This window comes from Amblyomma americanum, chromosome 11 (genome assembly GCF_052857255.1).
Source record: "Amblyomma americanum isolate KBUSLIRL-KWMA chromosome 11, ASM5285725v1, whole genome shotgun sequence".
Classification (NCBI taxonomy): domain Eukaryota; kingdom Metazoa; phylum Arthropoda; class Arachnida; order Ixodida; family Ixodidae; genus Amblyomma; species Amblyomma americanum.
This window is the reverse complement of record NC_135507.1, coordinates 111,988,759-112,132,937: the sequence shown is the minus strand read 5'-3', so window position 1 is coordinate 112,132,937 and position 144,179 is coordinate 111,988,759. Positions and strand designations below refer to the sequence as shown.

Here is a 144,179-nt window from a genome sequence, read left to right as displayed (position 1 = left end):
AAACCCTTGCATTTTTATGAAGCACCCAAGCCATATCACAGAAGCGTACCACAAAAAAAAAATATGATACAGACTATTGACGCTGCTGCTGACGTCCTGGCAAACGATTCAGCACAATGAACCACGCCACTCGAAACAGACGAAAGCAAGCTTGATGGACGGAGTCCTGAGATTATCTGAGCGCACAAAAAATCACTAACAACTAGCAGCGCGAATTCATCCGCGCAACGTAGAAGCGCCTTGCACAAGTGCGCTTCTAAGCTGCGCGGATGAATTGTCGTTCCTGGTTGTTATTGATGTAATTGGCGTAGTGAGGCGACTAATAAGGATGAACACGATTTCTGAAACTCGCGTCTCTGGTGGATGTGTTCAGAGTGGGCTTTGCGGATACCCCGCGAAGCATAGCGCTGGAAAAACACAGCGAATTTATTGCAGATTAGAAGCATATATACCCGACTGACACAGCTGACGGAAAGGAGATGAAAAACCATAACATAACAGAAGTGCCACGTGCCGTCATGCCATGAAATCTAGCTCTTTCCTTGATAATGTCACAGACGGCCTGCTGACGCCCGTGCTATCTCACACGCTTCCTTGATTTCTCTAGTCAGGTCGTTGCGGTGACGACACAAAATGACGGTCTTAACGAGCAAGGAATGGCAAGGCGGTTCTGCGTCACATTTTTTGCAATGAGCTGCCAGATGGCCATCTCTGGTGCCCACTTTATTGTTGTGCTCTTGGAGGCGCACATTCAAACGCCTGCCCGTTTGCCCCTTCCTGCAGGACACTTAGGCGTCTCTGTGTTCGAGTAGGGCAGCTTTTTACACGCACTCAAAAGGCGCCGGAATACTACTTTTCGGCCCTACCTTCCTGAGATTGCCGGAAACCTTATGCGTGGTAGGCGACCTTTTCTTCCTTCACTCCTCCGCTCTCACTCATGTGTAGCGCAGCTTTTCCTGTGCGATGCAGGCATTCGGCGACAGAGACAATGACATGTCTGGGATAACCCGTCGCCTCCAAGCGCTTTCTTCCACGGCGTGTTCGCATGAGACAAGAACGAAAGAACAATGCTTCTCCTTGCCAGCTTTGAGTGCGCGAGGCAAAGGAGGCTTGTTAGCTCTCGGCTCATACATCCAGCTTATAACAGAAAGCACAGGTTGCTGTTATAAGTTGCCGTTATCCTGTGGTGCACTGTGCCAAACCGGGTGATGCGTTAATGAAAGATTAGGAGAACTCGGGGGAGACTCCCTCGATAATCTCCCTAAAAATTGTCATACGTGTGGTACGAACGATAAGAAAAAGTACATCCAATGCAAACCGCTCTTCGACAAGACAAAAATTTGATTCAGGCACAAGGATCAAGTCGTGCATGAGAATAGAAGCCTTTCATATGCTTATCAGTGGAGATAAATGTGTCAGTGAGACTTCCGTCCGCTTCTCTAATAGGGAGTTTGGTTTAAGGCGCCCGTGTGCTGTGCGATGTCAGTGCACGTTAAAGATCCCCAGGTGGTCGAAATTATTCCGGTGCCCTCCACTAGAATTATTGAACACATATCGCAACCGACACGAGACGGCACACGCCTAGCCGCGTGAGCTCGCGAACCGCGCCGGGGACCGTCGTCCATGGGACAGCACCAAAGACTGTTTGACAAGCTACAACGAAATTACCAAGGCCCTCTGCCTGGCCCGCCGAACCTTCCCTCCGCCCAACGACAAGCTGGACAGGGCGCACGCGGTGGCCCTCAGACAACTGCAGACGCTCACGTACCCCAACCCGGCACAATACCACTGGCTCTACCCCGGAACATACCCGACAAATATATGCAAGGTCTGCCACACTGCTATAGCAACTTTACCCCACATGCTCCGGGACTGTAGCAAAAACCCTTACGGTGCTAACTCCGGAACCCTCCCGCCGCGGTGGGCCGTTGCCTTGCAGAGCCCCAGCCTCGGTGACCAACTCTGGGCCGTCCAGCAGGCCCGCGAGGCGACGGCGGGGCAACACCTCGACGTCCCCACGTGGGAGAACTAAGGCCCCGTCACGAAATTATTTCGGCATTAATGGCGAAACCAAGGCGACTTAAGACTACAGCATGACAAAAAGATATTGAAATCCAAACCAAAAGTGGAATTGGCTGAAAAAAGAAACAAACACCGTCATATATAGCGCTTTTTTTAGATTTATATTGAAGCGGGAAGACGACGGCGAGACTGAGCGGGTGGACGAAGACGACAACGAAGTTCTGACTGTGTTCTGAGTGCCGCTCGTAGCTGTTCCTTCGCTAGTGTACATAGCTGTAAATATATTCTTTCCCACAACATATTTGGAGGAGGTGCGCCTTTCCCCTACGTCTACAAACGACGGAGCTGCGCAGCGGCCGACAGCTGCCTTCGCTCATCATGACCCAGGGCGTCTGCCAGCAAACATCACCATCGGCCATGTCATCACTCGGTCTTTCTGCTCCTCGTGACCCTGGGACATTTTCTGGCACCGACAACGTTGACGTGGACGACTGGATCCAGATGTCTGAACGCGTAAGTACATACAACCGCTGGGATCCAACCATTATGCTCGCCAATGTCATTTTCTACCTAAAAGACACCGCCCGAGTCTGTACGGGACTCACGAAGATGACTTGACCAGCAGGGACGTCTGCAAGCAGAAACTGCGCCACCTGTTTGGACGGCCGCTCGGCTGAACACTCGCCGCTAAGAGGGACCTTGCATCCCGAGCTCAAACTTCTACGGAATCCTATGTTTCGTACATTCAGGACGTGTTGGCCCTCTGCAACAAAGTTGACAACATGCCCGAATCTGACAAAGTGGGTCACGTGTTGAAGGGGATCGCCTTCGATGCCTTCAACCTGCTCGTCTACAAGAATTGCACTACAGTCGACGACATTATTAAGGAATGTCGCCGCTTCGAGGAGGCTAAAAGCAGGCGTATTAGCCAGCTTTACACACGCCTCCCCAACACGGCTGCCACTTCCTCATGTGAAGACCTGCTGCACCGGCAAACTCCTGCGCCTCCAGAAAATGTGACCTGCATCATTCGACGCGAACTCGAAGCCATGTCCTCTGCCTCCCTGCACCTACGTGATGGCGACAACCACTTGCCCACCATCTCTATGGTACAAGCCGTCGTCCGTCAAGAGCTTGCAAATCTTGGCCTCCAACCCGTCAGCCCCGTACGTCCTTCATCCCCACCCGACAACACTGAGATTGCTCCTGACCGAGCTTCCTACCTCACTGCACGTCGACGTAACCCTAACGATTGGCGGACACCCGACGACAGGCCCATTTGTTTCCTCTGCCACCGTATTGGCCACATCTCCCGTCACTGCCCCAATTATTGGTACCGTCGTAGCGCATACAATCCTCTCAGCTCTCACCGCAACGACGAACAGCCCAGCCACTTCACGCCCCCTCCAGCCCGGCAGAGTGCTACAGTCAACGGCCAGTTTTCCCGCCCAGCCGCTCCCCGTCCCCCCTCGTCGTCAGTCTCATTCGCCCCTACGCCGTCGCTCCTCTCCTGGCCCCTAGGTACGCTCGCAAGCGGAAAACTAGACACTGCAGTGTCTGGAGGTGATGCTGCAGTACAGCCCCACTCCCAAAATCCTCGCTTAGCCCTTCGCGCACACCAAAATTTGCTCGCTATTCATGTCGATGGAGTCCCTGTGAGAGCCCTGATCGATACGGGCGCGCGCGTGTCCGTCATGAGTTCAACCCTCCGACGCCGCCTCAGAAAAGTACTGACGCCTGCGCCCACAGCCGTTCTTCGCGTTGCCGACGGCGGAACGCCTCCTGTGGTTGGCCTATGCACAGCCCGTGTGACCATTTCCGGCCGCCATACATCCGTTCGATTCTCTGTTCTGGACCAGTGCCCTCATGACGTCATTCTTGGCCTCGACTTCCTGTCTGAGCATTCGGCCCTCATCAACTGCGCCACCAGTGTTGTCCAACTTGACCTTCCCCTTTCTGCTGACTCACCGTCCCCAGTTGTACCTCGCCTTTGTGCTGTCGACTTTGTCCGTGTAACGCATAAAGCCGCCACTTACATTTCTTTCTCATCTGTTCCTCCTGTCCCTGATGGTCTCTACGTAGTCACTCCGGACCTTGACGTCACCCTCTCGCGAAGTATTGCGCTTGCGCACAATGTCTGTATAATGTCGGTCAACCGAGCTTACCTTCCGGTTCTGAACTTTGGCTCGTCTATCCAACCGCCCCCGCAAGGCATCTCACTCGCCACGCTCTGCCCGGCTGCCGAATGTGTCATATCAGTCGTGGACACCTGCTTACCTTCTACTCACCAAAGCCTGTTGCCTGCGGCCACATCAACCGAGAAACCAACGGACGACTACGTCGACATGATCTCTTCTGACCTACCGCCGATTCAAGCTCACGATCTTAGGTGCCTTTTATCAGCTTTTCGCGACATCTTCGACGTTGATGCCCGTGTTTTGGCTCGTACCTCTGTAGTGACGCATCGCATAAACACTGGTGATGCCGCTCCTATCCACAGACGTCCGTACCGCGTGTCCAGCGCTGAACGCACCGTCATCAATCAAGAGGTGGACAAGATGCTCGCAAAAGACATCATTGAGCCCTCGTCAAGCCCTTGGGCTTCACCATTTGTCCTGATAAAAAAAAAAGGACGGCAGCTGGCGCTTCTGCGTTGATTACCAGCACCTAAACCGCATCACAAAAAAAAGGACGTATATCCTCTCCCGAGGATCGATGATGCATTAGACTGCCTCCACGGCGCGAAATATTTCTCAATTTATCTTCGGTCGGGGTACTGGCAAATTGCCGTTGATGAAAAGGACCGCGAAAACACCGCCTTCGTGACACCTGATGGCTTATACCAATTTAAAGTCATGCCATTCGGACTCTGTAACGCGCCGGCTACCTTTGAACGAATGATGGACTCCCTTCTTCTCTGCTTGAAGTGGTCGACCTGCCTCTGCTACCTTGACGATGTTGTAGTTTTCTCGCCTACTTTTGCCACGCACCTCGAACGCCTCTCCAGTATTCTGACAGTGTTCCGTAACACCGGACTCCAGCTGAACTCATCGAAATGCAAATTCGGTCGCCGCCAACTCACTATTCTCGGACGGCTGGTTGATGCTTCTGGTTTTGAAGAAACCATGTTGCGCATAAAAGACAACCACAGGAAAGGCCAAAGGTACAGAAAGAGCGCAAACTATCAACTGGGTTTATTTGTGCGAAAGTGCCTTATATATGCAAAATCACATCAAAAGAACAAGGAGGTTGAGAGAGGGGGTATATCCAAGCAACTCCTGATCAACAACAGGTGCGCAGAAAATACTTTTCCTTATTGTAAAGTTTGACGGAAGTGTCGCTAATACATTTATCACCTTTATCTTTTATGTAATAGGCCTCCAAAAGCTCACGCGCTGTTTTGTTATTACTTTTGCCTAGTATTTTAATCTGCTTAAGCAAAGGCTCGCATCCACGGCAATCAAAGCAATGAGCAGGCAAGTTAGCTCCTTCCTTATTCCGAATGGATCCGGCATGTTCCCCTGCGCGTTCATTCACGCAACGGCCTGTTTGGCCCACGTAGGCACTTCCACACTTGAGTGGGATTTCATACACCACACCAGTGGCACATTTAACGAACGTCTCAGCATGTTTGATGCCGCATCCACTGCCTCTAGTTCCTTGGGTGCCGGTTCTCGGGCACAAGGCTGCGAGTTTCCGTGGGGCAGAAAAACGACAGAGACGCCATGCCTCTTGGCCACTTTTTTTACATTGTGCGCCACTTTGTGTATGTATGGCATCACCACGATCTTCTTTTTTGGCGGCGGCTCATCCACACTACCTCGATTTCTTCTTTTTATCTTCCTAAGAAGATTCTCGGCCACGGCTGATATGACATCGCAGGGGAAGCCGGCTGAAAGCAACCTTTCAATTTGATTATTGAAACTAATATGCATTGCATGCGGGCATGACTTAGTGAGGGCAGATTCCAGGCACGAGCTTGCAATTGCTCTTTTGACTACCTTAGAATGCGCAGAATCAAACGGCAGTAGCTCTTTCTTTGCTCGTGGGGCATAGTGCCAGCAGGCGTGTTGTGAGCCGAAGTTCAGGTTGATATCTAAAAACTGCAACGACCCACTAGAAGGAAGTTCATGCGTGAAGGTCAGACCTCGCCCATACTGTCTAAAGACAGTTAAAATTCTACTCACTGAATCAGTGTAGGTCAAGGTTATTTGTTTGGATAAAACAATCAAAAAATCGTCCACGTATCTAAAACACTTAAATACCCCCAGAGTAGTAATCTCGTCCATTAGGGAGCGGTCAATGGCGGCTAAAAATATGTTACAAAGAACAGGGGCGACGCAAGAACCGATACAAATTCCTTGTTTTTGAATGTAAAAGTTGTCTTTAAAAGAAATGAAGGTGGCTTGCAGATAAAATTCTGCCCCACGAGCAAAGAAAGAGCTACTGCCGTTTGATTCTGCGCATTCTAAGGTAGTCAAAAGAGCAATTGCAAGCTCGTGTCTGGAATCTGCCCTCACTAAGTCATGCCCGCATGCAATGCATATTAGTTTCAATAATCAAATTGAAAGGTTGCTTTCAGCCGGCTTCCCCTGCGATGTCATATCAGCCGTGGCCGAGAATCTTCTTAGGAAGATAAAAAGAAGAAATCGAGGTAGTGTGGATGAGCCGCCGCCAAAAAAGAAGATCGTGGTGATGCCATACATACACAAAGTGGCGCACAATGTAAAAAAAGTGGCCAAGAGGCATGGCGTCTCTGTCGTTTTTTCTGCCCCACGGAAACTCGCAGCCTTGTGCCTGAGAACCGGCACCCAAGGAACTAGAGGCAGTGGATGCGGCATCAAATATGCTGAGACGTTCGTTAAATGTGCCACTTGTGTTGTATGAAATCCCACTCAAGTGTGGAAGTGCCTACGTGGGCCAAACAGGCCGTTGCGTGAATGAACGCGCAGGGGAACATGCCCGATCCATTCGGAATAAGGAAGGAGCTAACTTGCCTGCTCATTGCTTTGATTGCAGTGGATGCGAGCCTTTGCTTAAGCAGATTAAAATACTAGGCAAAAGTAATAACAAAACAGCGCGTGAGCTTTTGGAGGCCTATCACATAAAAGATAAAGGTGATAAATGTATTAGCGACACTTCCGTCAAACTTTACAATAAGGAAAAGTATTTTCTGCGCACCTGTAGTTGATCAGGAGTTGCTTGGATATACCCCCTCTCTCAACCTCCTTGTTTTTTTGATGTGATTTTGCATATATAAGGCACTTTCGCACAAATAAACCCAGTTGATAGTTTGCGCTCTTTCTGTACCTTTGGCCTTTCTTGTGGTTGTCTTTTATGCGCAACATGGTTTCTTCAAAAGCAATGTACCAACTTGCCCAACAAGAAGTTCTTCTAAATTACAAGATGCTTCTGGTGTCCGCCCAGATCCAGTCAAAATTCAAGCCGTCAAGGACTTTCCTCTTCCTATGTCGTCGAAAGTGTGCGCAGCTTTGTCGGCTTGTGCTCGTATTTTCGTCGTTTTATCAAAGATTTCGCCGGCATCGCTCGCCCCCTCACCGACCTTCTTAAGAACGACACCCCCGTTAACTGGGGTCCTGCTCAAGAGCACTCATTTTCCTCCCTCGTTCAATTGCTAACCTCTCCGCCCATCTTAGCCCATTTTGACCCGTCGTCTGCCACAGAGGTTCGCACCGACGCCTCCGGATATGGGATCGTGCCGTGCTAGCCTAACGTCAACAGGGACAAGATCGCGTCATCGCTTATGCCAGCCGCCTACTTTCCGCCGCAGAGCCAAATTACTCCATTACTGAGCGCGAGTGTCTCGCCCTTGTCTGGGCTGTAGCTAAATTCCGCCTGTACCGGTTCGGCCGCTCATTCGCTGTTGTCACTGATCACCACGCTCTCTGTTGGCTGTCTTCACTAAAAGATCCCACCGGTCGCCTTGGTCGCTGGGCTTTGCGCCTCCAAGAATATTCATACTTTGTAGTGTACAAGTCCGGTCGTCGCCGCCAGGACGCTGACTATACCCTGTGAAGCCACCTGACCTAGAAGACGCTGAGACCCTGCCCTGCCTCTTAGCTATCACTGCTCTCACCGATATCGCCAACGAACAGCGCCACGACTCATCTTCGCGCCCTATCTTTGATGGCCTCCACTCTGCAAACCGATCTCCGTCTCTGCAACTTTATGTGCTCCAGAATGGCATTTTATATCGCCGCAATCTACGCTCCGATGGTCCTCCATTGCTGCTCGTCATACCCCAACATCTACGCTCTTCTGTCCTTGAAGAATTGCACGATCTGCCGACAGCCGGCCACCTTGGCGTGTCCCGCACGTACGCTCGAGTGCGGCACCGCTTCTTTTGGCCTGGCCTGTATCGTTCCGTCAAGCGTTACGTTGCCGCTTGCCACCTGTGTCAACGTCGGAAAAGCCCTCCACTTTTCCTGCTGGTCGCCTACAACCCATCGACGTACCCCCGGAACCTTTTCACCGTGTTGGCCTCGACCTTGGCCCTTTTGCCACGTCCCTCTCCGGCAACAAGTGGATCGCTGTTGCAACTGATTATACGACTCAGTACGCCATCACGCGTGCTTTGCCTACCAGCTGCGCTACCAATGTCGCCGATTTTCTTCTCCGAAACGTCATTCTTCACCATGGCGCCCCTCGTCAACTGCTCACCGACCGTGGTCGTTATTTTCTGTCCCGAGTGATTAATGACATTCGTCGTTCGTTAGTGACTGCGACATTGCAACTAGCGTGGAAAGCACAAGGACAGAGGCAAAAGGAACAGACGAGACAGCACGCTAGACTGTTCCTCTGTTCTGTTCCTTTTGCCTCTGTCCTTGTGTTTTCCACGCTAGTTGCAATGTCGCAGTCACTAACGAATACACACCAACTAGCCCAACTGTCTTCCATGATCGTCGTTCGTGTGCCACGCAGCACCAGCTCGCGACAGCTTACCATCCACAAACCAACGGGCTTACGGAACGGTTCAACCACACGCTCACCGGCATGTTAGCAATGCACGTCTCGCCAGACCACCGAGATTCGGACGCTGCATTGCCTTATGGGACTTTTGCGTATAACTCTTCACGGCATGACACAATCGGCTATTCCCCTTTCTACCTTTTGTTTGGTCGGCACCCCATCTTGCCTTTGGACACACTCATGCCGTCTTCTTCAGTCGCCACCACTGCTTACGCTCAGGACGCCATCGCCCAGGCCTCGCTGGCGCGCCAAATAGACCGTAGTCGGCTCCGTGCCTCACAAGCTTCCCAGAAGTCCGCCTACGACCGCCATCACCGGGCGGTCGAATATGAACCCGGATCACTGGTCCTCCTCTGGACGCTGTCACGCAGCGTCGGTCTCTCCGAGAAGCTGCTTTCTTACTACCGGGGCCCTTACCGTGTGGTGCGCCGTGTCACCGACGTGAACTATGAAATTGCACCCCTTGCGTGCTCGCCATCGTCCTCCGGCCCCTCCACCGACGTCGTCCATGACTGTCGCCTAAAACCTTATCACGACGTTCATACGTCGCCACTCTAACGCCGAGACGGCGTCTCATCAGCCGGGGGTCCTGAAGCGGGAAGACGACGACGAGACTGAGCGAGTGAACGGGTGGACGAAGACGAAGACGACAACGAAGTTCTGACTGTGTTCTGAGTGTCGCTCGTAGCTGTTACTTCGCTGGTGTACATCGCTGTAAATATATTATGCCACTCACATATGTGGTAGTGCTGATGCTAATGCTTATTTGTAGCAGTGCATATATCGCTAAAGTGTCTCTTCCGTGTGGCAAATATTTGCTGTTATGTGTGCAATGCTGCGTATTGTTTTCGTCGTTTAAATTGTAAGCTGTGTGTTTGGTTTTCACGGTGCTCCGTACCAGCTGCTTCTGTGTAACTAACAATGGTAGTAAAGATGGTTTATGGTTTATTGGGTTTCACGTCCCAAAGCGACTCAGGCTGTGACGGACGCCCTAGTGAAGGGCTCAGGAAATTTCGACCACCTCGGGTTCTTTAACATGCACTGACATCGTACAGTTCACGGGCCTCTAGAATTTCGCCTCCATCGAAATTCGACCACCGCGGCCGGGAATGAACCCGCGTCTTTCGGGTCAGCAGCCGAGCACCATGACCACTGGGCCACCGCGGCGGCGTTTGCTCTTTTGATTTCCTATATATATGCGCATGTTTTTGGAATAAACTCCAGTTGTGGTTTAGCGCTTGTCCTTGCTTTTTTTTTCGCTTACCCATTTCATTTTATTTTTCATTGAGGTAATAGATAGTTCTTGCTCTTGTCCGCGTGTTCGTGTTTCGGTGCAAATTTTTTAATATGCATATATATGATGGCGCCGCATGCAGAACTTCGAGCAAATTCTCATCTGCTGAACTCCCTAGAGCGAGCTCATTTAATCTTCATCGAACGCCAAGATCAACTCAATGTCTCATCTGAATCATGAACCACCTTTGCAGGCTGAGTGTTCCAAACTGGTTTTGCCCCCCGTGGGGTGCAGCGGGGTTTGCGGAGCCTCTTCCAAGCACACACCCCTGAGGAAGCCGGGCGCCGAGCCGGGGGACGCTTGTACCCATTTTTGCCGGTGGGTGACCGGCGGTGGGTTTCGAACCAACCACCTTGCGCAGCCGAGGCGCACGCCCAAGCCCCTAGACCATGACCATAGACCACGACCGCGACCTAGACCATATATATACAATAGGCATGTTCAATTTTTTCATTATGCCACAGTAGTAGCGATGGCGTTAGGTAGAGCGTCCGCCTCGCGTGCAGGAGGACCGGGCTTCAAATCCTGATGCCGCGCAATTCTCCACCGGCTTTGAAAAAAAAAAATCCACGTGTCGATGGGATTGCATAACGAGGCCTGGGGTGCGGCCTGATCTCGATGACCAGAGCCAACAACGCACTCCCTCACCAGAACAGGATTTGGCCACCCTGGGGTAGTACTTGGCCACAACCTTCTGTGAACAATCCAATTAACCCTTAGTCCCCAGCCGCTGCGGAGCAACTGACCAAGGCGGCGGTCAGACCTGTGACGCAGCGGAGGGTACTAAGAATTTCTGGCTCCGGACAGGCCGCCATAGAATCTGAACCTGCCAACGTTCAACGCTAGAACTTTATCTAGTGAGGCCAGCCTAGCAGGGCTGTTCGAGGAACAAGCGGAAATTAAATGGGATGTGACAGCGCTTAGCGAAGTTAGGAGGACAGGTGATGAACGCGTATACAGTACTAAAGGACGGACACTGTTGCAAATGGGTTGCAAGCCCCAAGGGTAGCGTTGGCCTGGCGGCCTGGGGCACAGCTGGAAACATCCGAAGGTCCTGGCAAAGGATGAGTCGACTGGCAACAGAACAACTTGTTTATTCTGGCATCGCAAAAGAGCAGCCGGTCAGTGCGACCACGTTACTCGACGGAAGAAATCGAAGTCTCTCTTTGGCGTCCGGGGCAGCTGCTTTTATACCCTCGGAGTCGAGGGCAAGAAGGAACGGCTCGGGATGAGTCGCACGAGACGGCGACGCACGGACATGTTGAGACGTGAAGTGACGCGTCCGCCGGGCCGGCGCCGGTCAGACCTCCTCGCCTCCCAGTTGGGGAGCTCCTCTCCCCGGCTGCCGCGCTTTGACAAGCGTGGGCACCAACATGCACACACACACACGCACACACAACGACACGTGGCATTGAAACCTGCCTGGACGCGCTTGGCGGGAGGCGTTACGGCAGCACTGAACGGGCCCAAAATGACCGCCACTTTGAACGAAGCCGCGGCGTCCGTTGCATCCGCGCCGGCTATACCGCGCGTCGTAGGCGAAACGTAACAGACCGCCCCGCCGGGAGAAGGAGATCCCGATGGTCAGGGGACTGCATCCGCTGTCCGGAGGGATGTCGCTCGATGATGCTCGTAATCGAAACCGGTCGTCCCTCGACGTTGCTTGAGCGCAGCGCACAGAGAAGGCCTCGTTCTCAGGTTCAGGTTCACACAGGACACTGCAAAGTGACTTCGGGAGAGTTGCCATTTTTGTCCTCGTTCCCAGCAAGCGTTAGAACTACGCCGAAACGCAACTGCTCAGTCAGCAAGCACGAGACAACCCTCACTAAGCTCTGCCAGGCTCTTTCCCCTTTTATACTACTGCCTAGTTCCTTACAGTAGTCAAGCAGCACTCAGAACGCGTCCACAAATTGGAAAATTGCACTAGAAAGCACATCATCACTTTGAAACACTAAACAAAAGGAATATGTTAAAAATCCTGCCTCAGGAAGAAAACATCAGTAACAAACAACTTTGAGGCGGATTCCCACGTTAGGGGCCTCGACTTAAGCCATCGGCGTTACCGTTGAGACTCCCCTTTTTGTAACGCACCTCAAAGGAATATTGTTGCAAAGCGAGGCTCCAGCGCAGGAGGCGGCCATTTTTGGGAGAGATGGTCTGCAGCCATTGGAGAGGGCAGTGATCCGTCTCAATGATAAACCTCGAGCCGGCTAGGTAGCATGACAATTTCTGAACGGCCCACACGAGACACGCACACTCTTTCTCGGTGGCGCTGTACGCCTGCTCACGACAGGTCAGCTTACAACTAGCATACAGGACGGGGTGTTCCACTTCTCCATTTTCCCGTTGGCACAGTACAACGCCCATGCCTCGCTCACTAGCATCGCACTGAACAACGAACCCTTTTGTGTAGTCTGGCGATCGTAGCACAGGCTGGCTTGTTAGGGCGCTCTTTAGGGCGCTAAAAGCTCTTTCCTTTGTCTCGCTCCAGACGACTGTTTGGGGCTCTGTTTTTCTTAGAGCATCCGTCAGGGGAGCAGCGATATCGGAGTACCTGGGGATGTACCTCTGATAGTAGCCGGCGACACCTAAGAATGACCGAATATCGGTCTTCGTGCGCGGTTGCGGGAAGTCTCGCACAGCGGCCACCTTTATTTCAGAGGGGCGGCGACGACCCTGTCCGATCACGTGACCGAGGTAGACAACCTCGGCCTGTGCTAATTGGCACTTGGGAGCCTTGACTGTCAAGCCCGCTTCGCGCAGCCGGGTTAGCACTGCCCGCAAGTGTGCCATATGCTCAGACCAGGATGCGGAGAATATCGCTACGTCGTCTAAATACGGTAAAGCGAATTCTTCCTGTCCCCGCAACACTTTGTCCATGAGGCTTGAAAAGCAGTATGGCGCGTTCTTCAAACCAAAACTCAAAACTTTAGGACGGAATGTTCCCATTGGTGAAATGAACGCCGCATACCTACTAGCCTCTTATGTAAGTGGAACCTGCCAATAACCCCTGACAAGATCTAGGGTGGAAATAAACTGAGCACTACTAACTTTCTCAAGGCGCTCCTCGATGTTAGGGATCGGATAAATTTGATCCTTAGTGATGGAATTAAGCCTGCGGTAGTCGACGCAAGGACGAGGTTCCTTGCCCGGTACCTCAACTAAAATCAAAGGGGAGGTATAATCACTCTCACCCGCCTCAATAACACCGAGCTGTAGCATTTTCTTTACCTCAGTCTCCATAATATCGAGCTGGCGGGGTGACACCCGGTACGCCTTGGATCGTACTGGCTCTGGGGAGGTAAGTTCTATATCATGAGCAAGGACAGAAGTCCTACCAGGCCTCTCAGAGAACTGACCTTGAAACTCTTGTAAGAGTTGGTGTAGTTAGGTTTTCTGCTCAGCCGACAGCGGTGCTTTAATGATTAAGTCACTAATGACCTGATCAGTGTCTTCCCTGTTCGTCACTGAGCCTATTTCCGGAAGCTCGACCGGAAGCTCTTCGGGAACGTTTACCATCATACACACCACTGCTTCCCGTTATCTATAGGGTTTGAGCAGATTACAGTGGTAAACCTGCTGTGCTTTCCGTTTTCCTGGCAGACTCACCACGTAGTTAACGTCCGACAGTTTTTGAACAATCCGTGCTGGGCCCTCCCACTGCACGTCGAGTTTGTTTTTTAGCGATGTGCGGAACATCATTACCTCATCGCCCACCTCAAAACGACGGGCCCTGGCTGTTCGATCATAATAAACCTTGGCCCTCTGCTGGGCCTTTGCCATTGCTTCACCTGACAACTCCTGTGCCCTTCTTAAGCGTTCGAGGAGACTAAGCACGTACTCGACCACGACTGGGTCGTCACCCCTGCCTTCCCACGAGTCTCGAAGCATGCGAAGCGGAGACCGCAGCGAGCGACCGTACACCAGCTCAGCTGGCGAAAAGCCCGTAGCCGCATGCCGCGCGGTCCTTAATGCAAACATCACCCCAGGCAGACACAGCTCCCAATCACTTTGTTGCTCAAAACACAATGCTCTCAACACGCGCTTCATGACGGAGTGGAGCTTCTCAACGGAATTCGACTGTGGGTGGTACACTGAACTGTGTAACAGCTTTACCCCACACCTTTCGAGAAAGGCAGTCGTCAAAGCGCTAGTAAACACTGTGCCCTGATCTACTGGATTTCCGCAGGAAAACCAACTCGCGCAAATATGAACAGTAGTGCATTGACTATCTCAACTGAGCTGAGTTCTTTAAGCGGCACTGCTTCAGGGAACTTTGTCGCTGGGCAGATCACAGTCAAAATGTGTCTGTACCCCGTGGCTGTTACCGGCAGAGGTCCCACTGTATCCATAACGAGCCGTCTAAAAGGCTCCGTAATGATAGGTACCAACTTCAACGGCGCCCTCGATTTGTCCCCTGGTTTTGCCAACCCGCTGACATGTGTCACATGTCCTCACAAAGTGTTCTACGTCACGAAAAACACCCTGGCCAATAGTACTCTTGCAAGAGACGGTCCTTAGTCTTCTTAACTCCTAGGTGTCCGACCACGAACCGCCATGCGACAAGCGCAACAGATCCTGACGGTAGCACTGAGGCACGATCAGGCTGATCGAACTCGACTCCCCTGCGGTCTAGATACTTCCGTACAGACCCCACCTCTTTCCCACAAAACGAGCATTTTTCTTGGCGATACCTTCCTTGACATTGCAGCGCATGTTTTCTAGGCTGCCATCCTTTTTTTGCTCGGCTATCAAAGCCGACCGGCTGACTTTTAGCAACCTGTTAAGTCCATCGGACGTAGGCGCGATGAGCAAATCTGCAGATAGCTCTTCTAGCTTTCCCGTGTCGGGCGTTTCCTCTCCAGTACCTGGTGCCTTCAGCGCTACAGGCTCAATTTTATTCAGTTCGGACGTGCTCTGAATATCAGCTTGCTGGCTCCTCCGACCCTTTCTCATTGTTCGACAACGTCGGCCCCGCAACTACCGCCTTTGCAGCGAGCTCCCGAACTCTCGATCTGGTTAAGGCCTGAACGCTAGCCACACCAAACAAAAGCCCCTTCTCGCGCAGGAGGTGATCGGATCTGTTCGAAAATAGGTACGGGTACTGGGGGGGGGGGGGGGGGGGCAGCATAGATGACACTGCGGCCTCCGTCTCAATTGCTCCGAAAGATCCCTCAATAAGCACTTTTGCTACGGGCAGACACACGCTGTGAGCTTCCACGGCTTGCTTGATCCATGCGCACTCGCCCGTGAACATATCGGGTTCTACGTAAGAGGGGTGAACTACATCCATTGTAGCTGCGGAATCACGAAGCACTCGGAACTCTTTCCCGTTCACGAGGAAGTCTCGCATGTAAGGCTCGAGAAGCTTCATGTTCTCGTCAGTGCTGCATAATGACAAAAACACGACTTTTGTTTTTGTTTCTGGACACTGCGCCGAAAAGTGACCCGGCTTCTGGCACGTATAACACACGCGCGCTTGCCTCGTCTCGAACCGCTTTCTGCGTTCGGCTTCGGCTGCCGCCGTCTCCTTACTCTCGGTCGGACTGCTTTCACTCGCATCCGCACTACGTGTGTCCCCCCTTGCTCTCATGGGTGTGAACTTCGGCCTCTCAGACTTGGAGCCAAATTCACCCTTTTGACCGTCCTTAGCTCCGCGAGCCCGACGCGTCACAAACTCCTCGGCTAGCTCGGCGGCTTTAGCCACTGTACTAACGTCTGGCCTATCCAAGACCCAGTACCGCACGTTCTCAGGTAACCGACTATAAAACTGTTCCAGCCCGAAACACTGCAGAATTTTCTCGTGGTCACCAAACGCTTTCTCTTCTTTGAGCCACTCCTGCATGTTTGTCATAAGCCTGTAGGCAAACTCTGTATATGACTCACTTCTGCCTTTTTCATTTTCCCGAAACTTCCGACGGAACGCCTCCGCTGACAGCCTGTACTTTTTTAGCAGACTCGATTTCACTTGGTCGAAATCCTCTGCCTCCTCTCTCTTCAAGCGAGCGACTACGTCGGCCGCCTCGCCGGGTAACAAAGTGAGCAAGCGCTGTGGCCACGTTTCCCGAAAGAACCCCTGCTTCTCGCACGTTCGCTCAAAGTTAACCAGGAACAAACCAATGTCCTCTCCAAGCTTAAACGGCCGCATGAGGTCAGTCATTTTGAACGATACTCGTTCTCCTGCACCGTGTGCCTGACTTCCATTACGAGCGCGTTCCATCTCTACCTCGAGACGCTTCATTTCCAAAGCGTGTTGACGGTCGCGCTCTTCTTTCTCTTTATCTTTTTCTTCTTTACGTTCGCGCTCGTCTTTCTCTTTTTGCTCTTTACGTTCGCGCTCGTCTTTCTCTTTTTGTTCTTTACGTTCGCGCTCCTCTTTTTGCTCTTTACGTTCGCGCTCGTCTTTCTCTTTTTTCTCCCTCTCCTCAATGGTCTCAAGGCATTCCGACAGCTCGTCATCCTCAGCCTCCAACTCAAGAATAGCCCTTAGCAGTTCTGGTTTTCTGAGTTTGTCTGACACATCCAGACCCAACTCTCTTGCAAGCTCAAGCAATTTCGGTTTGCGCAACGACGTCAAATCCATGGCTGCTCCGAATGCTGCTTTCTCTACTGCCTACTATTGTCTTGCCGCAAACTAACCCGGCAGCAACGACAACACAATTACCAGCTCTGTTTCTGACATTAACAAAAGCCTGGCAAAACTCAGAAGAAGAAAGTCCCGCACTCACCAAACCTCGCAGCCAAGAATTCAGCGCAGTCGTTCCGCTGCAGGCAACCAGTCATCACACAGGGCTCGTTGCACTGCTCCCGGATGGTCGTTGTGCTGCTCAGCATACAGTTGACCGCATATCTTCGCTGCTGGCCTCCGTTGTCGCGATCTCACCGCTGGCAACCAGTTGTTGCAAGAAGGAACGGCTCGGGATGAGTCGCACGAGACGGCGACGCACGGACATGTTGAGACGTGAAGTGACGCGTCCGCCGGGCCGGCGCCGGTCAGACCTCCTCGCCTCCCAGTTGGGGAGCTCCTCTCCCCGGCTGCCGCGCTTTGACAAGCGTGGGCACCAACATGCACACACACACACACACACGCACACACGACGACACGTGGCATTGAAACCTGCCTGGACGCGCTTGGCGGGAGGCGTTACGGCAGCACTGAACGGGCCCAAAATGACCGCCACTTTGAACGAAGCCCCGGCGTCCGTTGCATCCGCGCCGGCTATACCGCGCGTCGTAGGCGAAACGTAACAACACATACTGTGCTATCGCGGATTAGCGGATAGACGAGAACTAGGTGTGCGATTCCTCATTCACCAGGATATAGCTGGCAACATAGAGGAGTCCTATAGTATTAACGAGAGGGTTGCAGCTATTGTAATTAGGCTGAATAGGAGGTACAAGCCGAAAGTGGTGCAGGCCTACGCGCCTACATCCAGCCATTCAATTCAATTCAATTCCTTTATTTTACCATATACATGGAAGGAGCTCTTGGGCAAAAAGCTGCTCGAGGCAGCTTGACTGGGCAAGACCGCTGAAAGTTTCAATGAGGGCGTGGAATCGGCAAAAAATAAAGCAAAATCACAGTACACTGTACAGATTTGCGACTTCAATGCGAAGGTGGGCAAGAAATGAAATTCAACACGATAGCAAGGCGGGCGAGTTGGTGACTGCGCTTGTGCTGTGTTTTCTACCCTTGAAGTCCCCGTTTTCCGCGCTATTATTTATTAAATAAAGTGGGCAAGAAGCATGCTGACGACAGCGCGGTAGGTGACTATGGGATAGGTTCTAGAAATAGCAGGGGAGAGTTATTATTTAAATTCTAAGATAGATATAATTTACAGATCATGAATACCTTCTTCCGCAAACCAGAAAACAGGAAGTTGGCCTAGAAGAACCCCAATGGTGAGACTAAAAATTAAGCCACCTTCATGCTATGCGCTCAACCTGGAATATTTCAGGGTGTGGACTTCCTCGGAAAGGTGCGCTGTAGCGACCACAGAGTGGCAAGGTCTCGAATTAGCCTAGACTGGAAGAGGGAATGGAATAAGTTAGTGAAGAGAAAGTCAATTAACGAGTTAGCGGTAAGAGGAAAATACAGGAATTCAGGATTTCTCTGCAGAACAGATATTGGGCTTTTACTGAGGAAGATGATCTTGAGGTCCATACAATGAACGATAACCTGACAGCTATCATTACGGAGTGCGCAGTAGAAGTAGGCGGTAGGTCGGTTCGGCAGGATACCCACAGGCTATCTGCGGAGACGTAAGATGTGATTAAGAAAAGTCAAAGATTCAGGGCGTGTAACCCTGCCGACAGAATAGAACTACCAGAGCTATCGAAGTTAATAGTAAGCCCAAGGAAGAGGGGGGGGGGGGGGATAGCCGACATATGGAAGTTTAATATGGAGAGAATCGAGCATGCTCTAAAGAACGGAGGTAGCATATAAGCGCTGAAGAGGAAACTAGGCATAGGTAAACACCAGATGTATGCGTTAAGAGACAAGGCGGGTAATGTCGTTACAATATGTATAAGATAGTTAAAGTAGAAGAAGAGTTCCACAAAAATCTGTACAGTAGCCAATGTAATCAGAACGTTAATGAGAGAGACAGTAGCGCACAACAATGCGTCATCTCGCCAGTAACGAAAGAAGAAGTAAAGAAACCCTTAGAAGCAATGGAAAGGGGAAAAGCAGCTGGGGAGGATCAGGTAACAGCAGATCTGTTGAAGGATGGAGGGGACATCGTACTAGAAAAACTAGCCACCCTGTATACGCAATGCCTTATGACCTCGACTGTACCAGAAGCTTGGAAGAATGCAAATATTATCTTAATTCATAAGAAGGGAGACGCCAAGGACTTGAAAAATTACAGACTGATCAGCTTACTATCCGTTGCCTACAAGGTTACTATCCGTTGCCTAAGGTAATCGCTAATAGAGTCAGGGCAACCTTCGGCTTTAATCAACCAAATGATCAGGCAGGCTTTCGTAAAGGGTATTCAACAATAGATAATATTCACACTATCAATCAGGTGATAGAGAAATGCGCAGAATATAACCAACCTCTATATATAGCTTTCATTGATTACGAGAAAGCATTCGACTCAGTGGAAACCTCAGCAGTCATACAGGCATTGCGTATCAGGGGGTAGAAGAGCCTTATGCCAAAATACTGGAAGATGTATATAGCAACTGCACAGCTACTATAGTCCTCCATAAAGTCAGCAATAAAATTCCAATAAGGAAGGGCGTCAGGCAAGGAGACACGATGTCGCCAGTGCTGTTCACCGCATGTTTACAGGAGGTATTTCGAGGCCTGAATTGGGAACAGTTGGGAATAAGAATAAATGGAGAATACCTAAATAATTTGCGATTTGCTGATGACATTGCCTTGCTGAGTCACTCAGGAGGTGAACTGCAAATCATGATCAATGAGTTAGACAGGCAGAGCAGATCGATGGGTCTAAAAATTAACATGCAGAAAACCAAGGTAATGTTCAACAGCCTAGCAAGGGAACAACAGTTCACAATTGGCAGCGAGAGCCTAGAAATTGTGACGGAATACGTCTACTTAGGGCAGGTAGTGACAGCTGATCCGGGTCATGAGAGGGAGATAACTAGAAGGATAAGAATGGGGTGGACCGCATACGGCAAACTATCGCAGATCATGAGTGGCAGTTTACCAATTTCCCTCAAGAGGAAAGTGTACAACAGCATAATCTTACCGGTACTCACCTACGGGGCAGAAACTTGGAGGCTAACGAAAAGAGTTCAGCTTAAGTTAAATACAACGCAGCGAGCCATGGAAAGAAAAATGATAGGTGTAACGTTAAGAGATCGGAAGCGGGCAGAGTGGGTGAGGGAACAAACACGGGTTAATGACATCCTAGTAGAAATCAAGAGAAAGAAATGGGCTTGGGCAGGGCATGTAATGCGAAGGCAAGATAACCGCTGGTCCTTAAGGGTAACGGAGTGGATTCCAAGAGAAAGTAAGCGGAGCAGGGGGTGGCAGAAGGTTAGGTGGGCGGATGAGATTAAGAAGTTTGCAGGCAAAGGGTGGATGCAGCTGGCAAAGGATAGGGTTAATTGGAGAGACATGGGAGAGGCCTTTGCCCTCCAGTGGGTGTAGTAAGGCTGATGATGATGATGATGATGATGATGATGATGATGATAATGACAAACTTATGAAGGGAGCCAACAGTCACCGAAACCAAGATGCATAGGGGAACGTTATTTTTTTTTAATGTGTTGTGCTTTTCAGTGGGATAATATTACTTAGATTAATAAATTGCTTAAAGAAAATTACTTATAAAGCAGCAGAAAAAACAACCATGCCGCTGGTGGGATCCGAACCCACGACCTCCGAATATCGCGTCCGTTGCTCTTACCAACTGAACTACGGCGACGGCGGTCCAATCTGCTCCTCTTATGGGTATTTATGTTTATTTGGTGTACGCCAAACCTTGAGAGCGTTTACCAGCGCCACCCTCGTCCATAGCGCGGACGTAGCACGTCCTGTAATACCGCGAGCGTGACGTGGAACGTCATCTAACGGCGAGGGCGGAAACTGTGGAAAGCCCTCTTAAGCAACCTATGGCATCAGGACTGCCAGAAGCGAGACCCTCGTTAAGCTATTAGCAGACAAGGTAAAGTAAATGAGGGACCCGTATGACAAACTTATGAAGGGAGCCAACAGTCACCGAAACCAAGGTGCATAGGGGAAAGTTATTTTTTTTAATGTGTTGTGCTTATCAGTGGGATAATATTACTTAGATTAATAAATTGCTTAAAGAAAATTACTTATAAAGCAGCAGAAAAACAACCATGCGGCCGGCGGGATCCGAACCCACGACCTCCGCAAAACATAAATACCCACGAGAGCAGCAGATTGGACAGCCGTCGCCGTAGCTCAGTTGGTAAGAGCACCGGACGCGATATTCAGAGGTCGTGGGTTCGGATCCCACCAGCGGCATGGTTGTTTTTTATGCTGGTTTATAAGTAATTTTCTTTAAAATAAATAAAAAAACAATTGATTGGCACTAGAAATAAAAAAATAGAAAACATTCCCCTATGCACCTTGGTTTCGGTGACTGTTGGCTTCCTTAATATATATATATATATATATATATATATATATATAATATATATATATATATATATATATATATATATATATATATATATATATATATACAGTAGGCGCACGGTGGAAAAAGTAACAATCTTCATTCTAACGTTTCGACCAGGGTCTGGCCTTCGCTATATATATATATATATATATATATATATATATATATATATATATATTAGCGGACAAGTTAAAGGAAATGAGGGGCCCGTTTGACAAATTTATGAAGGGAGCCAACAGTCACCGAAACCAAGGTGCATAGGGGAACGTTAATTTTTTTTTTAATGTGTTATGCTTATCAGTGGGATAATAATACTTAAATTAATAAATGCTTAAAGAAAATTACTTATAAAGCAGCAGAAAAAACAACCATGCCACCGGTGGGATCCGAACCCACGACCTCCGAATATCGCACCGGACGCGATATTCGGAGGTCGTGGGTTCGGATCCCACCGGTGGCATGGTTGTTTTTTCTGCTGCTTTATAAGTAATTTTCTTTAAGCATTTATTAATTTAAGTATTATTATCCCACTGATAAGCATAACACATTAAAAAAAAAAATTAACGTTCCCCTATGCACCTTGGTTTCGGTGACTGTTGGCTCCCTTCATAAATATATATATATATATATATATATATATATATATATATATATATATATATATATATATATATATATATATATATATATATATATATATGGGATTGGGCAGGGCATGTAATGCGAAGGCAAGACAACTGCTGGTCCTTAAGGGTAACGGAGTGGATTCCAAGAGAAAGTAAGCGTAGCAGGGGGCACAGAAGGTTAGGTGGGCGGATGAGGCTAAGAAGTTTGCAGGCAAAGGTTGGATGCAGCTGGCAAATGACAGAGTTAATTGGAAAGACATGGGAGAGGCCTTTGCCTAGCAGGGGGTGTAGTAAGGCTGATAATGATGAATGATGATTTAGCCACCATGTGTTTCTTAGTGCTTTTCCTACATGCACATTTGGCCGTCACGCATCCAACACCCTGGTGCATTATTCTAATGGAAAACAGGGTGGTTACTGTACCGGTGCGGTGCTCAGAGAGCGGCCATGTTGATGGCAGACCAGCACACACGGTGGATGATTTCATGTTGGGGCTGCGGCCATGCTGGTGTATGCTGTGAATGCGGCTGTTTATCTGTGTATCTACTGCAATAAGATATCAAAAATTTTTGACAAAGTTGAAGCTCGTGTAGCCAGCTTTATTTTGTATTCGTGCTCCTCTTGTTGTTTACCCACCTGCCAACACAGCTAGGCCCTACGAAGCCGTCTTGCTGATGTACTGCCGGCGCATGGGGGCTTGGAAAAACGCGGCGATGCACTCTGCAGAAAAGATTCATATAGAAACATTACCACACTTAAGTTTTTTTCCTTGCATGTATTAGAATGCTGCAAAAGTAAGTATCGTTTCGTGTGCACAGGAATAAAATGAACCTAAATCAAGAACCCCTGAAACCATTCGCACTGTAAAAGGAAAATAATCTTAGGTTCTTACTTTCTTCTCCTTAGTAAAATCCAAGCTTAGATGTAGTGCGGGGGATGTAGCTGAGCAAGATTGTTAATAAGGACCGTGTGTACAACACTGTCACAGGCTTTAGCAACATCAAGTGTCACCAAGGCCGCAACTTCTCTCTTGCGCATTGAGAGTCGTATTCGGCTCTCGAGATCCACATGCGCGGACCATATGGAACAACCGCGACGAAAGCCAATCTGTGCGGAGCCTAGGCCGTTAACGTGATGAACATGCTCTGTGAGGCAACTGTGTACTACTTTTTGTATTAGCTTTACTAAATTTGAGGTTAAAGCAACCGGCCGAGTATTGTCTGAATGAAATCCATTCTCTGCATTTTTCAAAAGTAAAATTATTTTCGCAATTTTCCAACTGTAAAGAATCCAAGAGTTTTCCAATGACGCATTTACAATATCCAGTAGGTGAGTTGGACAGTCTTGCGCTAAAATCTTTAACATGCCCACAGTAACCCCATCAGATTCCGGGGCAGCAGAATGCATCGAGGAAACAATTGGGAGGAGGAGTTCCGACACGTCAACCTCGGGATAGTCCGAGCTGGGGGTGAGAGTGTGCAAAGGTTCCGTTTTCTGCACTTGGAAACTTAAAGCCAGCCCCTGAGCGATACGTTCAGGGGGTTGCTTGGCTTCCTGCTGAGACAATACTATTGACTTTATGCGGTTGGAGGCCGGAGAGTTGTTATTCTGCGCCATGATTCTATATAGATCCTTCTTATTCTGAGGTTTAGAGAGATACGTGTTGAAATTTTGACTATAATCCTCCTTTGCTTTTTTAACAGTTCTTTTGAAAGATGCAGAGTAGAACTTATAATTTATCCAATTAGCTGGGCTCTGATTATAGGAAAGGCTTTTCCATGCTGCTTTTCTAAGGCGATAAGCTTTCTCACACTCCTCCGTTCACCAAGGAGACGGCTGTCTGGCAGGGGCAGTAGTGCACACAGTGAATACAGAGCTCTCAGCAGCATCTTGCCGAAAGGAAATTGCCTGCTGAGCTCTTTCTGCTCGACCTGAGCTAACTATGGAGGGAAGCGAGGCAGATATCATTTTTGTTTTATACGTAATGTGATTTGCACCACCTTTTCTGATAGGAGAGGACGCAATAGTAAAGGTTATTGGAAAGTGGCCACTAGATGTACCTGAGTCTACTGTTGACCATGCAGATACTCCAACCCCACGAGATGCTAATGTTAAATCTATGACTGAACGAGAAACTCCACGCGTAAAGGTTACTTCTCCGGAATTGCAGCAGCGAACTGCATTCATAGACATCCATGACCGGAGATGCTGGCCGCAGGAGCCAGAGCGACTACCCCAGACACTGTGGTGCGAATTAAAATTCCCTGCGATGACTGTGTGTTTGCTCCGATCAGTAAGGTATCCAAACAGTCTGTCCTGTGAACACCTACAGGAAAGTATACGTTAGCAATAGTTATTTTTGCGCACTGTGGAAGGGAGATTTCAAGCACCAACTCACAGTCAGGGAGAATAACTTTCTGCAAGATTGATGCCCGGTGACATACTTTTGTAGAGGTCATAGTTATTAACCCACCACCCCAAGTTTTTTTCATTGAAAATGATTTAAGTGGAGAGAGCCACGTTTCTTGCAAAATCACAATATCTGGATTATGTTTATGGAGAAGTATTTCAAGATCCGTGAGAGAAGAAAGTACGGAACGATAATTCCATTGCAAAACTTTTAGACCCGCCATAATTATTGACTGATGAAAGAGGCAGAAACCGCCTCCTTCAGCACATCAGTCGGAGAGATTACTTTGGGGGTCCTTTCTTTGCTTTGATTTGCGGAACAGCTGATTTAGAGGGTGAGGAAGAAGCTCGACGCTTCTGGGAAGGACAGAGCATTTCAACATCCGTGTTACAGATTTCTACGTGAGAGACACTGTCAGGAGCGCTGTTGGCATGCGGGACTTGGGATGTGTCAGGAGGCGACATGGAGTCACTCTTACTAGCAGCACAATTTAGGAGCGATGCAGGCGTCGCCGCCGAAACAGATGATTGAGAAGGTAGAGCCAGGCCTGCAACAAGTTGAGATAAAGCCTGGGTGAAGTTGCACAGCATTCGCTCGACCACCACAGAGAACACCTGTCCTACTGAGGACACTATCGAAGTAGTAGTAAAACTTGACTCTATATCTGCAACAGAGCTTCGCGCACGGCTGGCATGTGTATTATTCTTCCGATCCAGAAGTGCATACGCATCTGCTCTAGAGTATCGCTTCGCTTTAATTATATCTAGCAGGCTTTGTTCGTCAGCTCGCTTCGAGCAGTTGGCATCATCAGCTGAGTGGTTACACTTACAGAGGCAACACGGGCTGATCAGAGGAGCTGCTGTAATCCGAATGCCCTTCTCCACAAACACGGCAGCGGGTCGCCGATTTACAGGCTTTACCACTGTGACCGAACCACCAACAGTTGGTGCATTGAAGTAGACGGGGTTGCAGAGGATCCACAAGATACACTATTGGCCAGACCTTGAGCTCAGAAGGACAGGAGCCAGCAAAAGTAGTTATAACTGATTCTGTCGCTACACGCACACCATTTAATTCTCTAGTGCACCGGTAGACAGAAAGAACCCCCACACCTGCATCCTGAAATTCCTCTAGAATTTCCTGTGGGGAAGGTCCTGTGTCCACTCCACGAACAATACCTTTGGAGCATGCGAGCTGTTCAGGGATGAATGCTTTCACCAGTAATGACTGAAAATTTTTGCACTGGAGCAGGTCTGCGACGCAAGCAATGTCAAAGGACTTGAAAACAATGCCTCTACGGCCGAACGGTCGCACCTCAGAGATCTGGAGGTGGTGGGTAGGTAGAGACCTTAGCTCCTGCTGAAGAACCTTAGAGGTTTTCATCTTGATCATTCCTTCACCGATCGGTACGAGCGCCACAGGGATGACGTCAATTCTATTTTTCCTAAAAAGGTACAACGGCAAGCTTTGGGTGGGCAAGCTGACAAACCAAGCTGCCGACCCTCCGCCCGGGGAGGTCAGCGACATACCTGAGCCAAACGCTCCCTCAAGTGCACATTAACCGCGCCTACAGACTTAACCATCATCATCATCAGCCTTCTTACACCCACTGCAGGGCAAAGGCCTCTCCCATGTGTCTCCAATTAACCCTGTCCTTTGCCAGCTGCATCCACCCTTTGCCTCCAAACTTCTTAATCTCATCCGCCCACCTAACCTTCTGCCGCCCCCTGCTACGCTTACTTTCTCTTGGAATCCAATCCGTTACCCTTAAGGACCAGCGGTTATCTTGCCTTCGCATTAAATGCCCTGCCCAAGCCCATTTCTTTCTCTTGAATTCGACTCGGATGTGATTAACCTATGTTTGTTCCCTAAACCACTCTTCCTGCTTCCGGTCTCTTAACGTTACACCTATCATTTTTCTTTCCATGGCTCGCTGCGTTGTCCTTAACTTAAGCTGAACTCTTTTCGTTAGCCTCCACGTTTCTGCCCCGTAGGTGAGTACCGGTAAGATAAAGCTGTTGTACACTTTTCTCTTGAGGTAAATTGGTAAACTGCCACTCATGATCTGCGAGAACATGCCATATGCTCTCCACCCCATTCTTATCCTTCTAGTTATCTCCCTCTCATGATCCGGATCAGCTGTCACTACCTGCCTTAAGTATATGTACTCCGTCACAACTTCCAGGTTCTCGCTGCCAATTGTGAACTGTTGTTCAAAAACACCAACACCAACAACAACACCAACACCAACACCAACACCAACAACGATTTAACCTTAAACCTGGCCAAATCCCCCACGCAGAATGGCCTCACCGGAGATGAGCACACAGGCACCACCAGGAAATCACAGTCACCACAGGAAATAGCCGTTCAGAACCGTTCAGAACACACCACATCCACGCTTCTTCGTGGTGGTTCTTCGTGGTGGGCATACACGCCCTTAAAATACCAGAGGCAAAAAAGTAGAAGCAATAGAAGCAAACGAAATGAAAAACTACCCACTGTGAATGCTCTAGGTGAGATATTAATTCCGTGTTTACCCAATTTCAACATGCACCTTTTTCCGGAGAAAGGAGGTCTTAAAATCACATGCGCATTAGATTCAGGTACAAACCGAATTGCAGTTTTATATGTTTTCAGTCCCGTAAATCGGGTGTGCGTTATAAACTCGGGGGGGGGGGGGGGGGTTATAGACCCAGGTGGTCGAAATTATTCCGGGGCCCTCCACTACGGCACCTCTTTCTTTGTTCTTTCACTCCCTCCTTTATCCCATCCCTTACGGTGCGGTCCAGGTGTCTAGCGATATATGAGATTGATACTGCGCCATTTTCTTTCTCCCAAAACAAATTCTTCCTCTTCTCCTTCTTTTTCTTGTTATCATTATTATTATTATTATTATTATTATTATTATTATTATGTATAGATATGAAAAGGCAATAAGAATCGAGTTCATAATTGTTTAGCATGAGTACCGACTGAAGTAGTGAGAAATACACTTCATTTTCATGCAGGTGTAGATTTTCAGTTACAAAGTTCGAAAACGAGTTGACCCTTAATTTATGTGAATATTTGTGTCTAAAGCAGCGACATCAACTGTAACCGATATAATAATAATAATAATAATAACAATAACAATAATAATAATAATAATAATAATAATAATAATAATAATAATAATAATAATAATAATAATAATAATAATAATAATAATAATAATAATAAATTTTTTATTGCACATAACATGTACAGAGCAATGAAACGGGCCTGTCAAAGCCTCTAGTTGCTTGAGGGACTTGGCCAGGCAAAGTCGGCAGACGGACGTGCAATATAAACATAAAATATGAACATAATATCAACACAATACTAACACGAAATCAATATTGACCAAGGTGCAAAAGGTTAGGAAAAGTAACATCAACAATAAATGAAAATAAACAACAGTAATTTAACACTTCGTGCCTGATCATGAATATTTCAGACATATAGAAACCGTGCTACAATGAGTGGACCATATTTTAAGCTCTTTTTATGATGTTGCGGAAAACATGATGTTTATGATGTTGTGGCAAATCATTAAAAATTTGGGGAACATAAACACAGCGCCGGGCTTCCCCATACCTTGTTGAGGAGCGCGGCACCACAAAACGAATGGTACTAGGCAGGCTTCGGGAAGCTGTGTGACATATTTTGAAATTGCTCTCCCAGAAATGTTGTGCCACTACAGTCTGTACAAATAGTGCTCAAAAGCATGGAAGACCAAGGGCTATGAAAATATTATCGGGCACAGAAAAGGAAGGCGTGATATGCTACATTTTTTAGTATGTTTCTTAGTAAAGTGTCAACTCTGTTTTGCCATCTGGCCGAGCAAAAGGCAAAAACAGTAATCCCATATCGAAGAATGCTGTACACCAGAGCATGCGCAATAGTTTTTTTTTTATGTGCAAAGGAACGATGGATTTTATATGGAAAAACAACCAGGCCGCGCTCCGAAGCTTATCATATCACTGTCGAAGAAGACTCTTAAGTATTTTGCCGAATTGACATAGGTGACAGGCACGCACCGACAGGGAAAACAGTCCTGAACATGTAGAAAAACCGGCGCATCTATAGCTGTTAGCTTTAATGGGCATCTGAAGCAAACGAGTTTTGTTTTAATCGGGTTAACCTCCAAGCAGTTATTAGTGAACAAAGTCATTGTTTTGTGTACATTATTCTGGAGATTAGTAATGGCCATGTTGTACGAAAAGTGCTTGGAAAGCAAAACAGTGTCGTCGGCGTATTGAAATATTAGACATTTGTAAATTATTTGAGATAAGTAATTAACAAACAAATTGAACAGAAGAGGTGATAATATGGAACCCTGCGGAACTCCGGCCTTCGATGGAAGTTGACTACTTACATTTGTCATCCCGTCTAAACAACAACTTGTGATCGACCGGAAAAATAATTCTTGAGCACATCGTAAAACGGACCTCTGAAACCTATCGATTGTAGTTTTTCTAATAAAATATCGTGATGAACTGTTTCAAAAGCTTTGGAAATGTCTAAAAATAAAGCAACACTGAACAAATTCTGTTGGAAAGCTGAAAAAACTTCATAGGAGAACTATTCCAGAAGAGTTACAGTGCTACGACCGGGAACGAAACCAAACTGACGGGTTGACCAAATGGAAAATTTTTCAACAAAGGATGACATGGATCTCAAAAGAAATTTTTCGATTATGTGGGAAAGTATAGGCAAGATCGAGATGGGTTGATAGTTTTTATGACGTATTTTTGTCCTCCTTTAAATAGTGGTTTAACTATAGCAGTTTAAGTTAATCCGGTGAAAACGCAGTGTGCAGAAAACCATTCAGCATGAAAATCAGAACATCAGACAATGCCTCAAAGTTTCTTTGGAGCAAATTTGCTGACAAGCCGTCAATACCAGGAGGTTTATTTCGCTTGAAGCTAAATATTATATCACGCATTTTTTGCAGAAGTGACAACTGAGCGAGTTGGTGCATCATGGGCGTGGCAAAAAACAGCGCAGCGACGACGGACACGTACGTAGACACGTACGTCCGTCTTCTTCGTACGTGTCCGTCGTCGCTGTACAGTTTATTACCGCGTCTACGCAGTTTTTGTTTTGTAATGTTGGCTCAAAAAGCGGACGCAGAGTTTGATTCTTTCAATGTACATTGGTATGTCTGACCGGAAGATTCTTTCTCTGAGGCCAGTGCAAAAAAACAAAACAATTAAAACGATTTGCGACTTCGATGCAAACTCCCGGAAAGAAAGAAAGCGGGAGGTACTTGCCGAATTTTTGCCACGAAGATGGTTATCAGCAACCACGTTTTAGCGACATTCCTTGACGACTGGCGAAATTCTTGAAAAAATGTACTGGCGCTTCGTGGACCTTAGCAGAGCGACCACCCTATTTCTTGCGGCTTTATACACCAGACGTAAGGCTCGATTTTTTGGTACACGTTTGCACCGTCTCCAAAGTATGTCTCTGTTTGAAATGGCACGTATTACGTCAGCGGTCAGCCAGTTATATTCGCTTCGGTGGTTTTTTACTTCGACGCGTTTGGAATTGCTCTCAAACGTTCTTATTTAGTCGCAGAAGATACAATAGACTTTATCCGGTGAATTAGACTCGGTTATGGCTAACCAGTTAAAACTTCTAATTAGCTATCTAAGACTTTATGGTCAGCTATTGTGATATAGATGAGGTAATTTGGAACAGCGTTTCGTGAAGAATTTGATAAAGGAAAAGATGGAGACGAACGACAAGCAACCAGACAGTGATCAGCGAAGCGCTGTAAAATAACACAGGAGGTAAAGGTGTAGTTAGGAACACGTAAGACAATGTGGTCTAAAAAGAACTAGTTAGATGATCGTTAACCATTTCTTCACGAGTGGGAACTGTTGTCGTATTTATTAAACACATGAGGACCGGAGAGAAGTAATCGGAAACGGTGCCCATTGTAGGGCACAATGTATTTATGTTTGAGTCGCCCACTAAACATATTTATTCCACGGAATTCCAGAGGTGCAATATTTCCTCGACTTCTAACAGCAAGCGGGTGATACTAGAGCACGGCGGCCGATATACAGCAAAGAAACCTAGACACCGGGCGCCGCAAGTTGTCTTCAACGCTAAACATTACGCATGCACGAAGTTCACGTCCATTGATGGAACATCAAATTTATCACTTCCAAATATGGCGATTCTATCACCTCGATAATAGAGGCCTTGTCACAAAACGACTCTGATAGCCTGGCACTGAAAATGTACGCAAGCAAGCATCTGAAGCATTGATTTCTGTCAGCACGAATACATCGAGGAATCCTATTCCTGACGTAGCGACTAGCTTGAATTCTTCCCATTATTTGCGAAAGCTCCTGATATTGGTATTTACAATAGTGAAATCACTATCAGCGCTCACACCAAAAGTGTCCTTGAACGACTTAAGTTTGGAAGCTGGTAGCACGTGTTAGCCATGATAACTACACAATATTATTCAAGTCTGCTTGTCTGATTATTCGAAGATGAGACGATCCTTCACCCTTTTTCACAAAAATCTTGCCACGCTTCACCCAGGCAAACTCGCACTCCATTTGCTTTGCTCTGGTCCTAGCACGCCAGAATAGTTCATGATTTAGTCTTGTCAGGTTTTTGTTCAAAAATATATTTTCAAGCGAACCAGGTTCGCAGAGTTGCAGAAGCTTCCTCGTGCATCGAACAGATTGTTTCTGGCCGCAATATAAGTGAAGCGCCCAAAGACCCTCGGAATAGAGTCATGTTTGCCCGGCAGACGATGAATCGCCTCATCCTCCGACAGGGAAAATATCTGGAGGTGTAGGTTTTTCAGCGATATCACATAGCACTTCCTTCAGATTTTCGTTCTATTTTTCTCGGGGACCATGGATTTCCAAGTTCATGTTGTGGCTGTATTGCTCGCTCTCATTCATGTCAACCTGCAGCCGCTCTAGCTGTTCGGCTTTTGCCTGAGCGGTTGCTCGGAGGGCGGTGATCTCCACATCTCTAGACGTGGCTTGTTCCTTGGCGGTCTTCATTTCATCAATGATGGAATCACATTGTTTCGCTAGAAAAGTCACCGAGTCCTCGAGTTCACGAACTGACTGGGTTAAGCTGACAACTTCGGCTTTCAAGAGGAGCGATGAATCAACATTTTTGTTAAGCTCAGGTAGACATTTTAGGCTCTCTTTTTTATCTCGAGCAGTTCCAAAAGCAAAGTTGAATCCACGCCTGCACCTTCATCAGCATCAGAAGCATATACCTGGGAGGCGCAATCACCAGCGCGTTTTTTTGCTGCTCTACATGCTTTACACATCCACATGTCCCTTTTGTCTGGGCCCATTGTATTGAAGGTACTTGGTGCAGTTCCGGAACATGTCTGACCTAAGTGGTACGATAGCGTACAATTCGCACAGGTCATGAACTTGCCATCATAGGGCACTTCTTTGTGGCAAGCAATGCACTCAGGAGTATAATGAGGCATAGCAACATGTAGAGAGCGTACACAGAGTGCAGTCGGCAGCAAATTCAAAGTAAGAATGCAGGCAACGAAAAGGACACGCTACCTGTTGAAATACGATGTGTCAGCGTTGGGCAACGTAATCGCCGCCGACTGCAGAGGATCCCGCGATGTCCGTTGGTTTAAGTAATTTTCCGATGAATTCAGGTTTTCAGACCAAGTTGGTGTTTGCCGCCAGAAGCGGCAGGACGGTTCGCTTCGGCGAAGGTGATAGTGGCATCCCGGGTGTCAGGGGAACCGCATCCAGGGCACCGCCGAAAGAATGCAGGCAATAAAAAATATAAATTAAAATATTTAGGCATCACGATTAGTCGTGACTTAAGGCGGAAGCTAAAAGATGCACCATCGGATGTCAAACTACAAGCCTATAAATCAATAGTAAGACCAACTCTGGAATACGCAAGTATAATTTGGGATCCGCATCAGCAATATCTTGTAGACAAAATCGAACGTGTTCAAAGATTGGCTGTTTGGTTTATATTTTCGTCTTACCAAAGAACGCAGTACGTATCTGAACTTCTTTTACGAGCGCAGTTACCAACATTGGCTATTCGCAGAAAAATTGCTAGGCTAAAGTTTTTATCAGCTTTATCACAAAATGTTCAATCTGGATTCCAGCTTGTACTTGCGGTCACCCGGAAGATTGTCATCGCGTACTAACCATCCTTTTGCAGTTATGCCGTACATGCCGAGAGTTGATGTGTATAAGTTTTCGTTTCTACCTAAAACATGTATAGAATGAAATAACCTTGACCGACGCGTATTTGACAAAACATATTCACTTGAAACATTTGTAAAACAGCTGGAACTGTGTCGTATTGACTGATTTTCCCATTCCCACGTTGTAACAGCCCGCAAGGGCTAACAATATTTGGAAATAAATAAATAGCAGGAGAGTCGGACATCCGCCGCAACCGTCGATGAAGCCTCCAGCGTGTGGTGACGCCTCGCAGAAAGCAGCCAGCAAAGACTACTATGTCGAGTAAGGGGGCGAGGCAGGCGCTTTTTCGTTGAGCAGCAGCCAGCAGGCACGGGACGCACGCGCACCAACGATAACCGGTGATCCGGTGATAGCGGCGAGCTGGGGAACTCTCGAAGAAATGAAACGGTGGGCGCGCTCACCGCTTGCAAAGTTTTAGCAGTTACCAAATTCCCTCAGCAGCCGCCGCCACAACTGCCAGCGTGTGCATGTGTCCCGCAGAAAGCAGCCAGCAGAAGAGAATACTATGTCGAGTAGGGGGGCGAAGCAGGCGCTTTTTAATAATAATAATAATAATAATAATAATAATAATAATAATAATAATAATAATAATAATAATAATAATAATAATAATAAATTTATTGCATAAGAAACGGGCCCGTCAAAGCCACCAATAGCTTGAAGGACTTGGCCCGGCAAAATCAGCGGACGAGTGCGCAATATTCATATCAGTATCGACGCATAACGAGGTAAATGCAGGAGTACTAACAATTAAGAAGCTTAACACAAACAAGGAGCAAATCACGAGACAAGGATCAATACCAATAACATAAGATATACATATTTCAGAGATGATGACCAATACATATTAGAAGTATTGAAGCAACCGCGTTACATTGAGCAAATAATGTTTTCAAATGCCTTTTTTGACGTAATCGAGAATGCCTCATTTGGCAAATCGTTCAGAATTTTCGGCACTACAAAGCGAACACTATTACGAAGGCTTCGGGGGCTGTGGAGCATGTTTTAAAATCACTAAACCAAAAAAAAACCGTAGCGCCACAGTTTGCACAAACAAATACCAGAAGCATGGCAAGCCAAGCGCCGAGAAGATGTAATGATCTTTGAGTGACGGATTATTGTAGGCTATATTTCTTAGTATGTTCTTTAACAAAGAGCCCACGCTATTTTGCCATCGAATGGGGCAAAAATCAAGGACGGTAATCCCATATCGAAGAGTGCTGTAGACAAACGCATGTGCTATCGTTTTTTTTTTTACTTGAAACGGTACGATAGATTTGATGTTGAAAAATAACCATGCAGCGCTCCTGAGCTTATCGCAAACTTGTGATAGCTGAGTGTGCCACGACATATTATTATTATTATTATTATTATTATTATTATTATTATTATTATTATAATAATAATAATAATAATAATAATAATAATAATAATAATAATAATAATAATAATAATAATAATAATAATAATAATAATAATAATTTTATTCACAAGTCTGCAAATACAATCACAGATACCAGGCTCGCCTAAGCCGTCACATGTGACTTGTCACGCGAAGCCTGTCAGTCGACAGCAAGACTCGGCCGCAAAAATTTACTATTTTTTTTTTGGGGGGGGGGGAGAGAAAAGAAAGAAGACACGAAAGAAACCAAACAGCTTGAAGGTAATACAATACAAAGCACAAAAAAAGGTAGAAACCGAAAAGTTTCACAATGGCACAGAAATTAATGTGTACAGCCCAATCATTCTAAGTACAAGTTCTTGAGTTTTATGCGAATATCACGTACAGACTCACAGGAATTAATTTCAGGGGGAAGACCATTAAATATATCTGGAACACAATAAGTTCGACAATATTTATCAAATCTGGTCCGTGTGCGAGGAACTGAAAATGCAGGCACATGACGTAAAGACCGGGGAAGCACAGTGGGGACTTTAAATGTATCGCTCCAGAAATGTTTTAGTAGAACGGTATGGACAAAAAGGGATCGAAAATTGGGCATCCTTAGCATCTGAAAAAGGTTCAAATTTTTCGGAGTATACACATAGTAAGTAACAGTTTTTAACATGCATTTTAAAAATCTATTTACGCGTTGATGCCAGATACCAGAACAATGAACAAAAGTTGTGATTCCATACCTGAGTACACTGTACGCTAAGGAATGAACCAATAATTTCCTAACCGAAATTGGTAGAAACATCTTAATACGATACAACAAACAGACGACTTTACGAAGTTTTGCACATATGTAGGATAAGTGAGTAGAAAAAAGAAGACCGGAATCAAACCAAATCCCTAAATACTTTACAGAATCCGAAAACTGTACTGGAGTGCAAGAGCAGTTCAAACATCGGGATGAGTGGAGATAAAGGGGGTAAGAGAGTGACACACTCTTGAGTGGGCTGCGGAAGCAAACTAACTTCGATTTAGAATGAATAATATCTATTAAATTCATATCAAACCAATTCATTAATTTTCTGACCTCGGTTTGAAACATTGAAAATGCGTTAGAAAAGTTCACGTGAGCAGCTACAAGTGCAGTATCATCTGCATATTGAAATAGTTTGCAAGTAGGTTGCACAGTACACATTTCCTTAACACAGACATTAAAAAGTAAGGGAGACAGTATGGAACCTAGCGGTACACCAGCCTTGAGAAAAACATGGGGACTGCAGATATTTGAAATAGAAACAAGCTGGGAACGATCTGTAAGGAACTTTTGCAACAACATAAAAAAAGGACCACGAAAACCTAAATTGTAGAGCTTATCCAATAATATAGCATGACATACCGTGTCAAACGCTTTTGCAACATCCAGAAAAAGTGCACATGATACGAGATTTCTTTCTAGTGAAGAAAACAAGTGGTCACTCATTTCTTCTAACAAGGCCTGAGTGCCTCTTCTTTCGATAAAACCGTACTGACAATCGGAACCCCCCCCCCCCCCACACACACACACACGATTTGGAAATAAAGTTCATTACTAAGAATATGTGTTTTTCTAAAACTTTCGCTAATCTAGGAAGGATGGAAATGGGGCGGTAATTATGCACACACTTTGCATCGCCACCTTTAAAAAGAGGCCGCACAACGGCTGTTTTTAAACGTGCAGGAATGCTTCCGTTTACAATTATCCGGTTCAGGATTTCTAACAGGACTTTCTTCAAAATGCCGAAATTCCTGTAAAGATGAAACATGCGGATTTTATCGACTCCTGGTGATTGATGCCTGCCGAAGCTGCCTAATAAAGAGTAAATTTCTTCCGTGATAGAGGGAAGGAAAGCGGATTCAATTACCGGATTAGTTGTGCTAACAGTGGAACACGAACGCTTGGACGCCCCAGAAAACTTAGCGAAGAATTAGTTAAAGTTGTTAACGACTGTTGATAAATCTGAATAAAAATTGTTCTGCACATCATTAGTCGAGTTTGAAGGTATACCTCTCACCTCATTTATAAGAGACCATATTTTCTTGTGATTATAACGAGATTGATGATAGCGGTTTCTATTGTACGAACGCTTGGCCGCAGGAATGAGGGCATTTACTTTATTTCGAGAAGTTCTAAATTGAGCACGCAGAGCACTATCACTGGGCGTACGTCTGCAGCGTTGCCGTAGTAGGTCTTTTTCTTTGATAGCGGACAAAATCACACTTTTTATCCAGGGTTGATTCGAGCGGCGTTGACGGACATAAGCTTTCTTTTCACTAGATTTGTAAATAGATTCTATCGAGCATGAAAATTTCTCGTATAGTTCAGACCTGTCGGTCGTTTCCAGCATACCTGGCCAGTCAAACAAAGCTGAAAAATTATCAAAAGTAACAGTATCAGTAACAGACCGGCAGACGTTAGATTTAGAACATGACAAAAGAGACGGGAAGCGCAACTGACAGGCAATAAAGTAATGGTAAGCAACATTTTGCTGTATTACTGCACCGTGAACTGAAGCAATCTCCGTGCGGATGTTGAAATGATCTATACAAGACTTTACTAAATAATTAAGAAGTAATTCTTCCCTAGTTGGAATGTCAATGATGCTTCAAGGCTCTGTTTTGCAATGATATCTAAGTAATCACAAGCCGAGGATACTGTGTGATTAAGAATATCGATATTAAAATCACCTACTAGACATATGTTAGGGTCTAACGAGGACCTCAGTAAATGTGCTTCCAACTCATTAAGGAAGGAGTGCAGGTTACTTGAAGGTGGTCTGTATATTGCCAAAAGGGATAATTGGCTAAACTGGTTTGAAATGTTTAGTGCCAAAGATTTTGCACTAGGAAAATTTGCCGCTATCTGTTCCACGCTCCAAGTATCCCGCACAAAAACTGCTATTCCCCCGCCCCTTTGCGAGACTCGAGTGAACCAAAAGCAAACGAATCTTGGGAGAGTGAATAACTCGTTCTCAGCTGCGGATACATTTATTTCGGTAAGAACATAAACGTCTACTTTGTGTAAAATACTGTTAACGTGAGTATAGAAGGAATCCCAGTGTTTTCGCAAGCTGCGGATATTAACATGGATAGTAGTAACTGCTGAAGGAAAGAAAAAATGACAATCAAATGCTTGAAAATCAACCAAACTTTCGCACAGGTCCATGATGTGGCACTAAAAACATCTTATCAGTGATAGATGCGGCGGTAGCAACTGTTACGTAAAGAGCGCTAGATCGTTCACGTGGTTCACACGAATCAAATAATCACCATCCACTTTCTTTGGGAAAACATTTCCCTCTTTGGTCCAAACATACATATAATTCTTTTCCTTTCCCTTTTTCCTGGAAATCCAAAACAGTTCCCTGTTTACTGCTGTGAGGTTTTCATTGAAATAAAGTCTGGGGTCTTCCTCAGATTTGCATACGTTCTTCAGTTCATGTCGACAAGTCCACCACGTTTCCTTCATGGATACAGAAGCAAACTTAACCAGAACGACTGGAATTTTGTCTTTTTTGCACGGTAAGGGGTGGATAGCAAGAATAACAGAGCTGTCGAAGTCGTTGATGTTCAATTTTCCGGCAAGATTCGCCGCTACATCGCGCAAGTCCTCCTTAGGAGTAACTGGAAGGCCGTGAATTTCCAGGTTGGGACGGCGACTGTACTGTTCCTGTTTATTCATCTCACTCTTCAAAGCTTGGATCTCGATCTCCTGCTCCTGCACTTTAAGCGTGAGTGACGAAACCTCCGAGTTGGCATGTTTGATTTCCTTTTCACTAGCCTCTAACCTAACGAGAAAGTCATCGTACTTCGATGACATAAATGTGATAAAATTCTGTATCTCGCTTACTGATGACTGGAGCTTGTCAACAGTTGACGTCAGTCTCAGATGTTGATCGATCTTACTAGGGAGTGGTAACAGTAAATTAATATCCAGACGGAGAGATGAGAGATCGTTCAAATTTTGATTTATAGCCCCTATTTGGCTTTGAAGAGCTTTTAGTTGATCTGTGCTATACGGTTCTGGAACCGCGGATCGATTTTTTCCTTGTCGGAAGTTACGACACTTCCATGCTTCACGTTTGGATGAACCCATTGAAAGAAACGTTGTTTCGGCAATTCCAGAACAAGATGAGCTCAAATGGAAGGCATTTTTTACACTCTTTGCAACACATGAAACGACCATCATCAGAAACAGGATCAGAGCAATCTGCACAGGACGTTGGTGGCATAGCGCAGCCACAAAAGGCATGAAAAAACCTTCAAGAGATACACAAAATGTAAAACCTTCTAGAGCAGTCTACGGCAGATAGAAAAGAGGTAAAGCAGTTATGAGCCTTAGCTCACCTGGGCAGAGACAAATGTCGATCTGTGGCAAAGAATTGCCGCCGACTGCAGAAGGCTGGGAGTCAGTCCAGGCTTTTAAAGGCGATGTTGGGACGACTAGCTGCCCTCTGGCGCCCAGTCTTGTCGAGGAGGCGGAGATCTTGCTTCGGCAGTCTTGATACCGCCGAGTGAAGAACATGCGGTTATCGTTCTTGGAAGCTAAGCGATTATCGCTGGATGAACCGGCCTGGACGACGCATGCTCCTTGACAGCTTGCACTTGTTTTTCCTGGGCAAAGACAAATGTCAATCTAAAGAATTGCCGCCGACTGCAGAAGGCTGGGAGTCAGTCCAGGCTTTTAAAGGCGATGTTGGGACGACCAGCTGCCCTCTGGCGCCCAGTCTCGTCGAGGGGGCGGAGATCTTGCTTCGGCAGTCTTGATACCGCCGAGTGAAGAACATGCGGTTATCGTTCTTGGAAGCTAACCGATGATCGCTGGACGAACCGGCCTAGACGACGCATGCTCCTTGACAGCTTGCACCTGTTTTTCCTGGGCAGAGACAGATGTCAATCTAAAGAATTGCCGCCGACTGCAGAAGGCTGGGAGACCCCGCTCTTGGAAATCCCGCTGCCTCCAAACGTAGGAGCTGTTTTTAAAAGGGGCTCTTCATAGCGTGGTGGCAGCTTTTTCCCAGAGCATTGAGGAAGCTGTTCATAGCAATTCCTCTTATCACAATCGTGGAATGTGTGGATGTGAAAGGCACAATGCCTTCTAGCTCCTAGGTGAAAGCATCCAGCATAAATGGCCATCGTCAGAGAAGGTTAGTTGCAGATCTAAGAAGCTTATGGAATCTTGGGTGAAGTTGAGAGAGCGGGAAGAAGCTTTAAAAGCATTTAAAATATCTTCTGCAAGTGCAGGCAAGGAGTCATTCGATGAAAGCTCTAAATGTGTCAAGAAATGGTCAACGTACCTAAAGACTCTGCACACAAGCTTCTCTAGAATAACGCCTTTAGGTGAATGGTGAAATTTGGCAAAAAAAAAATACACAACACCGGAGTTACGCTAGCGCCAATACATATTCCTTTTTTCTGTAGGTACAAGGAGCCCTTAAAATGAACAATGGTGGAAGGCAGGTAAAAGAATAGAATTTCCAGAAAGGCGTCCACTGACATACCACAGGCGTTCTGAAACCTCACGGGATCGCAGTTTTCAATAGCTTACCGGCGTTAACGTTATATTTTCTGCTCCCTGCAAGCTGTCTGGGCTGTGCTCGCGTATATCAGGAGGCGATTCGAGAATCCTTAGTTGTACGACGAAGCATGAAATTTTTTTCACAAAATGCTGCGCAGGCGTAGTGTATAAGTTCCCCGTCATATGAGAAAAAGTTTACATCGAAAAAAACAACTTTTTTTTACAGCATGTCAACATGGCTTCAGAAAAGGTTTTTCAACAACCACTAGTTGAAACGGTGCATGACTATGCCACTTCAATAATTAAACAAAGATAGACATGTAATATTCATGGATTTCTTTAATGCCTTCGATTAGGTTTCGCACAATAAGTTGATTTAAAAATTAGTCAATATACTTAAAAATTATAAGTTAGTGAAATGGATCTCAGCTCTCACCGATAAGAAAAATACGTAACCTTTAACGAACACTGTTCCGACATTGTAAATTTATTTATTTATTTATTACAGATACCTGCAGCACCCGGAGACATTACTGCAGGTTGGGGGGGGGGGGGGGACACAATGACTTCTGCTCGTTTGGCCGAAAGTACAGAGGATAACAAAAATACAAAAAATACAACTACAAAAGTGCAAACACAAAAAATAAAAAAATACAAGTAAAAATAATGTGGATTCTGTGTTGTCCAGGATTCGGTACTTGGGCCTCTCCATTTCCTGTTGTTTATAAATGATATTGTCCAGGACGTTCCTGAGAAAATCAAACTTTATGCTGATGGTCATAATTTATACTGAGATTCACAGTACAACTGATCAATTATTGTTAAATGAGGCTCTTCATGATGTTACCGCTTGGGGTGAATATTAGCAAATATCAATTAACTTTGAAGAAACTGTTTCTGTGACCATGGCGCGCAAAAGAAATCCTTTGAAGTTTGTTTACTCAGTTAACGGTGCAAACCTTTTTGAAGTAGACGCATACAAATACCTCGGACTGTGGATAACCAGTGGCCTCAGCTGGAATAAACATATAGACTCTGCAACTAATGCTGCAAACTTCAAGCTGTTTTTTTTTTCTGAGGCGCGCTCTATAGCTGTCTACCCCTTCAGCTCGTCTTCCTGCCTATAAATCAATTGTTCTTCCCATTCTCGATTAGGCATCTACTATCTAGAACCCCTGCACTAAAACAAACATCAGTAAGTAAGAAAAACTGCAGAGAAATGGGGAAAGATTTCTCTATAACAACTTAAAGGGAACATTAGTTAGCTGTTTATTGACAAGAGCTAACTTGCCACCATTAAGTGAAAAGAATCGTCTCAGCCTCCTTAAGTTATTTTAATTAATTAAAGGGCGCTATAAAACCAACCTTTCTGATATAATCTCCTTCTCAATCGGATTAGCTACTAGGCAAAAGCATTTTTTAACAATGACCCCATCTCAACCGCGCAATAGCTGTTGTAAGTATTCTTTTTTTTTTCCCCAGGAACAGCAACTGACTGAATAATCTTAGTGACATTGAATTTACGCACTCATCACTAACATCATTTGCTTCCCACCTTCGGTAATGTTCTTTAATACTGCTGTTTTCTTTTACATCGCTTGCTCCAACATGCCGTTCTTTATTTGTGCTTTGTCATTGTGTTGTGTTCCATAGTTTGATCTTCCACCCTGCTAGAATCCCCAAAATGTGGGATTGGGTATGTATAAATAAAAATAAAAAAATCGGCTAAACAGGCCGGTGTATCAATGAACGGCTGCGCGAACTCTACAACTAATTGTGTTCTACGGATAGACAAAACCTCGAAGGACGAGAAGCAGAATGGCGCTGGCGATAGTTGTGTTGCTTACCTATTTGATTTCACTTGTCCGGTGATGGTTTCGGTACTGACGCGCATGTCCTGTGAGCCGTACTGGGAAAGTCTCTGGTTCAATAAAGCACAGTTTATAGTCCAGTCGTTGTGTTGTGAACTCCTCCTCTTGTGTCTAGTCTGTGTTTGACTAGTTTTTTTCGCCTAACTATGTACCAACTGGTCCGGATTTCAATTCTTTTGCAATACAGTTACTTTGCCTTGCAAACGCATTGGAATGCCAGTCATTAAAAAATATTCCAAAAGGTTCCTGTACAAGTTGGTTTCTGGGGCAATATTAAAACAAAGGGTACTTAGCAGACGCGGTAGTATGTTTTCAAGCATTTGGCAGCCATATGTTCTTCTGTACGTCTTAACATGACATTGTTCGACGTTCCTTCTGTTGTTGACTTTACCGCTTGGCTCAGTATTAGGCAGTTCATGAAGATAAGACGTAATATTAGTAATCTCGCGTTTTAAAGCACGGCATAATCGAAAGATGAAACAGTTTGGTGGTCTGAAGAAATTTATATGAAAAATTGCGTGCGTGTGGAATGTTCTAGGAACATCTTGAGTTATTCAGAAAAAGCTTTTCTGCACTCCGCCCGGCGGCAGCTCATGCTGAAGAGCGGCGGTGCGAGTCTGCGTCTCCTCCCCTCTGTCCACAAAATGGGTTCGCACCGCGTTCGCTGGCAGACGGGACTCGTCGAGTAGGCGCTGGAAGGCTGTCGCGCGTATAAATGAAATGTTAGTCAACTTCGATCCTGGTTGAGGAACACGGAAGCTGGTGTCACGCCATCTTGTCGTCAGAGGCTGGTGGACCCAAGCCTCGCGCACTGCTGGCGTTCGGAGCCGGTGGGGAACACTAGTTTGCGGTAGAACGCGACGGTCGCCGCCCCCTCCCCCGCTTTTTTTCCCCTCATAGCAGCAAATATGTTTTTCGTCCTCCTAGCTTTTAGCGATGCAGTCCAGTGGAATGGGGACGACAGGTCGATAAGCAAAAAGCACGAGACGGCTCGTAATGGCTTGATTTATTTCGTTGAACGGGGAAAGCGTAACAGCTGCTACAACAGGGTGACGCGTGGATGAGGTGCGATGCGTTTTCGTTCCCGGTTCGGGCTAATGACGTGAGCGTTGGGAATGCATCTTGCCGCTGGCGGAAATCGATCCGGAGCCCACCGGTTGAGGAGCAAGGTGTGGCGAAACTACTCGCTTAGGGAAAGTCCAATGTGTGATGTGTACCGCATCGACTTGTCAAGGCCATGCGTGTGCAGTGTCACGGGCGGCCGCTGCTGGTTTCCTCAGGTACTATAACGAGTGGTGCTCGTGCAGTTCGAATGCATTTTTTCAGCGCAAAATTAGGCAGGACGTAGCGAAGAGACACACGCAAGACAAACTCTCAACTTCAACTAGTGGTTTAATGGCATGACCACAAATATATATGATCACAGACAAGAAGCCTGAAACAGAGGCGTGTTGAAGGCGAGTTGTACCTATAGGCCGTTGTCAAAAAAAGAAGTTCCGAGCTGCAATTCGGCCCATTGGAAGCTGGTAAAAAGGGTAATCGCCGTAAACTGCCTGCTCTCGCAAAGTGCTGTGCATAACTTGCGGCCTCCAGAGTGCAACGCGGTCCTCCAGAACGAACTTGTGCGGACGGTAGCAGACAAACAGTTGCGGGAAGTGGAGAACGGCGAACGAGGGCGTCAAGACCAGAACAGAGGACAAAAAGCAAGGCCTGTTGCTGTTCCCTAAATCCGTCGGTTCTCCCACCGCTTAAAAAAAAGCGGCAGGAAAATGGGGGGTTCCAGTCGTGTTCCCTGGTCCTGAAAATGTGGCACTGCCGTGCAAGAGCATGGCAATGAGGCCTGCACGAAGAACTGCTTGTAGAACAGGGTCCGTCTGCAAGATGCCTCTCTGTTGTGGAAAAAGCTGCGTCGGACAGACGGGATGTTGCAACGACACTTTGCGAGAGCACTGAACGGCAGCCTGGCGGAACACTGAAGCCGCTGCCCGAGGAGACCATCGTGCACTGAGCAGCTCCAAGCAGCAGGGCAGTAGAGAAATTTTCGACGCTCTCCAAATGAAGGCGAAAAGTCCAAAGAGCTGCTTTCTAAAGAACCGCATGGCAGGTGCGCCCAGGTGATTCACCTGGCTTCCTAAAGGTTTTTTTTTGCTGTGCCTTCTTTGTTTTATCGTAAGGGAAGTCACGGACCAAGCGCTAGTGATATGTCGGTTTCAGGCTTATTGTTTGAGCTTATGTATTTGTGGTCATGTCATTAAACCATGAATTGAAGTTGAGCGTTTGTCCTGTGTGTATATGGTGGTGGCGGTTTGTTTTAAAGAAAAAAAGTGAAAGAAAAAAATGTTGCCGGCCGGGGCAACACCCGAGCTGCAGCCGCCTGAGGTGAAAAGGAAAGGGAGAGTATAGCGAGGAGAAGTATAGAGGGGAGCGATAGCAAGAAAGAACTTTGAAGCATGCTCTGCTGAGCGAGTTTTTTGGTGTTTATTCTGACGACCAGCGCGAAATTCGCCAAGGGACAGAAAGCGCACGTGTTGTTCAGCGCACGTGTTGTCTTTTTTTTCTGTCCCTTGTCGAATTTCGGGCTGGTCGCCAGAATTAAAAGCTTTGCTACGGCCTGTCTATATTTGCGCTGGAAAAATGCACTAGAGTTACAGGACCAACAAGTCCGTCTTTCTACTCTAATAAGTGCGCTCGTGTAGACCCAAGAACGGGTGGTGTAGAAAAATTCCCCGTCGTCAACCCTCGTGGTACTACGAATTCCAGCGAAAGCTGAGGGGTGCCGAGCAGGGGTGCAGGCTGCGCATGCCTCCCTCACGGTCGCTCACTCACTCATGTAAGGGGGCAGGTATGTAGAGCAGTGGTGGACTGCCCCTCTCCGCCCATTACGCGACTGGTGGCGAGAGTTCTCCCACTAATCAGCGTGCGGCACCTGTTCGCTCATTTTCCTCCTCGCACAACTTCGTCTCAGTCCACGTCGCGCAGTCGGAAAATGTGGCCCTAACTGCAGTCGTCATAAACACACTTGACCTGCCGCTCAAGGCGACGCACTGTAGCCAAGCTTAGTAGCCTCGATGGAGCGGTATAGCGAGCAAACCGAACCGCCGTGGTCGCTGTAGCAGCAGCTGGTCGCATTGAGCGGCAATGGAGGGGACTGGTCCAAGATTAGTTGACCCTCACGTTTACACGCTAGGGGGTCTCGTAAACGCCGACCACCTTCAGCTGTGCACTCGGTGGTCTTCACAGACAACGGCGCGAGGCGTCGATTCTTACCCGCAGGAAATAGCGCCCTGTCGATCCCGCGTGGAATGATGACTCCCGCGTATGGCTTAAACTACACTGAAGAAGCCTACATACGGTCCATACGACAACGCATATGCAGAAGTCGATACTCACACTGACGTCATCACATAGAAATCCGTGTGCAAAGCATGCAGACTTTCACGTATAGTTCCGTATTCCCGTAATTTTATATTTTTAAATGTTGTCCTTATATGTTTTTTACTCTTTACGTAACCAGTAAAAGCGCTGATTGATTTTCTGAGTGACTCCTAATGACGGTGCCAGTAGGCGGAGATGTTCGTCAAGCCAATCAGCTGCTGAATAAAGTCACAAGCACGCGATTCACGCCACAGCTGTCGCACGGCGTTTGAGCCGAAAACGGAGATCGCTGCTGAGGCCTTCTCTCGCCGTCGCAGATCCTTCGTGTGGCCAGCTGGCGAGGAGCGCCGCTCTGGGCCAGCTGGGGTCTTCCTGCCTGTGGGTGCCTCACCAGCCAGCGGGCCGCCGACCCTTGCGGCTGCCGTGGCTTGAAGCCAGCGGCGCCTGCCGGCGGGGTCGCCTCGCCGTCCTGGCTCCTTCCGCCCTGCAGCGGGCCTGCAGGGCGGCGTGGGCCGGGGACCAGCGCCTGCTGTGGGTGGGCGGCGGCTCGGCAGACGCAGCTCACCAAGGTAGTCTGTCGGGGCCTTAGAAAAGAGCAACAACGAAGGCTGCGCTTACTGTCATCACGTCTTTGCCCTTTTTGTTTTGTAACCATGAGCAACGTGCGCACTGTAGGCTGAAGTCAGCCGCAACTCAAGAATCGAAATGGCAGATGCTCCTCAAGGAAGGCCCTCCTACCAATGGCTTCGGCTTATGTCATGACTCGTGACTTAGATTTTAACTGCCCTGCAGTTTCAAGCCACCTGCTAACGCAAGTGGAAGGTGCAGGGCGGTCGACTAAAGTGCCACCTTAGAGTGTATCTGCCGCTGCGCTCTTGAGTTGCACCCGAATCGCTGCTGTACAGAAGAGCGCAACTGCTCTTGCTTGCATACGTCAGCAAGCCTTGGCGCTAAGCGATACAAGCTAGTGCAAAAGCTGCACCACCAGTGTCGATTCCGCGTTTTCTTTTGTTCTTTTTATCCAGTGCACAACGGTTGTAGTTTATTTGTTTACTAATTTATGAATTTTTTTATACCGGTCGCTTTTGAACCACCTCACATAATTACTGTCCACGAGACGAGGCAAAAGGAGACTCAGCCAACTCCAGCCTAAGGCCTCCGTCGCACATGTTACACAGCATAGCCATCATCAGGATAACAACGTCCACTGCAGTACAGAAGCCGCGTTCTCCCTCCTGTAAATCTGGTACTGTGCAAACTGCGGCCATTTTATCCCGTATATTACATAACAGCATGGAAATTTAAAAATTTTAGCGCGCTTCCGAATATTTATTTTTTTATTTATTCAACATACCTCTAAAGGCCCTCCTTCGAGGGTATTACACTGTGGGGAGGGGCAGTGTAAAAAACATGCAAAAGGAACATCATGAACTAGCAAAGAAACAATAAACATGCTAGGTATAACATGGCAAAATAATTAAGAACCAAGGAGTAAATAAATGAGCAGGCGATAGAAAACAATATATTACAAATTAAAGGTTTAATGAAAACGATTAGGCATAGCTGAAATTAAAAATACAACAGTGTACGTATTAGGCACGAAAAGAACAGAGGTAATCGCAAAAGTACAGCAACTGGAGAAAAAAAAGACATTAAAATTTCGAACATTTCAAATGCCAACGTCGCTACGGATGAGAGCAAGGAATGTGGAGGCACTAGATCCAATGGCGATGGGCGCTGGTAAATTGTTCCACTCTATGATAGTGCGTGATATGAAGGACTTCGCAAATGCAGATACGACACGCGATGCGTTTAATTTCGTGCGGATGGTCGAGTCGCGGAAAGAAGGCTGATGGTGACTTGAAAAAAACCGTGGTGCAGCGATGAATGGTAATACAGTTTATGGAAAAGCGCTAGTCGCGATACTTTACGGCGGTAAGACACGGCGGTACGTCTTCGGCGGTAAGTCTTCTAATTCGGCGCGATTTTTTAAGGCAGTGACGCTGGTAGTGTGTGAGTAATCTAAAAAAAATAAAATGCGCAGCGCGGTTCTGCATGGATTCAATGTTAGCTACGAGATAGGCTTGATCAGGATCCCAGATGGCTGGCGCATATTCAGTCTTCGGACGAATGAGTGTAATGAACGCGAGTATTTTCAGGTTCGGTGGAGCCTGTCTGAGGTTATGCTTTAGTAGGTCGAGTGAGCGGTTGGCGTATACTAAAGTTAGAATAATGTGATTAAGCCATTTAAGTCTGATTTCAGGTGAACTCCGAGGTACTTGTAAGAAGTTGAAAGTTTGACAGAATCGTTATTTAGGAAATAAGTTGTGGGAATGCGAGAATTGCGAGTGAAAGACATAATCTCAGTTTTAGAAGTATCAAGTGCCATAAGCCAAGATGTGCACCGTGCGGTTACTGCATCCAGGTCAGTCTGCAAACATTGCTGGTCAGTCATAGGAACTATATTATGGTATATTACGCGGTCATCGGCAAAGAGCCCAACTCGAGAAGACACAGAGTTTGGTAAATCATATTTAAAAGAGGAGTGGACCAAGAGCGCTCCCCTGTTGTACCCCGCAGGTCACTTTAGGGCAAGTGGAGTTGTAGTTGTTAATGGAGGTAAACTGAGGTCTAGCGTTGAGGAAGTCGGCAATCCAAGTAAAAACAGCGGGGTGAATATTCAACTGCGTTACTTTAAGCATAAGCCTGTGATGAGGAACGCGATCAAATGGTTTCGAAAAATCGAGAAAAACGGCATCAATTTGACAGCCAGCATCGAAGATCTCATACTTCTGACTGCCGCCTTGGTCAGTTGCTTCGCAGCCGCTGGGGACTGAGGGCCGAGGGTTAATTGGTTTGTTCATGGAAGGTTGTAACAGGATCTGAAGGTTGGAACAGGATCTGGCCAGATCCTGTTCTGATGAGGGAGTGCGTTGTCGGTTCTGGTCACCTAGAATTCAGGATGCACCCCAGGCATGTTTATTCTATCGATACGCAAAGTTTTGGTGAATTGCGCGGGATCGTAATTCGAACCCCGGTCCTCTTGCACGCGAGGCGGATGCGCTACCTCTACACCATCGCTGCCATCCTGCCACCGTTGGCAAGTGGCAAAGTAGAAAGGACGACATCCCCCTCTCCACTTTCAGAGGAGGGTGAAGTGCCAGTATTGAAGGGCAGACGAAGAGAAGGTGACAGGCGACGGGCTGCTGGGGAAAGTCGAGAGGAAGAAATCCCCTTTCCTTTGGCAGGTGCCTGCACTAGGTGGGCGAGTAGCGAAAAAGCCGTTTTGTGACCCAGTGAAGCCTCCACCTGCCAGGTGCCAGCTTCCACGTTTGGCAGGTGGCAAAGTGAAGCTTTCAGACGAGAGAGGGTCACTACTTGGGTAGCTAGCGAAAAGGCCGTTATGTCTTATTGTACGACAAGACACTACTTCACGCTCTTTTAGATTAACGCTGATACTGACCACAGTTCTCGATTGCATGCACCGATGTCGGAATTTCCAGCCGCCTCAAAGTGGCGGGTTGAATTTCCAGAGCCCACTGTCTGTGTTACAACTGATTAATTTATTTGTCTACTAGTTACCCACATCAACAGGAACGAATTATTATAGGGGTGCTTATGGTTACAAGGAGCCATACAAAGTTCAGAAGAATCGACTGGTGGGCGAGTTGGCTTAGGACTTCTCAAAACAAAGCGCACGAGTCGGAACACAGTACGAAAGAAACAGAGACAGCGTTTCCGTCTCGTGAGCTTTGTTTCAAGAAGTCGTACTCGGGTAAGGTATCCACAAGAAGCACACCGACACCTTCCCATTCACCTATGAGGCAAAAGAGTGGAAGCTAACGTAAAGGGCTCCACTTAAATAGAGGACAACGCAGCGATCTATGGGCGGCAAAACCGTAGGTGCAACGCTAGGCGACAGGGAGAGGGCAGAGTGGGTCAGGGAACAAACGCGGCTTAAAGACTTTCTCGTTGGAATCAAGAAGTAATGGGCTTGATCAGGGCATGATATCCGATGGCAAGATATCCGTTTGTCCTTAGCGTACAGGACTGAATTCCAAGAGAAGGCAAACATAGTGGGACGCGGTAGGATGTAGGCGGATGAAATTAAGTTTGCGGAGGTAAGGTGGACGCAACTGCTAAAGGACAGGGTTAATTGGAGAGATGTGAGAGAGGCCTTTATCCTGCCGTGGGCGTAGTCAGGCTGATGATGGTGATGATCAACAACAGAAAAAAACTAGAAAAATATAAGATACGTGGATGTTTTGATGCACTGAAAAATACCAGCGATTGATCACCATCATCACAATCATCATCTCCGTGACTGAAACACAAAGACCCGCCCCATATATCTCACCAATAAACCCTGCATAGAGGTAAGCCGCGACCACCTTATCCCCCAAACTTCTTAATATCATACGCCCACCTAACCTGCCGCCTCCTGCTATGTTTGGATTCTATTGCAATCCAGCACGCTACCCGTAACAACAATCGGTTATCTTAATTGCTTTCGCATTACATGCCCTGCCCAAGCCCACTTCTTCCTCTTGATTTCGACTAGGATGTCCTTTACTCGCGTTTGTTCCCTCACCCACTCTGCCCGCTTCTGGTCTCTTAACGTTACACCTATCACTTTTCTTTCCATGGCTCGCTGCGTTGTCCTTAACTTAAGCTGAACTCTTTTCCTTAGCCTCCACGTTTCTGCCCCACAGGTGAGTAGAGCTAAAATTGGATTGTACCAGCGAGTAACTGGGAACATTACTGGGATAAGGCGAGCAACTCAAACCTTCCGTTTCGCTCTTCGTTCTGCAGCGCCGAAGAGCGGAGGCCCCAGAACGTGCCTTAGCTGGTATCGTGGTTCCGCGAAGGCAATGCCGCAGGACTGTCGGCGACACCTGGCACCGCTGTGCCAGACCCCGGTCCCAGGTACGCCCCTCCATTTCTCCTTGCAATTTGCCGCCCGATAGGCTCGTTTCTTCCCACACCCATTCTGCTCCTTCCTGTCTATTAACGTCAAACCTGTAACATTTCTTTAAATAGCTCACTGTTCTGTCCTGAATATAAGTTGAAAAGTTTCACAATCTTCTTGATTTTGACTTAATGAGATATTCTTAGCTCCCTTTTTTTCCACACCAATTCTGCTCCTTCCTCCTTTCTGTCTCCTAACGTTAAACCTATAACACCTCTTTCTATAGTTCACTGCTATATCCTGAACATAAGTTGAATACGTTCACAATCTTGCTGATTTATATTTGAAAAGATATTCTAAACGCTCGTTTCTTCCCACACCCATTCTGCTTTTTCCTGTCTATTAACGTCAAACCTATAACATTTCTTTAAAAAGCTCACAGTTCTGTCCTGAATATAAGTTCAAAACTTCCACAATCTTCTTGATTTTGACTTAATGAGATATTCTTAGGTCTCTTTTTTCCACACCCATTCTGGTCCTTCTTGTCTCTTAACGTTAAACCTATAACACTTCTTTCTATAGTTCCCTGCTCTGTCCTGAATATAAGTTGGAAATGTTCACATTCTGGCTGATTTATATTTATTGAGATATTCTAAACGCTCGTTTCTTCCCACACCCATTCTGCTTTTTCCTGTCTATTAACGTCAAACCTATAACATTTCTTTAAAAAGCTCACAGTTCTGTCCTGAATATAAGTTCAAAACTTCCACAATCTTCTTGATTTTGACTTAATGAGATATTCTTAGGTCTCTTTTTTCCACACCCATTCTGGTCCTTCTTGTCTCTTAACGTTAAACCTATAACACTTCTTTCTATAGTTCCCTGCTCTGTCCTGAATATAAGTTGAAAATGTTCACATTCTGGCTGATTTATATTTATTGAGATATTCTAAACGCTCGTTTCTTCCCACACCCATTCTGCTTTTTCCTGTCTATTAACGTCAAACCTATAACATTTCTTTAAAAAGCTCACAGTTCTGTCCTGAATATAAGTTCAAAACTTCCACAATCTTCTTGATTTTGACTTAATGAGATATTCTTAGGTCTCTTTTTTCCACACCCATTCTGGTCCTTCTTGTCTCTTAACGTTAAACCTATAACACATCTTTCTATAGTTCCCTGCTCTGTCCTGAATATAAGTTGAAAATGTTCACATTCTGGCTGATTTATATTTATTGAGATATTCTAAACGCTCGTTTCTTCCCACACCCATTCTGCTTTTTCCTGTCTATTAACGTCAAACCTATAACATTTCTTTAAAAAGCTCACAGTTCTGTCCTGAATATAAGTTCAAAACTTCCACAATCTTCTTGATTTTGACTTAATGAGATATTCTTAGGTCTCTTTTTTCCACACCCATTCTGGTCCTTCTTGTCTCTTAACGTTAAACCTATAACACTTCTTTCTATAGTTCCCTGCTCTGTCCTGAATATAAGTTGAAAATGTTCACATTCTGGCTGATTTATATTTATTGAGATATTCTAAACGCTCGTTTCTTCCCACACCCATTCTGCTTTTTCCTGTCTATTAACGTCAAACCTATAACATTTCTTTAAAAAGCTCACAGTTCTGTCCTGAATATAAGTTCAAAACTTCCACAATCTTCTTGATTTTGACTTAATGAGATATTCTTAGGTCTCTTTTTTCCACACCCATTCTGGTCCTTCTTGTCTCTTAACGTTAAACCTATAACACTTCTTTCTATAGTTCCCTGCTCTGTCCTGAATATAAGTTGAAAATGTTCACATTCTGGCTGATTTATATTTATTGAGATATTCTAAACGCTCGTTTCTTCCCACACCCATTCTGCTTTTTCCTGTCTATTAACGTCAAACCTATAACATTTCTTTAAAAAGCTCACAGTTCTGTCCTGAATATAAGTTCAAAACTTCCACAATCTTCTTGATTTTGACTTAATGAGATATTCCTAGGTCTCTTTTTTCCACACCCATTCTGGTCCTTCTTGTCTCTTAACGTTAAACCTATAACACTTCTTTCTATAGTTCCCTGCTCTGTCCTGAATATAAGTTGAAAATGTTCACATTCTGGCTGATTTATATTTATTGAGATATTCTAAACGCTCGTTTCTTCCCACACCCATTCTGCTCCTTCCTGTCTCTTAGCGTTAAACCTATACAATTCCTTTCCATAGCTCACTGCTCTGTCCTGAATATAAGTTGAAAAATTTCATAATCTTCTTGATTTCAATTTAATGAGATGTTTTAAACCCTTGTTTCTTCCCACACCCACTCTTCTCCTTCCTGTCTCTTAACGTTAAACCTATAACTTAGATTTGGTTTATTAGGGTTTAACGTCCCAAAACGACTCAAGCTTCTCATGTTTATCATGAGAAGCCTGAGTCAAAGCGACTCTTCATGTTTATTAGGCTTCTTTAGGTTTACTTTAATTTCTTCACACCCACCTTGTTGCTTTGCCTTCCTGGGCCCTCAGCCATTGTATGCTCGTCTCCTGAGCTACTTAGCAGGTCAATGGCATCAATAATAGGCGATTGATAAGGTATCCTCCATTTTCAATCCCCAATTCTTCCCAATATAGTTTTCTAAAGACCCCATGTAAACACTCGACGGGTAGTACTGGAGAGATCGTGCCTCCGTGACGCGCGTTTCCTGAGTGGAATTATGTCTTTTCCTGTTGGGACAATGGCCGTTGTGCGACCCCTATACGTATTCTCTAGTATCTTCAAAATGCATCTTCCCCGCCTTTGGTACGCTATGCCAGCATGAATGGTGTGGTTTCGATTGAATCCAATTCTTTCCCGCAAACTAATAAAGCTAATTATAGGTGTTGAATCCACTCTGCACATTTCTGTGTCACCTGATTGATCGTGTAAATCATCATCATGAGCCTGACTACGCCTACTGCAGGTCAAAGGCCTCTCCCATGTCTTTTCAATTAACCTTGTCCTTCACCAGCTGCGCCCGCCACATCCCGGCAAAATTCCTAATCTCACGGCCCACCTAACCTTCTGCCGCCCCCTGCTACGCTTGCCTTTTCTTTCCACACTGTTACCCTTAAGGACCAGCCGTTACCCGCCTTGGCATTTCATGCCTTGCCCAAGCCCATTTCTTCCTCTTGATTTCGACTAGGATATCATTAACCCGCATTTGTTCCCCTCTTCCACTCTGCCTGCTTCCGGTAACTTTACGTGACACCTGTAATTTTTCTTTCTATATGTCGTTGCGTTGTCCTTAACTCAAGCCGAACCATTTTCGTTAACCTTCACGTTTCTGCTCCATAGGTGAGTGGCGAGAATAAACAGCTCTTTTATACTTTCCGTTCAAGGGATATTGGTAAACTTCCATTCGTGATCCGAGAAAACCTGCCATATGCGCTCCACCTCATTCCTTCATTCTTATTGTTCTAGTTATTTCCCTCTCATGATCCAGATCAGCTGTCACTACCTGCCCTAAGTATACGTATTCCTTTACCACTTCCAGCACCTCGTTGCCAATATTGAATTGCTGTTTGCTTGCGAGACTGTTGTACGTTAGTTTGCTTTCCTGCGTGAAATTTTTAGACCCACCGTTCTGCTCTGCCTGTCTAACTCATTGATCATGCTTTGCAGTTCATGTCCTCAGTAACCTAGCAAGGCAATGTCAAGAGCGAATCGCAGATTTCTTAGGTATTCTTCATTAACTCTTATCCCCAACATTGCCCAATCCAGGCCTCGGAATACCTCCATTAAACAGTAGGTGAATGGCATTGATTAATTATAATTATTTATCCACTTAAATAATTATTCAATCGTATTATAAATATGTGGAATGAGTTAGAATCCTTGTCTGCCGTTTTACTTGTTTACATTAGTTGTAAAGCTTCATTTATATCCTTTTTCGTTGCCTGTGGGATGTCGAATGCCTCCGCACCGCTGGCTTCGTCATTACCATCCTGATTATTTTGGCTACAGTACGAACCTGTGTATAATTATCCGGTTTATTTGATTATATTATCTAAGTTACTAATTAAATTTCTTTGATATGCTCTCAGGGTGTACTTATAATCTCTGCTCGTGCCTGATTACCTTTTGACCATGTTTAGTCTGCCTCCGTTCTGCACAGCCTGCTCGATCCTGTGCACAGTGTATCTCCCTGTGTCAAAGGGTGAAACGGTGAAGCACTGAGCCCTGCCCTTTCTGTTCCTGTTTCGTTCATATTGTGAGCCATCATAACGGATTCCTTATAACTGTTCTTTTACTTCAAACAGTTTTGCTGAAACAGCTTTGCTTCAACAGTTGTGCCAGTTCTTTTCTATGCTTTAATCCTTTGACATTTCTTAATCAGGTCGTTCGCGTCCTGAGAGAGTTTGCCAATATCCTTTCTCACTTCACTGCTGCCAGTGCGATGGGAGACAACTGAGCACGTATAGTGAACGCAGGCCTCGCGCCCCAGCGGTTTTCAGCTGGCGAGCAGTAAGCGGGCCTTTGTCTCTCGCTCTCGAAGTGGGCGAGAGCGAAATAACGAAGGGTATCGCTGAAGGAAGCGAACAGCGACGCCCAGAGAAAAGAGAGAAGGAAACGCAAGGCCTTCATAAACACAAATCAAAACACACTCCGCCTGGACTTAAACAACTTGCCTTCAACACCCAAATTCGTCCGAAATTTGAGTATGCATCGGATGCGTAGGATCCGTTCCTAAAGAAAAGATATAAAGAAACTTGAAATGGTCGAGAGAAAAGACTCTCATTTCACCTTTAAAGCTTATTATAGCTCTATATCGCCATCCTTTCTGCTGCCTACGAACAATATATTCACTCTATAAAGAAGTACAGCACTTGCAAGACTTAAATTTCTGTCCTCGCTATGCTTCAGTCGATTTAACCTGCCCCTTTCAGGTTTCAAGGGGTGCAAGTTACCCCTTTGTAACTTGCACCGATAACGTTATATACAGGTTGCCGCTTTCATGTGGCAAGTTGTATATAGGGCAGACAGGCCGGTGCCTGAATAAGCGACTCAGCAAGCACCAGAGAAATGTTAGAGATCAGGGGTCAGGTAATTTGGCTTGTCACTGCCGTAATCACAAGTGCACGCCTAACTTCGAGGAGTGTTCAGTATTAGGAAAAAATAGGGATAAGAAAACAAGGGAAATAATTGAAGCTGTAGCAATGGAAAAAGAGGGATTGGAAAATTGTATCAGTGATCCTTCGGTGGTATTATCAAGGAAAGACACAGCTTTCTTAGATTCAAGGAGTGGGCGATATATCTTGTTTTCCTTTTGTTACTATTAATTTATTCAGAAAAATAAGAAAGCCATGGATTAATGGCGATCTAATGGCAAGAATAAAAATAAAGAACGACATGTTCCACAGGTTCATTCAGACCAAAGATATCATCCTCCTGAGAGAATTCAAGAAGTATCGGAATAAGCTAAATAAAGATATTAAGAAAGCTAAAGCACATTACCTAGAAAAGTCTTTTAGTGCAGTTAAAAATAATAGTAAATCAACATGGAGGAAACTAAATGAAGTTCTGTGCCGCTCACAAAGAACTAGCCCAGTGGAAGAACTTTTGATAAATGGAATAATAGTTAATGGGGCTTCCCTAGCCGACGCATTTAATGATCACTTCGCTAGCCTCCCAACCCCTCAGCTATCTAGACATACAAAGCTCTCTAATAACCCTCCTTGCCCACACAGCTTATTTCTTACACCTACTTCAGACGAAGAAATTTCTTCTATATTCTTGAATCTCAAGAATTCACGCAGCTGTGACACTCAAGGTATGCAAATCGAGCCATTAAAATACGTTATTGATTGTATAGCACCTGTACTAACGCACATTTTCAATCTGAGTTTTACTACAGGTACCTTCCCGAAACAGCTTCAAGTAGCGAAAGTGAAACCAATTTATAAAAAAGGAGATCACAATGACCTCGGCAATTACCGTCCCATATCAATTCTGCCAGCGTTCTCTAAAGGATTAGAAAAACTTCTTCTGGTTCGCCTTGTTTCCTTTTTAGATACATTAGACGCATTGTCGAGCGCACAGTACGGGTTTCGGAAACATCGGTCTGCCCAATTAGCTCTACTTGATCAAAAGGAGTATATTTTACATAATATCGAAGCAAAAAAACTTGTGTTGGGTGTGTTCATTGATTTCACTAAAGCTTTTGATTACCTGAACAGAACCTTACTCCTCGAAAAGTTGGAATCTTATGGCATTCGCGGAAATGCATGGGAATTAATTAAATCATACCTCTCTCATCGTTGTCAATTTGTCGAGGTCAATGGTCACCCTTCACATTTAATACAAACTCACACTGGAGTTCCTCAAGGGAGTATTCTTGACCCCCTTTTGTTTAATCTATACTTAAATGATATTGACAGTCTTGATGATCGAGCTAAGTTTGTAATTTACGCCGATGATACTAGCATATTCTTTTCTTCCGATGACAGCACTGAATTGTTTATGATAGCCAACTCTGTACTCGCTAAGGTAGCTGCTTGGGCACAGGAAAATGGCTTGGTAATCAGCATTCCTAAAACAAAAGCGATTGTTTTCCGTCCTAAGACACGACAGATTCCACCTAATTTAACGCTTAGTTTAAATAATACGGAGATAGAAATAGTGAGTGAATTTAAAACGTTGGGAGTGATCTTCACGGAACATATGTCCTGGGACAGACACGTCGATTACATCTCAAGTAAGCTCGCCTCGATTAACGGCATTTTGTACAGACATAGAGATTTCCTCCCTAAAAATATTTTGTTACTCCTATATAATTCCTTGTTTGTCTCTCATTTACAATATTGTAGTCTGGTCTGGGGTACTACTACCCTAACTAACATAAACAAGTTGAGTATATTAGAGCGAAGGGTTCTTAGAATTATTACACGCTCTCAATACGATTGTGATATATACTCTGTAATGCAAAACCTTGGCATAATACGTTTTGACAACATGTACAATTATTCGTGAAAGACATAAGAGCACAAACTGGCTACACGGACAAGGAAGGGAACAGGACGAGCGCCAAACGTGTCTGCAAGATACTCCGGTCCGAACTGTGGTACCAAGTGAGGCTGCTTCAAGATCTTCTACGGGCAGCGTACTACGCCCAAGACCAAGAGTGGCTGGCGGCCATCAGACATCGAGAAAGCAAGAAGCTCGCAGCCCAGACAACAGAGCTTTGGTGGAAGTGCACCATGAACCATGTATCGAGACACTTGGAACAACTGAAGAAGGGGCAGACCAAGGATCCCGGACGCCATGATGTGTTAGTCCTGGGAGGAGCTGAACTCCCGGAAGGAATAGCGGCAAAAAAAAAAAAAGTAGCGCTCGTCCTGTTTCCTTCCTTGTCCGTGTTGCCAGTTTGCGCTCTTATGTCTTTCACGAATGTGCACCAACAAGCCCAGTTGCAAGTACTTCTTATGTACAATTATCACCTGTGCCTTGGGCTTATCAGGGAAAAGAAAGCTAAATGCAATAGTTTAATAAGGTTTGCCGAATTAGCCATAAAAGGTCCATCACGCTACCCCACACGCAATCTCGAGTTTTGGAAAGTGCATTCCTTCCGGACTAATTATGGATTTCAGACACTAAAATATCGAATTCCTAATATACTAAACACATACCTAAAGGATCACATTGATATTCTTGATCTTAAGCCACATGAACTGAAATCTTTATTCCTGTAATGTTACCTTTGTGTGTCCTATATATTTTTTACTTATACTTAAGCTTTGCCTAATTCAGTTGTCATGAATGCATACATTTGTGAATGCTTTTTTGTTATGAACTATCAACCAATGTCGCCTTTATGTTGCTGTATTACATTTGTGCGCTGCTTTTTACCATTACATTTTTCTTAGATATTAGTATATAATCTTCCTCCCACTTGGAAACTTGTATTCACTTTTCGTACGAGCAGTACATCCCATACTTTATTATGTGTTATTATGTTTTTCATGTACGAGTAGTACATTCTATACTTTATTATGTATTATTATGTTTTTCTTCGATGAAAGATGTGTCGGGTTGTCGGCGTGTACTGCTGCTGCTTTGTAGGGGACGAGGACTTGTCAAGCTCCTATCGCAGCTTTTTGCCTCGCCTCCCCCATCTTTGATGGAAATAAATGGAATATATATAAACTTGCTCACTGATTGGTGGTTTTATTGTTTTTATCTCTTCCTTTGACACATCATGACTTTGACAAGATAATCATTGTTGTAGGTTATCTTTATAATGCTGTCAGCGCCAATTAAGTTCATTCAGTGGAAGTTTAGCGCTCGTGTTGTGTTCCCTCAATTTTGTGCGCTATGGATCCTCATGTTGACTACCCACTAGCCCGAACCCTCACCTTCTAAGCAAAATATAGTTTTACAAGGATGATATATCTGGCCTGTTAGTAGTAACTGAGAGCAAAAAATTCTGCAAAGTAATCAGTCCGAAGTATTCCTCTAACGCCATACAAGTTAGTAAAAACGACAGAGTGCTCTCACCATGAGAGACAGCAGCTGAATTCAATTCATATTTTGTATTTACGAACGAAAATGCACTGCCACCTGATGTAACATGCGACTCCTATGATTATGACCTGCGAGGGAATTGCATCTGCCATCGATCGTCTCGCTCCTAACTCGGCACCAGGGCCTACCTATGGTGTTCTTGCAAAATTATTGAATCGAAAGCTTCACCACGGTACCTCGTGCTTCGACCGCCGTGTGCCCAGTTTTCACCTTCAGCTGAGTTAGAGGTCAAATCATGAAAAAGAAATTGATAGGTTTGGTTTGGTTTATAGGGGTTTAACGTCCCAAAGCAACTCAGGCTATGAGAGACGCCGTAGTGAAGGGCTCCGGAAATTTCGACCACCTGGGGTGCTTTAACGTGCACTGACATCGCACAGTACACGAGCCTCTAGAATTTCGCCTCCATCGAAATTCGACCTCCGCGGCCGGGATCGAACCCGTGTCTTTCGGGCCGGCAGCTGAGCGCCATAACCACTGAGCCACCACGACGGCTGAAAAAGAAACTGAATCACTATCCATGACCCGCCGCTGCGCGAACAGGTCTCCTTTAAGGGCCGCCACGCGAGACCTCTAGGCTATTGCCGCAGCCAACGCGCCTCGTGTTAAACGGCATCACTCTCTCGCGCTGTGCATTGCAGAGCGTCGTCTTCATCAGCTTCCATCTCCTCCGGCACTGCCTGCTCACCGCCGTCTTCTGCGTTGCACAAATCCGTGCTTTCGCTCCGATTCCATTGCAGTAAACATTCTCTGTCGCTTTTTTTTTTTGAAAATGACGATGAGTGGGAATGGTTCCAATTTTAAAATCCGGTAATTCTTCTAAGCTTTCTAACTACACGCCCATTCCACTCAAAAGCATACCTTGCAAGCTCCTAGAACATATTATATCATCAGCAGTTATGAAGTACTTAACGCAACAAAATTATTCTGGTTAAACAGCATGGTTTCCACAGTGGTAGATCTTGTGAAACACAATTATTTGAACTGATAACTGACCTTGATCTAGCAGCCCACGCTTTTCCAATTGATGCCATATTCATTGATTTTTTGAAAGCTTTCGATAAAGTTCAGCATAAACGTTTACTATTGAAACTTACCGGCCTTAATATCAACAGCGACGTTGTTCAGTGGCCTGAACATTTCCTGACCGGTTGTTATCAGTCAGTTTCCATAGATGGCGTGAGTTCCTCTCTAGCTCATGTTAAATCTGGTGTGCTGCAGGATATTGTGCTTGGGGTTCTTTTTCTCATATATATCAAAGACATTAGTGATAACTTTACCTCCACTGCAAGATTATTTGCAGAGGATTGTGCCATTTACCGGGAGAAACATAGACCTTCGGGCATTGTTACGTTACAGTCAGACTTTAATGAACTTCCTAATTGGTGCGCACGCTGGCAAATGGAAATAAACGACGCTAAGGCAAAGTCTATAGGGTTTACCGCTACATCTGATCCAGTAGTGAAGGATTACTCTACGAACAGTCTAACTATGAAGCGCTCAGCATTCATAAATACTTAGGTGTCCACATATCAAGCAACCTCACACGGCAACAAAACATTGACACAGTCACCAGCAAGGCATTTCGGTCACTTGGTTTGATTAAACGCAGTCTACACCACTCTAACGTATCTACAAGACTTCTCGCATACAAAACACTTGTTCGTCCTAAAATAGAATATGCTTCACCAATATGGAATCCACATCAGGCGTATTTAGTCAATAAATCATATATAGCTGAACTGCCCGGTTCGTCACAGCAAATTATACACGCACATCTATTGTTACGGGAATCGAAAAATCGCTCCATTTATTCTCTTTGAAAAAAAAAAAAAGAACGTTCTCTCTACTGTCATGATTCCATCGGTATTATCACGCACCGTCGTCGTTCTCCGCCGCTCATATCACGCCTGCTCACCGCAGTTTTCCACGACTCGACCACAGCTTCAAAGTCCAGCCCATATTTGCTCGCACTAACTTATTTCATCATTCACCGCTCTTAATAGCTATTCGTCACTGGAGCAAACTTCCAGAGAGCGTTGTGTCAGTTAAAAGCCGCGATGAATTTCTTCGCAAACTGAAGTCTTTCTTTTCATATGTGAAGCATCTGCCGCACTGTTTGTTTTTATTGTTTGTGTTTATTATTGCTTTTATTGAGGTCATGTATTCCCCCCCCCCTTATGTTATGCCTCCCTGAGGCCTTTAGTGCATGTGAATAAATATTATTGTTAATATTTCTAAAACACAACTTATATGACCCGCCGCGGTGGCTCAGTAGTTACGGCGCTCGAATCCAGACCTGAAAGACGCGGGTTCGATCCCTGCCGCGGTGGCGGAATTTCTATGAAGGCGAAATTCTAGAGGCCCGTGTACTGTGCGATGACAGTGCACGTTAAAGAACCCCAGGTGGTCGAAATTTCTGGAGCACTTCACTACGGCACCCCTCATAGCCTGAGTCGCTTTGGGACGTTAAACCCCAATAAACCAAACCAAACCAAACCAAACAACTTATATGTTTTCATAACCCATTAAAACAATTTGAGTTGAGTCATCCCGTCTGTTTGCATACTTCCTCCTGTTTTGATTGTAACTATGTACCAGTAAAATATGCGCAGTCGGTCACATATCTGGGCCTTATCTTCGTCAGTGATCTCTCTTGGAACTCACATCTTTCTTTTGTTTGCCAAATACTTCGTACTGTATCGTGTGTCCTGTATAATATTAGATATTTTATGCCTTCTGTTCGTAAATGTGTTATAGAGACTTTATTCTATAGTGTGCTTAGATATGGAATTCCTGTTTATGGTCACAGCACAGGGTGTATTTACTTCTGCGTTCACTTCTAAAGAATATTGCCTACGACCTGCCCATTGGTAATGACATTGATAATTTTAGAATATTAAAGCTTGCAAGTTTTAAAGCTTTGTTAAGAGAAACTCTTGTGTTAAAAACTTCTGGTACAGTCAGTTCACCATTCCATATGTTCCTGCACGTGACTTGAGACCAAAATTCGTTTACTGCAATCCTAGCTCCTCAACCCGGTAAGAAAAGCGCATACGTCAATACTATGTACCTGTCTGTTTCAATAGCTTGTCGTCTATTGTATTCCGAATGAAAACTAAATACACTCTGAAAAAAAATTTTGCGGTCTGTCTCGGCGTTGCTTCCTGCACTATAATTATTTCATCTGATGTTGTCTTAATTTCAAATTACTCTCATCCCTCTTGATGTTGTAATAGCTATGTCTATATATTTGTGTCTGTGTTGTTAGGTTCTGCGAGTTCCGGTAAAAATCAAGCTCAGAAACGAAAGGCACTAAACTGGCTGTTCAAATCAATTTGTCCAAGGTAAAAAATATTACAACATGTTGCACGAAGATTCTAATCGTCTTGAACTGGTTAGAATATTTTTTAAATGCGCCTGATTTGCAAATTAAAGCAGGAAATGGGCTAACTTTTTATCCTCGACTGAAGTGCACGGCTTTCAATGTAGAAGTTCGTAGGGTTTTTTCCTTCTCAGTGCCTTTCCTCCTCTTGAGATTACAATGCAGTCCCTCAAACGCGTTCCGACGGAAAGAATAGACAGCCGCTGTGAGCAGAGGGCAGCACCGAATTCGGTGCTCTGCAACGCCGGCACTGCAGCATAGGCGCAGTCACGTTCGACGGCAGGGAATTATTTGTGCTTTGGCGGAGAACTGCGACGATCTGGTCGCGTTCCTGTTGCAGCACATCGCTGTTCCTTTTCCTTCAGCAGCTTGAAAACTGCGCCAATTTCTAAAACAGTGAAACAATATCGGTTCTTAAAGATCTTTCATGCTCGTCTAAAATTCGCTTTTCGCCAAATTTTGTGTCTCAAATTCTATTAAAAAGGGAAATTTCTCAGAATTTCACATCGCTGCTTTGGCAGCATCATGCATGGTTCATGGCGGTTTAACGTCCCAAAGCGACTCAGGCTATGAGGGACAACATAGAGAAGGGCTCCGGACGATTTCGACCACCTGGCGTTGTTTAACGCGCAGTCACATCGCACAGTACACGGGCCGCTAGAATTTCGCTTCCCATCAAAATGCGACCGCCAGGATCGAAGGCCACCGCGGTGCCATCGCTGGGACCGGCTCTTCAGCCGGGGAGCGTTTGGGGTAGCTAACACCGCGATGTGGGAGAGCATTGCGACGTGGTGGTTTTTCACCTTGCGGGATTTATTTTAAGTTAAAAAAAACGGGAAGCCATGCTCGGCTACAGCTCTTCCACTGTGCACGCGACGCACTGTTCACTGGTGCACTGATTTCGTCACTCCATGAGCCGGGAATAAACGTCTGCTTGCGTCCGTTGCGGTCTTGTTTAGTTACAAAGAACTCAGTGCGCAAGGTCACTGTCTGTGGCTGAAAGCGCTCTTGACAGTGGTTTCGGGAGCATGCGCTGCTTTACGACCTGGGATGACTGGCGCGCATTCGCGACGGGTGGGGTGTGCGAAAGCGGGACCGCAGTGGCGGGGAAGTTCTGCTTCTAGCAAAGGGAGAGGGTTGCATGGGGAACCAAAAGAAGGCGATAGACGAGGTTTTCTTGGACCCCTGAGCTCTCGATATGCTAGGAAGGAAGCAGCTTGTTTCTTTCTTATCGGTTGACCTTCACATCCGAAACGCTCTGCCGAACGTGAAAAGTCCGTCGACAACTCCCCCCGAGCTCCGCCACCAAACGAGACCGGATCACGCTTCTCGATTGAGCGCTCGGATAAGCTCGCTGAGCACAGGCGTCACGAAGTCCAGGAAGCGCATCCCTCCTACCACCCTCGGCGACGTGCTCGGCCTTCGCTGCAGTACACAACGACCTCCGCATATTACGCTTGCGTGCCGCTTCCCCGCCTGCGCTTGTTAGCGTGCCGCGCGACATCTTCCCGAGGCCCGCAGTGTTGTTGAAAGGCGCCGTAAGGGGAAGCCAGTCACGCGACTTCCGTGGAGAGAATCCACGCAAGCCGGCCAGTAGCACGAGAAGCCGCTGCCCCGCGGTAAACAAAGGAAGTCGCCATGCAACCCACCCATCGGCCTTTCTCGTGGTCAACAACACGCTGCTGCAGGTTGCCGTCTCCCCTTTTTGGCCGCTAAATCTCGGCAGAGCTTCGCGTGCAGCCAGCGTATTTCATTCTGTCGCTGCAATACCCGTAGGGTGGCAGCCGCCGCTCCGGAACCCACTCGACGTCCTCAACAGAGAAAGAGAGGAATGCGCGCTGGATGGATGGATGGATGGATGGATGGATGGATGGACCCTTTAAATCAGGCGGTGGCTCAAGCCACTTAGCCTTGACTTATGAAATTTTACTCTTCTCTTGATTTTAGCCACCAACCAGATAACCTCCGCTTGGTTACTTCTACCCGCTTAAAATCTACTTTCCCTTCACTGTCCTTAAACCCCAATGCCTTGGGTAAATCAGCCCCGCTGCTTTCCACTGTAGGGCGAAGCCCTTTACAGAGAAGTATCAAGTGTTCAGCTGTTTCCTCCTCCTCTCCGCACGCAACGCACAACGTGTCTATCTCGTGGTGCTCGTGGTACCTGACTCTATATGTCTCAGTCCGCAAAACTCCCGTCCTGGCTTCAAACAACAAAGAGCTTCCCCTACAATTATGGTAGATAATTTCTTTGGCAATTTCCTGCTTAAATATTCCCGTATGTTCCCAGTACTGATTTCGTCAGCATCCCTGTTTTCCACAGAGCTCTCTCTGTTTCTTTAACCTTTTTCTTAACCGATAATTGCTGATTTGCCCCCCCCCCCCCCCCTACTGCTGTCCAGATATTTGTTTGTCAATTTTCTAGTTCGCTTTCTCCATTTCGTATCAACATTCCTTATATACAGGTATCTGAAAATTTTCCTAGCCCACTGATTTTCCCCTATTTTTATCAATCGCTCTTACTACTAGCTTCTCTGCTCTCGAACGACGCCCATCCCATATCACCCTGTGCCCCCTGATTTGGTATATTGCCATGTGCTCCCAAAGCTAGCCTCCCTACGCCACGTTGTTTAATTTCTAACCTTGCTTGAAGATCTGGTCTCATGCACAGGACCGCATTACCGAAGGTCAGGCTAGGAACCATCACCCCTTTCCAGATCCCTCTTACCACTTCATACCTATTGTAATTCCACAGTGCCCTATTTTTCATGACAGCTACATTCCTACTAGCTTTATTCATTACATATTTTTCATGTTCTGTCAGATACTCAGCACCGTTTTTTATCCACACCCCAAGACACTTGTACTCATCCACTACTTCTAGAGTGAACTCCTGTATTCTATGCTCGCCGCCCTCATCATTAAATATCATGAATGCAGATTTTTCCTTACTAAACTTGAAACCTAATCTATCTCACTCTGTACCACATATGTCTATCAACTTCTGCAAGTCTTCCTTGTTGTCAGCCATTAGCACTATAATATCGGCGTATATTAGTCCCGGTAATGACTGTTTAATCAATTCTCCTTGCTTGAAAAAAGAAAGGTTGAATCCTAGTCCGCTCCTCTCTAGCTTGGTCTCCAACCCTTGCAGGTACAACATGAACAACAAAGGAGACAGAGGACGTCCTTGCCTAAGCCCCCGCTGTATCTCTACAGGCTCTGATACATTTTCTCCCATTTTATAAGCACTCTGGAACCCTTATATATATCTTTTAGAAGATTAATTACTTCCTCTTCCAAATTCAATGTGCCCAGTATGTCCCACAGATACTCTTGATTAACGTTGCCGTAGGCTCCCTTAATATCCAGAAATGCTAGCCATAGGGGCCTGTGTTCCTTTTCAGCATTCTCTATACACTGCTTCAATGAAAACAGATTGTCCTCCAACATGCTTTGTTTCCGGATCCCATTTTGTAGCTCTACTAGCACACCCTCGTTCTCCACTCAAGCCTGCAATTTGTCCTTTTTTTATCTGCATCACCACCCTGTAAACCACAGATGTCACTGTTATAGGACGGTAGTTACTTGCGTCAGTTTGTCCCCCTTTCCCTTATATATCATGTTCATTCTACTTAATCGCCATTTATCCCGGCCGCGGCGGTCGAATTTCGATGGAGGCGAAATTCTAGAGGCCCGTGTACTGTACGATGTCAGTGCACGTTAAAGAACCCCAGGTGGTCGAAATTTCCGGAGCCCTTCACTACGGCGTCCCTCATAGCCTGAGTCGCTTTGGGACGTTAAACCCCCGCCCCCTCCCCCCCCCCCCCCCCAAACCATAAAACAATTGCCATTTATCGGGGACTTTCCCATCCAATATCATTTTATTCACTACCTGTATTAATGTTTGCTTGGACTTTGGTCCTAGCTTCTCTATTAACGTAATCGGAATACCATCTGGTCCTGTTGACGTGCCACTAGGAACCTTCTCTACCCTTTCCCACTCGTTTTGTTCAAGTGAAGCTATTGCAGTAACCGGTCTATCCTCCTTCGATAAATTCTGCGCAGCATTTCTTTCTTTAAATTTTTCTGTCATCCTTGTTCCTATGTGTTTGATCGCTTCATCCCCTTCTAGTCGAATACCCTGATTTGTAACAATAAACCTTTGTTCTAGCCTAGTCTTATTACTCATTGCATTTAGATGCTTCCAGAATTTTTGAGCTGCTTTTCTATCCTTTTTGTTTACTTTTGACATCCATTGGGCAGCCTTTCTTCTAATTCTCTCCGCTGAAAAACTCGCCATCTAGCGCCCCCAAGTTTCTTCGTGATTGAACTTACTGGAATTGTATGCAGTGGTCGTCATTTAAAGGTGCTCTGAAAGGGGCTCTATTAAAGTTGTGGTTTGCCTGTGATGTTGTAGGAAGCCGCTTCACGAATATCCTGCAGCAAGCATTTTTTTGATGGCCTTTGCAGCTGAATTATCTGTAGTCACAACCTGAATTTCAGCGTCTCCGCGCCTTCCTCTCCTCTCCTCACTTTCACGCTGAGAGGTCGGCACTTCTCCGCCGGCCCCACCGCCAGGGGTGGAGCTTTCGGACCCGCAGGAGCTACGCCGTTTATTGGCTGCTATCATGGTAGCTGCCTGACGTCTGAAAGAATCTAACCAGTAGCCATCTCAGAACTGGTATGCTCAGGAGCGGTGCAAAGAAGGCTGCGAGAGTGGATCTCCGGAAAGGGCTCACCAACTTTTGCCCGTGATTCTCCCTTCTCTGCTTCGTGCAGAAGTGTATTATTTGGCTGAGGTGCTCATGGCAACACAATGCAGTGATTGAGCGAGTTGATGTGCTCTCCTCGGAGAGCGTTTCAGAGCCGCTTTAAGCTTAAGGGGACAACTACATGCAAGTGGGGAAAATTCTCGCTTCTCTGGGTCTCTCTATGTATCGTAAGGTTTGTCATGCAGCAGAAAAAATGATGGCAGCGAAAATTGAATTCAATGCTTTCCATCCACTCAGTTCAAACGCACAACGTCCACTCTGAGAAGGACTCGTTGCCGCCGCATTGAAATGAATTTCAGTTTACCATTGAATCTGGGATCCGTGAGAAAAATTTGATGTTGGCGCACGCTGTTTACATGAGAAATCAGGCTGTGATGACGACACGTTTCTTTTGTTTATACCTCCCGTTTATACCTCCTTTTCGGTACCGACCAGTGTGAGTGGACTTGCGGTACACGCACGTTGCGAGCCCATTTCTTTGCACAAGCACGTCGAAGAGGAGAATGGCGCCATTCTGTTCATCTTCTTTGGTGAATTGAATTGTCGGCTGAAAGGAGTTCAAGTGCTCAAGGAAACGGCTTGCATCCTGTCGGCGAATCACACAGAAACGGTCATCGACGTACCGGAGAAACACTTTAGGGGCTGGAGGAAATGAAACAAGCGCCTCTGCTTCAATGCGTTCTAGAGCAATGTTTGCGCACACGACGGAGACGGAAGCACCCATGGCTGCACCAAACAGTTGTTTGTAGCGCTGTTTTATGAAGCCAAAATACGTGTTGTGCAAGCAGAATTCGAGCAGGCGACAAAGGTCAACAACCTCAAAAGGCGTACGTGAAGGCATCGAGGCGTCGTTTTCTAGAAGGCGTTTGAAGGATGAAACTGCGAAGTCTACCGGGACTGACGCAAACATTGACTTCACGTCGTAAGAGACTAGGACATCCACGCCGTCTATAGTGACATCCCTAAGCTTGTTGACGAAGTGGGAGGAGTCCTTTACATACATCGTTGTTGTTCCAATCAGAGGGCGAAGCACTTGATGCAAGTATCCGGAGAGCACGTAAAGTCCACGATAGGGCGTAGTGGTACGTCCGGTTCGTGCACGTTACGAAGGCCGTATATGGCAGGTGCCGAACCGTTGTGGCACAGCAGCTGAAAATAGAGGCGCCTGTTCTCTGGTGGGATGAACTTGAAAACGTCGGAAAGTAGACTTTGAAGTTCTCTCTCTACCTTCTTTGTGGGGTCACGTCTCACTTTTTTGTACGTCGCCTCGTTCTTGAGAAGCGTCGTCATTTTTTGGATGTAGTCCGATTGGTTGAGAACAACGGTTGAATTCCCCTTGTCAGCAGGCAGGACGACGATGTCTTCGTTCTCTTGGAGCCTTTTCAAGACATGCATTTCAGGGGAAGTCAACGTTTCTGTTTTCTTCCCGCAACGCTTCGAAAGGACCCCGATGGCACGGCAACGAGCTTCTTCCCGCTTACCGGTGTCAACCTTGCGGACTGCCTGCTCCACACCGCAGGCCATTCTATCCACGTTTGGATGGGCGCCGGTATTGAAATTAAGACCTCTGTTTAGGAGGCTCAGTTCTGCTGGGTCTAGGCGGTGGGAAGATAGGTTGTGTATCCCAAATGCAGCACGAGAAACGACGGTGTAATCCAGCAACGAACAGAACTTGGCTTCTTGAGCTCTGCTTCTCTCTTTACGGGACATGGCAGCAGCACTGTTGGCGTGAAGCAGGACGCTGGGAAAATCGATGTTGAGGCAATCGTCCAGCATGCGTTGCGCGAAGAAAGCATCATTTTCCAGGCGCTTGATGGTGCATCTGGTATCCATTATACGGGCTTGAAGTTGACGCTTCTCAGCTTGCGCAATCACTCACCTTTTGGCTTGCAGACCCGAAGTGGCAGTCTAAGGGACTTGGGAATAAAGTCATGGTTCTTGCAGCGCAAATTGAAGTGCAGATGGCACAGAAAAGATGCCAAACTTGTTTCAGCGTGACGAAATTCCGGATCCTTGTTATCACGGCTTGCCCTAATTTCCGCGGAGAGCCACGTAGTCGAGTGTTTGTCGGAATACCGTCTGGCGAGGAGGGAACGTAAAGGCTTGCGGTACAGAATCAAAGGCGTTGTGTTTTACCGGTAACGCAGTCCAGCATGTGACCGTGTTACGCTGGGCCGGACGATAACAAGGCGGACGGAGGCTGCGCGGAAATATGCGCAGAGTGTGTCGCCACAAGTGCTTTAAATGTTTAGGTTCTGGAAAGGTGCGCACTGCAGCGATCTTTTGTGGGTGGGGCCGCTGGTGCGGCCAGGAGCAGACCGGTGCCTGATGTTTGCAGCCTTCATGAGTTCCAGTCGTGTACGAAGTGTGCCCTTCTCCGTCGTGGCTCGCCATGGTTGTTCGGACAGACGGGAGCCAGGACAAGTGTCTGCCCCGGCGAGGTTCTGTGGAGTCCAGGACTACGCACCCGGCACGCTCCACCGCGTTAGGGGCATCGGTTTGTTTACAAGATGATGGGGAAAATGGGTAAAAACAGAGAACGGCCAGCGTCAGTCTAACCACAATCCAAGTTCTAGTGCTTGAACCTCGTTCTCTCTTCTACACTGCGCACCGCGCAGCGCCATTCAGCGTAATAGGCGTATTTATTTATTTATTTATTTATTTAATTATTACAGATACCTGCAGCGCCCGGAGGCATTATTGCAGGCGGGGGGGGGGGGGGGGACACAATGACTTCTGCTCATTTGGCCGAAAGTACAGAGGATAACAAAAATACATACAAATATAACTACAAAAATACAAATGCAAAAAATACAAAACACAACTATAATAGATGAGGAAAAGCATGCAGTGAAGAACAACCGCGCTCCAAAAAAAGAAACACCCACGAATTAAATGAAAAGACACGCGCAAAAGAACTGCGCGTCACGTCACACATCAGATAAGAATGCACGGAATTGACCTTCCGTGCAGCACTCAGTGACGCCGGCCGGCAGTCTGTTCCACCCATTGATCGTCCGTGGAAAGTACGAGGCTTTGTAAACATCTGTCTTACATTTACTCTCTCGGATCTTCTACTGATGATCAAGTCGTCTAGAAAAAAAGTAAGGTTGAAGCATATACCGGTCTTTGTTAATGCTCAACCTTCCAAAATAGATGCGATGCATGATTTGCAACCTCAAATGTGTCCTACGGTTAGCTAAAGATCCCCAACCAAGGTGGTTTTTAGGAGACATGACACTAGTTGAGAAGGTGTAATTATTGGGCACCAATCTCGCAGCATTATACTGGAGGCACTCGAGCATGTCACATAAATAAGCAAACTGGGGGTCCCATACAGGGTAGGCATATTCAAGAATTGGTCGTATGTAAGTGAAATACAGGAGTTGTTTGACATTAGACGGCGCTTTATTGAAATTTCGTTCTAAGAAATTACGCATTCTGCAGGCCTTAGTTGTGATATACTCAACTTTCCTCGTCCATGTTAGGTTAGATGTAAACTAAACACCGTGATGCTTATATTCAAGTACTTTTTGCAAGGGACCATTATGTAAAGGGAACGCTTTCGTAAAGGGGAACACTTTCGAGTGAAGGAAATATATTGGCATTTTTTAGCGTTCAAAGACATTTGCCATTCTGAGCACCAGCACTGGATGTAATCCAAGTTTTGCTGAAGTTTTAACGCATCAGAGGAACTTTCCACCACATGGTAAATGACACAGTCGTCAGCCTCTAGTCGAGCTTTGCAGGTAAGATCCAAGACAATATCACTAATATAAATCAGAAAAAGAAGGGGTCCAAGAACAAACCCCTGCGGTCCAGAATCAAAGGCTTTCTTAAAATCTAGAAATACGCAATTTATTTGAGAGTCACGGTTATCGGAAGGAAACAGATCATTACTGAACTCAAGCAACTGAGTAGTGCAGGAAAAACCTGACCTAAAGCCATGCTGAATTTCTGTAGAATACTCACGAGACTCAAGATGTTTTATGACTGCGCTATATATTATGTGCACCAGCGTTTTAAAGCACACGCTGGTTAAAGAAATCGCTCGATAATTAACAACAGAGCTTTTTGAACCACTTTTATGCACTGGTACCACATTAGTATTTTTCAAGTCATTTGGCAGAGACGCCGATTTAAGAGAGGCTCAGAACAAGATCACTAAGTATTGAGAGATTTCATTCGCGCATTACTTTAAAACAAAGTTAGAAACACCATCAGGACCACCGGCAGAGGATGAATTGGTATCACTAAGCAATTTTAACACGCCTTGGTGAGTAAAAGCCAATTCATACATGGTTTCAGTGGCAGATTCACGAATTAACGGAAGTCCTCCGATGTACCTTGGCGCAAAAGCAGATTGAAAAAAAAGCATTATAGCAAGGTTTATTATGCATGTTTTATCATGCTTTGAATCTTAAACCACCGTGTTATGTTAGCGGAGATGGCATTGCTAATTAAGTTTTGCGATCGAGAATAGGGTGCAATGCGTGTGTGAATGATATGAATTGGGTCTCACAACAAGATGTTTGTATGAATTTACTGGTTGAAGAGGGCACTTTTAGTTATACGTGGGACCCGCATAATTTTTCATTTCTTAATGTTAAGCTTCATAAGCGATGTATTACACCAGGTTTCTATTGTTAATGTCAAATTGCAGTATTGAAGAATCCTTAATGTTATTTATTTCACGAACAACAACGCATTAATCTGCGAGCAGGTAAATATTGAAAGGGAGGGAAGGTCATTATTCTGACTAAGAAACAGAAGCGGAACCTTACGGCACGTCAAGACGCACATCGGTAAAAAAAGAACTGTAACCATTAGCACTGAGAGCAGTTAGTAAGAAAGCATTTAGTCCATTTCAGTAAATTGGGATCTATGCTTAACTGGTTGTTTGATACCTCAGTAGTTTATGGCAAACCTTATCACATGCTTTCTGGCCTAGTGCGAAGGGAGCTCAGAACCATGATCCGAGCTATGGCGGGTGGCTGAGTTCAAATAGGTCGCCCAAGTTGACCTTCGCCAGATGTTTATCACATGCTTTGGCAGAATATAAAAAATGCGGTCAGCATGGGATCAGCTACAGGGAATACGGTGCAATGCAAGTGTGAATGACATGAGTGTGTTTCTCACAGGAGTATGATTTGCGCAATCCATGTGCAGGTCCGAAAAATGATTTACATTCAAGAGATTTAATGAGGTTAGAGAGTATAATATGCTCGACCATTTTCCGGCAAGTACTTGTGAGTGAAATGAGACGGAAAATGCAAAGTGAAGTTTTCATGGTTGACTTGCAGGTAGAAACTACCTTCCCGATTTTCCAACCAGCGGGCAGAATTGATGTTTAATTGATTGCTGAAAAATATTGGTTAGAATTATGGAAATAAAACTTCAGGTCTTTTTCTGGAAGTTCGAGTTAATGCAGTTATATCTAGGGGAGGAATGAACGAAGGTCAAGAGCGTTGATAAGTTTGTCAGTGCTGAGCACATCTAGCATCCATATCATCATCATCGATCAGCCTGCCCTATCCTGTGCCAGCTGCGGTCACCTTATCCTCAAAAACTAGCTTATCTCATCGGCCCACCTAAATTTCTGGTGCCCCCTGATACGCTTCGCCTTCTCTTGGTATCCAGTCCATTGCCCTTAACGACCATCGGTTATCGTGCATTGGCATTACATCCCCTCCCCAAGCCTATTTCATCTTTATTTCGAGCAGGATGTCATTAACCCGCGTTTGTTCTCTTACCCACACTGCCCTCTTCTTGCCTCTTAACATTACAATTAACATGTTCCTTCCTATAGCTCGCGGCGTGGTCGTTAACTTCAGCTGAATCCTGTTCACTAGCCTCCACGTTTTTGTACCGTAGGTCTGTACCGGTAAGATACGGTTGTTATATATTGCGCTTTTCTCTTTAAGGAGATTGGTAAACCACCATTCCTGATCTGAGAGAGCCTGCCAAATGCGCTCCATCCCATTCTTATTTTTCTACTTCCTTAACTGTCGTGATCCGAATCTGCGCCCACTACCTGTCACAAGCAGACGTATTTCGTTACCTTTTCAGCACATCGCTACCAATCTCAAACCGCTGTTCCCTTCCGAGACTGTTGAACAACACTTTAGTTTTCTGCATATTAACTTTAAGACCAACCGTTCTGCTCTACCTGTATTGCTCATTGATCATGCTTTGCAGTTCATCACCTGAGGGACTCAGCAAGGGAATGTGAACAGCGAATTGCAGATTACTAAGGTATTCTCCATTAACAGCTATCCCCAACTGTTCCCAACCCATGCCTATGAATACCTACTGAAAGCAGGCGGTTTGAACGGTTTTACTGAAAAATTAAGTAGGTAAGAGGTACATAAGTTAATTCTTATAGAAAGAGGTCCCAAAGTGGAAATTGTCAGGGGGACCTCCTGTTGTTGATTGTATATATGAACCAAGATAAACATATGGCACATAGAAACTACATAGCAGAAAACGGCTGCAGTGAGATTTGATGATCACAGCAACAGTTTGATTAAGCATGCTAAATTTTAGTAACACATTTTACAAACACAAAAAGCGAACAAAGTACTATACACAAGCACTCAAGCACTACAAGCCGTGCGCAATAATTACAGGGTTTACTGGCGTGGTAATTGAATGTAATTAAACAGTGCATAGTTTTTTAAGTTTTATGGAATTGTATTTCAGTACGGGATGATTTGATAATTGCGGGTAGCGAGTTCCAGAGACTGATTGCTGAAGATAAAGTTGAAGTTGAAGTTTATTTTGCAACAAAGTGTTGCGAGGAAGGCCAGGGAAAAAGCTGTATAAACAGCTTGAGGGATCCTGACTTCCCCTTTACACAGCAGCATTGACGGTGGCGGAAGTACGAGAACGAAGAACAGATAAAGGGGAAAATGGGAACATCATGAAAGCGTACGCGTGACATAATACATATAGACTTGTAAGTAAAAATAAATATCCGAATGCAGCACGCAGAAAAAAAAAAAGGCTACAGGGCTATTTGCCATAATTAGTTCTGACCTTTGGAACCAAGAGATTATGTTGTTCAGCGAATCTAGTATTATTTACGTTAGACCACGGCCAGTCTCGAGAGGGGGCGCGCGCGCTCTTTCATACGGCCTTCGCATTCGCCGCAGAAGCAATGCGAGTTTTTCTCCGGGAGTTACGCCGCCTGCAGCCGCTAGAGGCGCGACGACCCCACCACTCGCTCCCCGCCTGCATCTGCGGCGGCGGGTGGCTTTTGACTGGTTTTGCGCTGTGGTCCGCTGCTTCATGGTGAGCACTGCACCGAAGTCAAAGAAAACAAAATCCAGATGCTTAAGCTGCGTATCGGCAACGAAGTCCACATGTGCACAGATTCTTCGTCACAAACTTTGCTCGATGAAAACATTTAAAATTAGGAATCCCTCTCCCATTCCTCACAACTATGTCGAGCATTTCTGGTTTTCCATCCAGAAGGAAATACTGTGATCACTTCCTCTCTTATATATCATGGTCCGTGATTAAATGACAAGTTAGTGCTAAGAGGAAGATAATGAAGACTCAGAGAACGAACGTTTTGTGCTCGTTCCATAAAAATGTACTATAGCGGGGAAAAAATTCTCTACGACGCTTGAGCCATAAATTCGATTGCGCCGTAGCTGGTGGCTTGAGACGATACTTGAGTCGTTGAACTGTCAAATAAATTGCAAGATTGCTGGGAGGTGTATATAGTACTTAATTACGACGATATCGCTTTTCGCAAGTCCTGAATGAACTTATTTTCACCCTCTTATACGTCACAACTTCCTTAAACGAGAGGCCTGTATTGATATCTCAAAAGAATGCTAATTACTAATGTGCCAGCAAGTGTCAAGAAGCATTGTAATGAATTTTTATCTGCTCAAAGCCAATGGCCCGCGGCCTTTCTGCTTTTGTTGTCAAACAAGGAGCCACCAGATTCCTCTGGAATGTCTGTAGCCGCGTGCAAGTCTCTCTTCATATTCAAAATGGTCGTAAGCGCATTAGGCGTCTAATGTTTCAAGTTCCTGGTCACCTTTAAATTGTGCAAGGCAGAGAGCGACCGTCATTCTGACCTTCGTTGACCGAGCACTTGTTTAATCGCTGCGCCGCTGAACTGCATGCTTTATGTTTGAGGACACGAGTTAGCCCCAATAAACAATTTTCTAGTTGGACGCAAGCTTCCTTGTCGTCATTGTGGCCTGACTAACATTAATAGAACATACAGAATCAATGAGTACAAGCTGCGTATGGTGCCACAGATATTGACATGTAGTGAGTATTGCAATTTCAGAAAGTATGTATGTCCAATAAGTGACTTCAGCTACCACGAAGAGCACCATTTTTTTGTTCTCCACGTATATTAAACCAGCGGCGTGTCCTGAAACTTCCTAGAATATTTGGTTTAAATATCATTGTAAAATGCATCAGATTATGGACCTGAATGCCGAATGCCCTCTATTTTCTTAAATTCAGGGGATTTTACTAACATGTAAGTACTGCAAATGTTCATTTTCTGTTCCTTACATTATAAGCTAAGCCAGCTGGTATAACGCGCATTGCTGTGAGGTTTAGTGCAGCTCCGTTAAGTTGCGGAAAACTTCTTTTTGTGGTGCTACTTTGTTTCCTAAATGACGTGAATAAAGTTCATGCTCACGAGAGGTTTATCGAAAGCAAGGACGAGGCTACAGATATGCAGGAGAATAATGCAAAGCTGGTAGTCATCGCCTCCCAGATATGCTTGCTCGCTCGTAAAGGCCGATTTTATTAAGACAGAGCGCAGTTCCTAATTTTGCTTTGCTGGCAGTTAGTTCATGCTTGCAGTTACTGTAAACAAGTGACTTAATTTTCGCATTGTCATGTGGTGGGATGGGCGGTCGTGAGACGCCGCCAAACTTCAAAATGCATTTCCAAGAGGAAATCTCGGACATCGCGTGCGTGCCGCGTGCTCTGCTCCAGTAGCCGGGGTTGGGTTCCGTCTATAACCGTTCCTTTCGCGAATGACATGACGCGTTTTCCTAGGTAGCAACATGAATTCTTGCTAATGCCGCTGTTGTGCAAACTTAAAAAAGCTGCGCTTGAAATTTCAGTAGCTATATTTGCTCTGCAGAATCCTTTATTCTTTGAAACTCGCCATCCAGGTATTACATGCCGCATATCATTCTTCACACTCCCAAATAACCTGCCGGAAGACGAACTACAGAAGCTGAAAGCCTTGCTTTTTAGCCAAATATAAGGGCGGAACCTGTTGACGTTTGTGCTCGAAGAATACGTTCGACCATACACAGTCCGGCTCAAGGAGTGAGCGCGCAAACGTTAATCCGTTGTTTCAGATTTCGCCCATGGGAAAGGGGCTGACTGCGCGGTCTTTGCGTGAAGCGTAAAGGGCAAAATATAAAGGCTTGACAGTTACCACTGACGCGGGCCGAATTGGGAGCGAGCGCGCGTTCTCCATCGGAGTGAACGGCGGTCGCAGCGGCGGAGCGGTGTGGCAGTGGCGACCCCACCGAGGTGCGGCGGGAGCCGGAAACAGACCCCATTGCGAAGGCCGTAAGAAGAAAAGCGCGCGCTCCCCTCGAGGCCGGCCGTGGTTAGACAAACATGCAGTTGTAAAGATAGGGAGAGTAGTGCTATTGGGACGGGCAAGATAAATCTATAAACCTAGTTTCAGTTGGAGTGAACAAAGGAGAGGTAATATGTTGAGCCCGCGGTAAATGGGAGCACTGGATGCAGTGTATGAGCTTAATGTCATTATTCTAACAGATTGGTTTTGAAGAAGAAAGATTGGTATAATAGCAACATGATAAACAGTAATTGAGGTGGCTATGAATGAATGCATAATAAAGTGAACGAAGAATGTGTTGGTGAACATAAAAACGCCTTCTAATTTGCACACGTATACCAAAAGCGACTTTTTGCTAATAGATTTGGTGTGAAGGTTAACTTTAGGTGTTAATCAAGCTTCACGCCTAGGAATGTTACAGAACTTGATGAGAGAATGATGTGGTTATCTAGGTATACATCAGGAACGATGAAAAGTCGTTTGTGTTCTGAGGGAAATATTCCTAGCTTTGTTTTAATGGGGTTTATTTGTAAAAGATTACTGCGGCAACAGTCCGTCACATTTTTAGGGTCAGCATTAATTTTTGATGTTAGGTCACTTAAGCTATCACTAGAGAGAAAATATGGTAGTGTCATTAGCATACAGAATGCAGTTCGTGTTGTTGAGGCATTTATGCAGATCATTAATGTAAATTAAGAGCAGAAAGAGGTCTAAAGCAGATCCTCGCGGAACTCCTTGATTACTTGTAATTGGTACGAATAAAGTATTCAATATTTGGACGAACGAGTTGTGTTAGCGAGGTAATTACATAGTAAACTTAGAGTGGGCCCACAAATTCCCAGTGCTTCTAGTTTAAAAGGAGTATGGGATGATTGACTGTATCAAATGCTTTCGTAAAATCAATGAATACAGCTGTCGCATAAAGTTTGTTATCAATGAAGTATTTAATTGTCTCAGCAGATTGTATCACTGCAAGCTCAGTGGGATAGTTTGGGCGAAAACCAAATTGATGAGGCATCAGAGGGCTGAATTTTTGAAGATAGTTCTATAGACGGTTAACAATGAGCTTTTCGATTACTTTGCTGAAAAATGGAAGAATAGTTATCAGACGATAGTTACCCACACTAATTTTATCACCTCGCTTGTATATAGGAATAACTTTGCTGTGTTTAATTCTATCTGAAAAGTCACCAGACTTAAATATTTTATTGATAACATTAGTAAGACCGGGTGACAGTTCATGTACAACAATTTTACTTTTATGTAGATGAAAGGATAGAACCTAAGCCACACCCGGTATTTTTATGCTGGTTATTACGTTTAAACCTTCTTCCCGTGATGTTGGACGCAAATAGAAAGAGTAAGGACAACGAGTAGGTAGCGAGAATTCAGCGCTAGGCGTTTTGTCAGAATGAAAAAAAGAATGAGAAACGCGTTTGCTATGTCTGTAGCTCTAGTTAAATTTCGCGTGCCCTAATTAATTTCGTTAATATGGCTGCTCTTGTGCGAGAAATTAAAAAAAATCCTTAATTGCCAATTCGTATGAGTGTTCTTTCTGATTCTGTATTAGTAACTAATTTTGCGATGTCTAATTAGCAAAGATATCGTATTCGAGTAGATTTTGAATCAAGAGAGAGAGAGAGAGAATAAACATTTAATCGTAAAAAGAAGACCAGAGCGGATAGTGGGTGGGGTCCTCAGTCCCAGACTACAGTTGCTTCCACCGACGCTTTGGCGATGGCGACTAGCGCCTCCTGGTCTTCCAGGGGGCCGCTGGCCAGCGTCACCTCCAACTGCCCCTGAGCCGCGTTGTGCGGCTTAAGTCGCTCGGTTTATCTGAGCATGTGTATGTAATGTGCGTGAATGTGAGTATTTCGCCACACCAAGGACATCTATCTGCGGATAATGTTGGGTGAATGCGGTGTAGATGGTGCAGATTGGGGAAAGTGTTTGGATGCGTCTGAGATGGTAGGAGTCCTCCGGGGAAAGTTTCTTATGTGGCGGGGGGTACAGACCCCTATTTAGGCGGAGGGTCTCTAGGCGGGTTGAAAACTGGGTTGAGAAGGGGTAGAGAGTGGAGTCAGTGTGCCCAGCTCGGTTGGTGTGATCTCGAGCTAGGGCATCTGCCCTAATATTGCCATCGAGACCTTCATGTCCTGGGACCCAGATGATGACGTGATCAAAGTAGAGATGGCCGCTCAGTACGCGGAGAGCCGTACGTGGGACACGTCCACTCGTTTAGGCTCTACAGGCGGCTTGGGAGTCTGTAAAAATGTGAGTCCTATGGTGTTGCGTGTCGCTCATTTTGATGGTGATGGCTATTGCAATGGCTTTTGCGGTCGCTGGATCCTGTGCTGTGAAGGCCGCTCCAAGAAAAGGGGTCCAGGAGAGCAAGCTGCCGGGCTAGTTGGTGATGCATGTTGTAAACTTGGAAGCGCAAAAAAACCGGATGACGGACAGAGTAAGGGAACACAAAAAACAGGTTCACGAGCGCTACTACCAACTATTTATTCATGCTGAGGTACAGAAGTTATATAGGAACAGAATTGTCGAGCATGCGCGTGGAAAAGGCACACAAACCGCACGATCTCACAAACCGCACATCAGACATGCGCACAAGTTAATAAAAAAAAGAATCTAAAAAGGCACATTCCGATAAATAAACGTGTACTGACGTGTCACTGACACAACGATCGGACAGCTTTCGGATATAATAAGCCTCTAGAACGAGCCTAGCCTTATCATTGCCGCTCTTGCCTAGAACCGTGGTTTTCTCCAGCCTTGCCCTACACGTGCACGAAGCAATGTGACGCACGATATTAGCACTAGTGTCTTTGTTTTATATGTTTTTGGCATGCTCCCGTAGCCGGTCAATAATACAGCGGCCAGTTTGGCCAACGTATGAAGCCCAACATGAGAGGGGAATGCAGTACACCACTCCCATTGCACATTTGGTGTAGGCGATCCCATGTTTTTTGTTGCAGCCCCTGCCGGCACAACCCATGATGCGGGGGCATAGCTTAGATAGCTTATTGGGTGCTGAGAACACCAAAGGCACACGGTGCCTGCCAGCCACTTTTTTTAGGTTGTGCGTGAGCTGGTGTACGTAAGGGACCACCACTGGCGTCGAAGAAGGGGTTCCATTGATGTCTTCTCCGTTGTAAAATATTTTAAGGACAATGATCTTAGCTTACTGCAGTCTGATAAAGAAGGCATGTTTGTTGTCATGCCTAATGGCCTCTTTAATGAAAAAGCTCTCCAAGTGGTTCACAAAAATTTTGTGCGCGTTAAACGAAGCCAAGCCAGGGTGAAAACAAAATTCATTGCCTTTTGCAGCAGCCTACATTTGTCGTCCTTGGCAACTGCCATCAATGCCAGCTCAAAGAATTCCCTGGATGTTTTCTTCTCGGCAAAAACGCACAAACCGGATGTGCCATTTAGAACTATTGTTAGCGAGAAGGGCTCGTGGCAACACAACGTCAGCCGTTTCTTGCTCAGCAAGCTTAAACACATTCCCGTTGATGACCCCTTTCTGATTAAGAAGTCACAAGAAGTTGCCGATTTTGTGCAGACCAACGATCGGATGGATTTAGCCTTTTCCATTGATATACAAGACTTGTTTTATTCTGTTCCACATGCTGAGCTGTTAGCTTCGGTCAGAGAAAGCATTGAAGGCTCGGGAGCTGTGGCCTTCCAGAACTCAGCTGGAATTTCGGTAGATAATTTTTTTAAGATTACTAGAATACTACTTGCAGGTAACTTTTATCTCTCATGACAACCAGTTTTTTCTGCAGCGTAAAGGTATCTGTATAGGCTCGTGTGTAGCTCCGATTTTATGTGACATATTTTTATCTTCAATAGACCGCCTTCTTGCACAGACTTTTCAAGGGGGGCCAGTTTTTTAAGTTTTTAGATATGTTGATGACTTTTTAATTATTTTAATACCAGGGAACTCAACATCCCTTGACCATATTGTTTCATTGGCTTTAAATAGTTTTAATCGACTTGGGAAAGGTTTAGTTTTTACCCATGAACTACCTGGAAGTCAGGCGTTGCGTTTTTTTGACCTCAAGCTTATGTTCTGCCGAGACCATATTTGCTGGATGTACTCCCCCCGAGCCAACAAAGAGCTCCTCAGCTACGACTCGGCTCATTCCAAGGTGGTTAAACGAGGTATTGCGTCGATTTGCCTGGAGTCTGCGCTTCAAAAATCTTGCCCTCATAAAATGCAACAGAGTGTCAATGATCAGGTTGAGCGACTTCTATCTGCAGGCTTCCCTGGCCCGGTCATTTCAGCTCTTGCTGAAACCCTCCTGCAGAAGCACAAAGGCGCCCAAAAAAGGTCTGAGCCCCCTTCTTCGACGCCGGTGGTGGTCCCTTACGTACGCCAACTCACGCACAACCTAAAAAAAGTGGCTGGCAGGCACCGTGTGCCTTTGGTGTTCTCAGCACCCAATAAGCTATCTAAGCTATGCCCCCGCATCATGGGTTGTGCCGGCAGGGGCTGCAACAAAAAACATGGGATCGCCTACACCAAATGTGCAATAGGAGTGGTGTACTGCATTCCCCTCTCATGTGGGGCTTCATACGTTGGCCAAACTGGCCGCTGTATTAATGACCGGCTACGGGAGCATGCCAAAAACATAGAAAACAAAGACACTAGTGCTAATATCGTGCGTCACATTGCTTCGTGCACGTGTAGGGCAAGGTTGGAGAAAACCACGGTTCTAGGCAAGAGCGGCAATGATAAGGCTAGGCTCGTTCTAGAGGCTTATTGTATCCGAAAGCTGTCCGATTGTTGTGTCAGTGACACGTCAGTACACGTTTATTTATCGGAATGTGCCTTTCTAGATTCTTTTTTTGATTAACTTGTGCGCATGTCTTATGTGCGGTTTGTGTGATTGTGCGGTTTGTGTGCCTTTTCCACGCGCATGCTCGACAATTCTGTTCCTATATAACTTCTGTACCTCAGCATGAATAAATAGTTGGTAGTAGCGCTCGTGAACCTGTTTTTTGTGTTCCCTTACTCTGTCCGTCGTCCGGTTTTTTGCGCTTCCAAGTTTACAACAAGAAAAGGGGTTGTGGCGTGGTTGGCAGTAGGCAAGCATATCTGTGGGCTGTGCATAGGAAGCCACATCCACATACATACCCGACGTGTCTCGGCCATATTGCCTACGGAGGCTGCGAAGACGGGCCTGTGACTCGTGGTTCATATGACGAGGGATGGGGTCCATGTAAAGGCGTGAGCGGACAGCATTTGAAAGAACTCTGGTCAGGGCCAAGGTCTTGGTGGCTTGCGGATCACATATATCCTTGAAAGTATGGCCCTATCCGCCGAGGTGGTGAGGAGACAAGTCTGTTGGGAGTTCAGAACAGACTACTGGATTTCCCCAAACGTGTTGTGAATCCCAGGCGCAATCAGTCTAGTGGTGGATGTACACATGGGGAGGCCCAGAGTTGTTTCACAGAGGGTACGGATAAGGATATCGATCCTACTCTCGGCGGTGCGTTCAATATTGTGGTATAGGAGACCATGCTGTATTCGACTTATGTGCAGGGCCGTGACGAGGCGGGTGGTTTCATCCTCGCGCATGCCCTTGCGATGTCCAGCGATACGTCGTACCATACGTGCGATAGTGAGCACGGACGTGCTTAGAGTGGCAATGGTGTGGGTGGGCTTGCAGTCATGCTGGACCCAGAGGCCAAGCACTCCTATGAGTGATTTTTCTTCTTTCGAGCATTTCGAGCATGATTTGGGCGGGGTAAAGATAGCGGGGACAATGAATAAGGATGATTTCCGATTTCTCCGGTGCACATTGCATTCCGGCTGGTCTGAACAAAATGCTCGACCACACTGATGGCTGTTTGTAAGGCTTGCTCTTTGGCGGCGAGGGATTCTTGGGTTGACCAGATGGTGATGTCATCCTCATAGATGGTATATCCGATGTCGGAGAGTGTAGAGAGCTTGTGGGCGAAAGGGACCATCGCTATGTTGAATAGTAGTTGTGATAGGACAGCACCTTGTGGAGTTCCCTTGTCAGGTGTTTGGAAGGAAGACGATCTAGTAGATCGGGCACCTATCATGGCTGTGCGGGCAGTGAGGAAGGTGGATATATATTGGAAGATGCAAGATCCACAGTGTATCTGATTTAGACCTTCTAGGATTGCAGAATGGGAAATATCGAAGGCGCCCATAATGTAAAGTGTTCGAGAATGCGCTCTCCGCCAGGAGGTATCCCCGTGAGGACTTCCTGTTTGATAAGAAGAAAGACGTCTTGTGCAGAAAGGCCTGGTCGAAAGCCGAGCGCAAAAGGGGGAAAGAGATTCTGATCTTCAATATATTTTTGCAGGCGTGTCTGGATGACTCGCTCGTATAGCTTGCCCAAGCAGCAGGTGAGCGATATGGGCCTGAGAGCAGAGAAGTAGGGTGGCTTGTTGGGCTTAGGGATAAGTGTAACTTTTGCGTGTTTCCGTTCAGGGGGTATTTTGCCTAGGGTCCACAGTTCATCATTGATGTATTGGGTAAGGCGAGGTTAAATGGTTGCGCTTTCACTCTGTTGTGAAGATTTTTTTTAATAGAGCGTAGTATACCGTTATTCATCCATGGATTTCGCGGTGATAATTGGTTTTTGGGGAAAGGAAATGGCGCAGTATCTGTCTCATATATCGTTGGACACCTGAACCGCGCCGTAAGGGAAGAGATAAGGAAGGGAGTGAAAGAAGAAAGGAAGAAGGAGGTGCCGTAGTGGAGGGCTCCGGAATAATTTCGACCACCTGGGGATCTTTAATGTGCACTGACATCGCACAGCACACGGGCGCCTTGGCGTTTTTCCTCCACCTCTCTTTATCAACATTTTCATGGTCTCTATCCCCCTCCCTGTAAAGGCCTCACCAGGGTGGAGGAGCGCTGGCTTCTCCGCCTCTATACCAATACTGTACTGTGCCCGGCAGTACTTAAGCACTTCAATTCTTCTTTCTCGGGCGCGTGCCCACACTGTGAGGAGGAGTTTTCGGACACCTACCACATGGTGTGGGCATGCCCTTCCAATCCTGCCTACCCACCCCACCTCCACCCCACTCGAGAGGCCTGGGAAGCTGCCCTGCGCGGCTGCTCCGAACTCCATGCCCAACAGGCATTGGTAGCTAGAGCCCGAGCCGCTGCGGAAGCTACAGGGATCCCGGACTAGGGCTCCCTCCTAGTGTTTGTAAGGGACGGGGCCTTCCGGCTCGCCCCATCGACCTCTCACTGTAAATAGAAATAAAGGTTTTCCTCCTCCTCCTCCTCCATAAAAACGCAGCCGCCGCGGTCGGGTTCGAACCCGGGAACTCCGGATCAGTAGTCGAGCGCCCTAACCACTGAGCCACCGCAGCGGGGGGAATTTCGCGGTGAAGAATACCATTTTACCAATGATGTTACTGTGGTGCACGCGTCAACTGCATCGATTAATTTCTTCGAAAAATACTATACGAAGCGTTATCGCAGTTTTATTGCAACACATCTGTCCAGTCGGCATCGGCTATCAGATCAATAAATCTAGTTTGGTCGAAAGAGTGTTTATTTGATTTTCTCGATGCCTGCTCATTTGAGCTTTCGATTACCTAGAATACCGGGTAGTGGTCAGTCATGTTGAACGTAACCCTTGGATAAATCGTGAGATAATCCAGCTAAAGCGAAGGATAAAGCGGAGAAAACGCAACAGAGTAAGGAATCAAAATGAAATTTCGCACCTATCTTCGATACTTAAAGAGAAGTTATTGACAGCAAAAGATAGGTATTTTTCCGAAAAGCTCACCCAATTTATGAAAACCTCCCCACAGCGTTTTTGGCGTCACCTTTCACCCTCGAGGGAAAAAATGGAGTTTCTTACAGTGGATGGTTGTGTTGTTACTGATAAATCAGAAATCGCTAACAGATGTAATGCCTATTTTCATTCTGTATTTAGCCCTTCTAACTCTATGCCCCAGAATTCAATAAGCGGATTATGCTCCAAACCGTCTGACACACCCGCTATTACATTGTCCCATGAAGGAATATTTTCCCTCCTCCTTAATTTAGATACAAAAAAGTCTTCCGGTCCTGATTCTATTCCTAATGAGTTCCTAAGAAGATACGCGGAATGGATCGCAAAATATTTAATTATCATATTCAATGCATCACTGAAGCAACATTCCTTGCCAAATGACTGGCTGCAGGCTAGGATAGTTCCAGTACACAAATCTGGAAGCAAGCACGTTCCCGACAATTACAGACCTATTTCTATCACCTGCTCCTGTTGCAAGATGCTTGAGCACGTCGTGGCAAACTGCTTATCCAAATATCTTGAGGACACGAACAAACTAAATCCCAATCAACATGGTTTCAGGCGGAAGCTCTCTACTGTTACCCAACTTGTTGAAACACTGCATGATTTTTCAAAAGCCTTAAACAACAGAGACCAAGTGGATGCAGTTTGCCTAGACATGTCTAAAGCATTCGACCGTGTACCCCATGATGAACTTCTTAACAGGCTCATTGACTTAGGCATAAACACAGATATTGTGTACTGGATTAAAGCTTACCTTACTAATAGAACCCAGTATGTGGAGGTAGACGGTGCGAAATCTGACGTCCTGGGTGTACCCTCAGGTGTCCCTCAGGGGTCTGTGCTGGGGCCCATATTATTTTTATGCTATGTTAACAACATCGCAGTCTCACTTCCTCCTCAAATAACAGTCCGGCTATTTGCGGATGACTGTTTAATATACTCAATCATATCAAAGCCAGAAGACCAGCTCACATTAAATTTGGCGTTGAACTCCATTAATCAATGGTGCGCAGCTTCTAGAATGAAAATTAATTATACGAAAACATCATATATTACACTGACAAACAAAACCAAAAATATTTTTTCATTTGGTTATGAAATAGATGGGCGGAATATAACATGTGTCAACTCCTTTAAGTATTTAGGTGTCACTATATCATCTAATCTAAGTTGGAATTTACATATTGACAACATATGTTCAAAAGCTGAAACTAAGTTGTGGTACCTTAGAAGAAAACTGAAACTTGCATCCACAAAAGCAAAACTAACTGCCTATCTCGCGCTGGTACGTCCGACACTGGAATATGCAAGCGTCATATGGGATCCGTATCAGTCATATCAAACGTATAAGATTGAAAAAGTTCAAAGAAGGGCCGCCAGGTTCATTCTGTCAAAATATAGATATACTGATTCCGTGACTGACATGCTGCAAGAATTACAACTTCCTTCACTGTCGAAACGAAGGAAGATCGCCAGGCTAAAATTTCTTTATCTTTTGCGCAATAATCACTTCAACTTAAACACAAGCTGCTATTTGCAACAGCGTTCGTGTCGCCCTGTAAGAAGCTCCCACAGTTACCAGATTACACCCATGATGGCCCGTATTAACTGTTTTAAATACTCCTTTTTCCCCAGAACAATAACAGAGTGGAATTCCCTGCCTCAGACCTTTCTGCAAATAGACAATCTCCCCCAATTTGAAAATTGCTTGTACCGTCACTTACCTGAATAGACATCCTTGTAATTTTGTTTTTCTTTTCATACGTTTTGTTTCCCTACTGCTATTTTATGGTTGTAAGCTAAAATATTTACCCGCTAGCGTTTGTGCTTTAGGTCTGTATCTGCAGTGCAGGACAGCTGTGTTGCGATGACTGTCGTTTTCAATTTGACTATTTTGAATTGTGCACTGTTCATACTTGTGGCTGTGTGACATAACTTACATATGTATCTGTTTTCACCCTGTAACGGCCTACGGCTGACAGTATCAATAAATAAAATAAAAATAAATAAATAATGACTCCGGAAGTTGGAGGTAAAAGGACGTGTGATAACACATGATCAATGAGCGCACCATGGGAACCAGATACACAACGAGTACGTCTAACAATGATTCAATGCCATGACCGAGAAGAATGTTCATATATTTAGAGTAATCATTATCAATGCATTATCAATCACATGGTTAATGAGCGTGCCATGAGAATCAGATGCACAGCAAGTTGGTACGTCTAATAATGATTCAATGCCATTTCCGAGAAGAATGTTCAGAAATTCAGAGCATGCATTATACTACTGATCCGGAGTTCCCGCGTTCCAACCCGACCGCGGCGGCTGCGTATTTATGTAGGCAAAACGCTTAGGCGCCCGTGTGCTGTGTGATGTCAGTGCACGTTAAACATCCCCAGGTGGTCGAAATTATTCCGGAGCCCTCCATTACGGCACCTCTTTCTTTCTTTCTTTCTTTCTTTCTTTCTTTCTTTCTTTCTTTCTTTCTTTCTTTCTTTCTTTCTTCTTCTCTCTTTCTTTCTTTATTTCTTCTTTCACCCCCTCCTTTATCCATTCCCTTACGGCGGGGTTCAGGTGTCCGCCGATATATGAGATAGATACTGCGCCATTTCCTTTCCCCAAAAGCCAATTAAAAAAAATTATCAGGGGTATCAATAATTCTTATGTTCATATTCCCTAGAATTATTATTTCTTTGTTTTCTTTGTTTAAAGAAGATAGAATGCTGTCCAGTTCTCTGCAAAAGTCAGTGAAAGGCGATGACAGTGAACTATAAATGGAAGCAATGGTAGTGTTCTTAGAACGGGAAAGAAAACTTCTTTATAATTTAATCCAATTTGACTCGCTTTTATGAGTGCTAAAAGTTATGTAAAAGCGACGTTTGTGTCAGTAGTGGACTTAACTGTGCCGCCACGTATTCTGCTTGATAATTTGGTAGCGTAAACATTTTATCACCTGGTGCTGACAACCGTGTTTCTGATAAACATACAAGGGAAAATGTATGGTTAGCGAGAGTTAGAAAGTGCACAATACCGTCATAGTGCTTCGGCAGGCTGCGAGTGTTGAAATTAGTGGGAGATCTGTGCGATGATACTGAGTTTCAAAGAAGGTACTTCAAATGGTCAAGAGCGCAATACATTGCAATGAGGAGCGAGACCTGCATGCAGTGAAGATTAGAATATGTGAATATGGCGAGATCACCGATTCCGGAGCTGTCATCTGTCTCGCGAGCCTCGATGCGGCGTTTATCAACCCGCAGGAATTTCCAGCCTTTCTCCTTATTTAGAGCCAGTGGTTTCGCAAACAGGCGCTTGTTTTCCGAAGTCAGGAAGTCATTAATGCAAATGAACGTGTCAAGGATGGGTGCTGTGAATCCAATGAACCTTGTTGTGATGCGTGCTTTTATTCGCCTTCTTAACAAACTCGATTCTCTTTTCGTGGTAGTAAAATCGAACGATAATGTTCTCATCTTCCTTATCTAGGACACGGTGGGCAACATCGATGTCATCGGTGGTAACAAAGCGCACTCAATTTCTTCAATGATGGCGACGTAGTTCTCCGCCTGAGTGGTAGGAACCCCTTGATATTTACATTGTTGATTTGGGAGTATTGCTCCAATTCGGATACTCTGAGCTAGTTGCTTGTTTTGTCGCTCTTTATTGTCTTTCACGAGGTGGGCTTGCTCGTCCTTCATCTTTTCATGTTATTCATTGAATAGCTCAAGGCAGCTGCGCAGCTCACCTAGTTCCTTTCGCAGCGCGTCGACATTCCTCGAAAGCCCAACATTTGAAGGCATCATGAAACAGCAAGTGGCAGCAGCGGTGCGGCAGCACAAGAAAAAAAAAGAAATGTATAAATAGATGCACACGAGCCTGCGTAGACGTAGTGCACTGTTTCACCGCCTCAACCGCTGCTGCCAAGAGGCTGTCAGTTGGATGGGGCGCTGCTTTTGTAGACGGGTCCAGAGGAGGAGGGACGGAAGGACGCTATTGTGGGGGCAGTCAGATGCCTGGATGCCCTCTGCCTTATTTGGCCCACTCCTTTTCCCGCCTGCGTCAGTTGCACGTGCGGCGGCCTGTTTCCAGCCGACTGCAATTTTTTCTTGGCCGCAAGACGGGGAAAACACGCCGGGGATTTGAGGCCATAACTCCGAGCTGATGATCCTGCTTTCCAGTTCACACGTCCCCAGGAGGGTAGAACTGCCCGGAAAAGGGCACTTACTTTGACGGGCACCAGTCGATTCTTGATACAAAAGGCGATGTCCCCTGCACGGCAGGTGGTGTGAAACGAATAAGAAGGATCCTCAGCTATGAGTTATGGCGTCAAATCCGCCTGCTAAATGACCTTCTACGCGTGTCCCGCCAAAAGCGATATCCTACCTGGCTTGCTGACAAAAATTTTCCCTCTGTGAAGAGGTTAGCTTCCCAAATGACAGAACAACTCTGGGTGTCCGTGGCGCTTCGTCCCGTCTTTCTGCCTTGCGTTGTGTCTTTTTTCGCGCCTGCAACCAAAGATTAACTCCTTGCTTCGTTTCCTTGCTACTTGTCCAATATTTACGTGCACTGCTTTAAATTAATACCAAACGACTGTGATAGAAACGGCGTTAGAGTTTTTCTAGGCATTCATTTCTCTTTAGAGCATGATACTGTGTACGCTCGTTTATGCCAGCATATACCGCGGAATCATGCATTGCGTTGCGGTCATGAATCGCACATTTAGCGTTTAGAGACTAAGTTGCAAGGAGTAAGGGACCCTGATCTGAACAGAAGACATTAAATACATGCGTGGGCTGCAGTGGCGTCCGGACGTTTCCGCCGTCTGCCGCTCGTAATCAGTTGGCCCAATGCTGCAAATGTCTCTGTTACTGATTAAAATGGATATGAAAGCGAACCCATCAGGGATCGTTACGCCGTAGCTTTTATCCGAGGTTCTAAACAAAATAGGTAAAGGCTGCGCGGCAAACTACTCAAGTTTAAGACTCCATTGGTTGACTACCATTATAATGGCGTCGACATATTTCTAGCTGTTTATTTTTACTTCCTATGTGCTGATTAGTAGTTCTGATACTAGACCAGTGATTCTTTTACACATCATTTGCACAGCATTCAGTGAACGTGACACGAACTTTTTGCTAAAGTAAGCTCAGTAGGCCGGAATTGTTCTTCTGATTGCGATTTTTTAACGGCTGCGCTTCCAGCAAAAGCCTTTGGGCAGGTTAAGAAAACGCTGTTCAACGCCGTCCCGGTGCAGTGGCTGAGTGGGTAAGGCGCTCGACTACTAAACAGGAGTGCCCGAGTTGGAACCCGACTGCGGCGGCGACGTTTCGGCGGAGGCAAAATGCGGCTGTGTGCTGTGTGATGTCAGCGAACGTTAAATATCCCCATGTGTTCGAAACAAATCCGAAGGCGTTCACTACGGCACATCTCTCTCTCCCTTCTCTACTGCTTCACCCGCGGCGCAGTTCAGGTGTCCTTCTAAATGAGAGCGACAGTTACTGCGCCTTTCGTTTAACTACAGTTATCATTTTAAGGCTCGATCATATGCCGACTTTACAACAACTTTAGCAAAATATGGTATAATATTGAATGTCAGAAATACATTCCAAATACCGCAATTTAGCATCGTTTGTATGTTTGTGTGCTCCGAAGAATAACTGCTTTAAACCTGTTTCACATGCAAGCGAAAATGCTAGTGAATTCCGCAACCGCGGCGCAAAAACCTGTTTTGAGTCATCACGGCGATGAGCGGCGAGGTTTCAAACTGGAAATTTTGGCTGCGACGCGCCGTTCAGTCGCTCGGTCGCTTGCACGTGACCAGCCTTTATAATAGGCAGCCACAGAGGTCCTTGACTTGGCGAAAAGTATCACATTTTATCATTTGAGTCATCCGCCTTCAATTCTTTATATGTGTCGCTCCATGAGCAAAACAGCTTACTTTCAAGGAAGCACGTTCGGCCCTAGTGGACGCTCCCGAACCGCGATGAAAAGAATGGGCACAAATATGACTGGCACGTATATACAGTTGGAGCGCAGCGGCACTGTGGATCGAGCGCCGGTACCCGCGGCTCGACACGCGTCTCTCCCTGCAGTACGCCCGCTCCAAATGCCGTGAGCCTTCTGCAACCAACAAGTGGATTGTTTTAATTATTTAAATCATGCGGGTCTGCCTCCCAGCTACAAAACCAAATATTTTCTTGACGGTGGCGATGACCAAGACTACGCGCTGGTAGGGTTTCGTGAGATGTACTCGTGACAAACCATGGCCAAACAAACAGCTTTTGGGGCTCTGATTGGCCAGTCGCGTGGGGGACTTCCGGGTGACGAGCGAAATTTTCTATGGGTGCAGATCCGAGCGACACGGCAAGCCACACATGTATTTTGCTTCGCGTCACGGCGTCGCTCGTCGCTAGCCGCCGTCGCTTTCGCGTTCGCATGAGTTTTCGCGTACACGGAGTCCAGGCTTAAATCGATGCTGTCCTGTAACCGTATGCATGCTTGCGTACGTAAATGCAGGCACATTCCCATTTTAGTTGAGCGTATGCAGACTCGAAACGAAACGCCAAAGTGTTCCTGTATATGCTCCCGCAGGGAGCATATACTAAAATATACAGGAACACTAAAACGCCCAGCCTAGTGGCGCCATCTGCTTGTTAAGACGGGAACTAGTACTCTCAACACAACCGGCGCGCCTCTTCAGCCTAGTAGCGGCAGAATCGTCATTCTAAATAAAAGATAAAGCACTTTTGCTTATAGGTGAGGTGAGACGAAGCGATGTCCCGGTGTCCGATTTATGGCCAGTAAACGCGCTGAACAAGGCCGCAACAACGACGAATTCATTCTGAGGCGAGGGGTCGAAGGGCGCCGCCTTGTTTGTCTCCATGGCGACGGCGAACGCGAAAAATTCGGGTCCAGCCCGATCGCCCTCGCTGCGCCGATTTCGGCGTCAAAAGTAGCCGAATCTGCTTCGCTCGCCGGATTTTTTGACGAGTGTGAACGGGCCCTAACGCTGAGGCGCTGCTGCAAATTCAAGAGGTGTGGATCTGACCTGCATAGGCGTAGAGAGTTATAGCATATCGTTACTGTTGTGTCTGCACTTCATTTATTGCACAACTAAGAACATGGTACAATACTGACACACAACATTGAAGCCATGCCGCCGGCACCACACACCACGCACAGCGTCAATACGCACGCATGCAGCTTGTGTCCACAGTTGCCAACACACGCACGGTACGCCGCTGCTTTTGGCACACAACACTTCCTCCCTTGTAATTTTTTTACAAGTCCAGTTTCGATGGTGGTTGACGTACCCTCACTGGGCGACCTGTGATAGGATCAGGGAGGCTCACGGGAACTGCTACCCGAGGAGTATTTAAGTTTGTCTTCTGGGGCACTCACACATGGATCACGTCGAGGTGATGCAGATTTGTTTTCATCTGGAACACAAGCAGGTGATGTCTCGCTGTCCGGGGAGGTTTGCATACTGGGTAGGAATTCAGGTTCCGAATCCAGATGGCGTTTGTCGTCGGGGGCAAATCAGCAGTAAGGGGGCAAATCAGCAATTATCGGTTAAGAAAAAGGTTAAAGGAACAGAGAGAGCTTTGTGGAAAACAGGGATGCTGACGAAATCGGCACTAGAAACATACCGGACCTTTAAACAGGAAATTGTCAAAGAAAATATCTATGATAATTGTAGGGGAAGTTCTTTGTTGTTTGAGGCCAGGACTGGAGTTTTGCGGACTAAGAAGTATAGAGTCAGGTACCAGGAGATAGACACTTTGTGCATTGCGTGCGGAGAGGAGGAGGAAACGGCTGAACACTTGATACTTTTCTGTAAAGGGCTTCACCCTACAGTGGAAGGCAGCGGGGCTGACTTACCCAAGGCATTGGGGTTTAGGGATAGTGAAGGGAAAGTGGATTTTAAGAGGTTAGAAGTAACCAAGCGAAGGTTATCTGATTGGTGGCTAAAAGCAAGACAGGAGTAAAATTTCACAAGACATGGCTAGGTGGCTTGAGCCACCGCCCGATGTAAAGGGTTCAGCCGTATCCATCCATCCATCCATCCATCCATCCATCCATCCATCCATCCATCCATCCATCCATCCATCCATCCATCCATCCATCCATCCATCCATCCATCCAACCCTTGCGCAGTTGATCAGTGTGACGTTTCCAGGTTGTTCCCCCAACTTCCACTTCATATGATAGAGGCCCTGTTCTGGTTGCGATTGTTCCGGGCACCCATTTACTTGTACCCCTATAGGAGCGCACAGAAACTTCTGCCCCCTCAGAAAAGGAGCGCTGAGGCTTACTTGGTTGAGATGACCCTTGTTTCTCATACGTACGTCCACCGGGTTGTGGGCGTAATAGTGCCAGTCGAGTGCGTAGCTCGCGCCCCAGATAAAGATTTGCTGGTGTCTCACCAGTAGCACAGTGGGGTGTCGTACGGTATGCCAAAAGGAAGTTTGTCAACTTCTTGATGATGGATCCCTCTCCTTTCATGGCCTTCATACTGTGCTTGAAGGACTGCACGAACCTTTCTGCAAGACCGTTCGTCGCCGGGTGATATGGCGCGCTAAATGTGTGTCGCACACCATTCTGCATGAGGAAGGTCCGAAGCTCTTCCGATGTGAATTGAGGACCATTGTCCGTGACAATACGTTCTGGAATGCCGTGAGATGCAAACATAACGCGCAGTGCATCCACGGTGCACTCTGCCGTAGTTGAACTCATCACATGTATTTCAGGCCATTTTGAGAATGAGTCAACAGCAATAAGAAACATTTTGCCCAGGAATGGCCCTGCAAAGTCTAAATGAACTCGGCGCCATGGTCCACTCGGCACTTCCCACGGGTGCAGAGAGACTTTTGGTGGCATGTTGCTCTCGCTGGAGCACCCTGCACATTTCTTAGTGATGGCTTCGATATCGGTGTCAACAGATGGCCACCACACAAACGAACGTGCAAGCGCTTTCATTTTCACAGTGCCTTGATGTCCAGAGTGCAGGTCGTTGAGGACTGTTTCTCGCAATACAGCTGGAATGACAGTTCTTATGCCCCAAACAATGATGCCGTGGTGTAAAGAGAGTTCATCTCTACGCCTGTAGAATGGAAGGATTTCGTTGTCTTGTTTGCACGAGTCCCACCCGTTCAAAACATGGTAGCGGACTCTCGATAGCAGACGGTCACGCTCCGTGGCTTGTCTGACTTGATGAGCTGTTACAGGTAGTTGCTCCATTTGGTTCAGGTAGAAAAGTTCAGCTTCATCTGGTTAATCTTCAGGACTGTCTGGAAGAGGAAGGCGTGACAATATATCTGCATTGGCATTATCCGATGACTTGCGGTACTGTATCTCGTAGTCGAGCCCAGCTAGAAACAAGGCATAACGTTGAATGCGTGCAGCTTGCATCGCAGGAACACTACTGGTTGGGCCAAAGATATGTGTCAGAGGCTGATGATCTGTGATCAGCTTGAAGTGTCTTCCATACAGGTATGCATAGAACTTTTGTATACCCCAGACAATGGCTAGTGCTTCTTTATCTATCTGAGAGTACTGCTTTTCCGAAGCCTTCAAGGTTCGAGATGCAAATGCGATGGGTCTTTCACTCCCATTAGGCATTTTGTGCGAAAGGACTGCTCCGAGTCCGTGGGGGCCAGCATCACATGCTATACGTACTTCCAGGTTCGGGTTGTAGTACACAAGGACAGTTTCTGAGGCTATAATCTTCTTTGCTTGCTGAAATGCCACCTCACAATGTTTTGTCCACTTCCATGGTGATGATTTCTCCAGAAGTGCATGCAGTGGTCTGAGAAGATTAGCACTGTCTGGAATAAACTTCCCGTAATAGTTCACAAGGCCAAGGAATGACCTCAACTCAGACGTGGACTTGGGTGTAGGGGCACGTATCACTGCCTTGATCTTCTCCTCTGTCTTGTGTAACCCGGTTCCATCGAGCTTGTAACCACAGTATGTTACAGAGTCTTCAAAGAACGAACATTTCTGGAGGTTAGCTCTGAGCCCATACTCTTGCAGTCTTCTGAGCACTAGCTCTAGGTTCTTGAGATGAGAATCTTCTGACTCGCCAGTGACAAGAATGTCATCTTGAGTAGCATGGCACATTGGGATTCCCTGCAGGATTTGATCTATTGTTCTCTGCCACACAGCTGGCGCAGAAGAGATGCCAAAAATCATTCTGTTGTACTGATACAGCCCTTCTTCTGTGTTGATGGTCAAGAGCGGCTTGGACTCATCGTCTACTTCCATTTGTAGGTAGGCTTGTCTCAGATCTATCTTTGAAAACTTCTGTCCTCCTGCTAACTTTGCAAAGATGTCCTCAATGCGGGGTAAGGGATACTGGTCCACCACCAAGTGAGGGTTGATTGTGGTTTTGAAGTCTCCACATATGCGGACAGTTCCATTTGCTTTCACTACAGGCACTATGGGCGTGGCCCAATCACTGTGATTCACTTTTGTCAGGATGCCGACTGCTTCCAACCGTTCAAGCTCAGTGTTCACTTTCTCCTTCAAGGCATAGGGCACCTGTCGTGGCCTGCAGAACTTCGGTTGCGCACCACTTTGAAGACGCAGTTTCAGTTTGATGTGCTTGAGTTTTCCAATGCTATCATCGAAGACGTCCCTGTGTTCTGCGAGGATCTTGTTCAGTTGATCTGCACGTGGCCCCAGTTGGTTGTCGATCCTCAGTACACTGCTCAGCTCGAGAAGGTTGAAACGATTAATCCAGTCTCTTCCAAAAAGCGGAGGTCCTGGAGTGTCGACTACAAAGAACTGCATGCGTTGCGTTGACTTCCCAAACGTGACATTGGCTGTTGCCACACCGTTAGGTCTAAAGGTTTGACCAGTCAGCGTTTTGAACCGTACTGAAGTTCCCTCCAGAGGCAGATGAGAGAGATGCGCTTCGTACGTGGTTCTTGGCACAAGAGAATACTTGGATCCAGTGTCCATCTCCATTTCCAATGTGTGCCCTTCGATCTGTGGCTTCAGCCAGATCGGACTGCTTTTGTTCCCATCGTCGACATGTGCCAGAAGTTCAAATGCATCACTGTCTTGTTCAATGGCATGCACTTGACTTTTTGAAGCCTGCCTATTCTTGTAAGTAAGGCTTGACCGGCGTGGTGCTCTATTGGCGTCGCTTGACTTGCTTTTACACGCGGTACTAATGTGGCCAACTTTATTGCACTTGTGGCAAACACTTGTGAGAAACTTGCATTTCGACGGTGGATGCCCCTTGCGGTCACACCTGTAACATCGTCGTGCTTCCTTCTCGACATGAGCCACGGAAGCCGGCACTTCTTCCCTGCTTTTGAATTCGGCGATGTCCTTCACGGCAAGTTCATGTGCTACTGCTTCGTCAAGGGCGTGCTCTAGCGTAACCTTTTTTGCGGTTAGCAATCTCTGCTGGACTTGCACGTAGCGAAGACCGCACACAAATTTATCCCGCAGTGCCTGGTCCAGAAATGACCCAAAGTTGCAGTTCTGTGAAAGCCGTCGCAGTTCTGCCATATATTCGTTAGCAGACTCACCTTCTCTCTGAAGTCTCTTGTAGAACCCATGTCGCTCAGACATTTCAAGAGGCACAGGTGAAAAGTAGTCTCCCAGGTACTTTTTAATGTCTGCGTACGTTTTCTCTGAGGGTTTGTTCGGCGTGGTCAGCTTGCGAAGGATAGCGTAAGTTTTCGCTCCCATGCTTGTAATTATAGCCGCTACCTTCTTCTCTTCCGGTAAGCTGTTGAGCGCGAAGTATTCGTCCGCCCTTTCTATATACGACGACCAGTCTTCAACAGTACTGTCGAGCTTACCGATTAGCGCTGCTTGAGCTGCCATTGTTCTCCCGCCCAGCGTAGGGCTCGCAGAGTTAGGCCTGACACTTCGTGTTTGTCAATGCTCTTCTTGCGGCTGCCAGTTACTGTCGCTTGATGTGGTGATCTTCAGGCCGTTCTTGGAGCGTTCTTGATCCGGTCCTCGTCGCCATTTGTTGTGTCTGCACTTCATTTATTGCACAACTAAGAACATGGTACAATACTGACACACAACATTGAAGCCATGCCGCCGGCACCACACACCACGCACAGCGTCAATACGCACGCATGCAGCTTGTGTCCACAATTGCCAACACACGCACGGTACGCCGCTGCTTTTGGCACACAACAGTTACCGTGTTTACGTTGCCGTTTACCGGGCCCGTCAAGCGACGTCTGCGCATGCGCCGCCACTTACCGGTCCGCAAACACTTTACAGAATCCCTTTTAGCGTTGCGGAGAGTTAGCGTTCGCTTGTAAACAAACATGGCGGCGGCCTGCACGGCCGCTTCGGACTAAATACAGCACCGCCGCCGCGTTCTTCGGCGCCATTTCTCGCTATACATGGAGGCATTCGCTTTTAATTTGCAAACTCTCACTCATACGTTGAGGTTTGAGTAACAACTAGGCCATGTTTTTGTGATTACTTGCCGATTTTTGAGCAGTTAAGCCTGACTATATGTCGTGTACATAGCCAAATAGCAACGATACACTGCAGCTCTTCAGTTTCGTGCCAGATCTAACATTTTTCGATATTTTCATGATTTTTTTCCTCGGAAAAAAGACTGGTAATTCTCTTGCTATATTCATCAGTAATTTCAGAAAATAAAAATGATGTTTCTCCGGCCCGCTGTTGGCGCGCTTAATTTACTGCCACTAGATGGCGCCACAGGGTTGGTTCACATCCAAACACATAAGCGACGTTGCGGCACGGCGAACAGGTGTCGTAGTTGTGCTTTTTTTTACAGCGCTCGCAACGCAACGTGCGCTGTGTATGCAAGCTTACTGAGGTCTACGTAGTGAAATTGTCTACTGGCCAGGGTAGGCAAAGGTGTCTAGCTTCACGGGCACATTTGAAAAGCCGGTGAGTCGGCTGTTAGCTGAAGTGTAGTCTGTACGTCTTTATATGCAGAGAAAAAGATTATTAAAGTGTAGCATTTCACTTCATAGAAATGATTGCAATGCATTCGTTTTTTTTATCATTAAAAGCTGGGTATTTGCCATCATCATCACTCGTTTTAGCCTTACGGTAACTTGTTACGGGAGAGACGGTACGCTAAAACGTCTTCTGGCGTGCGCCGCGCTAACCGGAAAATCCGGCGTCCGGCGTCCGGTAACACGGTAAACGGTGACGTAAACACGGTAACGATATGCTATAACTCTCTATTTGGCACTGTTCCACCGCCGCAACCGCTGCTTCCAAACTGTGAATAATAGCGTTGGCAAGATCGTGTGTCCCTGCCTGACACCCATCCTTATTGGAATTTTATTGCTGACTTAATGGAGGACTATGTTAGCTTTGCAGCCATTATAGATATCTTTCACTACTTTTAAATAACGCTCTTCAATGCCCTGATTCCGCAATGCCTGCATGGCTGGTGGTTTTTCGACTGACTCAAATGCTTTCTCGTAATCTGCGAAGGCTATATATAGGGGTTGGTTATATTCTGCGCATTTTTCTAGCACAGGATTGACACTGTGAATATGATATATTGTCTTTTCGAAAGCCTACCTGATCATATGGTTGATTGAAGTCTGAAGTTTTCCCGACTCTATTAGCGATTACGTCAGAAGATGCACTGTAAGCAGTGGACAACAAGCTGATTCGTCAGTAATTGTTTATGTGCTTGAAGTCACTTTCCTTACGGATTAAAGTTAGGTTAGCGTCCTTCTAAGCTTCTGCTGCACTTGAGGTCATAAGGCATTGCTTATAAAGGGTGGCTAGTTGCTCCTCCCTTCGTCCTTTAAGAGATCTGCTATTATCCGTTCCTCAGCAGCTGCTTTCCCTGTTTCCATTGCTCCTCAGGCTTTCTTTACTTTCTCTTTCGTTACTGGCGGGATGTCCTATTGCTGTGAGTTACAAGCTCTCTCATTTACGTATTGATTACATTGACTGCTGTATAGATGTGCGTAGAGCTGTTGATTACATTATGTTTATAGCGCTCTGCTGCTGACACAAAAGACGCGGGTTTGATCCCGGCCGCGGCGGTCGCATTTCGATGGAGAGAAAAATTGTAGAAGCCCGTGTACTGTGCGATATTATAGCGCATTAAAGAACCCCAGGTGGTCGAAATTTCCAGAGCCCTTCACTACGACGTCCCTCATAGCCTGAGTCGATTTCGAACGTTAAACCCCCATAAACAAATAAACTAATCTTCGGCTACTTTACCTATGCATGCGTATGCTCACATGAGATCAGAACAATGAACACCACGCATGGATTTCTGTAGTAGGTAATCTAGGAGAAGCAAGGGTTAGACAGCAAATTTTGTTTTTATGTCTAATAAGAGAGAATTAATGCCGTTGCAGCTAAATTGACCAAGCTGACCAGGAAATGAGTTAACTGTGTGCAGGGGTTGAAGTTTGACTGAATGCTGTTTGGAAAGTTTTATTGAACTCATTATAAATGCGTTTAAGTTGGTACTGGAGTCATCACTGGTATATAGCTGCTCAACAGCATCTTCACAATCAATCAGAAAGTGCCTAGACTTCCGAGGTGAATATGAGGAAATTAGTAAGAGTTGTTATCTCATAAATATTTCTGTGCGCGTTGGGTAGGCCGTAAACCAGCTCGTTTTTAAGAGCGCAAGATAAAGTGAAAGGTCTGAGCAAACACTTAGAAAGACAAAGGCAAGCGATACTCTAACAACGGTTTTATTCTTCTTGCAGCAACGGATATATATTCATCAAAGTGTATTGTTGGGCAAGTTGGTGAGACATACTGTAGGAAAACAGCGCAAAAAACACAGGACAAGAAAGACAAACAGACTCGAGCGCTGACTAACAACTGAGTGTATTTAGTGCGAGAGCGAAATAAATACACGGGAAAAAATGACTGATGCGCAGGCGCGGAAAAGGAATAAACAACAACCTCAAGGCAAGGGCACCAAGCTCGTCAGTCTGTGTTTAGTTCAGCTCGTGGCGTGATAATGAAACAAGGTTTGCTGGCACATGGAGATCCCTTGCGCGCTATTAAGAGGGCTTCATAGATTTCTCTCGTGCGTTGCTCTGGGTAGCATCTGAGAATCTTTCACTGGGGGGGGGGGGGGGTTCAAAAAGGGGGACGCAGTTCTCGCACGATTTCTAGTGTAAGACCGGGTTGCTTTTGGGAACAATGTCCTCCAAGCATGAGGCGTGCTCCTTCAGGCGATCATTTATACAGCGCCCTGTCTGACCAACGTACGAGGCTCCGCAAGAAAAGGGCACTTCATAAACTACCTGGGTACAGCAATAAACAAAATGCTTCTCATGCCTTTTGTTGCATACAACCCTTCGGGGACCAGAAGAGTTCACCTTTTTGCACAGACGCAGCACTTTAGTGCCCATGCATGGGGCACTAAACATCACATGTACTCCCACTCTGCGCGCAACGCGCTTAAGTTAGCGCGAGAACTGGTAATCGTACGGGATGACTGCGACTTTCTGTCTATTCGTTTGCTCAAATTTTTTGCTGTTCGTAGGATTTCGGCAGCCTTTCAATAACCCTCCAGCAACAATGTACAAGACAGATTTTGGAAATCTAGCTGCCTCCAACCGTGAGGAAACTTTCCTGCTCTTGGTGTTTGCACGACCTGGTAATGGCATTCCTGATGGCTCCTGAGGCGACCTGCCGCTTGACGATATAGGAGTGCACGGAGTTGCACGGCAGAAAACTCGCGAGCACGAGGCTCATAGCGCCAGCAGAGGTGCTCGCCACGAGTGGAGAGCGTCATACCCAGGAAACGTAACCGCCCTTCATTCGGTAGTTCCTTGGTCAGTCGAAAAGGGGAAAGGTGGGTTTCGAAAATTGCGAACAGATTGTTCACCCAAGTGGTCACGTGAATAGGTTCATTCCTAAAAATTATGAGAAAATTGTCCACGTAGCGAAACACCTTAATCACGTCCGAGTCGGTAAGCGCGTCCTGTAAACGTCTGTCAGGCACCAATGCATATTCCTTCTTTCTGTACGCAGTAGTGCTCGTTAAACTTGACCAGGGTCGACTGCAGGTAAAATTAAAGTGCTTCAATAAAGTTGTAGGTGCTCATGCCAGAAGAATTCTTAAAGCGCGTGGCCCGAACTGATCAATACTGTCGCGAACTACTTGGCAAACATTTCCTTGGGGAATTGAGTAATAGAGATCTTTGACGTCGATAGACAAAACACGAGCGTCAGTGGAGCTGTCCTGCGCGAGGAACTGTGATACTTCCACGGCGCTTCTGACAAGGAAATGGTCCTGTATGGGCAGGACGGAAGGACTGCTGAAGGAACTTGCCCAGGGCCCGTTGCCATGTTCCCCTTTCGGAGACAATAGCCCTGAACGGGCTTCTGGGTTTGTGGGTCTTAACAGAAAAGAACATTTCCAGCCTAAGCCTCTCACTGTCCTTGATCTTCTTGGCTAGCTTCTCCAAACCTACTCCTTTGCATATTTTCATGGCTTGGTTCTTTAAATCTGCTGGACGAACGTTGTGAGCTTGGCAGAAGTTCTCTTCGACAGCTTCGCGGGCCTTCGTGGCGTATATTAACGTGGCAACAACGGTACCCCCCCCTCCCCCCCTGTTTGAGAGTAGCAGCTTCAAACCCGCATTCTGCCTAGAAGACACCAGCTCGCCGCACTGAACAACACCGCGCACCGTAGTAGAAGTGGGCAAAAAACCAACAGCATCCCGGACGCATTTCTCGAAATTGTCCTTAGCTGCCTTGGACGTTGCGCTCCTCACTATAGACAACAGTTCAGGCTGGCCAAGTGAAATATGGTGGCAGAACTTGGCGCCCTGCTGCAGCACTTTCATGGCTGACGGCGGCACATTTGTGCTTCCGATGAAGTGAACCTTTTGGCCCGAAGGTACAGCTCAACGCCTCCTCGGCAGAATGTACACGATGGTGTTCCAGAAGAATTCCGTGAGGTGTGAGGCAAATCGTTGTTCTGCAGCCAGTCTACGCCATCCTGTGTCTGGAGCCGAGTTATCCAGGCAGGCTGAACGAAGGCAGTCGTGAAAAAGGCGAACTTGCCTACAGGACTCAGACCGGGCGATGAGGCACAGCCGTCGTCCATGGCCCTTCGAAGGAGGCAAAAGCCCCGTTAAGGCGAGAGCTGCTGGTGGCAGGTAGTCATTCTTTATGGCGTAAGAGAAAAGACGAGCTTGGCAGGTTGCGTTGATGGTGAGGCTAACACACATATTCGGATTGCGAATAGTAGACCAGAAAAGAGGGCCCGATGTACTAAAAAGGAACTGCATCGAAGTGTATTGTTGGGCAAGTTGCGGAGTTTCTTGCGGAACCTCGTATGTTGGTCAGGAGGGGCGCTGTACAAATGATCGCCTGAAGGAGCACGCCTCATACTTGGAGGACATTGTGCCCAAAAGCAACCCGGTCGTACACTACAAATCGTGCGAGAACTGCGTCCCCCTTTTTGTAGAGTGCAAGATTCTCAGATGGTGCCCCGAGCAACGCACGAGGGAAATCTATGAAGCCCTTTTCATCGCGCGCAAGGGATCTTCATGTGCCAGCAAACCTTCTGTTTCATTATCACGGCACGAGCTGAACTACCTTAACACAGACTGACGAGCTTGGTGCCCTTGCCTTGACGTTGTTGTTTTTTTCCTTTTCCGTACCTGCGCATCAGTCATTTTTTCAGCGTATTTATTTCGTTCTCGCACTAAATACACTCAGTTGTTAGTCAGCGCTGGAGTCTGTCTGTCTTGTCCTGTGTTTTTTGCGCTGTTTTCCTACAGTATATATATTCCCATTGGCCACGCACGCGCAAGCTTGCTGAAAATTGCACATGACAGCACAGAATCCGTTAAGGCACACGAATTGATATCCGGCTGTGTAAATAGACAAGGAAGTATCGCTGATACGGTCATCTGCTTTTGTCTTTGTTGGATATGAGCACGCCGATCTGCATAGCTATCCTTTATATTTCGCTTAAGTGTTAAAGGGACACTGAGAGTAAGTCCAACCATATTTGTAACTAAATATTGATTCTCGGCCCCTGTCGTAATCTCTTTATACTCATATGTTTTTTATTTATTTACAGTATACTTAAAGGAGCTGTGTCGTTCTCATATTGCAGTTTTGTGCTTCAGTAACTAATACATGAGCTTATGATTCACTTTCAGAAATTTGGCTGCCCGGGACGCGCTCTATATTCCAGAAAAATGCGATCGAAATTGAGAACGGGGAACTCCTCCCACCGGCAGCGACCGCCATATTGAATGCTCTCGTGACGTCACCACGGCATACAGATGCAGCGATGGCGTAGAGGTAGAACATCCGCCTCGCGTGCAAGAGGACCGGGGTTCAAATCCTGGTGCCGCGCAATTCTCCACCGGGTTAAAAAAAAAAAATCCGCGTGTCGATGGAATTGCATAACCAGGCCTGGAGTGCGGCCTTATCTCGGTGACCAGAACCGACAACGCACTCTCTCACCAGAGCAGGATTTGGCCACCCTGGTGTAGTACTTGGCCACAACCTTCTATGATCAAACCAATTAACCCTCGGCCCTCAGTCCCCAGCGGCTGCAGAGCAACTGACCACGGCGGCGGTCAGACCTGTGACGCAGCGGAGGGTGCTAAGAATCTCTGGCTCCGGACAGGCCGCCATTGGAATCTGAACCTGGCAACGTTTAACGCTAGAACTTTAGCTAGTGAGGCTAGCCTAGCAGTGCTGTTCGAGGAACTAGCGGGAATTAAATGGGATGTGATAGGGCTTAGCGAAGTTAGGAGGACAGGTGAGGCGTATACAGTACTAAAGGACGGACACATACTGTGCTATCGCGGGTTAGAGGGTAGACGAGAACTAGGTGTGGGTTTCCTTATTAATAAGGATATAGCTGGCAACGTAGAGGAGTTCTACAGTATTAACGAGAGGGTAGCAGCTATAGTAATTAGGCTGAATAGGAGGTACAAGCTGAAAGTGGTGCAGGCCTACGCACCCACATCCAGCCATGATGACCAGACCGTTGAAAGCTTCTATGAGGACGTAGAATCAGCAATGAATAGAGTAAAATCGCAGTACACTGTACTGATGGGCGACTTCAATGCGAAGGTGGGCAAGAAGCAGGCTGACGACCACGCGGTAGGTGACTATGGGATAGGCTCTAGAAATAGCAGGGGAGAGTTATTAGTCGAATTCGCGGATAGAAATAATTTACGGATCATGAATACCTTCTTCCGCAAACGAGAAAACAGGAAGTGGACCTGGAAGAGCCCCAATGGTGAGATTAAAAATGAAATAGACTTCATACTATGCGCTAAACCTGGCATCATTCAGGATGTGGCCGTCCTCGGAAGGGTGCGTTGCAGCGACCATAGAATGGTAAGGTCTAGAATTAGCCTAGACTTGAAGAGGGAACGGAAGAAGCTAGCGAAGAAGAAGACCATTAACGAGTTAGCCGTAAGAGGGAAAGCACAGGAGTTTAGGATAGCGCTGAAAAACAGATACTCGGCCTTAACTGAGGAAGATGATCTTGATGTTCATTCAATGCACGATAACCTGACATCAATAATTACGGAGTGCGCAGTAGAAGTAGGCGGTAGGACAGTTCGAAAAGATACCGGGAAGCTATCTCAGGTGACGAAAGATCTGATTAAGAAGCGCCAAAACATGAAGGCATCTAACACTACCGATAGAATAGAACTAACGGAGATATCAAAGTTAATAAATAAGCGCAAGGTAGCCGACATAAGGAAGTTTAATATGGAGAGAATCGAGCATGCTCTAAAGAACGGAGGTAGCCTAAAAACAGTGAAGAGGAAACTAGGCATAGGTAAAAACCAGATGTATGCATTAAGAGACAAGCAGGGCAATGTCATTAGCAATATGGATAAGATAGTTAACGTAGCCGAAGAGTTCTACACAGACCTGTACAGTAGCCAATGTAATCAGAACGCTAATGAAAAAGACAGCAGTGCACAGCAATGCGTCATCCCGACAGTAACGAAAGATGAAGTAAAGAAAGCCTTAGAAGCAATGAAAAGGGGAAAAGCAGCTGGGGAGGATCAGATAACAGCAGATCTGTTGAAGGATGGAGGGGACATCGTGCTAGAAAAACTAGCCACCCTGTATACGCAATGCCTTATGACCTCGACTGTACCAGAAGCTTGGAAGAATGCAAACATTATCTTAATTCATAAGAAGGGAGACGCCAAGGACTTGAAAAATTACAGGCCGATCAGCTTACTATCCGTTGCCTACAAAGTATTTACTAAGGTAATCGCTAATAGAGTCAGGGCAACGTTAGACTTTAATCAACCAAATGATCAGGCAGGCTTTCGTAAAGGATATTCTACAATAGATCATATTCACACCATCAATCAGGTGATAGAGAAATGCGCAGAATATAACCAACCTCTATATATAGCTTTCATTGATTACGAGAAAGCATTCGACTCAGTGGAAACCTCAGCAGTCATACAGGCATTGCGTAATCAGGGGGTAGAAGAGCCTTATGTCAAAATACTGGAAGATATATATAGCAACTGCACAGCTACTATAGTCCTCCATAAAGTCAGCAATAAAATTCCAATAAGGAAGGGCGTCAGGCAAGGAGACACGATCTCGCCAATGCTGTTCACCGCATGTTTGCAGGAGGTATTTCGAGGCCTGAATTGGGAACAGTTGGGAATAAGAATAAATGGAGAATACCTAAATAATCTGAGATTTGCTGATGACATTGCCTTGCTGAGTCACTCAGGAGGTGAACTGCAAATCATGATCAACGAGTTAGACAGGCAGAGCAGAACGATGGGTCTAAAAATTAACATGCAGAAAACCAAGGTAATGTTCAACAGCCTAGCAAGTGAACAACAGTTCACAATTGGCAGCGAGAGCCTAGAAATTGTGCCGGAATACGTCTACTTAGGGCAGGTAGTGACAGCTGATCCGGATCATGAGAGGGAGATAACTAGAAGGATTAGAATGGGGTGGAGCGCATATGGCAAATTCTCGCAGATCATGAGTGGCAGTTTACCAATTTCCCTCAAGAGGAAAGTGTACAACAGCATAATCTTACCGGTACTCACCTATGGGGCAGAAACGTGGAGGCTAACGAAAAGAGTTCGTTAAGGACAACGCAGCGAGCCATGGAAAGAAAAATGATAGGTGTAACGTTAAGAGATCGGAAGCGGGCAGAGTGGGTGAGGGAACAAACACGGGTTAATGACATCCTAGTCGAAATCAAGAGAAAGAAATGGGCTTGGGCAGGGCATGTAATGCGAAGGCAAGATAACCGCTGGTCTTTAAGGGTAACGGAGTGGGTTCCAAGAGAAAGTAAGCGTAGCAGGGGGCGGCAGAAGGTTAGATGGGCGGATGAGATTAAGAAGTTTGCAGGCAAAGGGTGGATGCAGCTGGCAAAGGATAGGGTTAATTGGAGAGACATGGGAGAGGCCTTTGCCCTGCAGTGGGTGTAGTAGGGCTGATGATGATGATGATGACACGGAGCAACGTCGTCTGCTCTCGTTGCTGCAATGCGCACAGCGAGGTCTCTTGTCCCCTGTACTTCCGCGGGCGATCGAAGTAGTAGTCGCCCCCATATATGAGTGACTGGCGCCCCAAAAGCGTTAATAATAGTAACGCAGTTATTCTTCGGTATAGCTATAGCGTCCGGTTACACTAGACCGATGGAACAGCGATCGGTTGGCTGGTCGGTATGCAAATGCCATCGCTGACGCACTGGTCTGTCAAGCTAGACCGACGGCGACGCCAGCACGACCAACGACCACGTATCGCAGTAGTCTAAAAAGTGAACTTAGTGGGAACTGACAGAGTGAGGTGGGGGATTAGTTGGTATGACATTCTATGAACTTAAAAACGTTAAAGCTTATTGTGCCTGATGCTAGCCACGGCGACATTCGTGATGTGCGTGCACCAGCGAAGATGTGCTTTCATTCGGTGCCTGCGCATAGAACCTTTCAACGAGGCAATTGAGCGTCACGGGCAGAAAACGCCGCACGACGCGGTTCCACTGCATGGTCGCCGTCGCCTCGGCTTGTGCGGCCGAGCGTAAGCTTCACGCCCGGTGAATAGACGGCCCGAAAAACTGCGCTTGTGTACCTTATCCTTATAGAAAAAAAAGCGAAACGAGCGGCTGCATTTCATATCCTCACACTTTCTTACTAATAAGCGGGGAACTCTTGCCAGATGCTTGAATTTCGGCCGACGGTGGAACGCCGGCTCCTTTCGTGACGAGGCCTAGCGAGTACGCAGGAATCGTGTGTGCGATCTCGGCGATAGCGGGGAGCGAATTCGCAAATTTTAGCGCCTGAAAATAGCTGTCGAGCGTAGTTTCGACTACAGTGCCCTAAAAGCGACGACTGCCTACATCGCAGGACGCGAGTACAATAAGGGGGAAGTGGCGATATGTGTGACCCGGTGTGCACAGCATGTGCTGAAGGCAGCCGGCAGCAGCCGTCGGCGTCGACTGTGGACAACAAATGTGGTATTTTTCATTAATTTAAGTAGTGTCCGAACGGAGTTTTAGCTAAAGCGATTTAAAATCAAATACTGATGGCATAAGAGGAAGCAGATACAATTAGCGGGAAGCGCCGGTCCTATGCAAAGCGTTTCCCAAGCAGGCGATATAGTATCAGCGGCGCTTATTGCAGTGTTATCATAGTGTCTAAATGAGCAAAACTACAATTTGTGACCAACACTACGCAATATTTAAGATAAAGAGAGCCCACCTTGCGTTTTATGCCAAGCAAACGAGCAGTACTGTTTGCGCACAGCTATGTAAACAACCCCAGCGCGGAGCTGCAGTTCTGATTGTCGCATTCCTAGGCCAGCCACATCGCGCACGCACAGTAAACGGTAAATGATGTACTAATATTTTCAAGCACACATTTAGACGGCGGCGACTATTCGTCGGTGCGGCCAGTGAAAGCATTCGAGTCGGGTAGGGTTTTGCAAGAGGCTTGGTTCCTGCGAAAGGGTCCTAGGAGCCGAAGGGAATGTATGTTCGACTTACAAATGCACACATGCAGCGGGGAAGTCGTGTCATTCGGTACTTTTCTCTGCTTCTTTCGTGCCTCAAGGTTAATGTAGAGCCACCTTGTGATAATTTGAGCTTAATTATCGAGACGATGAATAGCGGACAAGAAATTGCTAGCCAGCTACAAAACGCCGCGCCTTTCACGGCGCACATCGGCGAAGGCATGCGCGGCACGTGCAGCTTTTCACATACGGGAGCACTTGACTGCTCAAAAGAGACCGCACTCATAACATAAAAATAACATATTTTTGAGCGTAAATAATAAAGCAGGGGACCAGCGATCTCTCCTCAATAATCTGAAAAGGGGTGCCACGAGCAAGCCCGCTTTCTTAAGGATCACTCAGGTCGCGTACTAAGCTGATGGATTCCGAAAATAAAACACTGAAAATGCATTTTATTTCGATAAGGTACAAAAAAAGGAACTTTTCGAGCGACCGCCGTCTACGGTGTGCATGCAAGCACCTGCTGTGAGCGCCGCAGACGACGCGGGGCGGGTATGCCCCTCTGACGTCAGCGATCAGAGGTAGCCAGGCCAGCAAGCAGTCCGCAGAAGAAACAGAAAAAGTTCGTTTTAAAAATATCCACCGACCCTTGGGAAAATTTTAATTTAACAAGTTGAGAATTAAATGCGATAAGTAGGGTATGCGTGAAAATAGGCTGTAATGGCCCCATTAATGGAATGGCAGCGCACAAGCAAACACAGGCAGAAAGAAGGGGACACGCGCTTGTCCCCATCTTTATGTCTGTGTTTGCTCGTGCGCTGACACTTCATTAAGATGCAAAAGCACCTAGCCCAGTGTGCCGCTTTACAGAATACTGCATGCACACCCAAAATGTGTCCCAGAAGGAGGGTCAAAGAAACAGAAAAATATCTCAGGAACAGCAAACAACTCGGGAACTCTCAATAGGCAATCTTGGGGGGAATTCATTAGCTTTAGTTATTGTGCGCGGACGAAGTGAGTAAAAATATCGATTGTAGCACTGTTAACGGTGTTAGTGATTCCGCGTGATGAACTCTAGTTTATCGCGTTGTGATGGGCTTTATAAATGTATCGGGGCTCGTGTAGAGTTTGTTATATTTAAGTTATATTTTTCAATCTCTAGATTTTCTTCCTGTTTTCAGTGGCTGTATTTTGTGCTGTGCCATACGACTGACTGGAGATTTGTTAAATATGAATCGAACAGATTTTATTTGGGTAATTTACACCGCTTGATGTTATGTTTTCTGTAAGGGTGCCAGCCTGTGCATGCGTACTCGAATTTAGGTCTCATGATGAATGGGTAGTGTTGCAAATGGGTTGCAAGCCCCAAGGGTAGCGTTGGCCTGGCGGCCTGGGGCAAAGCTGGAAACATCCGAAGGTCCCGGCAAAGGATGAGTCGACTGGCAACAGAACAACTTGCTTATTCTGGCATCGCAAAAGAGCAGCCGGTCAGGGCGACCACGTTACTCGAAGGAAGAAATCGAAGTCTCTCTTTGGCGTCCGGGGCAGCGGCTTTTATACCCTCGGAGTCGAGGGCAAGAAGGAACGGCTCTGGATGAGGCGCCCGATACGGCGACGCTCAGACATGTTCAGACGTGACGTGCGCGTCCGCCGGGCCGGCGCCGGTCAGACCTCCTCGCCTCCCAGTTGGGGAGCTCCTCTCCCCGGCTGCCGCGCTTTGACAAGCGTGGGCACCAACATGCACACACACACACGCACACACGACGACACGTGGCATTGAAACCTGCCTGGACGCGCTTGGCGGGAGGCGTTACGGCAGCACTGAACGGGCCCAAAATGACCGCCACTTTGAACGAAGCCCCGGCGTCCGTTGCATCCGCGCCGGCTATACCGCGCGTCGTAGGCGAAACGTAACAGTAGGCTAAAGTGCATGGCTAAGAGATTTGCCCTCGCAGGGGCGCAGCTTTTAATTTATGCCTAAGTAAACAATGTTTCCGATAGGATGACGTACATATTATTGATATACGCTTATTCCAGCTAAGATTATTTGGAATGTACCATTCAGGTATTTATTTTCGTTCACTTCCCTCAGCGAGTGATATGGGAGGCTCTTGAAATGATAGGATATTTCTGTTATCGGTCACTTACGTGAAGACTGTTTGTCACTGCTAAGTTTCATCTCGCATCGACTGCACCCGTCATGAATGGTCTGAAGGTGATCGGTTTATGAACGGCAGCAAAATACTCATGGGAGAGAAATCATGATCATCATCATCACCATCATCATCATCATCATTATCATCAGCCTGACTACACGCAGTGCAGGGCAAAGGCTTCTCCCATGTTTCTCCAAGTAACCCTGTCCTTTGCTAGCTGCGGCCACCGTATCCCCGCAAACTACTTCACCTCATCCATCCAACTAACTTTCTGCGCAGAAAATGAACCCAAATTGAGGGGAGCGCTTAAGTCACCCTTGTGCATCAAGGCGAAATTCTCTGTCGTCCTGTTGAGCTCTCTAGCTCGACACCATCGCCTCATGCTTCTTGAATTAGTTTCGGTTTCAAGTCATGACATACTACCCTTTCGTTATATCCGATTTCAAGTTACGACTTACTACACCTTCGTTATATTCGATGTTCGCTACATCCGGTTTCAATTTACATGTGCCTTCTAAAACACCCCGCTTTCGTCGGACTAGCTGGCCGAGTGGTTAAGGCGATGGACTACTCATCCATTGGGCTCTGCTCGCGTGGGTTCAAATCCCATCCTTGTCGAAATTTCTGTCATTTTATTTGATTCACAGGTGGAGCGGACAAATCTTGTACACGTTTCCTGCGGACAGGCCTTGCGCACACCGATGAGGCAAGACTTTAAAAACCTTCCCGCCAGTCGATTCAAACTCGTGACTTCCTTACCGAAAAAGACAGGTTGCCTGCAGGCGGAGCAACGCAGCCCTGGGATCCGCGACACTGACGCGCGAATTCCACTCGCGAAATGGGCCGCTTATGGCGATGTTTCGTTTCTTTGGTGACTTCTAGCTTATAAAAGCTGCGTTTCCGGCTACCGTGGTCTCTTTGTGATTAGAACGCGGTACCCTACATACTGGGCAATTCTCTCTGGCCTCGGTGTTTCTGTAAGCGGATAATATCTTGTTTAATTCCCGGATTGTGATGCCTATCTATTTTACGCCCTACGGGAACAAATGTATTAATTCATTCCGTGTTCATAACCTTGAACATTTTCCAGTGGTAAGAAAGGTCTCCCCGGAATTCAAACTCAGGAAAGCTAAAATGCATATTGTGGTCAACCGAGTCATCATCTGCAGCCGAAATATGAGGAAAAGTTTTCACAGAGGCCGATACCTTGTGGCCATGTAGATTCATCGTCACATGAACTAACCTGTGAACTGGATGAATATTAGCCGTAGAGGCAAGCATTGTAATGAACGGACTTCTTTAAAGTAGCATGGCTGTTTGGTCCATACATCTTTTTGCCGCACAAAAAGACGACACAAGCTTGAATTGCTGGGCGAGTTCATTCATGTTCAAGAGAAAAAAGATAAACTAGCGAAAAAGGATGCATGACCACGAGAACAGGCGACAGTGTGTTTGTGTATTCTCCGGGTCCTGCGTCCTTTTTCGCTGCTTTTTTTTTTCTCTTGAAAGACGGCACAGAACGGATTAGCAGATTTTCACAAGATGCGTGGTTTTGGCGGAACGTATTCGAGATAGCATGTAGTCTGGGTTTTTATTTGAGAACGCCCTTGGAACAAGCGTTTTCGTGTCCTTCTTCACAAAGGCCACCCTGCTCGAATAGCTTTATTAGAGATTTCCAGCCGCTCACGAAACCTTAGAGCTCTGTCTACTGAGAACATTTTTCGTCATTGGTTGTGTTTACCCGCTCGTTCCTATGTCTGAGCTTTTCAAGATGCATCAACTAGCTCGAATTTTGTCAACAATAAACTTACCCCGTTTCTATGGCCTCGTGTGTGGTTCTTCCCAGCGGAGCATCTGCCCACCATATCGGGATTGCGAGTCCAGCAGTACGACGACGGTTCCCCTCCGACGATCACATGGCGAGTCACCTCCGAGAGGGGGCGCTGGCAAGCACGCGGTTTCGAGCTGACCTACCACGCTGCCGTCGCTGCTGGTGAGCGTCATGCTGTGGACGACAGAGCACTGGCGCTGCATCAGCGCAGGACGTTGTTCCCACGTCAGAGGTCAATGACATTGGACAACTTGGAGCCCGGTTGTGTGTACACTGCGCGTCTGTGCATACTGGACGCCCCGGCAGACAACGCATGCCGAAGGATGACATTCAGAGTCGCCGAGCCGGAAAGACTCGAAGGTACGTGCCTTCCCGCAATGGGGAGATCATCTTTTTCTTCGACGTGCTTCTAGGAAAACGAACTTGTTTTACTGAGACAGCAGAGCAGGGGTGACTCTAGTATGTCTTCTCCGCCAGTGAGAATGTTATTCTAGAATCTCACATGATAGCTGTGGGTGCTCCTCCTTCGCGGGGAAGCATATTTCCCTGCCTCACTGTGAAGTGTGGGGCGAGAAATAAAGGAGTATTACAGTGATAGCTGCTAATACCGGTACACACTTATGGGGCAGAAGCGCGGATGCTAACGAAACGGCTTCAGCTTAAGTTCAAGGATACAGCAGGGAGCTATGGAAAGAAAAATTATAGGTGTAACGTTAAAGGGGTGGATACACCAAATTTTTGGTTGGCGTGTTCTTTGTTTCAAACGCTGCGTATTGTCCGAGGACGCGTTGATACACGGTGCGCAATTTATATATGTCCGGTAAATAATTTATTATCTCATTCTTTACACTGAGCAATTTCGGTTTCGGTTTCTGAGCGCCGGAGTGCGCTGCGACGTCACTATCATAGAAGCGCAGCATGAAGAGCAGCAACCCTGGTCACATGGGTCCCAAAAGTTGTGACGAACGGATGGCTGCGTCATCTGCTCTCGCACTCATGCTGCGCATAGCAGCGCCTTTCGAAATCATGTGCCGGAAAACTTGGTAGGTCCTGCGATATACTGAGAAAAGCCAAGCGAGCGAGGGACGACACCGAGTCCTGAAACCAAGCAGCTCGCTTCGGCCGATCTTAATCGGCATACCGCGTGAGCCAACGCGGTTTCTGGGCTGTATTTCGCTTTGCCACGCCGGCGCCAAAGTTCGACGGACGTATGTGTCGGAGGCTCGTAGCTGACCCTGGTCACGCTACAGCGGCTGCTGATTGCGATATCTGCTGCTTGTTTAGCAAACAGTCCGTGTATTCGCTAAATGAATGCTTTAAGACAATTGTACAGATACTCAGCATTTACCGCACCGGTACTTAACTCCCTCACGAATGCGCCCATGGCGACGACTGCATCTCGCCGCTACTTTTGCTTACATATCTGCATCCGTATACAGGCAGCAATTGTGCGTTATTTCGGCATTAATTGCAAGCTACGTTCTGTTTAGGTTAAACGATTTCTTCTCCTTTGCGCTCGTTGTGCGTTTATTTGTTTGCGCAGTGCAATAACTTTGCAAGAATCGCCGAAGAATGCTAGCGCCAGCCTGGGGAACGCTTGACACCGCGTAGGACCGATGTTTATGACATGTTGCTTTTTCCGGTGCGTCAGGTACTTGAATTTAAATTTCTTTGTCTGAAGATATGTTCGGCGCCCATTTGAGATAAATAAAATGGCTTAGTTTTCTGCCCTCAAGCGACGCCGACGACTGTAGCTGTCGCCGCGGGTGTCTGCAGCATTGATCGACAGACTGGGTCACACCGCCTAGCAGCGGCGCTTCCCACTTGATGTATTAGCGTCCTAAGATGTAAGCAATCCTTGATTTCAGGTCACTGTTGTCAAAACTACGCTCGATGACCATTTATATTCGCTAAAACTTGTGCACTCGCTCTCCACAATCGCCGACATCGCACGTACGAACCCGGCGGGCTCTCTAGGCCTATTCCTACAGCCCGTGAGTCGGAGGGTGACCATATCAAATGTAGACTCGTTTCGCTTATTCGTATTACGGAGAAAGTTAAACAAGAACAACCATAGTCATCGTCTCATCGACATGAAGGTTTCGCTCGGCCGCCGATATAATGTGCTGGCTGGTGCGTTAGTAATGGCATAATGCCGGTCAGCACACCGACCGCTGATTAGCCGACGCTGCGTCTCGCCGATGTCGCGCGTCGCCGTTCATAGTTCGTCACGCTACTGTGCTGTGATGTCACTACTATTAACTAATATGGTCCACAGTTCTACGTCACCAACAATAGCGCTAGCGATGGGCCTCCATTGTGAGAAAGAGCATTTAGGGAGTCTTTGGAGCTGAATTAAAATACATTTTAAGTGCTTGTTGCATCCAATACTTCGCCGTGGGGGACCCATTCAGAGGAAGCCGATAACAAGCTTATCATAGCCTAAAAATGTGATGTCTCAACTCCTTTAAGACACCAGAAGCGGGCAGAGTGGGTGAGGGAACAAACGAGGGTTGACGACATCCTAGTCGAAATGAAGGGGAAGAAATGGGCTTTGGCAGGACATGTAATGCGAGGGCAAGATAACCGATGGACATTAAGGGTAGCGAAGTGGATTCCAAAAGAAGGCAAACGTAGCAGGAGACGGCAGAAAGTTAGGTGGACAGACGAGATTAGGAAGTTTGCAGGCATAGGGTGGCCGCAGCTGGCAAAGGACATGGTTAATTGGAGAGACATGGGAGAGGCCTTTGCATGCAGTGGGCGTAGGCAGGCTGATAATGATGATTGCACCCAGATTCCGCAATTCCTGCATGACTGCCAAGGTTTCCAGAGAGTCAAATGCTTTTTTGTAATCAATGAACGGTATATAGAGGGTGTTTCACCTAAGACTGTGCAAAAATTTTAAAGATAGGCATTTTGAATCAGAAGAGCGCTGTTTTCGGCGTAGCATTGTCAGCGGTGCAGCACATTGCAATACACTGATGTGCGCGGCTACTGCAATCTGACAAGGAAGAACTATTTGTCCTAGCATCGCATCCAGTCTACAATGAAAGAGCGGACAAGGCAATAGCACACAACTTAAAACATGTGGTAAGTGTAAAAACTGCCAGACTGAAGAAAGAAGTAATGACGATGTGCGAGGACATGGACTTCACTTTATTCACCTTAAATACCCTCTTCATGGGTATTACATAAGGGGCGTGTTAATATATTCATCAGCAAGTACAAGTCGTTCCCTTGAAATATAAGTGCTTACAGCATCTGAAAATACAGACGGGCGTGTGACGGGAGCGATATCGGTGAGGAGGGCATTCCAGTCTACAATAGTTCGGGCAAAGAAGGAGCCTTAAAAAGTTGCAGTACGGGACACAGGTCGGGCATTCTGAAACGTATGGGCAGTGCGGTGAGAAATGCGGTTCGGATGAGTAATTAGGGTGGTTGATTTAGAGAGTGTAAGGACAGCGCCCGTCCTGTCTGGTCTTTTTGTGCGTTTGTGCAAAAATTAGCGCTGTTTTTTACTTTTGTTACACAATGTTACACCAACTAGCCCAGCAAGAGGTACTGATCTAGAGAGCTATGGAAAAACTTGTGTAGCAAACAGAGGCTGGCGATGCGGGGGCGGGCTGCGAGGCCTGGTCTTCAGAGCTGAAACGCTGGTGGTATATATATGAATATGCAGAGTGAATGAAACGAATGGCGAGGTTTTGAATTGATTCGAAGGCATTTGTCAGGTATACATGGACTTGACGAAGATGGCCTCCGCATAAACAAGTGTGAAGAGACAAGCCTGTCTATCTTCTTTACTGCCAAAACCCATAAAGAAGAGTGCCCGCTCAGACGACCCGTTCCTCATACGCAAGCCGCAAAGCGTAGACAGACAACATTCTTCAAGGAGACTATCTCCCAACGTGAATGGCTTTTCGATAAATGTGAAGGCCTATGCTACTCGTCTCCGCAGAACATGGTGTGCAGAGAAGTCGGAGAATGAGTATACCGACACGGCGTAGTGAAATTTCAAAACTCTAGTGGCCGGTCGAAAGAAAATTTCACGTAATCACTAACTAGCTACTTACCACCACCAGCCATAGAGGGAGTCTGTATATTCGAAGGGAGGGGATATGCGTAAGGTCTTTGCCCGCCCCCATTATAAGTGATTTGTTTCTTGCGCGTATTGACAGATATCTAATGACTGCTACTCAAGAGAAATGCACCGTTAAGGTGTTCTATTTTGTGGACAACAACTCTACAAAGTGGACAAGACAGAACGACAGCAACAGCACGTTGGCCAGATCATTGAGCGAACTCTTGGCTAGCGATTTCCTGACTTTGCACTAACCTCTTTGGACAGTCATGTATGCTGGTAGTACGGAGCACGAAGAAAGAAGGGACTGTTCCCATTCACCTCGGCGCACTCCAAGATCATCAAGCGGGAAATAGTAAAAGCAGCAATGAGAGCCGCATTGACAAGATCGTGCCACTATGACGCTCAGGCTAGTTTCGGCGCCCAGAACTGTTGGCTGAAAGCAGCAGGTTACCCGACGCTGCTGTTTTTCCAGTGTCGCAGAAGGGTCACTTCAAGAACTTGGAGGCAGAAAAGATGTGACGTCTACATCAGAAGAAAGGAAGCCGTAGCTGTCATTCCACAGTACATTCCCCACAACCACAAGTAGATAGACGCTAGAGCGGGCGTGAAATGCTCATGTCAACACCTGACAAGTTAAACAGCCTGTGCGCCAAGGTCGGCAAAGAGCGGACAAGAAAGAATCGATGCCGAAAGAAGCACAGTAACAAGCACGTTAAGTCTGTAAAGAATGTGGTGTATGAAATACCACTGTCATATATAGGGCACACCTAAATGGGGCGCTGTTTGAACGAACACGTCCAAGAGCACAAGAGGGCGCCACCAGCATTTAACTAGCTAAACACTGCCTGGCGCATGAATGCGTTCCCAGCTCAGAAATTACAGAGTCGTCTCGTCATACATGGACCCGGGAAATTGAAGAAGTCATCAACATTCGGGAAAAGAGCGGCGTATGCGTCAGCATACCTTCGATAGCGTTTCGTGGCAGAAAAATGTATTATGTGCGTGCGATGTCATAATCTTCTACCACGTTTACACCTTGTGAGTTTACCTGTACTTGTTTATCTTTCCTCTGAAATCCAGGGTTCGACGGAAACACGTTTGGTCGGGTATGTTCATGGCGGAGAATCTTCAAGCGCCGACCAATAGTTAAAAAAGATGACGTTTCGGCCCCGGCTTACGGGGGCCGTAAGCCGGGGCCGAAACGTCATCTTTTTTAACGATTGGTCGCGCTTGAAGATTTTTCGCCTTATCTTCCCTTTCTTTCCTTGTACGAAGGGGTGTGTATATATTTCAATTCATTTATTTACCTTATAGGCCCCTTTCCGGGTATTACATAATGTGTGGAGTGACCAAAAGTTTTTTTACATTTTGTCATGATGATGTATAAATTTCAATGTTGGCGTTCAAGGATGATGGGCAGGGGATAGCAGCAACGGAGTGGGGGAGGCCGTTCCAGTCATACGTTGGTCATGGAATGAAGTAGGTGGAAAATGTATCTGTACGGGAGCGTAGCCGAGTAACTTGAAGGGGGGGACCGCAGTGCGGTGGTATATATACATGGTCCATGCATGCATGATTCATGGCCGAGTGAGCTGTAATAAAATTTATGAAAAAGAGATAGGGTTGCGATGCGATGACGGCAAGAAAGACTTCGTAAGTTGGTTTGTGATTTCAAATATGACACGCTGACTTCGTGTGAATATTGGGAGTGAATAAAACGGGCGGCTCGATTTTGGACGGCTTCGAGTGCATCCGTCAGATAAGCTGGGTGGAGGCCTCAAATGTGGGATACGTATTCTAGTTTTGGCCTTACGAATGATGTATAAGCGAGTAATTTGACCTCTTTTGTTGCGTGACCTAGATGGCACTTCAGAAATCCCAGGGTTTTGTTTGCAGGTGAAATGACGCTAGTGACATGTTCACGACAAGTTAGGTCATGACTTACAATGATACCTAAGTATTTATATGAATGAATGTGCTCTGTAGGATTTGTTTGTAATTCTGTAAGGGAACGAAAACGGGTTATGTCCGCAATGAAACAAAATAAGCTTGCATTTGTTAGGGTTAAGAGTCATTAGCGAATCATCGCACCACTTGCCAACATGGTTAAGATCACTCAGAAGGGCTTTTGGTGAGAAATATTAGTTATTGAGCGGTAGATAGCGCAGTTGTCGGAAAATAAATGAATATTGCATGAAAGATGTTCTGGCAAGTCACTTATGTATATTAAGAAGAGGAGAGGACCTTGGACCGAGTCGTGAGGTACACTTAAGTTAAGGGGGCAGGATGAGATGACTAAGAGGATTCTGGCGTAGGCTAGTTGATTCATACTTTCTACGACACAGATTGACACAACGCATTAAAACGGGGACGAGAAGAAGAAACACAAAACACGATACACTGACTACCAACTCTTCATTACGTCTTAAAGAAAAACCAGCACAATTTATACCATTCACCTGGACCATCTCATCGCGACCATTCACCGTTATACACTGTCCGCCAGTAGACATTGCGAAGGAACGCCTCACGCTGGCGATCATTACACCCCGAAAAAGCACTGATGAATCGTGCAAGCACTAACATGCAATAACATTACTAATGATAAACGGGCCACAGATAAAAAGGCATGCATGAACCAGCTACAGACCTTAGACAGCGACAGCTCTGAAAAGCGTGCCGCTGCCATTAACATCGGCGGTGCCAGGAACTGTAACGAGTAAAAGAAACGCGACGATGACAGAGGTGAAATGGCGATGAAAAGGGGGGTACGATCAGAGCATGAATGAAAAAGAATGAAAACTTGCTAGGCATTAAGCACCGTCAGTAGGCTAAAAGTGAAAACGAAAAAACGAAGGAACTGATGCCAACAAATAAGACGGCAAAAAGTTAAAATCGTATAAAAAAGAAAGAGAATAAATAAAAAGAACATAAAATGAACCACCACTGGCCAAATATTTAAGACGTTAAAAACACCATTAAAAGCCTTTAAAAGACAAAGGAGAAACTATTCGCTTAAGGCCAACAAACAACACGGCAAAACGACTAAGAGCAAGTACAGACAATGACGTGAGATGCGAGTGAAAACCGTTTTTCCGGGGTGCCTAGATGTGGTTAAAGCGGAAGAATCGCGCCCGTTCTAAGGACCTTTCTTTCTCCAGTAGACAGACAGAATGGCTGCTGATGCACGCGCCCCCAGCCTTTTCAATCAAATTCTCGTTCCATTGCGCTGTGTCAATATGTGTCGTAGAATGAGATGGGTGGCTGTGGAGGGCAGTACGTTGGACAGACGGGACGTTGCATAAATAAAAGGCTGAGCGAACACAGCTATAAAGTGTCAAAAGTAGTTTCAGGTCATCTCGGCATTCATTGCCGGGATTGTGAATGGGCAAAGAAAGAGAAAAAACAGTGCGTACCGCTATATCATGAAACCAAGGTCATTGCCAAAAATCGGGAAAAAACTGCGAGGGAAATTATCGAGGCTTACAACATATTCAAGCAGGGAAATGCATGTATAAGTACCCCTTCGCTAACACTTCTGCAAAAAGAGCTGTCACTCCTGGGGGTTGATAATCTCTGCTGATTTCTAGCGTGCTTATGTTGCTGTTGTCACATTTACGTTTTGTTTTTGGTTTTTGCACTTTGTAAACCTTTCCCTCATTGCCGACATCCATGTATATATACTTGTGTGATCAGCAATAAACCCTCAGTTGTTAGTCAGCGCCGTGTCGTTCGCTTTCTTGTCTTTTGTGCTCGTCTTTGTTCGCGCTGTTTGTTCAAGATGTTAATAGCAACTGACTAGAAGCTACACGTTAGAAATTCTTCAATCCATTTTAATACGTTCGGGTACAAATTCAGCTGGGTAAGTTTTAATAACAGTCGGTGGGACACTTTGTCGAATGCTTTAGAAAAGTGTAAAAAAATGGCGTCAGTCTAGAAATTTAAGTTGAGGTGGGCATGCAGATCGTAAAGAAATACTGCGAACTGTGTGTTACAGGAATAGTTCTCGCGATATCCGTGCTCTGCAGGATGAAAAAATTTGTTAGCATCCAGGAACTGCATGATTTCAGAGTAGATGACATGCTCCATGATTTTACACGGTACACTTGTGAGCGAGATAGGACGATAATTTAATGGTGAATTGTTGTTACCGGATTTGTAGACTGAAACGACGTTTACTTTCTTCCAATTATGAGGTACAGTGACTGATTTATTCCATCAGTGCCTGCTGGAGATGAAATCATTCTAAAACAGTGCGAACAGGACGCGGACGATGAAAGAAATGTCCAACACGAGCTTTGTACGAGGGCACCTTACAAGAGGGCACATCGCATTAAATCCACGGTTGTAAGTAAGCGCTCGTGTTGTAGTTTCCTTTATCGACCGTGTCATGTTCGCGCTGTTTTAGGATGAGTACCTACCATCTCGCCCAAGATTCTACTTTGGGGATGAAAGGTTAATTTTACCTATTCCGCTAGCAGAAACATTGGTTATAGTCAAAGTGTGCGGAATGGTAGTACGCAGAATAAGTAAGGGCGTATCAGGCTCGCTGGTGAAAACGGGGGAAAAATTGGCAGCGGCTTAGCTCGGCTGTGCCAGGATATACGTAGCGAGAGGCACGTTTCTCTCGCTGAGCTTGTTGTGGTCACTGTATGTTTAGCAATGCGAGACATTGGGCTCCATCAAGGCGGCTATGCGCCGCCTATTACGCTCGTCAGTCTGGCATCTTCGTTTGGCAAGCCGTTCCTCTCTCTCTTCGGTCGTCTCCACTGCTCTCGTCGCCTTGTGACGCTCATTCTCTCTGCTGAGTAGCCAACTGCCAGGCGACAACCTCAGGATTGGTAGAGTTAATCTTGTCGTATCTATACCGCCGCTCAGGAGCGGCTGGACTCTACTTCTCCGCATCAATGTCAAACAATGTTATACAGCCGCCCATTACATCTCCGCCTTTTATACGCAATGCTGCGCATGCGACGCGTGGTTCGGGTGATAGAGCTCGCGCGGTTCGGTTCATCGCCGCCTCACCGCACGCCGCACGCGGTTCGGCGTGCGGCGAGGAGGCGACGAAGCGCGCGGCGCACCTGTGGTTTCTCTCTGGCTACCATGGCATCGGTGCATGCGCAAAACTGCTCATCCGCGTGACGACACGTGCGGCTCCGACGGTGGAGCAGGCGCGGGGCCGCGGCGATGGCGAAGCGCACGCCGCACCTGCTGCTCCTCTCCGGCTGCCATGGTAACGGCGCATGCACACAGCTAGCCTCTCCCGACCACCGCGAAATGCTCGACTGGACATTTTTCGAAAGCGCTAAAACATCACGAACAAAGAAGGAACAGACGCAGCAGACAGCACCAAGAAAAGAGGACACAAACACGGGTGCGGCCAACAAGCCCAGCTTATTCCTTTGTTCCTTCTTTGTCCGTGTTCTTTTAGCGCTTTCGAAAAATGACAAACATGCACCAACTTGCCCGATCCGCCACTCTTCTGAGCTCGACTGGTAGCCCAGTGTAGCTCTGGCTGCAAAAGCAATTGAAGAGATATTGACAGAGTGCATTCCGCATGTTCGCCTAGCGCTGACCTGAAGCACGCGCCGCCTCAAAAAGAGGAAGTGGAAGTGCTGTGGTCAAGAAGTTAGTCGAAGCCCGTGCCTGTTTCTTGCGATCGTGACCTAATTCACGCGTGACAATATTAGCGCATTCAGTATCACTGAATGGGTCGCCAGAATCTTTATTGAGGGTGACTGAACGCGCAATATTGGGCTTATAATTTGCCAGAGCTTGTTTGTGCTACTTTTTGGGATTCTAGGCAAGTAGTCGTGATAAAAGTATCGCTGTGCGTTTTTGATTGCTGGTAAATACGAGCTCTCAGCGGCGTAGTATTTGCCCCATGTGCAGGCACTAGGCTTGATTTTAGCTGTGCGGAATAGGCGTTTTTTTTTTGCGAAAAAAAAAAACGGACGACGGAAAAAGAAGTGGCACAAAGGCGCACACACAAAGCGCAGAACTTCCAACTGACTTTATTTTGTGAAAACAGGGCGCTTATAAATGGTATGAACATGGTATGAACGTGTGCAGGGTGAGGACAGTATAAACAGGGCCACGTGTGATTAGGTCCGATGGAAAGCCCGGATGTGCCCAGCTAAGAATTCGATTTTTTCCTTGATAGAGATGTCGAAGGCGAGCTGACACAGTTGTCACCCGTTTAGGAGATGGAGTAAGCCCCGATAATTTTTCTTTAGTTTTTGTTTTTTTCCTTAGCAAGGAATTTAGCTTTTCCAGATAAGGAAAACAATTTCTGCTGTCGCAGTTCTCTCTACGCAGCGATAAATACTTAGTTAATAATGAAATACTCATTTAGTGAACTTTGCCTACTGGTTCTCCTTGAAAGTTTATGGTTTATAGTTTATGGGGGTTTAGCGTCCCAAAGTGACTCAGGCTATGAGGGACGCCGTAGTGAAGGGCTCCGGAAATTTCGACCACATGGGGATCTTTAACGTGCCCTGACATCGCACAGCACACGGGCCTCTAGAATTTCGCCTCCATCGAAATTCGACCGCCGCGGCCGGGATCGAACCCACGTCTTTCTCCTTGAAAGTGATGGGTTCCTTTTTTTGTGCTAGTCAGTAAAGGACAGACTTTTTTCAGTTTGCAGGGTGCCGAAAAAACGACGCTGATCCTATACCTTTCCGCAACCTTCTTGATGTTGTGGGAATGACAATGAAAATATGGCACGACAAATGGGGGCTTGGATTCCGAGCGTTCTTCTTTGCTATCTAAAGTTTCTTGCCTTTGAAGCAGGCTTTCGCAAGTGCTGAGAAGTAGACGATGGGGGTAGGCAGCAAAAAGAAGGCGCTCAACTTGGCGCTGAAAACTGTGTGACATGGTGAGTGCACAGGACTTCTGTAGGGCGGAGAGATAGCTAGTCGTGATGATGCCACGTTTCACTAGCTTGGATTGAGCACTCTTGTAAGTTTTTTGTTCGACTTTGGGCTATACGACCAGCAAACGTGGGCATCGGTGAAGTGCAAATTTGGGTTTAAAAACAGGAAGTCGTTCTTCCTTGTCAGTTCACGAGTGAAAAGAAAACCTTGCCGCTCATAAGAGAAGGTTTTAAGAATGCTAGTGACAGCGCTGTCAAGGTCATAGTTAAAAAAACTTCTCTAAAATCACGAGAAACTCATCGAAATAGCGAAACGCACGTAATACAGAGTGCTTTAAGAGCTTTTATGCAAGCGTCTGGCTAAAAAAGACATAAAAAATGTCGCACAGCACAGGGACAATAGAGGAACCAATGCAAACTCAAGATTTTTGAACAAAAAACGTCTGTCGTAAAAGGTGGCTGTGGAACGCCGGCAAAACTGCAAAAGTTTTGAAAAATGCTCTGTGCTAATGCCATTCGTATTATGAAAAGCTCTTTCGCGTGCTTTCAGTGCTTTCCCTGGCAGCTTTATACAACCCCTCGTGTGGCATCGAATAAAGAAGGTCTTCCACATCAAAAAGAAGGCTGTAAGAGGCAGAAGGCATTCACTGTTACAGAGCCAGCCCCTTGTCCCGCAAACTGGTCGAGGTCTAGATACGAGCTTAGAGCACGCTTCCAGCTCTCTCTCACGCACGACAATCGCACGTCATTCCAGCTTGTGTGTTTTGCCAGTGAAAAAAAAATTTCCAGGGAATCTTTGTCGGCTTTGGAGACTTGTGACAACGTCCAGATTCATCGTCTTCAGTTGCTTGACAGCCTCTTTTCGCTAGATCTTAGCGCGGAAATCAACACGTCTGAAAATCTTGAGACCTGCTTTTCGGGCGTTTTCTTCAAACATGCCTTGCGGCATGACAATGAATTTAGCCCCCTTCTTTTCAGTTTCCATTAAGGACAGTCCGTTCTCCCTAAGTTCCTTTGTTTACCGGGGCTTTTGTAGTAGAGAGGCGACTTGCATTTCGTGGAAGGCAGTCCACACTTTCACTGACGGCGCGTTTCGTCGTCTGTTCGGAGGCGTGCGAGCCGACGCGTCGCGCCAGAGGCTCCGAGCTGCCAGTCGGAGGTTCGAAGCAGAAGTTCGGCTAGCGTTTCCTTTACAGCCCCCGGGAGGCAGACGTTTCCCAGGACTGTGACACTATCACTGAGTTTCTAAATATTACCCAGAGGAAAAGCTGGCACCACCGTCTATGCGAGTTTCTAAAGGGGCCATGAAAGAGCACTTCATCCACCTTGGGAATGCCGGGAAGACAGCAAGGCGCACTTGGCTTGGCTCTAAAACATGACTACGACTGCAAAAATACAAATTTTCGCAAATTATATGTTGCAAAGAAGCGTTGTTTTGCAATTAGTATGTCCTGTTATAAAATACGGTAACTGCATGTCGCAATAAATGGGCAGAAAAGCGGAGAAGCACCTAATTTTCCCATGGCGAGAGAGGGCTTTCTCTTCATGCCGCGAAACTTAGCCAACCGTTGAAAATAATTTTTTTTCGTTTAAAACATATCTATTTTAGAGCAAATATTCTTCGAAAAAAATCGTTAATTTTTAAAATACCATATTCAGAAGCTTCTTTTTTTGCATTGTGAAAAACAAACTTTTAATTGGCGTATAGTCTGCTATTGCGGGACGCGCCCTATGTCAATGCATAGGATATGTTCGTGCCGCCAGAAACTTACCCGAGTCCTTGCTTTTCTATGAGAGACAAGCTTTCGTGCACCTTTAGTGCCTGCTCTCGGCATGTCGTGGCGCTGCGCTTGCAGATTTTGCGCAGAAAAATATCAATTAGGAAGCACGAAACTCTCCTACCACAAGTAAGTGACGGCCGTGTTCATGCTGACAAGTGCTACGAGTGGGTATTTATGTGAATTAATTCAAGAAGTGGAAGTCGTTCCTGCATGCAATGCGCGGCCACCGCCAGTCTTCGAAATGAATCAGACGCAATCCGTGGCGAGTACGGTCATAAGTTGGGCTTGTCGAAGTACTTAACTTTGCACCTTTAAAGTGTCTCGGAGACTGCTACGAGAAATGTGCAGTGTGGTCACAGCAGCGGACTGTTGCGTTCTCAGTTCACAACAGCAACAAAAAAAACTTGTTCCCTTCTTTCACATTTCACTGCACAGGTAGCACAGGTTCCCGCTGAGCAAAACCCAGCTTGCTGCGTAAATGGCTCCCAGTGAAAGGGCAAACGGAATTTAGGCCTCGCAGGCACCGGACAGTGTGCTCAGCCCACTTCGAGTCAAGCGCATTTGGATGCTCCAGATCTCAAATGAACTGCCTGCGTAGCTGCACTCTTCAGCCACAAAGTGCACAAAACATCAGTGAAAACTTCAATAGTGAATGTGAAACCAAACAACCAAACAAAATCCAATCAGCAGCTCAGTTAACAAGCCACTAGATGTCAATCCACTTTTCTGTCTTCCCATCATACCTCGGGCGTCCATGGTGGATGATGTGAAAAGCCGCCAGCTTTCCCTCTAGGGTACACTAAGGAACTCTATGGACGGTATTCTCAGTCGCAGATGGCCGTCGTGGAGCCAGAAGAGTGAGGCGCGTCCTTCGCCAAAGAAACTGTCGTTTGCGCCGACAGAGGAATAAGAGAAAAATCTCTATCAAGCAAAGAGATCACATCCGGGCTTGCCATCGGCCCTAATCACGCGTGGCCCTGTTGATACTGTATTTGCCCCGTGCACAATGTTTTTGCGTGTGTACCTCGATTGCCATGTGGGTAGCCTTTTTAAGCCCCTGTTTTCACAAAATAAACCCAGTTGGAAGTTCTGCGTTTTGTGTGTGAGTTGTTGTGAATCTTCTTTTGCCAGTCACTATGAACTGACATCATGTCTTACTGCGTTTCTTTTTACTTTCGAGATTTTTTCTGTGATTTGGTGAAGCACGGCTGCTTTCGACTGTCATGGAAAGTAGTCTTCCAGATGAATTTGTCTGCCAGGAAGTTAAGGTTTGTTTAAATATCAACCAGTTTTCCGGGATAGGTCGGCTTTTAAATGTTGCTGTAAAAGATGGAAAGAAGGCGTGGAGCTCTCTGTTCATTACTTCATAGTTGCCTTTATCATACAGCCAGACTGCCTTTCCCTGACTGTGGCGCGGAATTGGATTCTAATTAAAGACTGTGTGGATGACTTTATGGTCACTAATTCTATGCAGGTAAGCAATAGAGGAGACATTTTCAGAATGGTTCGTTAATACTAAATCTAGAATATTTGCAGTCTCTTACTACACGCGTAGGCTTTAGTACAATTTGGGCGAGATTAAAATTCCGACAGATATCAAGAAATTCCCTAGTATCAGCTCGGTTGTCTATGGAGTGTATCAGGTTTTACCAGTTAATAGTCGAGAAATTAAAATCCCCGAAAAGGAGAATGTGAGCGTTGGGATACTGCGAGGTTAATTTAGATAAAGTGGCGTTCAGCTAGCGGCAAAGAGGGGGGGGGGGGGTAGTTGTGTAGGGGTTTGTAGCAGACACCCAGCAGTTCTGAATGTGGTGCGGCTCTGCAGATGAGCCAAATTAATTCAAGCGAAAAAAATTGCGTGGATCAGCAAGCACCTCGCTATCACTAACGTCATCTGTTAGTCACGTTTCTGTTATTATCAGAAAGTTGCTATCAGATAACACCAGGTTTGACACGAGCACTCGCTTTGGAATGAACTTGCGTATGTTAGTGAAGATTTCCGAAAACGAACGATTAGAACGAGGGCATGTTTGGGGACGGTGCAGTGGTGACTTACTTCGCCGTGGTGGCTAGATTTCTTCTACTGTTTGGTTGATTTATGGTTTATGGGGGTTTAACGTCCCAAAGCGACTCAGGCTAAGAGGGACGCCGTAGTGAAGGCCTCCGGAGATTTCGACCACCTGAGGTTCTTTTACGTGCACTGACATCGCACAGCACACGGGCCTCTAGAATTTCGCCTCCATCGAAATTCTACCGCCGAGGCCGGGATCGAGCCCGCGTCTTTCGGGCCGGCAGCCGAGCGCCATAACCACTCAGCCACGTATACTGTTTGGTTGATTTATGGTTTATGGGGGTTTAACGTCCCAAAGCGACTCAGGCTAAGAGGGACGCCGTAGTGAAGGCCTCCGGAGATTTCGACCACCTGAGGTTCTTTTACGTGCACTGACATCGCACAGCACACGGGCCTCTAGAATTTCGCCTCCATCGAAATTCTACCGCCGCGGCCGGGATCGAGCCCGCGTCTTTCGGGCCGGCAGCCGAGCGCCATAACCACTCAGCCACCGTCTTCTACTGTTTGCTCAGTCTCATACACTCATAAAAAAAATTGCGTTTCGAGCCTATGTGGAGTGTTTTATAGCGCGAAGAGAATTTAGTTGTCTTTAATATGGGAAACGCGACAGGTTGCTTTCTTAAAATTTGAAATCGACGGGAGAAATCCTCACCACTGCTGAGGATTTCCTTTTAGTTTCGGGCCATTTGAGAGGATCATTTGTTTTGTCTTGAATGATGCAAACTTTACAATTGTGGTCGCTGGCTCTCCGTGTTGTGACGTCCAAGACGGTGTGCACGTTCGATATCTTTACTATTCAAGGCCGAGTCCAGTTGATCGGAGCAGTGGGAAATGATGGTCTCCTGGGATTCCGCAAATGCCTCGGATGGTGTAAGGCCGCAAAAAAATCAAAGTGCATCTCCTTGAGCCGTCATCAAATCAGGCCTCCAGATCGCGCACCGGCTGTGTCGGCTTTTCTGCACTGCACTGCACACGTCTGTTTACAAAGTAGCTGGTAGTGGCTCTCTATAAAAACCGGCAATCCTCTGAATTAGATCAGCAAACGTTTTCTCTGTAGTTATTAGCTTGTTTTTGATTTCTTGGATGGCACTGATAATTGTTGCCTGATCCGAGGACTTCTTCAATTCAGCATGCACTGCCTGTGTAATGGCAGGTCCCGGATTCGTTTGTATGTCCCCGGACAATAGTAGCAATTCAGAAAAGGGTACGGCACACACAGAGACAAGGACGAGAAGGTTAACACAACAAGCGGAGACTCGCGACTGATTTATTAGACCGAAAAAGCACATTTTGTACCCTTGGAAATGCCACGTCTACGACAAAGCGCAGTTAAAAAATCTGCCTTCTCTTTCGTACAAGTTAACCGACGGGTGACTGACACAGTCATCTCAACCATTTCTTATGAAAGGCACCTCGTCAAGCTCACGTGCGACCTGGTCTTTGCTACTTCTCAAAATGTACTCGTCACACGAGCCCAAAAAGACCTGTTGCCGTTTGTGTCGGCACATTCCAAGACTAAAAAACTGGCCGTAGCAACTTACTTGGCTAAGTTTTGTGTGCACCTGGTACCTGCGAGCCTTAATAATCAGCCCAATAGGTTGACAAAAGCTGGTATCTCTATTACGGTCATTGCTGCTGTGGCAGAGAAGCCTCTACGATAGATGAAAGCTAGACCGCGCAAGGATGGCGGCCGGCCTAAGGAAATAAGGCCAGCAGTGCTAGCCTATACTTCACACGGTTTCCCACAATTTGAAAAATGTGACGAAGCGTTTCAACGTGCCGGTGGCGTTTTCTGCCCGTGAAAACTGGCCTCATTGTGCTCATTGCGCCCTATGCCGCCCGACTTCATGAAGCGACGTCAGGTGCCTGTCTAGGGTTCTGTTTGAGGTCCCCTTAAACGGACCACGGACCTGTTCTGGCCCGCGGACTAGCGGTCACGTGGGGTTTCACTTCCGGTCTGCGAGGTCCGCGCATGGTCCGCGGGCCGGATCACGCGAGAAATGCAAGAGCATTTTTTCTGGGGGCGGACCACGGACTTTTTAGCCTACTCGCACACATCGAGTATGGCAACTACCCCACATTGGTGTTTCGCGGCTCGGTGCTCCCGGCAGTCGAGGCGACACCAGCGAAAGTAGTTTTGTTTGCACTGTTAACATGTCAACGTGGTCGGACGACGCTACGTTTTACTTAGTACAGCTTGATGGCTCGTTCATAATTGGGCATTCGGCGGCGAGAGCGAGAGAAATTAGTAGCAACGTCGGCGCTCGCGACGTACACAGATATGGTTAGAAAATAACAATTGACGCTGTCTACGAGCCATAAGCGTATGCACTATCATGTAGTCTAAAAGCAGGTATTTTTCGGGGCGTTACAGCACTTCTCACATTTCCCATATTTATTTCAGCGTATGCAAACATGGACGGAAGGATACGGTCAGCCTTGTGGCGCCATCTAGTTGTTAGGCCGGGTAACTATTTCTGTCATCAAACGTACGCTCCGCTTAAGCCTCGAAGGGGCACAATCGTCACTCTAAATAAAAAAAATAAAGCAATTATTTCACTCATACGTCTTCTTATAGGCGAGGTGAGACCAAGCGAGAAATGGGTGCGCTTTTATTGCCAGTGAACGCAACAAAAAAGGCAGTAACAACGATGAATCCAGTCCGAAACGAGCGGTCCTGCTTGGAAGCGCATCGCCATGTTTGTCGCCGCGGGAATGCAACTTTCTCCTCACCGCGGCAGAAATCTGTCCCGTACCGATCGAGTTTTCCGCTGGGTATTTAGGCGGATCTCTGCCGCGGATTCCGCTTGTTCTCGCCGCCCAGTGTCGAAACTTGAGACAAGCTTTGATACAGGCTGATCAAAGAGGCTTGGCCCGCCTTGTCGTCTGCTCTTTTGGTCCGTCGTGTGGACGCTGTTGCCGGCCAGACCCGGCCGGCCCAGGCGCGGTCGACCCCACGTGACCGGTCCGCGGGCCAGTCCGTGGCCCGCCGTCTGGATACACCTTTACCCGTGGAAGGGTCAGACAGGCCAAGTTTTTGTTCTTTTCTTGAACAGCGCTACATAATTAGACGAATTCTACACAGAAAGACATCACAGGACGGGCGCTGTTTAAATTTTCGCCGATGTTTAAATGATCGCTCAAAGGAGCGTTAGCTTTGCATGAAGTATAAAACAGGGTCGAATTTACCCTGGCGCTGCGGCGCATGCACCGATGCTGCACGCAACAAGCCGTGCGTGCCTTTTCTCAAAAAAAAAAATTGTGAGGAGAAGCAAAGGTCAGGTCGCACGTGAACTTGCCGAACGGTTTTTCATAAGAAAATGTTAGGATGACGGTGTCAGTGACACGTCGGTTAACTTGTACGAAAAAGAAGGCAGGTTTTTGAACAGCGCTTGTTCATAAATATGACATTTTCCAGGGCATAAAATGTGTTTTTTTTTTCTGTCGAATAAATCAGTCGCGAGCCTGCGCTTGTTGTGTTAACCTTCTCGTCCTTGTCTGCGTGTGCGCCGTACCCTTTGCTGAAATGTCGGACAGACTCGCCCAACAACGCTCTCTCTCAAGATGCGATTAGTTTCTAAACATTCAATAGCAACATCGACACACCAGTGTGGGCTCGGAAGCTGCACTAGGCAGTAATTACTGGTTTTATTTGCAAAAAACTACAGGATTGCACTTAGGTCTGCTTAAGAGCGCAAATGAGAAAGCCTTTCTCTGTCGTCATTCAACTTCATTTTTCATTTTCTGTATTTTCGTTGTTTTTTATTACGCGGCAGCGCATACAGCTCTTTCGGCCCAAAGGCCGTCGGCGTCGCAGCAGTAGTAGACGGCAACGCGCGTCAAGAAATATTCCTTTCGGGTGTCCGCCGAGATATGCGAGACAGGCGTCATTTCCCTTCCTTAAATTGTCCAACAGGCAGCGCGTCGCGCCGAACGGGCGATGGCGTTCCGTGGACTCCTTGGCGACGCTAACAAACGCTGTGCGTCCCACTCTTAGACGAAGCTTAAAGGCCAACTGCAACGAAATCTTGCTTTGCCTGGAATGCCTCTTAATACGTTACGTATACGTAGTTAAATTAACCGTGACAAAGTTCTACGCTTCTTAGATAGCCAGTTTTGTTGTTATAAGCGTTTAAAAAGCTCTAGAGCAGACGACGCGTGCACCTGGTGGCATGCCGCGTAGTTAGGTAGATTTACCGGACATGACGCAGGCATTGACAACAGAGAACCTTCCTCAAGCCTGACCCTCGGGGAATGAACGTATTACGGACGGTGTGGATTGAAACACTGGTGGCTGAAATGCGGTTCAGCAGTCCTCCTTTGGTACTGTGCAAAAATGTTACGAAATTTGAGGCGAGATTACCATGCCGAAGCGCCGCGTGGCCGTCGGCGGCATATGGACGCTCACGCCGCATGCGCTTCCGAAATAGGGAATACGGCGCACGTTGGGGGGCATATGGCTGCGCCAATGAGATCCTGGCCTCAATTAGTTAAAATGAATCAAACGTATACATCATCTGTGGCGGTTCGGGTCGGAAAAGAGGGTTTTCGCAAAACATGCGCCAGCAGCGCTTCACCTCCTCGGTGACAGCAGACGCCCTAAAACAAATGCTGACCTCCGCTCGCGTGCGTTTGATCGCAGCGCTGTAAAATCTTACGGTCGGCGTTCGCTTCCCTAACTGCACGTGGGAAGTGCGTACCAGCTCGCTGTGGTTTCTTTACGGGAAGCACTGTGCCTCCGGAACCCAACCACTACGGGGCCGAGCAACGCCCGCATGGACCGAGTGGTCGGTTTTTACGTCATTTCCGGCCCTCTATAATGGCGCCCCTGTTTAGAGTTTCGGTTTGAAAAATGGCGATTTTTGCTTGCGATTCCTGACGCATTCGCTTCTCTTACATGTGTCACATCCTGGGTTTACGTTTATCTGTTGACATAAAACAAGAAAAACCTATTTTTACGGAACGATTATTTTCTTTGCAGTTAGCTTTTAAGCATCGTTCAATTTTTTAAAGCTTCCCTACGGTATACCACGTAAAGATTTCGCGGTGCTTGCGGTTTTGACCTTCAAGTGAGCCAGAGGTTAAATCCTTTAAGGCGCGGTTCGGGTCGCCACCGATACATGTCAGACATTTACTACGCCATTTACTTTCCTCGAAACCTGTTCTAGTGTACACCGATATATGTGACACAGCCACCGCGCCGTTTCCTTTCTTAAAAACATATTTTAAAAAAGGCCGTGGTTTAGCTCTGGTTAAACCTTGTAGGTAGCGAGAGATCAAGGCCATGTCTACGCTTAGGCTACTGATTCTAGTAATGATTTACTTGGCTAATCTCAGTCTATGCTTGTTTCGTTCCAAAGCTTAAGTTTTTTTAAAAGTGAGAGACGCCGACCAGTGAAAACAGGTTCGTTCTTGACGTTTCAGCTTCCACACGGAAGCCTTGTTCACAATGAATTCATCGCCAAACACGGGTCGTTTAAATATGGCTGAATAATCGGCGCAAGGAGCGTGCGTATATCAGGTTTAGATTTCCATCGTTCCGGTTTAACGTGCGTGATGTAGTTTTTATGATTAGGGATTCCAAGTGAAGTCGTGATGCTGCTACTTTTTCGGTTTCGATGATCCTTGCCTTGTCACAGTCAATTTTGTGGCCATTCACGACGGCGTGCTCCGCTAAGGCATTGTTGCGAATGATTTCGTTCTTTACGTCCCGAGCGTGCTGCTGTAATAATCGCTTCCGGTAGTTTCCTGTTTCCCCGACATACACACCGTTGCAGTCCGCGCAGGGGATTTCGTAAACAACTCCGGGGAATCTTTCCTTTGGCAGGGACATCTGCCCATGGTGCGGTGCAACACCCACCCTATACCATATTGCTTGGGAATGGGACAGAAATAGAGCATTCCATGGCTCAGAAAATCCGAGTGCGGAGCAGTGGGAGAGTGTGCTCTCCAGCGGCAACCCAATCCTCCAAAGAGGATTGGTCATCTATGCCCAGCGTGCGGCCAAACTCAGCGGTGCCCTGGAATAGGGGCCCCGACCTCTGCAAGACTGAGGGAGACATCTGCTTGAAGGTGAAGACCTCTGTCTTACCCAAAGACCTTGTTAGAGCATTAAACTGTATCCTATGCTATCCTATCCTTTGGCAGTGTGTTCTTCACCTTTACAAGCTGTTGGCGCATCTTTCTGGCCGAGACATAAGCCACCTGCACGTCATATTCCCGTAGGACACGTGCTAGGCATTCACTAGTTCCCGGGATATACGGCACAGAAGCCCGTTTTTTGAGCGGAGGGCGGGTGTCCGGTTGTCCTTGTTTTGACAGCTGACGTTCCACCGCGTCGATGAAGCATTTTTGTATAACCTTTTCGCACGCTGCAGTAGCGTGCTAACAACAGCCTTCTTATGGCTGGACTTCTGGCCTTCTGGCTCTTATTTTTCTAATGTACGCTTCCGGCCAGACGGGATTCCGTCACACGCTCAACTTCAACGCTGAAGTCTGGCTTCCTTCAGAGACACCAAACTCGGCACTTCGTCTTCTACCGTCGCGGATTCACTGTCGGAGGCTAAGCGAGCTCGTCTATCGAGACGTTTGACACGCTCTTCTTCGGTCTCTTCGGCATGCTGTCTCCTCCTTGTTTCGTTCCGACGCCGAAGTCCAGCTTCTTTCATCCTAGCCGACTCATCGTTCTTCATAACGGCCGAAGAACAAAGCAGCGTTTCTTCGGCGTCGCGTCAGCGTGTCTGCTACTGGCGTTGCAGGAGGCGAAAATTCGGCGCTTGGAGCGAGGCGACGCAGGGAGACGCAGATATCTGGCGAGGCCAGATCTCAGCGTCGGCGCCGGAAATACCTCGCAGGTGGGGATTGGTGGGGCTGAAAGCAGCGGCCCGTTTCTGCGAAGGCAGCAGCACCCCTTCTGTACCCTTGCTATTGTCTTCCTTGCCCCCACATAAGGTTCCCGTCGCCGCTGAAAGGGACGATTAGCTACGGACAGGGGTAATTGAGGGGCTTTACTGACGATGTCTCCCCACCCCCGCCTGGAGGCACCAGTTCGTATGCCCTCATGTGTTTGGTCGCCCTCTCCTGCGGGCTCCGAGCGACGATGCCACAGCGTCCACCGCCGCGCTGCTATCCAGTAGCAGTTTCAAGCGGTTCCCGTCTGCCGCCGCGTGGTCCAGGCAATGTGGTGATCTCCTGCGGGAAGCCCCGGCAGCCCTGCAGTCCTTGCTGCGCCTCTGGCTAGCCTTGCGGCTGGTCAGAGGGCATGCTGCTTGCACCCAGCAAGCCCCCGACGCGCGCGCGCCATTCCCAGTGTGCTGCCGTTCATCCTCCCCTCCCCTGGTGCAGATGATTCAGATTCAGATTCAGATTTATTTCAACAACACTTGGTTGCCGAGGAGGCGAACAAAAAGGCAATCAAAAGTTGCCTGACGAAGCGTCCGCCCCCTTTACACTCTACAACTGAGCAGTGGACAGGTTTAACCAAAGAAAAACAGATCATAACACCTGTGATGCAGCGGAGGGTGCTAAGAATCTCTGGCTCCGGACAGGCCGCCATTGGAATCTGAACCTGGCAACGTTTAACGCTAGAACTTTAGCTAGTGAGGCTAGCCTAGCAGTGCTGTTTGAGGAACTAGCGGGAATTAAGTGGGATGTGATAGGGCTTAGTGAAGTTAGGAGGACAGGTGAGGCGTATACAGTACTAAAGGACGGACACATACTGTGCTATCGCGGGTTAGAGGATAGAAAAGAACTAGGTGTGGGATTCCTCATTAATAAGGATATAGCTGGCAACGTAGAGGAGTTCTACAGCATTAACGAGAGGGTAGCAGCTATAGTAATTAGGCTGAATAGGAGGTACAAGCTGAAAGTGGTGCAGGCCTACGCACCCACATCCAGCCATGATGACCAGACCGTTGAAAGTTTCTATGAGGACGTAGAATCGGCATTGAATAAAGTAAAATCGCAGTACACTGTACTGATGGGCGACTTCAATGCGAAGGTGGGCAAGAAGCAGGCTGATGACCACGCGGTAGGTGACTATGGGATAGGCTCTAGAAATAGCAGGGGAGAGTTATTAGTCGAATTCGCGGATAGAAATAGTTTACGGATCATGAATACCTTCTTCCGCAAACGAGAAAACAGGAAGTGGACCTGGAACAGCCCCAATGGTGAGATTAAAAATGAAATCGACTTCATACTATGCGCTAAACCTGGCATCATTCAGGATGTGGCCGTCCTCGGAAAGGTGCGTTGTAGCGACCACAGAATGGTAAGGTCTAGAATTAGCTTAGACTTGAAGAGGGAACGGAAGAAGCTAGTGAAGAAGAAGACCATTAACGAGTTAGCCGTAAGAGGGAAAGCACAGGAGTTTAGGATAGCGCTGCAAAACAGATATTCGGCTTTAACTGAGGAAGATGATCTTGACGTTCATTCAATGCACGATAATCTGACATCAATAATTACGGAGTGCGCAGTAGAAGTAGGCGGTAGGACAGTTCGAAAAGATACCGGGAAGCTATCTCAGGTGACGAAAGATCTGATTAAGAAGCGCCAAAACATGAGGGCATCCAACCCTACCGATAGAATAGAACTAACGGAGCTATCAAAGTTAATAAATAAGCGCAAGGTAGCCGACATAAGGAAGTTTAATATGGAAAGAATCGAGCATGCTATAAAGAACGGACGTAGCCTAAAAACAGTGAAGAGGAAACTAGGCATAGGTAAAAACCAGATGTATGCATTAAGAGACAAGCAGGGCAATGTCATTAGCAATATGGATAAGATAGTTAACGTAGCCGAAGAGTTCTACACAGACCTGTACAGTAGCCAATGTAATCAGAGCGTTAATGAGAAAGACAGCAGTGCACAGCAATGCGTCATCCCGCCAATAACGAAAGATGAAGTAAAGAAAGCCTTAGAAGCAATGAAAAGGGGAAAAGCAGCTGGGGAGGATCAGGTAACAACAGATCTGTTGAAGGATGGAGGGGACATCGTGCTAGAAAAACTAGCCACCCTGTATACGCAATGCCTTATAACCTCGACTGTACCAGAAGCATGGAAGAATGCAAACATTATCTTAATTCATAAGAAGGGAGACGCCAAGGACTTGAAAAATTACAGGCCGATCAGCTTACTATCCGTTGCCTACAAAGTATTTACTAAGGTAATCGCTAATAGAGTCAGGGCAACGTTAGACTTTAATCAACCAAATGATCAGGCAGGCTTTCGTAAAGGATATTCCACAATAGATCATATTCACACTATCAATCAGGTGATAGAGAAATGCGCAGAATATAACCAACCTCTATATATAGCTTTCATTGATTACGAGAAAGCATTCGACTCAGTGGAAACCTCAGCAGTCATACAGGCATTGCGTAATCAGGGGGTAGAAGAGCCTTATGTCAAAATACTGGAAGATATATATAGCAACTGCACAGCTACTATAGTCCTCCATAAAGTCAGCAATAAAATTCCAATAAGGAAGGGCGTCAGGCAAGGAGACACGATCTCGCCAATGCTGTTCACCGCATGTTTACAGGAGGTATTTCGAGGCCTGAATTGGGAACAGTTGGGAATAAGAATAAATGGAGAATACCTAAATAATCTGCGATTTGCTGATGACATTGCCTTGCTGAGTCACTCAGGAGGTGAACTGCAAATCATGATCAATGAGTTAGACAGGCAGAGCAGATCGATGGGTCTAAAAATTAACATGCAGAAAACCAAGGTAATGTTCAACAGCCTAGCAAGGGAACAACAGTTCACAATTGGCAGCGAGAGCCTAGAAATTGTGCCGGAATACGTCTACTTAGGGCAGGTAGTGACAGCTGATCCGGATCATGAGAGGGAGATAACTAGAAGGATAAGAATGGGGTGGAGCGCATATGGCAAATTCTCGCAGATCATGAGTGGCGGTTTACCAATTTCCCTCAAGAGGAAAGTGTACAACAGCATAATCTTACCGGTACTCACCTACGGGGCAGAAACGTGGAGACTAACGAAAAGAGTTCAGCTTAAGTTAAGGACAACGCAGCGAGCCATGGAAAGAAAAATGATAGGTGTAACGTTAAGAGATCGGAAGCGGGCAGAGTGGGTGAGGGAACAAACACGGGTTAATGACATCCTAGTCGAAATCAAGAGAAAGAAATGGGATTGGGCAGGGCATGTAATGCGAAGGCAAGATAACCGCTGGTCCTTAAGGGTAACGGAGTGGATTCCAAGAGAAAGTAAGCGTAGCAGGGGGCGGCAGAAGGTTAGGTGGGCGGATGAGATTAAGAAGTTTGCAGGCAAAGGGTGGATGCAGCTGGCAAAGGATAGGGTTAATTGGAGAGACTTGGGAGAGGCCTTTGCCCTGCAGTGGGTGTAGTAAGGCTGGTGATGATGATGATGATGATGATTGCACATAAAATACAAATATCGGTGTGACTGAGCATAACAAAAGGTAAGAAGAGTTTAACTAGGCCGGCCAAAGTAAGGTTTTCTTTTCTAATAAAAACATGGATTTTTCTTTTTTTAATATAGGGCAGATATGTGCAGAAAAAGTAAGCCATTGCTATGTCACAAAAAGAAATGGGTTAACTTTTTGCTAAATGCTTTCGTGGAACGACTGTTGTGAATGGTTTCTATAATACCCGGGTACTTATTTAGAAGATCAGCGATTCGATATTTTAGCGTTTGTGTTCGTACGCACTAGTTCTTTTCTACAGGTCATATGCCGAAGGTTATGGTCGTGGTCTCTAAAGAAGAAAGTTTGCGAGAACCCAGCCGGGTCCATTTTTATTTGATCATATATTTTCAAAGCTACTCTTTTGTTCATGATATTCGTAATAGTTAATATCTGATGTTTTTCGAAAAGTGGGGCTGACGGGGCTCTATATGGAGAGTTTTCTATTAATCGTATGACTCGTTTTTGTAGTATAAGCAGGTTTTCCATGTTTGCTTTTGTCGTAGTTCCCCATACAAGAATACAATATTGCAAACGAGAAAAAACTAGACTATAATACAACTGCTTTTTTAACCACAGTGGTAGTAAGTTCTTTACTTTGAAGATAATTCCGATTGATCTGGAAATATCTTTTCGTATTTTTTCTATGTGCAGAGACCAGCTAAAATTTTCTTGAAAAATAACCCCCAGAAATTTGTGAGAGTTTACTCGTTCGATGTGTTCCCCACGAAATTGTATAATAGGTTCTCTATTGATGGCTTTATTTCTGGGACGGAAAATAATGTACTTTGTTTTATTAGTGTTCAAGGCTAATTGATTAATGTTAAGCCATTGTGATAGGTTGTTTAGCCAGCTGTTTGTTTGCCTTTCAAGCAATTCTAAGTCTGTTCCAGAAAAAAAATACATTAGTATGGTCTGCATACAGGATTATATCTGGCGTAAGTGGAATATCGATAATGTCATTAATATAAAACAAAAACAGTAAGGGCCCTAAGATGGAGCCTTGTGGGACCCCGTATTTTATTGTTCCTAGACCTGATTTTGCTTGGTTTATCTGCACGTATTGTTGTCGACTATCTAAGTAGCTTTTTATTAAGTCAAATGCAATTCCTTTGATTCCATAGTTGTATAACTTTTGCAACAATATATTGTGTTTGATTGAATCAAACGCTTTCTTGAAGTCAAGGAAAAGTCCTATTGTATGATATTTTTGCTCAAAGTTTCTTATTATTTTATCTTTAGTATTAAGTAACGCTTTTTCAGTGGACTTGTCTTTCTGAAAGCCATATTGTTGTTTTACAATTATACCTTCTTGTTTACAAAAATTTAATAAGCGAATGTAAATAATCTGCTCCATAATTTTTGAAAAGACAGGCAAAACCGATATTGGTCGGTAATTATTTAGGTCGTTTTCGTTTCCCCCTTTAAAAATTACTGACACTTTCGCAATCTTTAGCTCATGAGGGAACACCCCAGTAGAAAGGATTAAATTACATATGTGAGAAAGCGGACTGCTGATATGCTGTGCTACTGATTTTATGGGTTGGACCCTGAGATCATCTATTCCAGAAGATTTATTATTACTTAGCTGTCGTATAATGACACAAATTTCTTCTGAAGTTGTAGGAACCAGGAAAATCGAGTCCCTGAATGTTGATTTCATGTGTGTTTTATGCTGAATATTATTGTCTATTTTGGGATTGGGAGCCCCAGCAGCTAAAAAGTGATTATTAAGTTTGTTTGCCAGCGGGGTCCCTGTGTAGGACACACATTCAATTGTCAATTCGGTAAGGTCCCTTCTCTCACCCTTCTGCCACCGCTGCTGTAGTGGGCCTGCTGCCTGTGACTTACAAGTACCATCTACCGCCACACCGCTGGATTATGTGCAGTGATGCAGGCAATGCCCCCAACATCCCCCACCCCTGGTCCCCAAAAGTGATGCCAAAAAATTGACCAACATACGTCGGGAGCAGTATCCCCCCCCCCCCCCCCGAAAAACCCATAGCATCAAAGAAATTACATTCCTTAAGGCTGTGAACTGGGAGAGTTGGTACTGATTCATACTTGAACAGCGCATTAAAACAACGGGACACAACGAAGAATTCACACCACAAGAGCTGACTGGGTTTTTATTCAAGGCAAAGGTTTCTTAAATACTACGAACAACAAACATAAACGAGAGGAGAAACAAAAGAAAACACAAAAGCTTATCATCATGCCCAAAAAGGTGACAATCGGCAAGAGCGCAAAGCTGCACATCTTGGCTGGATAAGTACATCACTTCTTTATCAGTTAGTATGACAGAGGGGTCACTAATGCAACTATCTGTTTCCAAGCGGATCTGAAAAGCCTCCTAATATTTAACGCGTTAGGCTGTCATTATGTTCACCAAAGATGACGTTGTTAGAAAACAGAGGGGTGCATGTAACTTCTCTGCAGTGACGGGCAAGGTTACCAGATGACCCATTATCTCGAGACCTCTGGTGCTCACTTAGACGAGCGTTAACACAACGTCCAGTCTGGCCAATATAAGTCACCCCGCAAGTGCACGGTATCCTGTACACGACACCGACATTACAGGGCACAAAAGGGCTCCTATGGTTTTTGTGACAGCCTCCACTCTTTTTCTTAGCGGTTGTTGCTTTTTCTTTCGCTTCCACCTGCCTGCACACTGTTGGAATTCAGGTAGCAGCATCCCACCGCTGCCACCAGTTGTTGGTATTCAGGTAGTGTGACAGGGCCGGAGAAGAGACGAGGACGATCGGAGGAAGAAAACTTCGAAAACTTTATTCAAGGACTATTTACGTAATGTACAAGTACGGGCACTTGAGCATGCTTCACAGTAAAGAGAGCTTCTTAGCAGTCGGGAGTCTCTGGTATCTCTCAAGAAGGGGACTCTCCTCTGGTTGTTGTTGTTGTTGTTAGGAAGAAAGAAAAGGGAAGCGCACAGGCTTGCTCACTGGCTCAAGCCGAGCCACAATCGCTACGTGCAGATAGTAGGAGAGTTGAAAGATGGGATAAAAAGACAGGATAGTAAAGACGCGCTAAAGACAAGGCCAATTCCGGAGGTAGTGCAATACCGGGCCAACCGGTGGCGGGAGTGAAGGATCCTTGTCCGACCCGTAACAGATACTCTACGGGGTCCGGACATTCACCGCCTCTGGTACCAAACCAGCAGCTCCTTAAATACTCTTCGTATTCCTCAGATCCCTAGCTGGGGAATACAGTTCGAAGAATGATGTCCAATCACACGATGGCACTGATGGTACCACCCACGGCAGGGCGGTCCTGATGTTTCCTCGCAGCTCGGTCGAGGGAAAGGGAACATGACCCGGTCACGTTGTTGTCCACGCGGCCTCCAGGTGGGCGCGCACGTGTGTCCGGACCGTGCCCATGCTGACCCGGAAGGCGCCTGCACGACAGGAATGCAGGCTGTCTCTCAGCAGGGGTTGAAAGATCTTGTACTGGCGACCGGAACGCGGAAGCTCTGTCGAAGGTGGGGCACTCGGACAATTGTTCAACCCCAGCGTGACCGAAGGGGATCACACTGATACCGCACTTCGTCGTCTGAGGACCGGAACGAATACGCTTATGGTCGTCGCTGCTTCCGGCATTCCTGTTCGAACACGTAGGGACGCTATTGTCGTCGCTGCTTCCGGCATTCCTGCAGCCACGTCTCCCCAAGAGGGCTCACCCACCCTCGCGGTGGTCCTCAGGGAATCCTCCCCATGACCAACTTCGCCGAACTCCACAGCAGGAAGGAAGCGCGAGCACCACAACACACCTCTAAGTTTCCTTGGCGCTGAAAAAAACCACGTCAACATCGCATCTAGCCGCCACATTCTTTAAACCATGCCCTACACCATGTGTATAAGGCACCACCGCAAACTTCTTTTTTTCTTGTTTTGGTTCATCCCCTCTCTTGATCCATCCTAGAAGTTAATCGGTCAACTTGACGCAAAATGATTTCGTTGATTCTTTCAAGACATGACTTGTTCATGGCAGATTTCAAGCTAGAAAAAACAATGCAATTTTTTACCAATTTTCTATGGCCTGATTGGTAATTTAGGAAAGACTTTGTAGAGCGAGGGGAGTATTCCCAGCACACATGACGCGCTCCAAAGAACAGTCTTAAATCCAGAAATTGAAGAACCTCTTCTTTAGGAAGTTCAGTCGTGAAAGTTAGGCCCAGAGCGCATTCATTGAAAGCCTTCAGTACATCTACCACCCTACGTCTAATGCTCCCCTTCTTAGCAAAAACAATATGATCATCGACGTACCGAAAGATTCTCAGAACTAACTCGTCACCTCTACTGTCTGTGGAGCTGTCTACCCTGGCAAGGAACATATTGGCTAGTAAAGGTGCTACTTTAGATCCTATGCACAATCCATCATTCTGCACAAACGATTTTCCTTTCCATTCAATGACAGTTGAACTGAGATAAAAAGACTAAATCTCTAAGAAGCTCTCAAGGGACACACCACATCTCGCAAAAAAATTCGGTTTCATTGTTGTGATCAGCAATGCACATTTTAACACTTTTCATGAGCTCACCATGCGGTAGAGAATAATAAAGGTCTTGCACATCAATGCTGAAAGCATCGCACCTTCCCGGGTTATTGGATTATAGGAAGCCATCTATAGCTTTGGAATTAGAGATGTGAAAAAGATCCTGAATTTTCAAACACAACAAATGCTTTTGAAGATAGCTGGACCCGAATAACTGCCAAGTGCCGTGCTCAGACACGATAGATCTAAAGGGAACATTGTCCTTATGCGTCTTCGCAGTAATGAAAACCTGAACGTGCAATCGTTTTGCGTAATTAACAGAAGCCGCGAGACGTTGCAAGTTGTTTTTCTTCAAAAGACGAAGGGCATTTGCCTTGACTTTGTTTGCTCTTAATATCACAGACTTGAAGTCCTTCGTTAAGGTTTGACGCGCTTTTTCCTCAAAGGTGCCAGCAGGAAGAACGACCAAGCATCCTTCCTTGTCGCCGACAATTATTCTGAGGCCACTAGATGATGCTCATCGAGCTTCCGCATGCGGCAGTAATTTCCTTGTTTCTCCTTTGTTCTTTCGAAAACATCGACACATTCAGAGATGCATTGAAACTGGATTTCGTTGCCTGCCAACTGGGATATTCATTTGACAAGGCAAGTTTCTCGATAGCTTTCAACTGTGGCTCATATGCAAACTTCGGTCCCAACCTGAATGTTTCTAGGTGCGCTTCCGGCACGTCGCAGTTGCCCAGGACAACGACCTTTCCTTGCTCAGCAGCGTCCTTTTTCTTTCTCGACAAGCCTAAGAAACCGCTAAGAAAAAGAGTGGAGACCGTCAGACCAACCATAGGAGCCCTTTTGTGCCCAGTAATGTCGGTGTTGTGTACTGCATACCGTGCACTTGCGGGATGACTTATATTGGCCAGACTGAACGTTGTGTTAACGCTCGTATAAGTTGGCACCAGAGGTCTCGAGGGAATGGGTCATCTTGTAACCTTGTCCGTCACTGGAGAGAATGTACATGCACCCCTCTGTTTTCTAACACCGCCATCTTAATTAAACATAATGACAGCCTAACGCCTGATATATTAGAGGCTTTTCACATCCGCTTGGAAACAGATAGTTGTATTAGTGATCCTTCTGTCGCACTAACTGATAAAGAGCTGATGTACTTATCCAGCCAAGATGTGTAGCTTTGCACTTTTGCCGATTGTCACCATTGTGGGTGAGCTTTTGTGTTTTCTTACGTTTTTCCTTCTCGTTATTGTTTGTTGTTCCTAGTATTTAAGAAATTCAACAAGGTTGAGGACTGGGCGAGTTGGTAAGTATTCATTTTAAACCAGCCAGAAGACGCCACACAGCCTCGTCCAGCCTCGTCTTGTTTGCTTCTTCCTTTGTGTCGCGTCTTCTGGCTGGTTTAAAATGAATATTTAAGAAACTTTTGCCGTGAATAAAAATCTAGTTGCGAGTCAGCGCTTGTGGTGTCTATTCTTCGTTGTGTCCCATTGTTTTATTGCGCTGTTCAATTATGAAGCATCAAAGAAGAAGAAAAGAAGACAAGACGCTGACGCCACGCCGAACAAACACTGCAGCTCGCCCCCCACTACGCCGAACCGTATGTAAACCTTTGTCCGTAATGTTCCGAGACTGAGTCCATAAAAAAATGCGTTTAGCATTGAAATCATTTCTGCAGCACCCCTTCGAAATGGTCTCCCTTGCTGTCTATACATAGCTTTAAACGCTTTTTGAGGTTTTGGAAACAGTTGGAAAGCACTTCTTTTGGCAGGGCTGTCAGCTCCTTTGTCGTGGCGTCTTGAATGGCCTCCACGCACCCCATCTAGCTACCTTTTAGGGCTCTCTTCACACGAGGAAACGGGAAAAATCGCATGGGGAGAGGTCAGGCGAGTATGGCGGATGGGAAAGTACAGTAAATGCTGTGCTTGGCGAGAAATTTTGTCCGAGCAGTGTGCGGCCTTGCGTTATCGTGGAGAAGGCTCCATTGTCCAGATGCCCATAAGTCAGGGCGATGGCGTCGCAGTGCAGCACGCATGTGTTGGGTCGCGCGAATATAAAACTCTTGATTCACCGTCTGCCCTTGTGGGACGAACTCGTGGGTTATGACACCTCTGGCATCGAAAAAAAAACTATTAACTTCGTCTTTGTTTTAGCCTTCTGTCACCGCACCTTTCTCGACGCCAGAGAGCTTGCGGACCGCCATTCGGCGCTCTGCCTCTGTGTTTGAGGATCGTATTGAAAACGCCATGTTTCGTCTTCGGCAATGATGTTGTCGACGAATGCAGAACCCTTCTCTGCCTTGGAGAGCAAATTAGCGCTCACTGATGCCCGCGTGACCTTTTGGTCCTGTGTGAGGGAATGCGGCACATGTCTGGCATTCAGCTTTCGTTTCCCCAAGTTCTCACGCAAAATTTGGTGGCATGTTGTCTTACTGATGTCGAGGGAATCTGATAGCATGCGGACTGATATGGTGCGGTCTTGCTACACGATTTCCCTGATCGGAGCACGTTATTTTTATTGCGTGAGATTAAAGGGCGCCCGGGCTTTGTGTCGTCTTCCACCGACGTTATCACCGAAACGAACCTCTTGTGCCACTCGAAAACTCGCGCCCGCGATAATGTCTCGTTGCCGTAAGCGTCACTAAGGAGCTCATACGTCTGTGTGTTTGTCTTGCCAAGCTTTACACAGCATTTCATGGTTACACGCTGTTCAAGGTGGACGTCCATCTCGCCACATTCACTCGCAGTAGAATGCGCAGACCACTAGGGACAACGTGTGTTTTACATGTAGTACCATCTATCGGCTGCCACAACCATTAACATAAATAGCTCAGTGTAGCCCGAAAAGATGGCACTACACATACGCACTAACACTTCTTTAGGGGAATTCTTTCTAGAGAATAAAATAAATCAGTCTCGAAACTTCACGGAAATAGGTTGTATTCTATCCGCAGTTAACATATGATCATGAACAGGCAATGACAGGCGAGTGCCGTGAGAATTGAAGGAGCGGAATTCTCATGGCTGCCGTGAAAATAGCCATACCCTTATAACACAAACGCTTCCGTCTGGGAAGTTTGTGAAATCACTTGGTCTTAATATTAATCATCATTTGTTTAAAGTAAGTGTTCTTTTAGGGACCTTTTCCCGAAACAAAAAAGAAATAAAATACTTTTTTTTTGCAGGAGGTGAATTTTTTTTTAGCTGATATATGCTACGATGCGTTGATGCTGTTTTGGGACATATCGCTGATTCCACCCGCAGCCACAGTGCCCGCGACCCTCGAGTCGTGTCTTCGACGTTCCGGAACCGTTGTTTCTTCTCGCTGAGCCATGTTGCGCTTTTGAAGTTTCGGAATGCCACGGTGCGTTGTCGGGTGACGATACGCATGCGTAGACGCGCGGAGAGCAGGGCTGCTTTTGTTTGTTTTGTGTTGGTTCACTGCAACACACTTGCCATGTTGATTCCTTGACATGATTATATTATTACGGGGTTAGTTCAGCAGTAGGAACGGCAGGCCGTACATCCAAGATAGACCAGAAAACCA

At 46.4% G+C, this 144,179-nt stretch overlaps 1 protein-coding gene across 1 annotated transcript; it reads left to right on the top strand.

Annotated features, from left to right (window-relative positions):
* Positions 1-42,755: 42,755 nt before the first annotated feature.
* Positions 42,756-112,516, top strand: LOC144109849 (uncharacterized). The gene is made up of 6 exons (XM_077642628.1): positions 42,756-42,833; positions 44,314-44,395; positions 45,246-45,497; positions 49,741-49,854; positions 110,873-111,019; positions 112,509-112,516. Exons 1-6 carry the CDS (start codon positions 42,756-42,758, stop codon positions 112,514-112,516), a joined length of 681 nt encoding a protein of 226 aa, XP_077498754.1.
* Positions 112,517-144,179: the final 31,663 nt, after the last annotated feature.

Bases quoted from the DNA above. Each gene is read 5' to 3' on its own strand.
- LOC144109849 (XM_077642628.1), top strand. From the start codon at position 42,756: ATGTGTGATGTGTACCGCATCGACTTGTCAAGGCCATGCGTGTGCAGT. The intron at 45,498-49,740 runs GTAGTCTGTCGG...TTCGTTCTGCAG, and splicing joins GGCAGACGCAGCTCACCAAG to CGCCGAAGAGCGGAGGCCCC. The intron at 49,855-110,872 runs GTACGCCCCTCC...GGTTCTTCCCAG, and splicing joins GTGCCAGACCCCGGTCCCAG to CGGAGCATCTGCCCACCATA.